Raw genomic sequence first — 136,236 nt, forward strand, 5'->3', positions numbered from 1 at the left:
CTTGGGTTTGGTCAGAAACCCTCATTGATCATTACAGTACGCTGTCGAGCTGCACTTTCCCTGCTGTGGAAACAGTGAGGGAGTTTGTTTATTTGAATGCATCACCGGCCAAAAACTCATAAATATCCTTGGCAACGGTGCAGATTAACAAATCAGTCCGCAGAACAAGAACAGCAGAGACAGAGAGAAGGACGATCCGTGTTGTGTAATGGAAACGCAAGATCTAAACACCCGCACGAAGGGGTCCACGAACACAATTTGTCATTCTCTCATATTCCTTATGCAGGTTATTACTGTCATCTTCCCTAAAGTCACGATATTAGCTGAAGGATACTATAATTATAGGTCTTGCATTTCAGTTCCTTGTGAAATAATAACTGTATCCAGGAAACTTTATTTAGGACTGCGCTTTAGCATCCTTAATGACCGAAAGTTCAAAGTCAGTTTCACCTTTCTTCTTCAGAGCCTATTCAAACTGTTGTTTGAGATAACACGTTCTCAGAAACCATGAAGAAATGCTCCTACAACTTAAACATTCTCAAACAGGATTCTCCATGAGGTGAAAGATGTAGAGGGCGGCATATTCAGGTAATAAAAGGGTGTAAATCTGTCAGATTAGTGACAAAATGAGAGTGTGTGGGATTAAGGTAAAGCACGGATGCGGCTTCTTTTTGCTTTATTACTCATCTCACATTCAAGGCATCTTTTTTGGAGGAGGTACGCACCTAAATGGATTAAAGTCACAATTCAGTCCTTGTATAAACAGACATTTAGGCATATATCCTCTTCACTGTATCTTTGTGACTGGATGCTTTGATGTTCAACCAGCCGCCCACTGTGACTTTCTTCCAGCTGCTGAATTGTCTGTTCAGCATAGCTTAGGCTCAGACGTTTGGAGGTGCCTAAGACTGCCACCTATTGTTCTTCCTCTAAAGGCTCTGTGCTTCTGCTGAACTGTTGGTAGTGCATTGTTTTTACAGATTAAAAGAGGCTGTCCACGAGGCCTCACAGCTCAGGGTATATGTTTTGTAAAAGTGCTTTTGTTTGACACGACACCTCGTATGTGTCTTAAAGTTTTTCTTTTCTTTCATTTTCCTGGGAGTTTTGGGATTTTATGAGTTTCTTATTATATATTTATATATTTTATTGTGCATACATTACAGGCTCCTGTAAATGTCAAGTTATCTCCAAAATGCAACGTTTGAAAGAAACATTTTTATAAAGATGTAGTTTTCATTTCCAGTAGATCGTTAAAGTGATTTCCGTTCTCTTTTCCAGTGGCACCTACTCAGCTCAATTCAACTCTACTCAATTTCAGTCATTTTCCAAAAAAAACAAACCCTATTGTTTATATTCACATTCACATTAATGTATGACTGCTGTATAACTTTAAACTCCCACAGTTTAAAGTCATACAGTTATTAGGGTTAGGTTAACTGGTGTTTCTAAATTACCCGTGAGTGCTAATGGTTGTCTGTCTCTCTGTTAGTCCTGCGATAGACTGGCAAACTGTTCAGGGTCCATCGTGTCTGGGATAGGCCCCAGCCTCCCTGCAACCATGGTAAGGGTATTTTTTACCAGACTCTACACTTTGTTGAACACTCCAAAAAATAACTCTTTAAATAAACGCAATGGAAAGGATTTCCACATTAATAAATGGTTTTCTATTAGCATTAAGTGTTTTTTTAAGGACTAACGTAATTTGCATGGGTTGGATCAACTCAATTAAATTAAGTTCGACTCAACTGGAGATGAATAAGTTGAGTCATCATTAATTAATTAGGTCGGTCTAACTAAAGTACATTAAGTTGGAATAACAGAAGCAATATAATCACTTGGAAATTCCTTCCATGATTTTTTTAAATGTTCATTCAAAGAGTTATTTTTTGAGTGCAAGGCTGAGTAGGTATAAAAAAGTACCTGGTACCAGGTACTACCACCAAATGGAAATGACTAAAAACCACATTGAGTTAAGTCGAGTCAAGCCATAGGTGCTAGTGGAAAAGGGGCATAATAGTAAACAAAAAAGCTACTACTTATTTATTTCTTTTAATGTAGGCGCATTTTATTAAGAGATAAGTAATCATTAAATACATTTAGAAAGGTCAAAGACAAAATTTGTGTTCTTTTAGCTTCATAGCATTCTGAGCGCTCTGAATTTGTTTCACCGCATCTTTTTCAGTCCAGCGACAACCTAACTTAGCTTCCTTTTTAGCTAGCAGTCCATCAGAATGAATACTCAAATGGCTCCTTTAGCCACTTAGTTGTGGGAAAAGAACAGGTAGTAAAGATTCTGGACCACATTTAAGACTATAAACTTGACAGAAAGGTCTTTTAAAGTATTTACTTACATGTAGACTATATCAATGACAGCATCAACTGTCTGCTAACCTTTTCATGTATGTTAAAGATTATTTACTGTAACCTGCAATAAGGGGAAACAAGTGAACAGTTACAAACTGAACAGATAAAAAAAGTATGAAGTTGTTATTACACTTGACTGGTTTAATCTTTTTTGCTTAGCAGGTAATGGCAACATTAAGCTAATGAGATACGTTAGCTTACTTAGCTTTTCTAGTATCTAGCATTTGAAAAGAAGAAAAAATTCAGGGTGTCATTTGTTTAAATTCATAAAATTGTATTATTTAAACATATTATGGATTCAATTTTTATTCATTGTGTTGCCTGACTTCACTTATAATAGTGCTTTTGACTTTAAAACGCTTCCACACATTAGGTCTGTATTCTTTCCTTGTCTGATGTTGTGATTTTCTTTTCAGCAAGTAACTTTCAGGTTATGATATAGTTCAATGTGCATATTTAAATACAAAAGAGGTATTTCACAAATCAGCATTTGGGGTGAAATAAAAATTCAGTTCAGGGTCACATGTTCTGCACGACATTATAAACAGTAACGAACAAGTTACTGTTCTTGTTTGTTAAAATATACAGAATCTCATCGTTTCCTAACATTAACGCAGCGTTTACACCCTCTCACTCCTTGGAAGGCATACAGTTACTCCTACAAGAATGAATGTAAAAAGGGCCCCAAGTCTGCACAGTGGAGCGAGTGAAAGCAGAAACAGGCCTATAAAATGGTAAGCAGGCATAAACAACAAAGCTGTGCCTGTCGCTGAGCCTCTCTCAGCCTCACACTGTTAACTCGACTATAATTACTGCACCGTGCAGCAGGCTATCTGAGATTACAGAAGTGAGTTACACCTGATGCCAATGGAAAGTACTCCATACTTTAAATATTTAATCAGCCCCTTCACCGTGAAGCAAATGAGGCGAGGTAAAAGTTGCCGAGTGGTTGGAGGAGAAGAGGGACGGAGGGGGGCTGCCCCGGCTGCATTTTGTGCACATGTGAAATATGAGTGAGTTCACACGAGAATGTGCCAGCACACACACTCACACAGACACACACATAGCTGCACACAGGGGAGTTAAGTATGTCATTACCTTGTGATTTTTCTGTTGATAGATCTTTTGCAGTCTCTTATTTCAGGGCAACTTGAGCACCTCTAAAGTGAATATGTACAGCATGTGTGCGTATGTAGTAGGTGTGTGAATAAGTGTGTGACTGTGGAGGGTTGGGTTGGGCAGCCTACACACCTGTCCAGGGTCAGAGTTGAGCCTCAGTAGGTCTCAGCTACATCCAGACACCAGGCGTGAGGAGACAAAGGAGAAATTCTCCTCCATGTTAAGCCGGTTAGAGCTCAACCTGCTTCAGTTGAGCAACACGGGAAGTGACACAATCGGGCGCTAAACCCTGCATGCCTTGTATGTTCAAGTGACCATGAAATGAACCATCCGCAGAGGTATATTTAAAGCGACACCTGATATGCTCAAAGAGAGAGCCCATCCACGAGGTGCAGCCTGATATTAGCAGTAACTACAAACCGAAGGTATCTGCTCTGTTTATTGGCACAAAAGCCATATTTAATTTATTTTACAGATTTTGAAACGTGCTGGTTTATGTAGTTGGTACTGGGATAGCCTTCCAAAAGAGCTACTGTCATGTTAAATGTGTGATTTGGATAAATGTGTGCAAATTAATTAAACAGTATATTTTTTGGTCTAATTTAGAAGGAGACTGGTTACTGAGACTGTCCATCGCCAGAAAATGAACAGACAGGTTGTATGTGCAAGCAGCTGTTACAACAAACTATAGTTTCATTCTAAAGTTAAGGGATCTCCAACACTCGCATGTAATGTGTCCTTTGCTGTCATCACCTGTAGGTGGGGTGGAACCCAGGAAAGCTGGAGGGTGGTGCTTTTTAACCATGTCAACATTGTAAAAGAATGTACTTTAACCCAAAACATAATCTTTTCTTAACCTTGTCCAAATCGTCTTTGTGCCTAAAGCACAAATAAACAGTGATTGAAAGTGAAAGTTAAAGTGAAACCACATGTGACTCAGACTGCAGTTTCCCACCCAAAAAGAGGGTGTTTTGTCTTCATAATCTCTCTGCTGCATAGTATCGATCCAATTATGGCCTGGATGACATAAAGGAGGTCTGATTTAAGTTTAGAATGAAAATTGGCATTGTGTATGACAGCTGATTGTTTTATCTCCCATAGTTTATCCTAATGGACATCTGGAACACCTAATGTTTGATGGGTGTGTCTTCAACAATATGAGCACTGGACCAGCTGTTGAAAGACTGGTGAAGGGCCATATATTGGATCACTGACTCACCCCATCCAGAGCCTCATTCTGGTGGAGGTTTCTTCCTGTTAAAGGGGAGTTTTTCCTTCCCGCTGTTGCCAAGTGCTTGCTCATAAGAGATTTTTGGAGTCTTCTCTCGTTATTGTAGAATATTGTACAATATAAAGCGCCTTGAGGATTGTTGTTGTTGAGAGTAGAGCTGTTTCTCCTCCACATTGAAAGGAGCCACTTGAGGTGGTTCGGGTATCTAATAAGGATGCCCCCTGGGCACCTCCTGGGTGAGGTGTTCCGGGCCTGTCCCACTGGGAGGAGGCCCCAGGGCAGACCCAGGACACGCTGGAGAGATTATGTCTCTCGGGTGGCCTGGGAACACCTTGGACAAGCTGGTGGAGGTAGCTGGGGAGATTCAGGTCTGGGCTTCTCTGCTTAGGCTGCTGCCCCCGCGACCCGGCCCCGGATAAGCGGAAGATAGATGGATGGATGGAAATATTAATAACAACCTTTGCACTGTGTTCCAGTGCAAACGTTAGTGATCAAACACGTTGCATTGGAATCAAGTTAAATAGAAGTTCAGCCTCACTGCAGTCATTTATCTAGTTATTTCTTGGTACAATTTGGGTGTGTATGTCGAGGTGAAGGTGGAGGTCTTTTTACAACTCCACAACCACTTAAACAGGTGGGTGTGAAGATATTTACATCATGTGTTTCCAAGGTTTACTCCATTTTTCTGTGACGTTCCACAGCGCTCAGTCACGCCAGGGCCGTGCCCACATCATGATTTCATCACACGCTGACATCAACCTTGCACCTCTGTCATCCGAGAGTGATGCGTCCGAGGTCTGACGCCATCTCTGCCGTGTTTACTGGACTGCTCTGTCTGTCAGGATGACATCAGCACAGCTTTGCCTCCCTGAAAATGGTGAGTCAGCCGCTCCTGTCCGCTTGACAGAGAGGAGGGAGAGGAAAAGCAGAAGATGAAGAAGAGGAGGAACAACTAAGATGCAAATATGTGTGCCCTTTAGAAATGCTTTCAAGCTCGGTGAGATTGAACACTGGATGTTTTTCGCTGCACCCTCACTTTGAATTCAGGAGTATTTTAATAATTTAAATAAAGTTGATCAGAATTGAAAATGTGTACAATTAGTCCTTTCCCTCATTCTCTTTCCTGCAAGATAAAGATTACTGTGGCTGATCAAACTAAAGGTAGAAGATCAAAGAGACTGAGCCTAGAAAAAGGAGCTTGGCAGGGGACAAAAAGGTGATTCCACTCGTTTTTTTTTATGTTAATCAAAGCCCTTTAAGGGAAAGACAGCATTTAGGTAGTTTGTCAGACTGTGTGGTCACATAGAATCGTCTACGAAGGGCTTGTCATTTGGTGGTTTGTAATCCTTGCTGGGCTTTACTTCTCCTGGCCCTTCCCCAGAGAGAGTAAGTAGAGATGGCTGGAGGAGAGTGATGCTCTTTAGACGATGGATCTTTTAGAAAGCTGAGCAGGCAGAGCCTGTGATAGATGCTGCTCCCTGGAATAGCAGTGGAACTGATCTTTAGGGAGAGGAGGGAAAGAAAGAATAGGAGGTGAAGAAAAAGAAAAAACAGGCATCTGAAGAGTTTCCTCTCCTGAGATTTTCCTCCGCTGCTTTCAGAAGTGGCTCTGGGTGACGTTGCACTCTTTATTAATGCGTGGCAATTTACTGGGGGGGAGTGAAGTTGCAGGCAACATGATGTCAGGTACAGTATGATCAAAGAAAAAGTCAGTGAGTGTGAACTCGGAAAGGCAGGCTTTTTCTCTCATGCCTTTGCCTCTTTTTCCTTTGTTTTCCTTAACGTTCTTATTTGTGCCAGTGTGTGTGTGTCAGGAGGAAGAAAGGGTTTGTTTCCGTACAGAAACTCTGTATGATTCATGTTTCCTCTGCTTTGATCTGTGAGCTGTGCACAGCCCCAAGATAAACCATTTCAGGTTGTCTAAACAATTTCCAATCACTGTTTCCATATTTAGGTTCTTATAAGGAGGAGAGAAGAGAGGGTCTTGCATGCTAACACACTCCTCTCTGAGCAGCGGAGAGGAGAACCTTGTTCTAGCCATTTAGAATGAGGCCAGATGGAACAAACATACATATGGACACACACACACACACACACACACACACACACACACACACACACACACACACACACACACACACACACACACACACACACACACACACATCTGTAGAGCCATATGCCCTGTGAGGTCAGCTTACTGGTACCCACCTCAATAGCTCATCTCTTTTTCCAAACACACATCTGCCCCCCATCTCTGTGAAATCAACCCAGGCCCACCCTCGCTTACTCTGCTCACCTTTCCAATTGCCCAACATCCCACTCTGCAAACCAGAACCCTTCAAATCCGAATCCAGCGCTTGATTTAACAAGAAAAAAAATACTTGTGCATGACATCATTCAGCTGTTCCTCTGGGCAGGACTTCATCCAACTAAATAATCCAGGCCAGCTCCATAAAGCAGGGAGTGCCGCCACATTACCCCAGCCATGAAATATCATGTGGTATTAAGTCACCGTAACTGTCAGCCTTCTTCCTTCCTTTCCCCTGCACTCACACATTAGCGTGCACACTTCATTTACTTCAATTCAACTGCCATTTGCTGCATGCAAACTGTAAAGAAATCCAGCAGCACACGCAATTTTTTTCCCTCGTCTGTCTCCGTTTGCAGGACAGTATCAGATGTGCAGTACTTGCAGCAGGTGGCTCCACATTAACCCTCGCCCCGTAGTCTGAGGAGCGCAGCAAAAGCGCAGTGCAAGGATCTGGTTTCATCCCCCCCTCACCTCACCTCACCTCACTCTTCCCTCCATCCCTCTATTCCTGCATCCCTGTGGACTCCCATTATACATGACATCAGAGCCTCTTGACAGCCGTGCACAGCTGTGGCCAGAGTGGAGCTGAGCAACACCCAGGCTCCACCCCATCCATGCTGTCCCTAAACATCGGTGGAGCTGATTTAAACCCTTGTTTTCTGACTTTTTGTGTAATCAAAGCAGTTCTTTAACATGTTTTGAAAAACAAAAATGCAGTTCAGGTAAATGCTGGCTTTTAAAAGAGTAAGTAAATGGTTGCATTCTGCTTGGCTGAAAACTGCCGATTAGCTAATCCTGCTGTTTTTGGCTGAAGGAGACTGTCCAGTCTCGAAAGATCAAATTTAACAGTGTAAGCCAATCAGGAACCTTTTTTAGTGACCAAAGTAAACTCAGTTGTAACAGGTTTCAAGAGGTTTTAAAAAAATTCTCATAACAACTTTTCTTTAATTGGATTTGTGGAATGTCACTTCCTGTGTGAAACATTTGTATTTCATCGCAGTGTCTTTTTTCACAACTGCTGAGGAATGCTAACAGGTGCTAGCTCTGCTTTCAATCTGCGTAATGGGACAAAAGAACAACTGGCGTGAGCACCTGTTTTCTACCAGGCTGGGAAACTGGATCTCATTCCCAAATCACACTTGAGAATCAAAAACAAAGCACCTCTATCCCCGGCCTTTTTTTCTTTTGTCGCAGCCCCAAGATAAGTACATACAGTTTTCATCCAGTTAACCCTTTGTGTTCTGTTTGATGGACAGCCTGTGAGCTGTGATGACGAAGATTACAGTTGGCCTCTTCAGGCTGCACCACAGAGACACCCTGTGGAGGCGATGCACAAGTATGTTTAGTAAAATATATTTACAAAGCATATCCAGTTCTCTCTAATTAAGCCACAGCCCCATGTTATAAATTATCTTTGATTTTTTTCGTATTGAATTAGAAGAAAGCATCTGTGCTTTGGAAACTGGAATGTTTTGAGTGAATCTTACTTTTTGTTAAATCATGCTGGTCTGCCAGCACCTGAAAAAGATGAAAGATGGTGGTTATAATGCATGAAGTGATGGAAAGATCTCAACATTGACCTCGTTAGGTGTCAACTTGTGTTATGTAGATATTAGCACCAATACACATCAAAAGTCAGTGAACAAGCACTTGGCGACAGTGGCAAGGAAAAACTCCCTCTTAATAGGAAAAGAGCTCCGGCAGAATGATGCTCAGGGAGGGGTAGTGACTGATCTACAGACTATCTAACTTTTATTTCTCAAACCAGCTAGAAAGGTGGACTAGTTCTGCAAAAAGGTCCATTACAGAACTGGTTATGCACTCACTCAGACCAGTACAAAAAATGTTAACACACTGGTGAACCCTTTGTTTCCAGGCCCTGGCTTTCCTCCTTCTTTCTCTGTGTCTTATAGGAATCACCTGATCCAGCTGTCCTGAGAGGTGCTGCTGATCCACAGTGAAGTCTTCCCCAGGGCTATTCATTTATTTGTCTGCCACCATTTCCATCTTAAAAAACATTGCTTAAACATGGCTGGGGGTTGTGACCCTTGCTCGTGAATGTATACACACAGTGCACATTTATGTATTAGTACACTGTATACTGTGGGCAGCAGACTGCTGCTTTTACTGTGCGACCTGTGTTTTATGCTCAACTTAAAAAAAGAAAAGAAAAAGGGGTAACAGCTTCAATCACCCTGCAGAGGGGAGTGATGAGAAAATTGAGCTGAAGCCACCTGAAAGGCATAAGGTCAGCCATTACCCAGAGCACTCTGCAGAAGACAGCTGTTACAGTCTGTTTGCACACACACACAGACTCAGGAAGTCATGATGGCTGGCTGTGTCTTCTACGGGGTCATAGGTGTTTTGTGGAGCCATATGGTCGTCGTGGATCACCACCTCCACTCAGGGTTCAGAGGGGCCTCATTTCTCATTGACATTAGATTAGACACATTTAGCAAGCTTTAACCAGACACACCCTACCCTGCTCCCATCCCACTGTCAGTATACAGCGCGCTTTGATTTGACTGCACTATTTATTGTAACGTTCAGAGACTACAGCCAAAAGAAGTGCGTGTCAAACGAGCTTTCAAAAGGCTCGGAGAAAAGCCTTCTTTGCCACCATCCAGGAAATTTGACTTGCTGCAAAGAGAAAGGTAAAGTCTTCCAGAAGATTGATGCAAATGAGACTTAGAAGCTAAAGCTCTTTTGTGTGTGTGTTACTGCCTCTGTGTGATGCGGTGAGAGCTGGCAGAACATGCCCCTCTGAGGTTAGACACGCTACATGGAAAATACCCCTCAAACACCTCCAAAATAATTCAACAGCCTCTCCTTCGTCTCCTTTTCTGCACTATCTTTGATCTCTCCGACCCAAGGCTTCTCCTCTTCCTGATTAATCTGTCTGTACCTGCCTCTTCACGGCACCACCCTCGTGCTGACTCCGTCTCTTTTCACTGAAATTGGATTCAGAGGCTGCTTTATTCAGAGGGATCTACTTCAGCATGTGTCATGCCCCCTTCGTCTTCTTCTCCTTTCCTCTACAGGCAATAGCACAGTGAGAGGAGGACAGCAAAGAGAGAGAGTTAGAGAAACAGAGGCCTCTCCAGGATTGTATCTTCATCAGCATGGTCTGGTGCTGTTGCTGCGGTGCTGTTGCTGCAGCTCTGTTGGCAATACTGAAAACAAGCTTTGTGAATAAAAATGCACCCTCGGTGCGTTCTTCCATGTCTCCTTACCTTAGGGAAAAAAAGACACATTGGACAAAAGCATGGGCGCTGCATGTTTCTCTGAGACCTCTTGGGTGGGGTGGGGGGTGTTCCTGATTGGAGATGATTGAGTGGCACCCTTGGGCAAGGCTTTGCATCTCCTGAAGTGGGCCCCATCTCGCCACTTCTCACCTGAGTAAATGGCCTCTTGTCTGCAGCAGCTCGTGATTACCACCCTTCATCCGAGATGGCGAGGAGAATGGATCGAGCGCAAAGAAGAGGGAGCTGCATGAGAGTGCCTGGAATAATTAAAACCAGAAGGTGCAAAGAGGCATCTGCAGCAGACGTTCCCTCCTTATGACTGGCCTGCAAGAGCCAGACAAGTTTGTTAGCGGTTTTTTTTTTCTTTTCGCAAAAATATAGTTATAATGAATGATTCATTTCAATTAAATTTTATTTGTGTAGCGCCAAATCACAACAGCCGCCTTGAGGTTCTTTATATTGTAAAGCAAACACCCTACAACAATAGAGAGAAAAACCCAACAATCATAGCGCTTTGGCAACAGTGGGAAGGACAAACTCCCTTTTAACAGGAAAAACCTTCAACAGAACCTGGATCAGGGTAAGAGGAGGGAAACAGGATAAAAGACACACTGTGGAAGAGAACCTGAGATTAATAATAACTAATAATTAAATGCATATTTTTGTATAAACACTTAGTGAAAAGAGACAAATGAAGAAGAAACACTCAATGCATTACAGGAAGCCTAGGCCTATTGCAGCATCGCTAAAGGAGAGTTCAGGGTCACCTGATTCAGTCCGAACTATAAGCTTGATCAAGTAAGCCTGCAGTCTGAAAGCGAAGGGCTCCATTGGGGTGATACAGTATTATGAGGGCTTTACCATTATATATACATAATTATATACATACATACATACATATATACATACATAAAAAAATACATATATATACATACATACATACATATATATATATATATATATATATATATATATATATATACACACATTATATATATATATATATATATATATAATGTGTGTGTATATATATAATATATATATATATATATATATATATATATATATATATATATATATATATATATATATATATATATATATATATATATATATATATATATAATGTGTGTGTATATATATATATATATACACATATATAATGTGTATATATATGTGTGTATATATATATATATATATATATATATATATATATATATATATATATATATATATATATACACATTATATATATATACACATTATATATATATACACATTATATATATATATATATATGTATAAAATGTTTTCCCTAAAGTCATTTTATTTCTCATTACTTATAGGTCTCATGTTAGTATCCATTTGTGTAGGTGTGTGTTCTGCAGAGAGAGCAGAACTGTGGGGAATCAACCCACACAAAGGCTACAGAGTTACAATTGCAGTCTTCCAACAAGCCAGCAGTGTGTAGACTATGATGATACCATGCAAAGGTAGAATACTTAGTGGTGGAAAAGTTGGCTTGAACAATGATGGGAAGCAGAGTTCATCACAAAGAGGAAGTCACATGCCCAAAGATCAAATAAGCACAGATGTGAAGCACAGATGAGGTCTTCATTGAAGTGAAGAATACTTCTGTCTGTAATCTTTACAATAGAAAAAGCCCTGAACGTGTCTGGTTGTTGGTGGGAACCCCTGCTAAGTCTAATTTAAATGGTAAATGGTACTTTTCTACACACTTTTTACTACAAGTTCATATTCATACAAGCACTTTTTTCTATACCCAAGTGCTTTTACAAACACACACACTTCGATGGATGCATAGTGGGCAATTGAGGTTTCAGCATCTTGTCCTGACTGGTGAACCACCAGTTCGTCTTAGTTTTTGATGGATCATTTTTCAGCTTCAACTTATTTTAGGTAGACTCACAAATACATTATGGTTAAGATCTTTAGCTATTTGTTTTTCTTTTCGTGATATTCAAGTCAGAGGACTGTGGAGGTCATTCCAGATACTTCAGCTTGTGTTGTTGTGGGAGTAGTTGATGGTGCATTTCAAAGCCTGCTTTGGATCATTTTCGTGTTGCAGAAGCCAACCCTTCTTTTCAATTGCACTTTCTTGGCTGACTACGTGATGTTCACAGACATTTCCAGATTTTTTGATATGTAGTGCAAGTAGTGAAGGGAAATGTAGGAGTGAAGATATAATCTTTGGAACAGCAAGAAAGTTTGTATCTGCTTGGCAGAAAGGTGGAAAACCCTGAATATGACTGCAGAGGAGCTGCAGGAAGGTTCAGCTGACACAGGAGTAGAGGTTCCACTGCACAGCACTGATGGACCAAGAGGGTCTACATGGAAAAGTTATTACATTGAGATTTGCCCTTAGATCACTATTTGGCGCTAGAAGCCAAGAAACCAGGTAAAATTTCTAAGTCCACCTTCTGCTATTTCCAGAAACAAATGCCACTGAAGCTTTTGCCGTGTCCCTCACTGTCCCCTGAGTGTCCATGGGTATTAGCAAGTTCAAGTTCAGATTTTTACAAGGTCTTAAGGCTAAACTTGTTATAGAAATAGACATCAAAACTGCAGCAGGCAGACTCTGAACTTCAGCAGGTAACAGTTTGTTACCTGCTGAAGGAGTCAGACTGCAGCTTCTGTTTCTACTTGTTCATACCTCTAAAGTAGAATTGCCGTGGCGACCACTTTAAAGTCTCTTTGTGCTGGTTTTCCTGTTTCCTTTGTCCCGCCAGCTTTGTATTGATATATATATAAATACTAACATAGCATGCACATCTTCATGCCATGCAGGCACAGGGAGAACATGCAAAACCCACACAGAGCGCCGCATCAAAACAGTCCAAGTAGGATTAAAACCCAGGACTGTCTTGCTGTGAGGAAGAGTGTATAAAGATGTAGATATGTAGTTGAAGTAACACGAGTAAGAACATTTAGGACCTGTCTAAAATTAATTTAAAGGAGCTCTGCCTAACCTCAAACGACCACTGCTGTTAATGATTTCAGCTGCTTTGTTGCTAACGTTTGGAACAAACTTATTTATGCTAACTGTTGTCACTGGAAGTGGAGGACAGATGTCGAGGGAATGCAACGGGGAACAAGCTCAGTCGTCACATCCTGTGGATTTTGGCAGACAAAGTATTTCCATGGGGTTTTAGAGCCCAAGCAAACATTTCAGTGTTTGTGTCCTCCCCTGGTGGTCTTTTTCTCTACATTTTCAGTCATAGTTGAGCTAATTAGCTTCATGTTTGGCTAGTGCCATCACTGGGTTTATGATGCTGACATCAGGAACAGAGAAGCAATATTTATAACAGTCTGACAATGAAGTTCACCATATAAACAAACGAGAATTCTAGATATACATGAATGTAAATGGCTTAAAAGTGCTGGTTACTGTTTTACAAACAGGTCTGGGTATGTGGAGAAGCCTCAGTGAGGCTGCCTGTTCATGCCTGTTGGGCTTGGGAGGTACAGAGTATCTGCTATTTACGAATAGTTGCGTCAGTCTGCGTGTGCGAGTTTCTTTGGGCAAGACACTGAACTCTAGGTTGCTTTCTAATGTGGAGTGTGAATGTTAAACATTAACATGTACTGATTAAAAGACAGATGAATTGAGTTTCTTCAGTGTAATAATCTGATCTGTGTCTCTCACTTTGTAAGAGACACTCTAGCCTATGTATAGACGATGTCAACATCATAATGCTTTCATTGGTAAATATGTATTATAACAATTTCAGTACAGTGCTGTGTTGTTCTTTTTCTATGGCTGGATTTTGTCTGATAAACACTTCACAGAAAACCCAACATCACAGTACCCTTGGTGTGTGTTTGCTGCAGACCTTGTATTTATTCCTTTTTGCTTTAAAAATCTACACCTAGGGGTGTCCAAGCATTTGGAGGATTTGTCAGTTTAAAAAAAGAAGAGAAAAAGGAAACAGCACTGTTCTCAGTCAGTATTGCACCCGAGCTCTCAGATTCCCATGTTTTGGCCATCTGACAACAGCTAAAATAAACCTCCAGCTTCCATTTATCTCCTGCAGCACTCACCTAGCTCCCAACTTCCTTCCTCAGTCGTCTAATCACTCGGTGCACTTTGTTCCAAACTCCTGTAGAGATAAGTTATGCAGCAGCTGCTACATTTTAACTTGATAGTCTGCATTCAAAACAGGAAGAAAACAATCTGAAAGACAGCACACACCTGGGCAGGCGTTTCTTTTTAGAGTGCGTCTGAATAAGATCTGTGCTCTGTATAATGGATTCATGGGCTACCTGTGTGTGCTGATAAACTCCAGAACACACAGGAAACGCAGCGGCGGCAGACCGTCAACTCCAACCCGCTCGCAACGCCGACCGGCCTCCATCTGTTGCCACTTTTGAAAAGAGCGGCTGAAAACACGTTTGTGTAATTTGGCATGTTCTTTCAAATGGAAATAATCCGCCTGTTTTTCCTTCCGAGGGGAGGCTCCCCTCTGTCGTGGCTTTCAAGGTAAGATTAAGAGGACGTTTTTATCGTGCAGGATTTAGCTCTCTCTTCCTCTGGTGATTTCACTGCCTTCAGTCTGGCTGTTTGAAACGCACAGGAGGCTGTGAGCGGCACTCCAAGCCCACTATCAACCGGCGAGAAGGGAAGTGCGAATGTAAAAACTGTTTTATCTTAAAAAAGGAGAAATGAATAAAATTAAATTGTAAGATTTAATATGAGAATCAGAAGAAAATATAAAGCAGCTCTTGGTAACTATTTGTATGTTGTGAAAAGCAGTTGCTGCTAAGAGTGACATAGTACACAAAACTGAATGGAAACACTACATCTATAGCATGGAGACAAATAAAAATGACACAAATACATCCTTCCAGTGTGTATTTGTGTCATTTCAGATACATTCCATCACACAGTTTACCCAGTATTTACACTCAGTTTTGAGGATGCTCTTTATTAAATTCATATACAGTAGATGCACCATTATTATTATTTGGTGTCTTCTAAAGTCTGAAATCATAGTTGTTAAATAATATCTGCCACAGCCTCTCATGCACATGAAATTAATTCTGAGAAACATGTAGTGTTGATCCGCAAGCATTAGTTTCACCTTCTGGCCTGAGAATGGGTCGAACAGATTGGAGATCTGTGACTCTGTCCAAATGACCAGCAGTGCAAACAAGCATGACTCAGGTGGAAGCATATGATAAGCGGTCTGATCCTGCTGATGAGGAGACTGGAGGTCAACGTCTGTGTTTTCTATGCATGAAAACCCAGGCAAGGAAACTGCTTTCAACAGTAAGTGAATGTGGCCCTTTTGTTTCCCATTAGAGGCTCACAGTGCTGAGGGCTCATGGGCATTTTTACTGCTTAACCCTGTTTGAGACGTCTACATGATTAGTGTGATTTTTTTTTTTTATAACCCCCTTTTAATTAATTGGCCCAAAATGTCAGATGTAGCAAAAATTAAAACTCATATGTGCAAACTGATGTTTAATTTATTGCTTTTAAAACAATTCTCAGATTATTTCACCTTTTAGGCTTTATGGCATATTAGCCTGCATATAGCACAGTAGGACAAACAAGGATTCACCATAGCCCCACGATGCTGTTTAAGAGTCTGCAACAAGCTGTAGTTGAGTCTCGCTATATTATTACCTCTGCAGACTGTTTAATTGTTCAGTTCAGTGAATCTGAGCCCTGTTTATGTAGACTCAGATCCAGCCCCCTGTTCTCCAAGAGATCTGTATCTGGATATGGATAAGGTAAAACACATGGGATAGTGTGGGATGGTAGCCAGTGTAAACGCAATGTGTGTGTGTGGCATTTAAAAAAAATTAAAAATCTACCCAGCGGGTTCATAAATACAAGCTCACCTCCAGGAAGACTTTGCAGCACTTTTGGCCCAGCATTAAATCATGATGCGACGTTTCCCCCGACAAAGATTCACCTTTCAGTTTAAAAAAATCAAAAAGAGGGACTGTTTTTTCTTTTTGTACTTTTGTTGTTTGGCCTTGGGACAGAGCTTAACGTTTTGGCCCCTCCGAGTGCATCCAGCTGATGTAGGAGAGGTCAAATAAACTGCAACTTTATAAAAACAAGTGCTGCAAAAGCACAAAAAACAAAACAGAAGTAGGAAAAAACTCACAAAACACAGGGGATGCGTGTTTTTGACAGAACAGCTGCGTGAGTGACAAAAACCAGAACATGCAGAGTATTGCACTGAGTCATCTGTGTTGTGTAAAATACTGAAGATACGTGTTTGCAGTCAGCTGTTTACTATTAGCTTGTCACTTTCTCAGCTGGTCAATCACTTTACAGTCTTTGTGAGCTTTTGTGGCATTTTGTTTTTAATTTCTATTGTGTTTTATTCAACTTCCACTCTATTTTGTGTGAAGCATTTTTCTATTTGCTGCTGTTTTCTTAAGTTGCAGTGCATTTGACCTTTCAGGGCCACCGTACCTACTTGGAAAAAAGAGGGAGAGCATCAAACACTAAACATCAAAGTTCTAATGCAGGCTACAAACTGGGGCGTCAGCTCCCCGTTAGAGTAAACTGACTTTAACTTGTTGTATTTTTTTTCATTTATTTATTCAGAAGTAACCTGTAACTAGTCCTTGTCACATTTGTGCTACAACAATGTAATTTTCGTCAGTCAGTTGGCCAACTGTATCCCTGCCAGTCAGATGGTTTGGAGTGCAGGTGGTGTTCGCTGCTGTCTGCAATCCGCCAGCTGCTGACATTTAGCAGCAAACATCACATGTTAGAATGTTCACACAAATGTAAACACGCACAAGAAAGCATTCAAGCATAGACAAACACGGGCTCTCTGTGTTCCACCTCCGCATCGCAACCACATCACACACTAAAGCCAAGATAAAACTACCGCAAGGATTGTAGTGGAACGGCGCACACTCACGCTATGCTTTTCAGGCTCTTGGAAGAGAACCTGGGCTCCAGCCTAACCCGGTCCGCCGGTTCTGAACATGCTGCTGGAGGAAGACGGGGAAACGGCAACACAACTGGCTGTCATGGCTCCTAGACTGGATGCCCGAGAAAGGGTGATGAAAGGTATCCAGCGTGCAGCTACACACCAGTGGAAGGATGCAAAGTTTTTAGTCAGCCAGTCATGCCTCAGGCGTATTGTTCTGTTTTAGTTCTGTTTTGTGATACACCCAGAGAAAACATAACGTTACTCTGAGTGTAACTCGTTCACCTCTGTGAGTCAGTTCAATCCCGCTGACCGACGGTGACTAAGGCGCAGTAGAATTTATTTATTTACGTTCACGTGTGTTACAAAGAGCTCCGAAAGGTGAAGATGATTGAGAGAATTAGTGGTTGAGACTGTAGCTGGACCTCAAATGATAAATATATTTCAGGGGAACGTTTTGTTTGGTTCAGATGTCTAGGTGTTTTTCTTTTTTTTCTTCTCATTTCTATACCAATACAAAATACTGTTAGGCTTACTACTTTCTTATTTCTGAGAAAAGCTGATAGTGAAACTGTGCTGGCCTCAACCTGAAACTGCAGATTGGATGAAAATGTATTTCTATCCACTTTGTGTTTTATCTGACACCAGGACATGATAACCATTCAGGTTTCTGTGTGCACTAAGACAACCAGTTCTCCAATGTGCTGCATTGGAGAACTGGTTGTCCAAATTGCAAAACAACATGTTTTCTATCTAAAGCCATCCAGGTTTAGTTCTCCTGTTTCTGCTGTCATTGTTAATGACAGCCTCAAATTTCAGCCTCAACTCTCGCGGTACCGGTCCATGGCCCGGAGTTGGGGTCCGCTGGGTTAGTACATAAGACTGTGCTGCTGGCTCTAAAATGGGTGTTAGCAGAGGTAAATATAAGTACATAGAGTGGTTTCAAAGTGCCATTTAAATACTGGGCAGGATGTTTAGCACTGGAATGAGTAGACTTCTTAACTATGAACAAACTTTCACTGGATTGGATTATTAAGGCTTTTATTTATTTCCTGGTTAATTATTCGGCAGGAGATACATTAGCAAGGCCTCGGTACAAAAGTAGCAGTAATTCATTAAGGTTTAAACCCTGGTGGACTCTTACGTTTCCCTTCTTTTCCCCTTTATAATTAATGTTTAAATGCGTTTAACAGGATGCAACTTTAGCTCACTGGTTGAGTAGGTGTCCATGTGCCACATGGCTGAAGTACAGCAGCCAAGCTTTGAGTCTAAAGTGTGGTGCTGGACTCTGTGTCTTCTACTGCTCTCTCCCTCTCATTCCTGTCTGCTCTTCATTACCAAACAGTTGAATAAAGGGAAATTGCCCCCAAAATAAACTTAACACCAAAGAAACAATACATCACTATTTGGCACAGCACGGTGGTGCGATTATGACCACTGTTGCCTCACAGCAAGAAGTTCCTGAGTTTGATTCCACCACCTGGTGGGGCCTTTCTGTGTGGAGGTTGCATGTTCTCCCCATGTTTGTGTGGGTTCTCTCCGGGTACTCTGGCTTCCTCCCACAGTCCAAATACATGCAGTTAGTGGGGATAGTTGGTAATAGGTGCGACTGGTTGTCTGTCTCTATGTGTTAGCCCCGTGACAGACTGGCGACCTGTCCAGAATGTATCCTGCCTCTCGCTCTATGGTAGCTGGGCTAGGATCCAGTCCCCCTGCGACCCTGACGAGGATAAGTGGAAGAGACGGATGGACACCATTATCTGTTTCTCCATTCAAAACGGCTCCATGCTGTTGCTAAATCACACAGGTGTGGGATGTGTTATGCACAAATTTTTGTAATTTTTAAAACTTCAGCTCCATACCCATTAACCATGAGACTATGCAAGAGGGAGTTGTAGTTCTTTGAGAATGAGTCCTACTGATTTTGAAGGCTTTTAAAAAAAATAAATGTCCATGAGGCTAACAAAGGTTACTTTGGTGCTTGATTAGCTAAATTAACGCCATTCATCAGGTTGGGAAGATTGTAACTTCTGCCTGTGCTTGTATGAGTTTCCACCCACAGTACAAAAGCATACATCTTAGGTAAACTGGTGAGTCTACATTGAGTGTAGCTAAGGATGTGAGAGTGTGGGGCCATGTGTCTTGATTTCTTAGATCCGTGACGGGCTGGTGACTTGTCGCAGGTGTACTCTGCCTCTCGCTCTGTGACAACAGGGACAGACTCCAGCCACCCACACTCTAAGCTGGATAAGCTTTTAAGAAAATTGATTCTTATTAACATTCTGTTCTCATCAACCTCTGCTGTACTTTGTTTTCAGCGCTCGCTATAACAAAATAACTCATTAAACAGGTGCTTCATGTTGGTGTTATCAGCTGTGTCAGCTGGTGTAACTGTACACTCTATCATTGCTTTTTGCTCCTGCCTGCCAAAAAACATTTAACTTGTGAACTTAACAGCCAACAACAAGAGTATGTTAGTCGGCTCAAAGCAAACGGAGCCTGCTCGAAATCACTATTTTAATCCGTTTTTCAGGTTTTCCATCTGTTTCCTGGGAGTCTGCGGAGGCTTTGCAAATACTGGTTGTATCTGCCTGATGTTAGACGATAGCTTCTCAAGTTGAGTGTTGGGGACGGGGTACGGGTGTCTTTAACAAGTGGACACATGCTCAGACGATGTAAACAAGCTTCATGCATACTCGAGTTGTCACACACATATAAGCATGCTCGCACGCTCCTCACCTCTGTTACGGCTCACCTTCTGGTGCCTGCAGGACAGTTGGATGTGGGCCTTCATCTTCATCTAGTAAACATACACTCTCACTGTCGGGATGACACGCTTTCCAAAGTGCATGCTGAGTCTGAACGAATACGCGTGGACCCACAAATGAACGCTCGCGACACCCCACTGACAGGCGTACAAGTGCACACGCGCGCGACCCCCACAGAGGAAGTGAGATTAGCTTTTTTGCTGCTGCTGTAATTCAGTTACCCCTCACTGCCGGAGGCCAAATGGCGAGCAGGGAGTAGGATTCTGCTGTGTCTGTGCTTTGTGTGGCTGTCGGCTTGCTTATCCCTGCCGTACACAGGTGAGTGTCTTTTTGCATGCCTGTCTACTCAACCCCTCCACATCCCCCCTCCCTGTCTCCACACAGCCTCGACACAACCTGGGTGCCCCCTCGCTGCTAAGCTGCCGCCTTAAATCCACTATTGTGATGGGTAATGTGTGACACGCTTCCCCTTAGGAATATTACCATTGGCATCAGGGTGAAATCTCAAACTCTACAAAAGTGTTTGTATTCATAAAAAGGCCCTATTAGTACCTAAATTATCCAATCCAACTTTATTTAAAAATTACGACAGAGTCGAGCAAACTGCTTTCCAGTTAACAGACAGCAGTAAAATACACAAACACATTAATACTATGGAAGCAGTACTGAACAAATTGGGGAAAACATTTTCCTTCTCTGTTAGCTCCTTTGTTCTTCAGCTCACTAATGGTTTCTTTTTTTTAAAGCTTTTTTTCCCCTGTGTGGCTTTCAATTGTATATTAATTCCTTACATGACAACCTCCCGTCAAAGGGTTTATTTTGCATGTCAAACAGAGCCTGATTTTAGAACAGCTAGAGTAGCTTTGCATGATTCCCAGTTCAGAATAATCCTGCCTTATACTGTTCTTTGGTCTAGGCCTTTCCATTTAAATTTAAAACATGCCATTTTAGCTTCTCTCCCTCTAGGTCGCTCTCTAGTTACGCCAGCTTTAATCTTTATTCTGATTGGTCGGGGTTCTGTACTCCCAGTTCTGAACTATTGGTTTGTTCCAGTTCCTGGTCGGAATTTTCAAGCCCCTTCAACTAGGAATTTGTACTCGGAAAGCCAAAAGAAAACCCACCAATCCCGAGTTAAGAATTCAATCCAAGATGGGGGCAGCGAATGTAAACGGTAGTAAAATTGTAAAACTCGTAATCTATTTGTGACTCACTATAAATAAGCCATAAACAAAGCACTGATCAGGCTCTGTCCATGGATGTGCTACACTGACTTGTTCCTAATATTATAATATGTCCCTGATTCGACCATATTGGGAATATCTCCTGTCTATAACATCACAAAGATGTATAAGTGACACCAGTGAGGAAGTGCAGTATCCTGGATTCTTTCTAATTACGAGTACTGTGAAAGATGTCTGGATGTTTAGAAGTCTGTGGGAAAAGCTCGTGTCTCTTTTGATTCATGATCTCAGTAAACACTTTCCTGATGAGTTTATGGTCTCAATCACTAGTTTCAGTTCCTATTAAACACGATGTTCTTTTGGGAACGATTGTATTCCTGAGCGCTTCGGTGACTTATTTTGGCACATCATTATTTTATCCATTCGGTTGATTAGACCTGTTATTGCTGCTGACCTGTTTCAAATTAACTTTAAAGCATATTAACTTTTTGGCTCCTAATCACACTATACCGGGACTTCTCGATGCCGTGTGAGACTTAAAAAGAAAAAAAGATTAGCTTCATGATCTCAGACAGTGAAAGAAGGGCTGAGAGGGAGAAACTCGGGATGCAACAGTGGAGACAGAATCAAAGAGTAAGTTAATAAGGTGCAAATGAGTGAAGGTTTAAAGAAGAAGATGAAGGCGAAAAAGAGACAGAAACTGATTAGGAGTGGGTCGGAATTCAGCTTGAGAGAGTCTGCGAAAAAAGAAACTGCTCAGGTCTGACTTATCCATTTTTTAAGACGTAGAGTAAATGAGGCCCAGTTCAGAACAGGGTCTTTTCATATAAGGATTTACATTGTGTAACAGCAATATTAATGTATTGTCATTTTACTATTTAAGTAAGCTTTGTAGACACAGCAATAAAATGTTGATTTTTTTTTTTCATCAGCAAGTCAAACTGATCAGATTTCTATGAAGTCATGATAAATAAATTACCCATCAACTTTGAGGTCGGCTGGTCCTTGTGTCCACCTTGATACACCGTAGTAGCCGATGCAAGGGAGGGTTCGGCTACCTGTTATTGTACCCCTACAGCCGTGATCTATGTGGTGTGTTCGCTCTCGCCAACTCTGCCCCCAACAAGCTCAGTAAAAGCTGAAACCTAGGGTACGTTGGCACGGAGGAGGGATTTTTGGGCTGAGATTGTGGTGGCGACACCAACGGGGCCAACCAACAGATCACAGACGAGCGGTGGAGCCAGTGAGCGGCTGGCGTGCCAGAACCAACATCACTGAGCTGCAAAGTTGCAGTGCACACATACCTTGCATGTAGTGAGTCATGAGTGCGCACACGCATGTATTCACATGGTGGGAGGCAGCTGTCTGGCACAGGTTCACCACAATCCGGGGCTCTGCCTTCCCATCACCACGGACCCCTTGCCAGGCCAGGCTTGGAAAGAGGTCACATTCTCCAAGGTGTGTCTAAACAGAAATGACATGTGGATGTGCTGGCACGAGATGCCGCTCTCGGCTCTCTACCACCGCATCTCATGCTCCTGCCAGAAAAGCAGCCGTGGTTGTTTTCTTTCCCCCTCTTTTCTCTTCTCTTTTTCTTCTCCCTCCCTGTGAAATGCAGCCCGGTGCCAGAGAAAACAGAATCAGTGTTTGTTTTAATGGTTGTTCCATTCCTCAGGTTTATCCTGACTTAAAAATACCAGTAAAGTGGGGAGCGAGCTTGACAACTGGAATGATGCTTATGTTAATTTGGGTATGCTATTGCTTCTTTTGCCTGAGGAGTTCTCTCTGTCATCTTTCATTAAACAGCTTTTCTACTGACTGACATGTTTGTGGAAATGTATCCCCGTGACTTATTCCCTTCATAACATGACAGCATAGTATTTATGGTATACGATGTATCATCAGATCTTTCTCAGGGCAAACGTCTAATTACACACTGATGGACAGCTCTAATAACAAATGCATGAATTAGTAGAAGGTGTCAAAACACACGTATACACACTGTTTTACAGAAAGAGTAAGATTCAAAAAAAAAAAAAAACGGGAAAAAAAAGAAGATCTGTTCTGGAGGATGCTGGTGCTGGCCCGATTCCTGATTACTGCGAGCTGTATAATTTGTGAGTGACACCTTCCTGTGAAACAGGATGTCTCCATTTAGACTGAGGTGAGCGGCGCGCATTAAAGATCCCCTCCAGACATCTTTTAAAACATTTAAAAATACTTTGCTTTGAACAATAATCTGTCCGATATGGTATCAGTAGGTGGATGTGTTGCTGGGAGTTTATTTAAGTTGCTTTCTGGATTACGACTGGCTTCCAAGCTAGCTGTGATGTTATAAAATTGGACTTGTACATGCATGTGTTCAGCTCAGACTTGAAGTAAAGTTTTACAGATGCAAATGGAAAAAAAAAAGTAAAGCTTAGATTTTAAAAACTGTCTTTATAGTAAGTGCTGGATGTGATCATCACGTGTTGTGCTCTTGTCTGTTTGTCTTTGAAACAGCACAAGTGAGCACTCACATCGACGGAGCATGTGCTCTCTGGCCAGTCTTCTAGTTAGACACAACATGATGCCCTATGCCTAATATTTTGTTGGTTCCCCTTTTGTTGCCAAAGCAGCCCTGACCCATCGAGGCATGGACTCCACTAGACCCCGAAGGTGTGCTGTGGTATCTGCACCAAGATGTTTGCGACAGATCCTTTAAGTCCTGTAAGTTGTGAGGTGGGGTCTCCATGTTTGTCCAGCACAGTCCCACAGTTACTCGATTGGGTTGAGATCTGGGGAATTTGGAGCCAAGTCCACACTTCAAACTCATTGTTGTGCTTCTCAAACCAATTCTGAACCCTTTTTGTTTTGCGACAGGCTGCATTATCCTGCTGGAAGATGCCACAGCCATCAGTGAGTACTGTTTCCATGAAAGGGTATACATGATTTGCAACAATGCTTCGGCAAGTGGTATGTGTCAAAGTAACATAGATGGCAGGACCCAAGGTTTCCCAAAATCGCCCAAAGCATCACGCTGCCTCTGCCAACTACCTTCTTCCTGCAGTGCAAATATATGAAATATTTAAAAATAAGCTCTGGTATAGTTTCTTAAAATTCCTGAAAAGAATCCAAAAACAGCTGCCATTTGATTTCAGGGGCTTGATGTTCTTCAATTTCAATTTCAATTTGATTCAATTTTATTTTAAAAACACCAAATATAACCATAGAGTGACAACCCCAACAATCAGATTACCCTCTATGTCCAACTCCAGGCCTCGAGGGCCGATGTCCTGCAGGTTTTAGATCTCACCCTGGGCCTCAATCAAATGATTAGTTCATTACCAGGTCTCTGGAGAACTTCAAGACACATTGATGAGGTAATTTAACCATTTAAATCAGATGTGTTGGATCAAGGACATATCTGAAACCTGCAGGACACTGGCCCTCGGGGCCTGGAGTTGGACACCCCTGCTCTATATGCAACCACTTGGCAACAGTGGGAAGGAAAAACTCCCTTTAACAGGAAGAAACCTCTGAGAGGACTAGGCTCAGAGAGGGGCAGCTATCTGCCATGAGCAGTTGGGAGTGATAGGCTGTGGAAGCTGGAAAAGAGCCAGAGAAAAAGAATAACCAATGATTAAATGCAGAGTGGTGGAGTCCCGGCATAAGGGAGGAGTCAGGGTCACCTGATCCACCTCTAATAATAGGAATGTTTAAAGCCTAATCTTAAAAGCAGGATGTTGGATATTATCAATATTAATATTGTGATATTCATATAAATCATTAAATGTGGGATATTTATGGAAATTAGAAGAGACATGAACCAAAACAGTAAAGCTGTAATCCTGACAATCAAAATAATGAGCTGAAAAAATGTATCCATCGTTAACAGACTTTTTGAAAACGAGACATAAAAAAACTCTTGCAGGTTTAAAAGTCTAACACCAGCAGAGTTTAATGTGTTTCTGGATAAAATATTCCTGCTTTGAGATTTTAAAATGGTAAAAAATGTCAGGGATATCAAGTCAACCTAAAATTTGGAAGCCTAAGAGAAGCAATCCTGCTTTTCAGGGAACAAATTAACTGCTTCGAGAAAAAACATTCAGTACAATTAAAATAAGTAACATCTTAATTCGAAGTCGCTCAAGTCCAACGCTGCTGCTGTGCTTTCCCTGCTGATAAGCTTTTTAAAGCTGACAGCGCAGGATCACAGCTATCTGGTGAATGGAAATGCGATGAAAGCTACCCACACTCAGCGGATTGCTTTGGCTTGCATCATTCTGCATCCCTGGCTGAATTAGTGCTTACTAGGTGGTAATAAAACAACTCTAAGCTGCAACATTGAGTTCAGGTCGAAAATGGCTCAGTACAGTGCGCTGGGAAACTACACTTCTAAGTCTAAGGCGTGTCCAGGTTTGTCGCAGAGCTGATTAAACTCAAACATGTCCTGTTTTTGATCGACTGCCGCCCTGGAAGAGAGCGTGGAACATCACCTGGATCTAGTTTGCACTGACAAATCAAACCCATTTGTGGTGGGTGGGCAGGGAGTTAACCAAAACAGGGACTTTAATCATTTTATGTATGGTAGGAGTTTATAAGTTTTAAATATACATTTATGTGTTCTGGCCCTTATAACTGAGGATAAATCACAGCAGTGATCAGGCTGTGGAAAGGACACAGACACACACTGAACACAGCAGGCCAGGTAGCACGCTGAGCTCAACACAAAGAACAGGGATGAGGTCCCTGGGGACAACATGGAAGTGGACAGGATCAGGTTTGCAGTGGACTTACAGTATGTGTTTCAGAGGATTGCAATGCACGCACAAACTGAAAGGTGAGATGTCATTTGATGCCAGACTATAAATATGATTGTTTTTATTGGCAGTATGGTAGCATTAAATAGCGTGTGATTGCTAGTTTAATCAGAACATGATGGAATAAACTCTGTAGAGCAGTTATGGATTTAAAGATTTCATTTGGCAGCTGCACAGTCGCTGAATTCGTTTTTAAATACACAGTCATATTGTTTATCTGTTTGTGACAGCTGCACTGTCCACCTGCAGATTATCCCCTGAGTCCATTAGCTGTATGTATGGACCCGAGACAGAGAAGCTGCACATTTGTGAGGTTGTGTCAGTATGTCATAATAACCGCACCATTAAAGGTGCACCCTGATGAGACCCAAAAACCAAACATTCAAGCATCACCAGCCCCATCAAGATCACCCGAGTCACTGGAACACAAACATTATAACAAAGAGCGTTGATGATGAGAACTCGCGAGCCCAGAATCCCTAGTCTGGAAAACAATAGTAAAGACCAATAAGCCGAGAACATCAGTGTGCTGTGTGAGAAACATGTATGAAAGTCTGCACGGAGAGCTAGTGTCCACCAGCACAGCATCACAGATGTAGTAAGGACCCAGAACACTGCAGAAGCTGAGGGACACCGAACAGACCCGAAGCCCAAGCGGGGCACCGGCCAGCACGACCCAGGCGCCACAGCCCACCCCCAAAGGCCTCAGACCCCGACCAATCGTGGAAGCGAGAGGCACTCACCCCAACCCAGTGAGCTGGGTGAAGGGACGGGACAGTGGGCACGGAGGGAATGCATCACACAGGCCAACACAATACATGTGTCACGGTCTGCGGAGACAGGCTGTGTGGTGCTGTGTGTGATGGACCCAGGTGCGTACACAAGTGAGTAGACGGGAGTGAACTTAACAGAAAGCGAGCCTTTATTATGGCTGAAGACAAAGTGTACAAACAAAGCAGGGATAGCGTGACTAAACTAGACTATAACTAAACTGGGAAAACTAGTACTGTGACAAACTAAGAAGACTCAGAGACTATGGTGATAACTGCAAAGACTGACCGTGAAAACATGGAGGTGGGAACACAGACGACGCGACACAGACTGAATGAATGAAACACGGAGACTAAATACACATAAGGGATGATCAAGGGAAGTGGAAACACATGAGGGGAACAGATGATACACATGAACCTAATGACAGGACTGGGAAAGTGAAACTACATACACTGACATTAGACACAGACTTTCAAAGTAAAACAGGAAACATGGGGATTAGACGTGACCTGAACTGAACATAACCACACAGACATGACGCATGACAGGTAGACGCACGGACCAGGGAGCCTGAATACAGGAGGAGATGACACAAACAACTAAGAAACAAAGGACTAAACAGCAACCTCGAAATTAACTAGATGAACTAAACTAGGGCACAAATGAATACCAAAATATATAAGAACTCAAACACTGGGTCACAGACCCAGCCCATGACAACATGGGAGGCAGATCAAGGAAAAGGGAAGGGTGGGGAGCCAGAGTGCCAAGTCAGACAGAACTGGCAGGATCTGGCAGTCTCCCCTGACATATCCTGCATTAATCCAGCCCCGCCCGGGCGGTCGACGCAGCCCCCACCCCCAGGACTCACACCAAGCTGGACCAACCCAAAAGCAGTTTTTTAGTTTTTTAAAAAATTGGATAAATATATATTTAAATCATGTATGTTATCCAGCTTCCTGATTGGGGACATCTATAAATTCTTAAAGTTAATTAAGCACATTTTCCTCATGCCTGATTGGTGTGAGCCCCACCTATAAGTGGTTTAGTGAGTTGCATTAAAATTGATGGAAGGTGGAACAGGAGAAAACGAGGCAGTCGCAGATAGTCCGACCACCATCCCAGACCACCCTCACCACTTACAGTGAGTCGTATTCTGCTCTGCATCAGTATAGTTATGACTCGTATGTGTCAGTGTCAGTGCACTAGTGCTGTGGATTAAAAGAAGCGAGACAGGTGCGGTCATACCAACCCGTTGAGAGATAGTAAAGAAGAGGCAGAGTCATTGACCCCCCATCCTCCCGCAGACCCACAGATCCGGCACCCAGAGGAGTCTCTAGCCCGCCCCCACCAGCGGAAGAAAGAGGGCAGCCCAGAGCATCCACCCGGGAATCTCCAGAGAGACAGAAAGTAACCGATGAATTATGACCGGCGGTTACATCTCCTGCAGTAGTTGCGGTCACAGAGGCGAGGCAGAGGAAAGCAACCAGAAAGGGGTGGAGCTACAGAGAAATCAGGGAGGGGGTGAAAACAAGCCCACCAGACCCACGGCTGGGCCCGTACGTGCAAACTAAGCACAGTCGGCCAAATCAAACTTAATAAATTTTTTAAGGAGGCAGATACTCTTTTCACTAATATTTCTTCAATTGGTATTATTCAACCAGTGATTAATGCTAAGTGATTGCTTGATTTTCTAATAATAAGTATTATTTTCTTGGCAATGGCTGAAGCAGTGAGTGTGGGTTTAGCTCTTTTGGTTGGAAGACTAATTGCAGTTGTCTCACTGAGGAAGCACAAATGAGGAGATAGAGGAAAGCTTTTGAGTTGTTTCAAGCCACGGGTGAACACACTCATAGCTCACTGTAAGGTGGTAGAGAATATTTTGGCTGTCTAATCCAAATCTTTGGAACAGATTAGAGGCTGACATGAACTTTTACCATGAAAGATGTGATGAAGACGTGAGATTCCTTTCTGCTCCCATGTTGTAAAGTGAAGTGTTGCTGTTAAACTGAAAATCTGGATTGTCCCAAATGAGTGAGAAAGCACAGGGTTCAATTAAGGAACTGTATCCACACAATGGCTGAAAAAGGAATTAGGTTACTACGTTTGTCCTGGAATACTAACTCTAAATAGTTCACCAAGTCAGTCACTTTGTTTTTTCTGTAGTCATATCACCAAAAAGTTCACATAAAGCTCTCTGGTACAGGAAAAAGTCTGTCTAAAACTCACATTCACCCACTAACTCAACAGTTATGTCATTAACCTGTCTTTTCAGGAAAATTTTGGCCTTTTAAATTTCAATTTTATTTAAATTGAAACGATGCACCTTCTGTTTTCTTCACCACTTACGGTCATCACAGTGGAGCTTCTTAGCCACGATCTTCAACTAGGCCATCAGAGATAAATGGTTTAACTGTTCTGACTGTGAGGCTATAACAGAAACAACAGTAACACCTAAATTTCATAAATGGTACTAAAGTACAGTTTACATTTACAGTAATAGGGTGACCGTGTAGTGTCCACTCCATGGACAAAGACTTAACACTTTTTTAACATTTAGAAAAACATGTTAATTATCTTCTGGTTTCATTGTGTGATTTATGATTTGAAGTTATTTTCAAAGGCCTTTATTTTTGGGGTAAATAAAGGCCTGCTGAGCAAGTGCTTAAAAGAAGTGTACAGACTTCATAAGACACAAGGTTTAACACAACATTACCACAAACGCCAACCTGTTGGTGGCAAAGCTGAGGGACGACATATCCTTGGAGTAGAAGTGGCTGACCAATCAACTGCCAGCAGCATGGCTAAAGTCATCCAGAGAATGATATGAACCCTGCATTGCGGACTGCATTCTTTCTGCCAACACATAACATTTTATTTTGAGTCCCTTGACAGAGAAAGTTTGGAGCAGCTTGTAGGTCAAACATTTTATCAGTCAGATCAGACCGCCAGCCTGTCCATGTCCTCCTCTGACTGATTTTGTTCAGCTGTTCACTACTCAAAGTAAGTCCTTATTAGCCTCTTTTATTAAATGCTAATTACGCTTCAGACATCAGCCAGATGTTTGCACACTGCAGCTCTCGTGCTCTCCAGATAGCAGCTGTATGTGTGTGTTTGCGTGTGTGTGTGTGAGAGAGAGAGGAGGTGGGATATTAAATGAGTCTCTTAGTCACCTGAGATTGAACTGTGCCATAACAGTGATGGAAATGTGCTGTTAGGGGGCTCAGAGCGTTCAGCTTGTCTCCTCATCACTCTGCAGCGTGGCTGAGGACTTGGACAGGGATTACACACTTCAACATTTGGAGATGAACTAAAGAGAAAAGTGAGGTGTTTTTGTTTCCCCAGCTTTGGGGTTTGGAGAGCCCAACACTGAGGCAGCGAGTCCTAAGGCTGAGTCACTCGCTCCTCTTGGTTACACTTTGTGTTTGTGTTTGGGTCCCTGTTTGTCTCAAATTACACACCTGACACCCCCCCCCCCTTCCCTTCAAAAAAGAAAGAAATTCTGACCAGTACGTGTTTTCTTTATGACACAAGCAACCTCTTCCTGCTCCGTAAATCCAAAAATCCACCTCTGGCTTACAAGTGTAGCAGAAAATAACTTGTGCAGCGAGCTGCTGAACAGAAAGCAGGCACAGCCATTGTGTATGTCAGTGGAACTGAGCTGGAATTTTAGCGAACTCCCCTTCACTAAACTACCACCACCCAGCATGCAGCCAGCTCTGCCTTCATCATCACCCACCTGGTTAGCAGCACCCACCCCCGCCCCCTCAAACATCAACTCGTCTGCTCTCCACAGCAGGCTGCCAGGCTGGGCCACAGGATGGAGGAGCAGGAGGAGGATGGGAGTGTGTTTGTTGGTGTTGATTAGAGGATCAGATCTCTAATGATGCCAAGTGGTGGTGGTGGTGGGAGGGCAGTCTCTTGACTCCGGTCCAAAGGCTTTCGATTTGAAGGTGTGCTGAACACTTGGAAAAGCGCACACACGAATACACGTAATGATGAAGAGCGTGGTAGGGGAGCAGCTTTAAAAAGATACTTTTGATTGATTGGCAGATTCTTCACGCAGCAGCTACACTTCTTTACCCTGGTGAAGGGAATAAGTTGACCTAGACCTGTGCTTTGAGCCATCAATTGCAGAGGGAAAAGAAATTATACACAGGATGTAGCATACACAAGCTGGAGCCTCATAAGAGGGAAATGAATGCCAACATCTCACCAAGCACCACGTAAGTTGTTTTTTTGGGTTAAATCTGGAGTCAGCCAGTCATCAACCTTTATTCTATCCAAAAACTGATTTTTGAATTTTGATATATAACGTAGAGCACAAGGAGTGCAAATGAGTCATCCATGACTTGTTATAACAGCAGTAGAGCAGCTAAATCTATATACCACACAATGTGACGCGAACAAATCACCTAGGTACTGTTATACATGTGCTGGTGGTCAGAAAGTAGAGGTTTTTATGTAGAAGTTGGTTGGCAGTAGTGGAGATACAGGTTGGTAGAGGTCAATCCCTGGCCAGGGATTGACCTCTACCAACCTGTATCTCTTTGGCATGCACTGCCAAAGTATCCTTGGGCAGGAAACTGAGCCCCAAGTTGCATCCATCGATGTGTGAGTGTAAGCTAAAGCTCTGAGGTGTAGAGTTAAAAAGGACCTAAGTGAATGAGGCGTATTGTAGAGCAGAAAAGTGCGATATAGTGGTACAAACCAGCCAAGTGTCCCAGTAGCTACCAATGAATATGGGCTCTGACGGTGTCCCACTCTGACCACTGAGCCACCAAATGTGGAAGAAAGTGGCAATCTTGCCCCCTGCCTGGCCTCAGTCAACTGGTGCACAAGTGTCAACTTCAACAGGGACTTCATTACACTGTTACTGTTTGTGGCAACAGATGGGAAATGCTGAAATAAAGAAAGAAGGATGTGGTTCTTCAGAGCAAAAGATTGCTGATTGGAGAAACCAATCTGCACATTGTGAAATGGTATCATAACCACTCAGTGACTCCTCTAAGGAACTACTTTGGAGTACCGAGTTGGTGACGCTGAGAGGTGGGACAGCAAGCAAAGGCAAGGCAAGTTTATTTGTATAGCACAATTCAACAACAAGGTGATTCAAAGTGCTTTACAGAGACATTAGAAACAAAAACAAATAAAAAGCATGATTTAAAATTGATTAAAACAAACAAGCAAACAAACTAACTAATTAACAAACAAACAAAACAAACAAACAACAGTATATAAAATCAAAACAGATAAAATCAGAACAGTAGATAAAATCTGTAGTTAAATGTAAGTTTTGAAATTTAAGCTTAAAGTGTGGATTTGGTGCTTTATTCAAATGCAGCTGAGAACAGGTGAGTCTTCAACCTGGATTTAAATAAACTGAGTGTTTCAGCTGATCTGAGGCTTTCTGGGAGTTTGTTCCAGATATAAGGAGCATAAAAGCTGAATGCAGCTTCTCCGTGTCTGGTTCTGACTCTGGGAACTGATAAAAGACCGGATCCAGATGACCTGAGGGATCTGGAAGGTTCATACTGGGTCAGGAGGTCACTGATGTATTGTTGCCCTAAACCATTCAGAGCTTTATAGACCAGCATCAGGACTTTAAAGTCTATACTCTGACAGAGAGGGTAATCACCTGGTTTCCCTGCCCTGCTGTGATTAGGTGGTGGGGATCTGCTTGATTCCTTGATTGCACTGTGGCTGATATTCCACTTGCTGGATATGACCGTTGTGATAGAGGGGCTGATAATATGCTACCGCCTTGGTAATTTCTCACACTTGAATGTTTCAGATCATCAAAATAATTGTAATATTAGACAAAAATAACCCAAGAAATACAAATTTCAGTTTTTAAATCATGATTTCATTTGTTAAGGGGAAAAAATAAATTTAATAACTTTTTGTGCAACCCTGTTAATCACAGTTAATTCATAACTTAATATATCAACATGGCTCCCAAAAAGTACCCCTCACCCCCAGACGGTTGTGCCAGATGGCTACCCCTGAGCCTGGTTCTGCTGGAGGCTTCTTCCTGTTAAAAGGGAGTTTTTCCTTCCCACTGTCACCAAAGTGCTTGCTATTAGGAGGGTCATCTGACCATTTAAGTTTTGTCTGTATTATTCTAAGGTCTTTACATTACAATATAAAGCGCCTTGAGGCAACTGCTGTTGAGATTTGGCACTATATAGAGAAAACTGAATTGAAAAAATGTAACCAAATAGAGCATAATGTATCGCAGAATATATGGTCACATCCTACCTAGCATAAACTCACTAAAAAACACTTATAATGTTGATGTGGGCATTTACACCCAGATGTTCTTGAAAACTTTGTGAACTCCTGATGTAAATAATGACTTATGGTGACAGTAAATGCAAACAGTAATTTTGTAAACAAGAAAACCAAATGGGGGAATCTTCAAATGAAGGACTTGAGTTATGTAAAGTCCTTGTTCACACACTTCCTCCAGGAAATTATGACGTTTATTTAGGCCCGATTCTGTTTTGTCAGTCTCTTCAATTCATCTTCCAAGTAGCTGATATTGTTCCATTATACTCTTTCATAAATACTATAAAGTGTGCAGTGGGGGAGCGGTGAGTATTTCAGAATAAAACTTGTCAAGTCTCTTCTTTTTTAGAAAGATTTTCACCATCAAACTGAAAAAAAAAAGCTTATAATTACCCACATATGTCTGTCTGATGTCCCATCTATTACTCGGAACGTGTGCAGAGGAAGTCCAAACCTGTGGAATGAAGTCTAAACTCCTGTAGATCTCATAATGTGGTGTGCAGTCCCCTTCTTTCTTCTCCTCCAGCTGTGGAGCTTCAGGTAGTACAGAGCCTCCATCCAAGCCTTTAAAAGAGATTGTCCAGGTCTGGTCAGGAGACAGGGAAGAGATGCAGTGAGTGAGGGCGACCTGAGGCACGTGGCTACGCTCCACATTATATAAATCCACAGCACTTTTATGGGCTCCATCAGGGTAGAGATCTAAATCTGGGTTAACAAGCAGAGCTTACCGCTAAGAGTCCAGGGCACGAGAAAAGAGAGAAAAAGTCTCCTGTCTGAAACTCATTTCCCATAAATCATCTCGGTTCACACTCTTTGAAGTGGCTTTCTTAGAGTTTGGACAGGAAGTGTCGGGCTTAGGGGTTTTTTTCCAACCCAAAGACAGAGAGGGGAGGAATGAGGAAAGGAAAGGCAAGGAAAGGAAAAACAAGAGAGGAGGAACACATATGTGCTGTGATGCTCAGAGCAAGTAGTAATCCACACATAAATAGAAACGCTGCGCAGCATGCAGAAGAATATGTGCTAAGCCCGGTTTGGACTCTCATTGTTTGCTGCTTGTCATCTTCTGCGGATGCAGGAGAGGAGGAGGAGAGGGGAGGAGTGGCGCGGTGTAGGCTCCCTGCCAAATGCAAATATTGTGGAATAAATGGCGGTAAAGCTCAACCGTTGCCACTTTGCACCTAAGCCTGTGTTGAATTAACACTGTTATCATAAACAAAACATTATGTTAACGCGGCAGCGGGCTGAGCATCGACAGATGGGTAAGAGCATTAGGGAGATACCCGCCAAAGGGTGCTTTTCACCTCCTGTTTGGGCTATTACAATTCACAGGCGAGTCATGGCTGCAAAAGCGCCCATGGCATATGGCCCAGTAAATATTGACTGATATTTTAATTACCCTCTGCATAATCTAATAATTAATCACAAACATTACAGTTTCACCTTTACCCGGTGCCGCTTTTAAACAGGCACAGTCACTTTCTGTGGATTAAGAGTTTTTCATATTTTTAATGTGGCGGCATGGAGCAACACTCTCCTAATGAAATGCCTTCCGGTGCTTTCATTGAATATGTTTTTCTCAGCAAATGTTTCTCTCATCATCTAATCAAATGTTTTCTTTTCTATCACAGTCTACATCTGAACACATATTTGTGGATTTTAGGGCACATTTTACAAATCCGACTGGCTTTCACATGCTTGAAAATAATATTCCCCTGAATTCTATATCCAGGCTGGAGAGACTGGAATTGGACCCAGGACCCTGTGGACCTTCTTCAAAGCGGCCTAAAAGGGAAGCAAACCAGCTCCTAATGACAGACTACATTATGTTGATGAACCCCAAACAGAGGCCTCCATTGCTTTGCAAGTCTATTAGAGAGAGCTCTAGATTTCTGCCTTTTCTGTGCTTGAACCGCAACAGGTTTCAGGTCATGACTGCAGACTGTATATAAAAAATGGAAGTAGCACCCATTGATTTTGCAATTCCACATTTAAAAAAGTCAACACTACCACCATGGTGGGTTTATGGCTTCCACCATGGTTTTATTATTACTGTCTTTTCAACGTTGGAGTTTATTTAAATAAATCCTGCATGTGTATCCTGCAGTCTGGAGACTGACTTGCGTTTAGAGCCAGGGCCAAGTGGCCACCTGAGGAACTGCACGGATGTAGCTGCAGATCTGCATCTCGGACAATTAGCAAAATGTAGGCTCATTTAAAAGCTGGCACAACATTTGAGCGCATTATTTTATGAAAGCAATATTTTCTTTGTAACTGCAGAGATGCATAAAGTTGAAAACAACAGTTTTTTTAACAGATATTTCTTGTTGTCTGAAACAAGCACACAAGCTTACTGTCACGGCTCAACGGCACGAGGGAACAGGGATGGACACAGGCGCAGAAACCAACCCGGAAGCGAGGTGACAGAAAACAAATGATTTATTTCCGCCCACAGGTAAACAAAGGTGAAACACAAAGCGACGCCACCACACTAGTGGCGCGTAGGATTCGTCGGTGATAATGAGGGCGACCTAGACACCTCTAGGAGACGGCTGGACAGCGGGGACAGCGGGGAGGTAGAAACAGGACTAGGTAGGGGCCGGGGGCACTGGAACAAGAGGAGATCTGGAACAAGAGGAGATCACGATCAGAGGGATCCAGCAGACAACCAATAATCCTCCGCAGTTGAATTGAATTGCCTTACTTGGTTTCAGATGGAGGGGACAGGTGGAGCGGAAAACCCGGAAGCGGTCGAGGCGTGGGGAGGCAGGCAGGTGAGCGGTGGGCCGGCAGGCCACGTTGTGTAAGCAGCTGGCGGCCCAGGTCCAGGAGGACGGGAGCGAGGGGAACAAGATCTCCACTCCGGGTGCTATCGCTGAGGACAAGAAAAGACAGGTCAGTCATCACACGGCGTTAAGACAAGGTTTAGGATGCTCCACTGAACTAACATGGGAATAGCAGATACTCAGGCGATGAGTGGTTGAGAGCGCAGGTCTGATATACCGCTGGCACGATTGCTCACAGGTGGTCAGCCAGGGAGGGGCAACCGGACTCCGCCTAAAGGAGGAGGAGCCGCTGTCTGAGACCTGCAGGTGCCCCACCAGACCATGACACTTACTCTATCTACACTGCTGCGAAACAGTCATTGGCCCACCTTAAAACATAAATTAATTGTCATTAATCACTTCTTTTCTGTTGACTCAATAAATGTAACTTTTTGTGATAGCTTAAATCATCATTTAGAAAATACATTTTCTATTTACTCAGGCTATTTTGGATTAATATTAAAATTTGAAGGAATGCTTTTTCCCAGCACTGTAAGACAGCATTGTCCTCTGGGTAAAACGCTGCCTATGAAATGTGCTCAAAATCCCCAGACTTAGCAGCAGGGTTTTTTTTTATTGAGTTTACTGTGACACATAAATGTTTAACGGGGCTTTTGGAACATTTCAGTCCAAATAAAAACATTTAACACACGTCACAGGAAGCTGATGAATGATGATGTAAGTTGGGAAAATGTTCTAGTGCATAAAATCATCAGGAGGCAAGAAAAGTCTAAATATTTGGCCAATCAGAAAAGAGAAAATACAGGAGGAGTTTCAAACACTGACACTGCACTCATTTTTCCACAGTACAACAGGAGCATCTGAGTGTGCTGCATTCATGTCTTGCATTCTGTAAAGGGGTCGTATGCAAAGAAAAGCTGGTGGAGCTAAGCTCAGAAACTGGGCTTGGAGTCAAAAAACGAGATACAACACCCTCGTGCACACACACACACCTGCAGGGTGCACAGCAGCATCCCACTGTCTTCCAGGAGACACAGAGGGGAGGGATGTGGAGGAGCGGGTGGGTGGATATGCACCGGGTCGCCACATCAAACTCCTCGCAGGCCAGAGGAGTTCAGAGCAGGCATGTGTAACACAGCGATTCAGCATCCAGCAACTTAGCATGCAAGAGAGGGCGAGCAGATGAAAACCAGCGAGAAGCACGCAGAGCCTTGCCAATCTTTTCGGAGAAGGCGGCAGCTTCTTCTTCTTCTCCTCGCTCTTGTTGCTGTTTCTAGGCAGGCTGTTAAAACATTGAGTAACACATTTGAGCAACAGTTGGATGGGTGGAAACCTGCTGTGTATATTGTTCTACTGTGATTGCATGAAATTCCCCTCTAATTGCTCTTGTTCCTCCACACAGGCCAACAGCTGATATTGAGAACATCTGAGAGCTCTTAGTGTGTGTGTGTGTGTGTGTGTGTGTGTTTATGTGTAGAGTTGGAGGACAGCCTGGAAAATTAGGCAGCAATGTTTGACAGGTTGGACAGCTGATTGTAGCTTTCACCTGCGACTCGGTGTAGGTGGGCATAGAGGGGTCCATAAAGGTGCCATATGGAGACCATACAGACCAAAAGTGACAGGAGACTCTGACAGACGTGCCCCTGACTTCATTTAAAGACATACATCTGATCTTTTTCTTCTGAACAATGCTGTGCTGAGGATTATCATCTTCGTAGTTTTGGAACGTTTCCTCTTAATTTGTCTTTGGAAGATGAAAAAAGTAAAAGCCTGAAAAGAAACGCAAAGACTTAGTTTGGCATGAGAGTGCTGCACCACCCACAGAAAGCAGGTCCTGGGTTTGAGTCCCCCATCTGGTCCCTGTGTAGAACGACATAGCGTTTGACAACTCTAAATCATCTCTCTCTGTGACAGGCTGCCAGGTCGCCCTCTGTGGCAGGATAACCCCCCCCCAAAAAAGAAATCTGAAAAAAAAGAATCTGAACTGGATAAGAGTTACAAAAAATATAATGCATAATTTTTTCCCTCCTGTTTCTAATAAACTTCCATTGTGCGCATGACATAATCTATGCTTACACAATGACAACCTCTGTGTCGAGTTGTCATTGTGTAAGCAGCTCTATTTAGGTGAAAGTAGCATCACCAGACTGCAAACAAAGTATTGCCTCAGAATCCTAAACCTTCAGAATCTTTAGCATCAGCGTCCTCGGTCAGTCTCAGCCCTCTTTAATAATATTAACAGAAACTAAGGTGACAACACTAATTTAGGGCTGGCTGTGGCTCGGGAGGTAGAGCAGGTCACTTGCTAAACTGAAGGTTGGTGATTTGATCCTTGGCTGCTCTCTGATGTGTTCATCGGAGCAGGAAAGTTAGATAGAAAGCACTCAGGTGTAGGAAAAAACTGCTCAGTAAGACTAGAGCTATATGCAAGCACATTACATGATGTAGTACAAGACCACTTTGCTTCCATTTAAACTCAAACTGTGACTGAACCTTCAGCTACAGCTGAGGCCAAAGAGCGTCAGGAACGCCTCACTCTGTTGTTAGAAAAATATAAAATGGCAGAAAAACTGTCTGAAAGGAAGAAATAATAACTTCAATTGCCGTCCTCTGATCAGACAAATGACTGGACGAGTCACATGCTGGCTTTAAAACTTTGGGAACCTCTTCTTTAACTCCTTTCTATAATATTTGAGCACATCCAAGTCTGCAGACCCAAGAGTTTCTGTACTCATAGAAACTTGTATTTCACTGCCCTCTGCTGGTTGATTAAGAACGGTTGACACTCTGGTCTCACACAGTCCAACACCACTCTGAGTTCTGATTTAAGAGTCTTAGCTTGGTATGCATAACAATTTTGAGACCTCTTCTGAAAGAAGACATGACACCAGAGGTCAGTTAATAAACAACAATATTTAACAGAAACAATTCATTTTTCTTTGAAAATATTCCTTTTGAAACGTCTTGATGTATTCTCAATCATCCAGGTAAGTAAATCTCCAAAAGTTGATTCTGTTCATCTGGACGTAGCGTTTTGTGGGAGAAACGTTTCGTCACTCATCCAAGTGACTTCTTCAGTCTCAGCTGACTGCAGGTTTCCCCAAATCTTATAAACAGTACATTTGCATAATGACTGAAACCAGCCCACTGAAGGAACAATGGGCTGGGAGGTCAATAATGGAGGACATCTAAAAGCTGACGTGTACCGTAAATCTACACATACGGATCAGCATTTAAGGTTTGACTCTCATCATCCACTGGAGCACAAACTGGGTGTCATCAGGACGCTACAACACAGAGCGAACACCAAAACGTTTCTCCCACAAAATGCTACGTCCAGATGAACAGAATCAACTTTTGGAGGTTCCTTTTGAAATTTACTATTTAATGATGGCGGAAGTGGGTCCTTGGTTCAAATCCACCTACTGGCTGGGTTTTGTCTGTGTTCTCTCTGGCTTCCTCCCATAGATGTGTATTTAGTGAACTTGGAGCTTTTACATTGCAGATAGGTGTAAATGGTAAATGGACTGATTCTTATATAGCACTTTTCTACTCTCCCGGAGTACTCAAAGCGCTCTATACAACATGCCACAATCACACCCATTCTCACAAGCATTTTCTCTGTACTTAGCGCTTTCTGACTACATTCACACACACATTCATACTTCGATGGAAGCATCGGAGAGCAACTTGGGGTTAGTATCTTGCCCAAGGATACTTGACATGCAGACTGGAGGAGCCAAGGATCGAACCACCATCCTTCCCATCAGTAGGTGACCTGTGAATGGTTGTCTCTGTGTTAGCCCTGTGTCACATTGGAAACCTGTCCAGTGTGTTCCCCACCGTTCATCCTATGGCAGCTGGATCAGGCTTCACCCGACACAGACTATACGCAGTCCTGTGAAAAAGTAATTTCCAAAGATCATAGTAATTTGATCTTTTAAAAAAAAAAAATTTTTTTATTCTTTTTTAACAAGCAATAAGTGGTAATCACTGTAATGAAATCAGTTCACTATAACAATCAAACGATGGAAACTAGTTGGAACTAAACTGACTTCTCAGCTAAAAGGCTTTTATTTATTTATTTTTTTAAAATCACAGTTTACTCATTTATGCATGAAGGTAGGTCCTCTTTGTTCAAACAGAGAGGCTGTGAGCTTCAGAGTAAGCATGGAGCCAAGCTGCACCCAGCAGGTGAGAAGCTCCATAGAGCAGATACTCCTCACATGACCGCTGGTCAGTGCTGGGCCCAGATACAGGCATGAATCGATGCCCGGCTTTAAATCCAAAAACCACCGTCACCACACAAAAGTGAACGAGCTCTCCCTGTGATGTCAATGAACCTCATGGGAGTAGGTCAGATCTTACACAGACAAATGGATAAATCAGAACTTTAATGTTTACGCGAGACAAATCATTTTCACTATCAAAGAAGGACATGGCCACTGCGACATCAGCCGCGTGAGTTGAGGATCACTCCAAAAACACAAGGGTTTGACAGGAAACTGGAGTGCATGTAGTGTCTGTTTGGTCAGCTGAAAAAGATGAAAGAAAAATGAAAAAACCCAGAATGTTCAGATATCAAACTTTCCAGGTTTATTTCTAGAATACATCTTTATATCACAAAACAGTCTCCAAAATGCAGACTAGGATCTGTATATAAACTGTACAAAGCAAGGCACTATACACTGAAAGAATTAAAAATCAAACATTTCATCATCATCCTTTGTTTGCCTTTAATCAGGTCTGTATCTGTCCCACAGTAATGACACCGTCATTCATATCAAGAGCTTCATTTGATCAGTAAACAGCAAATGGTGATCTGTACAGCTGGAACATGAGACACAAACCTCTGCAACATTTATTATACACTTTATTTTGTTAGGTTTTCAATATCTGTTGAGATTTTTCTTTTTTTTTTTTAAAAACATTCTACATGGATGTAATATAAATATAATTTATTTTTAATGCACAGACATACATAGCAGAGAGTATCATGTGGAGGGAGTTCAGCAGGCTGACAGACCTGCCGACACCAACATGGCTGCAAGGCTGACAGTGTAAGGTGCTCCTGCTCAAAGTACACAAGTACATACATTAACAGAGTGGGAATTTACATGACTACCATTAAAACATGCATCCACTCACAATCCTCTCCTACAACCAAAACACTGGAGTATCTTTTCCCCACACATCCAGGCAGCCCCACCCTTGGAGTCTGAGTTTTCTGATGACATCAGCAGCGCCCAGTTTTTCATCATTCAGAAAAGTCCTTTGGCTTTCTTCAAGTTCATCTGCTTCCAGCCGGGCAGAGCGCCGAACTCCTCTTTGCTCATCTCCAGGGCTCTCTGTGGGATCAGTCACACTCAGAATCAAACAGACACGACGCTCTGCTGCACACACTGATCGCAAACTCAAAGTACTCAGTCCTGTAGCCTGCACTGTGAGTGACAAACATCTGAACACATTCATGCATCAGTGAAGTTAAAGACGCATTCGATTTTCCAAAGTGCTCACAACTCCAGGATTCAGTTCACACGCGTGTGAGTTGTGAGTGAACAGCCTGTAACCAAACATGCTATAGTAGAAACACGGTGTTAGAAAGGAGAGAAAATGGGTGACAATGCTGAACAAGGAGTGAACATCCCAAATCAGACAACTCACCTTCCCATAAGCCCCCACACCCTGGAGGGTGGAATCAGTGAAACAGGTAAGTTCATGAAGGGACAAAAGGAGCGAAACATGACACCATTAAAAACAAATGGAAGAAGTTGGAGAGTCAGAAGGAATGAAAGGAGGAATAAACAAGAGAAAAATCGTTAAAAAACAAACAGAAGTGAGAAGTAACGTTTGACTCATCCAGCTGTTTGAAAAAAGTCAAACTACACGCTGGCTGCAAAGATGCATGACCTCAGCTGAGAGTCACAGATAAGGAAAAGACAAACAGAGAGGATAAGATGGAGAATCAAAAGGTGCAACAGCAGTACTCATGCTCTGGGGAAGGTTGCTAACATTCTGGGTCATTAAACCAAACCAATGACTTGAAAGACAATTTCCCTGAAGTGCTGACTGAGCTGCAAAATTAGGAGGCGATCCTGTCTTGGTTCACCACAACAAGCAACTACTTAATGTACTGTATGCAGCACTTCAGTAGAGGTTGTACTACCTGTTGTTGCCTATGTATGAATGAACTTAAAACAACTTAAAAACAAAAAAACTGAGGTTCCTTCCTGGTGCTTCCTCACCTCCTATGACAGATTTTCTGGAAAATTAAAAGGCCGCTCCTTCCCTAAGTGCCTGTCTTGTGCTCTCTTACAGTGTTTTACAGTAGTGAATACTAACATTTAGTATTCTAAAACTAGACTACAGTCGATGTAGTCAATCTATGTTGTGACCGGCACAACAGAGTCCAGAGAAACTCTATGAGGACACAAACTTATGTGGCTTCAGAGCGGTTAGCTCGTAATGCCCAAGTTACCAGGTAAATTAATGCTGACCATCATTAGCTGGAGGGAAGCTAGAGCTAATAAAGCCCTTCTGGCCAAATTTAAAAGTGGAGGGCTGACATCAGCAAGTAATTTGATTCATGGTGGTGACCTAAATCGACCCAAGGCTGTTGTTCTTCTGACTGAAATAAGCCAACTAACTCACAAGCCAACACAGACCAACTTTACAAAAAAAGATTGTTGTCAGCTTAGTTGGAAAATGTTTTCTTAGAGACTTTTTGACAAGTCATTTATCAGTTCTAAAACGAAGCAACCTTTAAATAAATCACGGGCTCTTCACACTGGACATTTTTACCTGGAAGTCCTCATCAGACAAGTAGACCTCCAGGCGGAGGGGATCCACTCCCTCAGGCAGCGGCCGAGCTAGGAGATCGGCCAGCGGATATGTGGTCTTACAGAGCCGGGCCAACACATCCTCCACCAGAATAATCTGATGATAAATTTCTGCCTCCTAGAAACCAAAACAATACAACATAATTTTTTTGAGCTGATATCCAGACGGACCTGTATGCGAGTCTTTGACTTGTGCACTATTTGCTTCATATGTTGATATTAGTACGCACCCTCTCAGTGATCTCAGCGATGTCCTCTCTGTGCTCCCAGCTGGGGAACATGTTTGTGAAGGTGAGTGGCTCCAGACCAGCGTGGATCAAATATGCTTTGGGAGGCTTCTTCTCATTCTTTTCTGAGGAGAAAACGCAAGAAATGCATTTTAAAACAAGCAAACATCCTTCATTAACAACCAAGATTTCATTTATTTATCTGGGTTCCAAGATCCTGGGGTTGGTTTAGCAAAAGTGTCCACAACTACTGGATGGGTTGTATATTTATTAGGAAGAAAGTGGAATACCTCTGCAGTACTGCAGAACCGTCTCCATGGCACACTTCCTGTCCGAGTCCCAGCGGATTCGGGCCGAGCCAGTGCTTTCACTGTCCTGAGGCCACCAGCCCTGCCACAGGTACACCTCATGGTGGTTGTCCACCAGGAACAGGGCTGATAAATAGGTGGAAAAAAAAAGAAAAAAAAAGACGATCACATCTGGTATGCTTCGTTGTCAGATTTTCAAGTGTTCAGTTAAGTGGTCATTTTTGTTCAGTGCAGCGCTGGACATGACTGATGGATTTGTCCTAACAGTTGAAAACCTAGACCTGCTGGTTCTGGTGAAAACTCTCAGCACACACTAAAGTTGTCATTCCTAGCATTCATTTCAATGTCTCATTATGGGATGTGCCTCAATCTGTATCCCTTCACGAGCATTTATGTCCTCATGCAACTCTTGATTGGCTGGTGATTGCAATGACCATGTTGGACAGAACCATCCACCAACTAGCGTGCACCACTACGCTGTTATTATTCAAACAACTCTTCTTGTTTTGGATCATCTCCCAACCGAGGGCTAAACAGGCTAGTTAGCTTAACTCTCTACAGACAGCTGCATGGTAAGGTAGTTTAAAATGCCAGGCATCACATACAGTCCTCCTTGTTATCACTCCAGCTAGCAGTGACTGAACCCTCTTTCCTCTGGGCTCAACTGTGCGTTGGAACAAAGTATCGAGTAAAGACACCAGGGCTGCTTGTTTTGCTTGAAAAGTCTCCAGCGATGGTACGCTTCTGCTCCAAGTGTAGCCTCAAGCAATGCTCAGGTCTGTGCCCTTACTGCTACTACTGAGATAAGCTTTTCTGGCAAAAACAAACAGCAATAATACAGAGAGAACCCCAACAAGAAGACAACCTCCTTTGAGCAAGCACTTCGCAACAGTAGGAAGGAAAAACTCCCTTTTAACAGGAAGAAACATCTGTCAGAATCAGGCTCACAGGGGAACAGCCATCTGCTGTAACCAACTGGGGGTGAGGGGAGGACGACAGGAAAAAAGATACAAAAAAGACAAAAGAAGTGCTTACCCTGAATAATGACTGCATAGTAGTGCAAGCTACTTAATGGTAGTTGGTTATTGTGGTCACCAACCAATCAGCAGCCAATTAAAGGAGATAAATGGTTTATTTGAACCATGCAAGGAGTCACACCCCATAGTGAGGGGTCTCATGCATCTCATTCTGAGAACTGGAGTTATGGAAGTAACTTTAAGTTATAGGGAAGTGATTCTGGCAGACATTACAAACATTTAATCCTTAATCACACCGCCCTTTGAGATTCTACTTCTTTTTCAATTATTAAAAATATCTGGTCTTCTCTGCTGAGTTTAGCTGAATTTCTAAAGCTGTTTTCATATTAAAAATACTTTATCAACCATGTCCAAAGTGCGACCCTTACTTGTAGCACTCTGGATGCAGCTGATGACATCAGCAAACTTAAAATCTCGAGCACAAGTTAATTGTCACATCCCTCAATAGACAACTACATTTAGAAAGTTGTTGTTCAGCCTGAAAACCTGTTTCAAGAAAACTCTGGACTTGTGTTAAGAGATTAAAGCTGCTTCAAAATGAGTGCAGACACCGTGTGTGTCTACTGTACCTGGTTGGGAAGCTGCATACAGGTCCTCCTGTAGGAAGGGCATGGAGTTGACCTGCTTGGGATCTCTGGCGGGATAGAGAAATTCCACAGCTGCAAACTCTCCTGAACTGCTGCTCAGCTGGTACAGATGAGGTGTGAAATTAAATCTGCCTGGATCTGAGGGTCAGAGGGAGAAACAGACAACGAAATGACAAATTTACAGCTGAAAAAAGTTAAAAGAATTAATACGTACAGTTACTGAAGTGCTGTGTTTTTGTTGTATACTGTACTAATACACAGAGCTTAAATATGTTTTTTCTACCACAATCTAAAATCTGAATTATATGAACAGCTGTGAAATCACAGTAATTCGTGTGGTTTTTTGTTTTTTTTAAATAGCTGGATACATTCAATGGTTTTTGCTTTTGAAAATTTTTTAAACAAATATATTAGTCAAAAAATAAATGGATAAAAGGAATACTTTGAAATCACATCAGATTTGATCATATCCCGATATAACCTAGGTTACGTATTAGGAACAAAAGGATGCCACATCCTTTGATGGAAACGAAAATTACAACATCAAACTACATACAGCTGAAATCAAAGACAGCCTGAAAACAACTCAAAAATGGCACTCAGTAGTTTGTATGACTCCTACATGCTAGTATGCATGCCTGACAACGTTGGAGCATGTGGCTAATAAGACAATGGATGGTGTCCTGGGGGATCTCCTCCCAGATCTGGCCCAGCCTCTCACTGAGCTCCTGGACAGCCCGAGTTCAATCTGGTGGCGTTAGATAGACCACAACATAACGTCCCACAGATGTTCTATTGGATTTAGGTCAGGCGAGCGTGGGGGCCAGTCAATGGTGTCAATTCCTTTATCCTCCAGGAACTGCCTGCTTACTCTCACCACATGATGCCCAGGACTACCTGCACCAACGCAAGAATCTAATCCTGATACTTAATAGCAGCCAGAGTGCCGTTGCCATTTTGTTACCGTTTTATGGTATCATGTGACAAGAAGATGATTTCATGGCCACAATAAATGTCATATTTAACAATATTATCCGTAGCCTCCATCAGAACAGGACAATAAAGAAACAATATTATGTGAGGCTGCAGTGTTTGGACTTGCAGGCACAGATGAAAAAAATAAGTCCATGGATCTGCATTAAGTGTTTAGCTTGTGATATTTTCTTAACATCAAAAAAAGATGACTTCCAGTTTTTATTATTACAGAATGACATGCATTTTTGGAGGTTTGATGTAAAATAATTCTGCTCTCTTACACAAATTAAATTCTTCCCAAAGCTTCCCAGATCTGGATCCGTATCATCTGTGCACATTATTATGTCGTTTATACTTTTCTAAGTATTAAAACTGCTATAGATCAAGATTTGCACTTGACTGCTGAAATTACTCTTTTTTTTTTTTTTGGTCGTACTAAGTAATAAAAGCCATCGGTTAATTAAAAACACTAAAAATATCTTTCAGGGGAATAACCTCTGAACAGATATGATATTTACTAGTTCAGTGAAGATGAATATTGAGTTCATGTGCTCAGTAATTCCAGGAGCAAATCAGCATTTTTGCCTTTAATAATTTATTTACTGATGTTTTAGAGGTCCCTTAGAGGTAATCAGGAACAAATTTTGGGCTTAAAAGACTGAAAATCTAATCTCTGTCGTCATGAGTTGAAAAAGCATTATATATTATAATGCTATTCTGCATTATTTTATGCTAAAGTGTGATTTAAAATCCTGCTTTGAACACTGACCACCACAGCTTAAGCTTAGAATATCATATTTACTAGTGATACTATTCAGAAATGCCTGAAATGAGTGAAGTACTTTCTCTACAATTGTGAATGCAGGACTTTTACTTGGAAAGGAGAATTTTGACAAGTGTTCCCACCTTGCAGCATGCAGTCGTAGGCTTTCCTGTCCCGCCTCCCGAGGGCTTCCCAGAAGCCCGTGGGCTCTGCTCCCTCATCACATTCCTGGATGGTGACCTTGCTGCTGCTGTGAAGGCCGGCTTCCAAAGGACAACTGCAAAAAAACAGAGTGTGTCAGACTACGTGGTCACAACTGAACTCCTGACAAGTGGAAAACAGAGGTTTGCACTCACTGTTCTTTGATCTTATTGGCAGCAGTGCGCGCCACCTCCCGCGTGTGCACCTGAGACTTGCAGCCATGCCACAGGTAGATGAGGGCCTGGCTGATGCTCAGCAGCACCATGGAGACTCTTGAGCGCAGGCTGCTGCAGTGACAGGCGACCTCCAGCAGATGGCCCTCTACCTCCACCTCCCCACGCACACAGTACAGACGCCAATCATCTGAGACAAAGAGGGCAGATGAACGGAAGTGAACGAGATGGCCAAGTTATTTGGAGGTGTTTAAAACAAAGAAGTTAAAAGCTGTCCACTGTAGTAGGCTTACTCTGCGAATTTTCCTCCTCCTCTTCCCTCTTTCCTGAGTGGATGACCATCCCTCCCTTGAAGCACTGCAGGAAACATGGAGGCTCCTTTCCCTGCTGGACTTGAACCTAAAAAAACCCCAAAAAAAACAAAAGATGTCAAAGCAATCATACTCCCATAAAATGAAAGTGTAGACTAAGAAAGGCAGGAAACAAATTTCTATTCCATGCAAACTTGGTCTTTCAGACGCTCTTGTTGTACCTGTGCTCCACGCTCTTCATCCAGCTCCACCGTCATGAGTGCTGATGTTCCTTTCTCGCTGACGGTGGAGTTGCGGCCCTGCCAGAAGAAGTAGCAGCACTTTTCCTTCCCCGCTCCTGTCGTCTTCAGCTGCTCCGGGTTCTGTCTCTTCCCAACTGTAAGGGAGACATTCATCTGAGGTCTGTGTCTGCACACGGCCACAAAACCATGATTCATGAACATACATGCTGCTCCTCAGTGTCCTAGTAGATGCACCTGTGATATAAATGTGGATATCCTAGGTCCTCTGACCTTGAGGTTAAAGTCATCAGGATTCAAACTCGCCTGAGAATTTTAGTAGATCCATCTACGGTATGAATTAAAAAAAAAATCCTGTTCAAGTTATGAAGATCCGAAATGATTGTCATCTCTGAGCTGATGAGAGGTTTTTGTATCTGCAGGCATGAAGCTGGTGTGTGACTCAATGAACAAACGAGCTCTCTAATAAATCAATAAATGTCTGATCTGCTTCGAACTTGGCAAGCTTTCTGCAGAGTCCAATTTTAGGTCATTTGGGTAATGTGTGGTCTCAATCTTTTCAATGTTGCTAGGCAATAACCACAAAGAATATAGCAGATTATGTAACAGAATAACAAGTCAAATTTAAATGTCTGTTTCTGTATCGATTTTTTAGTCGGTGCCCTTTTCCAAAACTCTTTGACAGAGACCTGGTGCTCATGAATCGACATCTGGGGGGAATTCCACAACAGCAATGATACCGCTGGAAGTACAACTTCCAGGAGAACAAAGCTTCTTAAAACCCTGTTCTGAGGCAAAGGCTGCCAAGCAGCCTTTAATCAGATGTGGCTGGTGATTTTATACATCTGGTTTTTATGTCTTGGTGGACGTTTAAATTAGAGTTCATTTAGATGCTGCTTCAACATAACCGCTCAAATATGCTTCTGAGGTATTTCAAGAAGGCTGCGCAGCAGTGAGACTGATTTATAGACATTTGATCAAAGCCGAAGATATCACAGACTGACTGTCACATAATTCTTCTGATCTTGGAATAGAGTATAGACCATAGTTAGACCCACCTACAAAGCACAGACTGATTGTATGAGAGATTAAGACCATCACCTTTGCTACTGCTTATATTCTGAAAAAGGTCCCTATAAACAAACTAAATCTCATACCATTCTCACATGCTAACGGCACGTTAGTGTGGAATTTTGGATGTAGCTTACACGATAATATTAGTAATAATATACAAGTAGTATTACAGAATTGACAGAACAGAATTTGAGTATTGGGAAAAAACAGTAGTGTACCACACCATGGCACCAGACACAGCACTACTCAATTAAAACACAGCAGACAGGTCCAGCATAACCACTGATTTTCTGTGGCTGTCTAAAACTGATCACAGCAGTGGTGAAACCAACTCTTTCTTTCCTCCTTGTACTCTCCCCCTCTTGTATTCTAACAAGCATTTAGTTTGTCTAATCTGTAACATAAAACTGGAGTTTGTGGTATTCTGCTTCACAAGTCAAGAGCAGCGGCAGGAGCTGAGCCAGCTTCACTGAATCTGCAGACATTTGGCTGCGTGGTACATAACTGATTTCACCAACAGTCCTCCCCAAAGGTGTACTTTGGTGTTCTTGGAAGTACTCTGAGTCAGAGAGGATGTGCTATGTGGTTAAATTGGCCTAGATCTGCAGTAACAGACATAAAATCAAGGATCCTGTGGTTCTGTGGTTTAGGTAAACTGGAAATAAATGTATCAGTATTGTAGTCAATACTACAACTCACTCAATAAGACAACTTTTAGCAGTGGAAAAAGCAAAACATTATGTGCAAACTCTGCATACAAATGAAGAAATTATAACAAACATGACTGATATACTGTCTCCACAACTCCATCTGCTGGCCGGTTTGAATGATTGACTCTTCTAAACACATCCCTGCACAAGTGGTAGATTGGACACAATCTACACAAACAAGTCTGTTTTGACTAAAGTGGTCCTTTAGGAATGCAGTTCATCAACTACTGCAAAATTACAAGGTTTACATGAATATATGTGCTCAGTACGCACCAGCAGTGCTGACCATGTATTTCCACTTCACTACATAGGTGTCACCCTCGTGGAACTGGCCAATGCTCTGGCGCGGCAGGCGGCTGTAGTCGAACTCCAGGATGTGCCAGACCTCCACTGCCAGAGTGCTGATCTCGTAGCTGCGCCACTCCTCTGCCTCCACCAGGCCGTAGCCCCGGCCCACATTGAAGCCATCCAGAATGGTGCAGACGGGTGTCTGATGGAGGGTCAGCATCAGTGAGGTATTGCACGCACTGGGCTGATCACGGGTGGGCTGCTCCTGGTGGGGATTGAAGTAGAAGAAAGAAATAAGTGTGCTGAATCTGCTGAAGCATGTTACTCCCACAAAAACAAAAAATGAGGATGTAGGTAGAATAAAGTGTTTGCTGATACCTTTTGATCAGTACTGTGATCGCTGCTGTTTTTTGTAGGACTGGGAGTTTTCCTGGAGTCGCTCCAGTCCAGGAACTTTTCTTTGAACAGGGTGGTCTCATTGTGTTGAGTCAGTCTGCCAAACACTGCCCAGTCAGGGCGACCCTGGCCTTTTCTACATGCGAAGCGGACACAGTGTATAGTGCATTATTATTAAAACCAATGAAGATGCCTGAAACACACTCCTGCAATGTCAGTTAATTTCTGAGGCCTTACTTAGACCAGAAAGTAAAAGAGAAAACATGACCATCTCTTCAAAGCTCTCTGCACAAAGGGCAAAAACACCATGTGTATGCAGACTTCCTGTGATTGACATTCTCAATATCTGTACATAACCATGCATCTAAGCTGTAGTATGGTGTTTCCATACTTGGGTATGAGTGGGTTACACTCTCCTGGGTCCAGTGGGTTGATGTCACAGTTTGTATAATCAAAGGTGCCATTCCACAAGTGCTTCGCCAGCTGGAAAGCCACCTTCCTCTGCGCCAAAGTCACTTCCTTCCCGTGCCAAATGTACATCTCACTGCCAAAGTCAAAAACCAGAACCTGCAGAAAACAGAACGTGGTGTTTTCTCCAGAGCATTTATATCACCACTAGAGGGAGCCAAAAGTCATTTTAAATCTTACATGCTTGCACATGATTTTAAAACTTTATTTTAGATTTGAGATGGATTTACAGTTTGCAACAGTTTTAACTTAATTTGTCTCACCTCCTTAGGATTGAGCAGACAACAGCGAGGCATCTTGGCCCAAAAATCATCATCTGGGACCAGTTTGTCATCCATCAGGCGATAAATGCAGTTGGTCTCCACAATGGCGCCCTCGTACAGCTCATCTTCATCTGGCGTTCCTGCAGCTGCAAGAGCAAACATGGAGGCATTGGATTTCATCTTATTGAAACAGTTTCTTGGAGTTTTTCACATTTGAATCCTTACACTGATAACTCGACTGCCCCCCCAGGATCTTCCAGAACTCCTTGACAGCATGGTTTGTGTTAATGCCCTCTTCAATGACTTGGACATAGTTGGCTCGACAACCCAAATCTCTTTTGCTCTGGATGAAATTGGCCAACTCTGAAGCCTGAAAGAGAGACACACACACACACACACACACACACACACACACACACACACACACACACACACACACACACACACACACACACACAAAATAAAAAAAGTAGACACTTCCATCTTAACAAGTATATTTATCTCATTTCTAGTCAAAATTTATCTCATTACACTTAAAATAAGACAAAATCAGCTACAAAGCAACATTCCAGTAAGATATAGAAACTTCTTCACTCGGTGAATCTTGAAACGAGAGAAAAACTAGAGGATTTTCACTTGTTCCATTGGCAGATTTTTTCCGCTTATTTCAATGTAAAATATCTTGTATTAACACACGAAATAACTGTTAGAATATAAAGTACCAAAGTTTATGAAGTGAACTAGAACAACCCCATGAAAGCTGTGGACACCGGCTCACAACAGTCCTTTGTGTCAGATTTAGGTCACTAGTTTATTCAGCTAAAAGGTCATCAGAACACACACACACACACACCTTCCTGAGCTATGCCACTGTAGCTTCCTCCTAACACTGTTTACATCCTGCACTTGAAGCCCGTCCCACATGCAGCAGTGAGACCCTTATACCACATGATTTCAGTTCTTAGAGGGCTGTAAATTCCCAAACAGTAAGTATACTGTACTCAAATCTAAGCATACCAACAATAAGCCGTTTTGTAATCACTGCTTTGCAGCGCTCTGAGTCGTAACCCACCTTGCTCTTCTCAATAACATTGGCAAACTCTCCGATCCAGATGAAGCAGTGTTGTGGCGTGATGAGCAGGAAACAGTCGCCGCTATTCAGGGAGGATGCTCGCGGCTCCACCAGTCGGGTCTGGATGTGCCGGCGGCCTGGTTTCACACAGACAGGTAGTCAGATCGTCACATTGTTGTACTTGCAGTAACAGGGCAAGCATCTGCGAGTCTCACCACTTCATCAAGTATGTTATCTACATTAACTTCTAATTTTCCTGCAAATAAATAAGGGCAGCAAAACAAATATTTGTTAGAGTTTTGTGATTTTAGGACACTTTTGGCTTCTACCATCTACCAACCATCAGGTTGGGACAGCTAACCTCCAAACAAAACAGTAACCCCAGTGTTGAGGATTTACTCTGCATTACAGACAGCAGGCTTTAGAGGAGTGGATCAGCCTGGGGCAGTGTGAGGCACCCTGGTGAGAATGATTTGGAACCACAGCTGTCACCAACAGACATAAGGAGGAGATGCACAGACATGCTCTCATCTCCAGTTTTAGATATCCTCCGGTCCTCTGGAAAGGACACTCTTGAAGAAGCATCCTCCAGAGCTTTGTGTGAACTGGTTTTTGTTTTTCCGTTCCTTAAACGATTAATTGTAGCAGCTGCTACAGACTCACTGACTGCAATTTAAAAATACTGAGCACACACAGTTTATTAACTTGTTATTCGGTACTACAAATTATTGCCTGGAATTTTTTTTCCACTTTACACTAGCTGCACTGTTTTTATTGTATTTTATTATTTTTCTTTGGCAAAATAACATTCAGCAGGCAGCACAGAGTTTAGCATCTTAGCAAGATGCTGCTAGATTTAAATGTGGGATTAATGGAAATAAACCTGCATGAGTGCTAAGCCTAAAATGTGAACCTGAATTAAAACATTGCAGAATCACAGCACATTAATCAAAGAATTTCTGAAAAACTGCAAAAACCAAAGAGCTATTGTCCTCGCTTTTAACAAAAGTATTCAAATATGGTGCAGTGGACTGAATAAAAAGAAAAGTAGAATTATTCCTGTTGTGAGGGTAGGTGTTTCTTTACATTTAGTGCAGTGTTTCCAGTATCTTTAACTGACCTTTGACCTGCAACAGCATTAGTTTCTTGTAAGGCACAGCGCTGTTGTTGGACATCTGCTCTGAGATGTTGACGCTGCGCAGGTTGACACTGCTGAAGTTCTCCTTGCTGGCCAGACCGGCGAGAGCCACTTCAGAGAAACCAGAGTTCTTATTCACTGCAGGAAAAAGAGCAGAGCACAGAGAACTGACATTAGACTGCAAGAAATACACACAACAATTTTAATTTATTACTCTTCATTCTTATACAGCAAAGACACATCCACCCAGTACACACAGCCATGACCACAAAGCTCTACTGTGTCTCACTACAGCAGGTACTAAAGGTTTAATGCTATGAGAGGAGGTGAAGGAGGATGTTACACATCAAAGAGTGTGGGTTCTTGTCTTCACAGTCAAAACAAGCTGCTGTGCACGTGTAGCTCGTAAACAAAGCTGACTTTTCCGAGGACTGCTCAGCACAATAACAGGAAAGGGACACGCATGCAGGTCTGCTCACATCCCAAAGCGGTGTGCGTGGGTTCATTCAAAGCAAGTGGAGAAGCTTTTAGAGTGCATGATACAAGTGAGCCTTTCTATATGAGAGTGATGCTATATTGCCCTCTTTTTCCATAGAAACACTGACTCAATTGGTCAATACATCTCTCTGTCAATATAAGGGGCAAGATATTTGCATTTGCTGATAACATGAATGCACACATCACAGGGAAGAAGAGAGAAGAGATTTTTGGCCTCTTTGTGCATCTGTCAATTTCACCAGCCTCCCACAACACGGCACAGTTTGACATGCAGGGTAAAGTAGGAATGGCAGTGTCCAATGCGCCTGGCAACAACCGCAGGAATGATAAATTACAACAACCTGTTGGTGCTTGGACAAATAGAGCATCGTCAAGGAGACTGTATATTATTTTAAACAGCTGCTCCTCATCCATCCTCACTCACTCTTCTCAGCCTTCATCCTTTTGCTCTCCAGCAGGCCGATGTTGAGCCTCTGCTCCGTGTACTCGTGTCTGATGTCCTCCCTGGCAGCCAGCATCTTTAGAGGGTTCCTGGATGACTGGACGTTACGTGCTGGGCGCACCGCCCGCTTGTGCTGTACCATCTCTGAGGTCAGCCTGCAGAGAGGTCAGCGGTAAAGGGTCACAGTTAACAGGAACAAGTCTCACCCTCAGTGATGAGTCAAAACCACATCAGGCATCGAGAGCTTACTTTGGCACCTGGGGACCGAAGATGGCATCAAAGTCGTCATCTATCTCCAGCTTGTTGGTGACGGAAGGAAGTTCCTCCACTTGGCGGTAGAACTTGGAAAAAGTTTCGTCTTCGAGGGTCATCACTTCCTTTACCTTCTTTTCCGTCACTGTGATGGTTGCTTCTGGCAGTCCAGACACTGAGGACAGACAGAAAGAAGCGACTCTTTAAAAACCACAAAAATACAGAAAATGGAAATTATTCACTTTCTTTGTGACTTTTAACTGGTGTTTTAACAAGCCCCACTAATAACAACCAACCATTCTGTGTGAGGGCTTTATCTAACACATAATTACACAAATTGACTTTCATTTATCTTAGGTGTCTAACATGATGCTATAGACACAGTCCGCAGTACATGGTTTAGCTGTGGCCTACTGTCTTCTATTACAGGTTGCATGCTGACCTGCACGGGATGAATATGGATCAGATTGTCACACAAGCCCACTCAGAAACGTCCGAGTGAAAAGATCAAAGTTTACCTGGTTCTTCAATATTTAAAAAGAACAGTTTTGCAGCAGCTCCATGTCAAATGTTGCTTTTGTAGAAAATAGTTTGATATCACTTGTATCGTCTAATGATATCAAGAAAAGATAGTTTCTGCAGCTATCAGCTTCCATACCTACATGTAAGCAGGCACCATTAATACTCGTGTCTGTGAAGGACTCACTTTTATTGTTGAGCTTGCCCAGGAATGACTCCAATTTATCCAGCTTCATGTCTGACTCCAGGTTCAGATCTGGCATGGCCTTGATTTCTGCACACGCACACACACACGCGCACGCACACACACGCGCACACACACACACACACACACGCGCACGCACACACACGCGCACACACACACACACGCGCACGCACACACACGCGCACACACACACACACGCGCACGCACACACACGCGCACACACACACACACACACACACACACACACACACGCACGACAGAGCCAACAAAGTGTTTGATTTTAGGTGAAAAGGAAAGCAACATGAGGTTCTGCTCATACATGTCACGACTAATGTTGCTTCTGTTGACTGAATAATGAGTATAATGGAAAGTTACAGTCACAATGCCGTAAATCTAAACATGGTCACAAGCACTTCCAAGGCCTCCAAATGTGAACTCTTCAGCACTTCAGACTCATGCACATTAGTCCAGGTGATTGCCTTCCCCTGGGCTACGTTCTATTAGGCTTTACAAGCCAATAGAAGTCTCACAGCAACACGAGTCACATTAGTGTTGGTGATATTGGTGGTTTGGATGAGCGGCGTGATAAATGGCAAAAAAGACAAAAAGAGTAAACCTTCAGTATCAGACATCTGTTCCATGTCTTTGGAAAGAAAAGCAAAAACAGAATAACACAAAAGTATACATTTAGCACCTACGCAACATGAGCTCAGAGGCTAACGAGGTAACAAAGTCGCGTCATTAATTTAAATCGGATTTAAGCAATGGCTGAACTCTTAAAGTCCTGAAAAACCCTCCTGAAACCATCTGTTAACATGAAAGCAGGGTGACATGCTCTAACAGGGAAACACAGAAATGAAGTGCAACTGACCATCCTGTGGTTTAGAGATGGCAATGCTGCCATTCTTGGGTTTGGACGGCACAGGATTCTGAAGAGCAGCAGGGGAGGCCAGACCTGCAGCAACAGAGACGTACATATACATGTGATGACTCAGGTACAATCTGAAGGGGAAGGGCTGTTTGTGATTTTAGTAAAAACACAAATTCATTTGTTTTCATAGTTTCACAGGCAGATGCAGTACTATCAGTTTGTAGGTTCACACAGAAAGCAACAGGTGTGGGTGTCTTTGCATGTGTTGTATGTTACAGAGCTCTGGAATAATAAGCAGGAATAGTTAATGAAACTGTCCATTGTTTGCCACGTCAGGGTAAGTGCACAGCTAATGCGGAAAGCTCCAACCATTAAATCATTTCTGCTTCAGCGAAGGCCTTGGAGCAGCTCCTCTGGCCTGATGGAGGGAAAACGAGAGTCATTCTCCCCAAGCTGCTAGCTGTGGAGCAAGCTTTTTTTAAGCATTCAGGACACAGAGCTGAGGCTGACGTTAACTCTTTATTGCTCTGCAGCAGTGCATAACAAGCACAGGTATGCCAGTGGAAAGTGAGCGTTTTTGCCCTCTGACCTTTCTTCACCATGCGTGCAGCCACAGTGAACTGGGTCGAGTCATTGGCAGCTCCGTGGCCTTTAGACTTCCAGGATTCCTCTCGGGCCACGATCAGCTGCTTCCTCTCCTCAATGGACATGTGAGCCTCGATGCTCTCAGACTCCATCTCTGCCTCTGCTAACCTCTGAGAAAAGAGGGAGGACAAGTCAGTGTCAAGTGTAAGAGAACACTTCTCAGGTGCCTTACTGCATCATTTGTAATGTGCGATGCATTCCAGGGAGCATTTTGTGAATGGGTAACCCATCACATCCCTGCATTTATTTAAATGTCCTTCATAAAAGTGCTTGCTATACAAACTCAAAGCCCACAGGACAAATATGGCCCTTTACAAATTGTCATGTGGCCACAAAATCTTTTAAGACTATTTATAAATTTTACCCTGCTTAGCTGAAGCTGCACAACGATCATTAAGCACCACATTTGGAGTCACACGCCAAATTAAACAGCGTTTCCTGTACTTTCATGGAAGTAAACAGACTGTTGATAACAAGGTCAGAAAGTCTCCAGAGACGTGGGAGACCGAATGCTTCTCGGCATCGACCCACGGATCCATTTGCTGAGATATAAACTCAGTTTTCTATTCTGCACGCCAGCAGAGGTTTGGAGTTGTAGAGGCGCTGCAGAAAGCTGCTGAACTGTAACGCAAAATATGTGTTGGATCCAAATGGCAATGAAGAAGGACGAAAACTGCAGAGAAGCTGCAGTTTATTCACAGCTTTCAGGCGTTTATGCACAGAAACTTGATGCCAGAAGATTCGACTGTACAGTGCAGCTAACTTGCTCTGTTAAAGCTGTAATGTAAAGACAATGATTTTATAAACACCTCCAGTCTCCTAGTAGCTGTAATATTCAGGCTTTTGATTAACGCTGTGGTCAGCAGGGCTGTGAGGTGAGGAAGCGAGGTTGTTGGGCTAAATGGCACGTCCATTAAGTTAACTTTGTATGGACTTCTTAATGCCTGGATGTGGGTTTTATCTGGACAAAAATCAACAACATTTTGGGGAAATGCCAGATGTGATTCTCATTTTTGAGTGTGGCCTTTGAGTTTGACACTGTTCAAACTGCACTCATCACTAAAATCTACCCATCAAAATGGACACAGTACTGTATCTTTTGCAGTCTGTGTGTTTAAATGTTTCCCACATTCATAAACAACAAAGTGCCCAAATACACAAAGAGTACACACAGAGAAAATGAGAAAATCTTTGCCTCACACAGCGCTAAAGTCATTCACCTCTATTTGAACAATATTAAGAAATGACACATGACTGTGTGGGTGTTTAAAGTAACTCGTGACAGTAAAATGGAAGAAGTCTATTGAATATAGCAGACTGCAACTCATGGTGCTGGAGCTTTGATTGCTGTGTTTGTGTGGAGGCTGCCAGCGGTGAGTGGGAGGGGGAGGAATTGCCCAGAAAGCTGTGTATAGCTTCGAAAGGGTCACCTTTCGTCTCCAGGGGTGTTTTTCATCCACCTGCACGGGTCTGCGAGATCTGATGGCCTTCACAACCAGAGGGATGGATGAGGAAGGTAAGAAAAGATGAGGATTATGGATGAAAAGACGGAAGAAAAGATCCAAGCTCTGCACAAGCACGAGAAGCTGCAGGGGCTGCCATGCTGGCCCTGTGCTGATAACGATGTGCGACTTATATCAATATCAGTGTGCTAGTGCCTGAATGGTTTTGCCTCCCATACACCGCAGTGGATTTTAAATCAAAAAGTGCAGACTTCAGCTCTAATTCACCAATTACCAGTTCATTAATTAACCATTAAGGACATTTTTATACAGTCTCAGTTTTTCAGAAACTCAAAAGTAAATGGTGGTGTACAGAGGCAAAAATTAAAGAAATTCCACCACTGTCCAAATATTTCTGAACCTCAGAATGAACACATTAATAATGCATATTAACCACAGTGATGTGGCTAAGGAGCAAAGTTGTAGAATAGGGTTTGTAATGTGTGAGTTTAGTGAAGCAGGTGTGTGAGCAAGTACAACAAGCAATGCAAGGCAGCAAGACCTGTTGACACGTCCTACCTGGCTGGCTGATTCGGTTGCATTGTAAGGAGGCTCAGGAGGAGTAGAGAAAGTAGCAGCAAACACTGGCTCCTATGGAAGCCACAGAAATAGGAAATGTACACATACACATGAAGGGGATGATCAGGAGTATAGCAGCTGCAGGAGTGTCGCTGGGATTTTAGAAACACTGGCATCATGCGAAACAAGGCTTTAATGTATCAGTTTTCTAGTTACATGTAGTGTGAGACTCTTTGCAAAAACAACTGTACAATGAACTCTGCAGCTCTGGAGATTTTTCAACGGGTTTCAGGAAATAACAAGTTGTGTCACAGACGAGGCATTGGGATGATCTCAGTTTGGGGTTAGAGGCTCCAAACTTACAACAGAAAGTCTTCATTCCAGATGACCAACAAGGGAGGGGCTGATGAGGAGCTTGACTTGCATTAGTAAGTAAAGGTCAGGGTATTCTAGCCTGTGTCATATTGAGGGGAGTGTAACAATAAAAGAAAGAGATGATCTAATTTAAAGTGCAGTTCAGTTACTTTGCAGAAACCTTGTTTTGCTGTAACATTACAACAAAATGCAACAGCAGTTATTTAGACTCAAACCTGTCGGGTATGTTATCCACCACTACCATTCATTCAGTCTGGTTCAAGTGTTGTGGGTGAGCATTGTGTATAAGACAATCTGATCTCATTTGGTTGAATGGTTCTCATTAATTACCAAAACGCTGTTGCCTCAGTAGTGTTTCCCCAAGATGTACAGCTGCCTGCTCTACTCTGTATGTGCACAATCATGCTCGCTTAGCTGGTTAACTTCACAGTGAGGGTTTAAAAAAAGATTCACAATATGGTTCTCATGGACATCTTGTTTACTTTTTCCACTGATGTACCATAAGCTGAATTTAAAGAATTATGTCATGTTTGTGTTTTTACCATTTAAAAATTTTCCCGTTAGTGGTTATTGATGGTTTTCCTCACTTTTAATCATTTATATTCTTTCTTGTTACTTGTATCCACCAATGAAACAAACACATTGTGCAAACAATACACATTAATAATAAATTAATAAAAAAAATCCCTGCAGCCACATTAATATGCAAAGCCACAGCCCTGAACCACTGGAACAGAGATGAAACTGGAAGCAGATTGAAGCACGCCAAACTGACTCTTGAGATTTTAGACCAACTTTCAGACAAATCTTACGCCACAAGAAACATTTGTCATAAATGTGAGTCGATTAGAGAAGCAGAGGTTGCGTGCCAAAGTCAATATGATAAATGGGAAATTTTTAACTCAATTAAATTAGATTCATAGTGTAACAGGAAATTCTAACACAATTATAAATCTGAAACCTGATGAGCAGTGGTGGGATGAGGAACACAGCATAATTACAACAATCAGAATGATTATTAATACAATTTGTCTTTAAGACACACCCACACGCAGTTCCACCACCAGTACCACCACAAACAGACACACAAACGTAGCTCTGTGTGTTCCACCAAGGCTAAGAGTTTTCAACAGGAAACAAAGTTAAAGATGGAAAAATGAAAACTAAATGCATTTGACACATACGTGCACACACGTTTGGTTTCTGCACGGGCCTTACCCAAAGCTGGTCGGACACAGCAAACTCGTCAATCATCATCATCGCTTCATCATCCTACAGACGAGCAGCCAAAGAAAAAGGTACAGTTCCCAGCATTCATTTCACACACAGGCCAAAGCACATTACTCCCGCTCCCTGTGAGTCTTTACAGATTCTATACTCCAGGTATGACATTTATCACGCGGGCGAATGGTTAATTTCTAGGTAAATATCAAGTTTGTAGTATGTGTAAAGTAAAAAGAAACAAAGTCCATCAAAAAGCAAAGTTGTCCAAACAGCCTTTATTCTGCTCTACTTGCCGTTTTTCTCTGACTCGGTTCTGTATCTGCATTATCTGTAGTTTTGCACTTCTTCGATTCAAAACAGGAAACCTGATGAATCATGTCTACTCGCTCGGATGAATTGGAGGATGGAAACAAGATGAAAAACATCAACTGCCCTTCCCCTTGACCTGGACCCAGCCATCACTTCAAATTGATTAGGTCTTGAAAGATTTCCCTGATTTGATTAAGACATATCTTTAAAAAAAAAACCAAAACAAAAAACCCCCCAGAAAAAGCTCCTCAATCAGTGTGTCTGATTGCACACGATGAATCAAAGCTACGTAGGTAAAGTACTTCCTGACCTTAAACAAACTACTAACCCAAAATGAAAATATGTATGTGTAAAGCTGTCGAGCTGAGCAAACCTTGATAAGCTGCTGGAAACAAAAACAGCTGTGCCACGGCAGCTGAATATGTCTAAACAGAGAGGTGCGTGTCCTGTGCCTGACCTAACCCTTCCTTCAAAAACAGAAACGCAGTCAACATGCAGAGGAAAGAAATCAGGTTTATTTTTTTATTTTAAAAAAGAAAAAGTAAAGGACATGCAAACAGAGACAAACAGAAGAGTGAAAGTTTACATGTAACATGCAGTTAACTAGAAACAAAGGCCTAGCATGACTAAACACAGAGGCTACATTTTACAGTTCAGTTAGTACAACACTCACATGTAGCTGACAGTTTGAATACTTTTCAACTCTCAGAGAAAAGTTAAACTCTACAAAGTGCTCTCAGCTTTTCTCTGGAGGGGAAAGCCATCTCAGTATGTGAGTCATTCAGGCAACAAATAGGATTAAAATCCAACTTAATTAAGCTTCTTTAATATTCATAACAAGTATAAAACATACATGAGGCAAAACTTCAAAATTTGGAAGTCAAAGGCTGCAAATACTCATGTTCAATCATGTGTTCCAAGTTTTTATGAGTGACTGGCTACTGTTTCCAAGATGCTCAAGTTTTTTACATTCTACATTTATATACACACACCCTTCAAATGAGATTAAATCCTGACTGATTAATTTTCACGTTTGTTCTATTAATATTTTATCGTCATAATGCAAAATAAAACTCTTAAACAGCAGGATTATTCTATGTCAACTCCCCCCAAAACTTATTTAGAGACTTGAGATATCCATTTCAAGTACCAGGTATACTATCACAAGTACAGTTATGTATAGTTTATTACATGGCTACATGTAGTAATACATTCATTCGAGCGGGGCTAAATGAATCAGAATTAAGTGAACAGCTTAGGAAGAGTGGCCCTATGAATATTATAGCCTGCGTGCTTTCACTTTTGCTACTCCAGAAATGATTCATCACAACGCAAAACTGCATTTGTGATTGTCAGCCTTGGGATTATATTACTATTATATAAATAGGGTTTCACTATTTATTAGAAATCTGATAAGCTAAAATGTTGGGATAACGTAAAAGTTACCCAAGTATTTGAACTGCGTGCGTTTAATTTCACTGCATTTATGCATTTTCGGCCTAAAATCAAATTGGATTTTAAAGGTTTGACGTATGAAAAAATTAGTATACTAAAAAGAAAGGAAAGGAAAGAAAAAAATGTTCATGATTGAATAGTGGCAGCCGCAGGCTTCCATATTTAGGAAATAAAAACAGCATGCCCCATGAAGTATTGTGTGACTGATCCAGACACCACAGTATGTATTCTACTGCCAGGATGGAAGACATGCAGATTATCTCTTGATACAGTCCAAGAACAAAAACATGCAACAGCTGCTTGAGACAGAACAGAGAAAAGAGAAAAAGATCAAAAGACGCAGACAAAAACACGACCTCTCTGTTTAGAGATATTGAAAATTGTTACCATGTTCCTTGTAGCTCTGTTCTACAGAAGTGATTGTTTAAAGGGTATCAGTCTTTGATCAGATTTTTCTTTCTGTACACGTCAGCAATAGAAGATCGAGAACACCTACTGAGCGGCATGATCTCAGAGGCTGACACATTAAATACTTGCTTTCATAATGCTACACAGTCGATCAAATCAAATTAACCAACTCACTGCATCACTTCTGCATTCAGGTCTTGTGGACACAAAGTAGCAGAGTCAGTCATGAATGCATGCTGCTATGACTACGTGCAAAAACATGAGCGATACAAGGGACAACCTCAGGCTTCTCTGTTGACGTGCTAATTCAGCAGTGGGTGCTCACGTCAGGTGGTTACCTTCTTCTTGAAGCTCTGCTCCACCTCCCAGAGTTGAGCATTCTGCTCTGCTGCAGCAATCTTCACCACATCCTGCTTCTTATTGATCCTGTTCCTCCAGTCCTCCTCGCCACTCTTCTTTAACAAGGCGACTCTGAGTGGGGAAAGGGAGAGGATCATGAGCTGTAGCATACAAATAAATGGTATATGGACTAATTCTTATATAGCGCTTTTCTACTCTCCCGGAGTACTCAAAGCGCTCATAATAATAAATAATGTTTTTCAGTTGAGTTTTTTGTAGTTAGAGGACACTTTTCAAAACAAAAAAAACCCGCAACAAATCCTTATTTTGGCTAGGCTTTCAAATTTAATCCAGAGCATTTATGGAAAACTTGAGCAATTTGTTTAAGAGGTGAGTTTTATGAAGATGATTTTGAGACACTTTGTCAAACGTGACATGACAAACTGTATGTTAAGGATGGCACAAAAGCAACTACACGCTGTGGTTTTAATGAAGAGCCATTGAGTTTGCAGCTGCAGGCAGACTCTTTATTTCCACATGTGCTGAAGAAACACAAAACCTTACTTCCCCAGAGCTTTTAGCCCAACCTGTCACAATAGTAAAGCCAACAAAAAGCAGCCATGCTCCTCTACATTTATGAATGAGAAGACAGCAGACATTAAACAGAGGCAGCGAGCATGTCGTTTAGGAGCTGCAGAAGTAAACAGTGTACAGACAGAGCAATGACAGCTCTGATCCAATTACACATAAACATTGATTAGAGAAGCCAGTCAGTGTAACAGGAGCTGGGAAAGCAACTCAAACCTCAACCCTGAATTTTTCCATCTTTTTAATAAGGAAAACTGGGATTAGGTTTAAAGTACTCGACAAGTCTAAAAACCTAAACGTGAGCAAGAACAGAGCTTCAATTATTGAGCTCTCATCTGTGAGCTGGGGCAGACAGGACCAATATATGCAAGAGGTCAGGGTCCTGGCTGTGCCCCACTTGCCCCCCCATCACAAGCACCCCTCTGTGACCCAGCGAGGAAATGTCCTGTTCTGCCCCCAGGGCTACACAGCAAATGCAAAAACAGGATGAAAGCAGCACTCAGTCCAACTTGCAAGCTGTATCTGGGATACAGACCCTTGCTCCAGAGAAATGCTTTGAACGTGGGAACGACACAAATTAGTCAAAACATGGTCAAAGAGTCAGATTTACGAGAAGCACAATAACTAGTACAAACTCCACAGGCTTTAACACCAGTTTACATGCAACTTTATTATATCATCAGTCAGTTTAGAGCATGATTAGTGTCCTATGTCTGCCAGTCAACTAGCACGAACAGCTCAATTATCCCAGTATGACATAACAGGACTTATGTAAGGATTTGCTCAGGAATCCAATACTCAGCTTTAGTTTTGTTATATAACAACAATGAAATGTAATGAAAAAAAATCTATAATTTCTTTTCTTTATCATTTTGCTTCTGTTAATACTCCAGACTTCATCCCAGGAAGCTCAACAGTAAAGAAAAAAACCCTCTAATACCCTAAAAACTCCTCCCTCTTTGCCCTCATGATGTAATTTTGAGTCATCACATTTTATCCATTCTTAATTTAAAAGTAAAAGAGCTGATCACAAATGTGCTATGACTGATGACCATTCATGAATAATGAAACCATTGGTCCTAATCATTTAGCATTTTTATGCACCGACACCTGTTTTCAGTGACCATGGCATTTTGTCTTGAAATACATGTATTTTCTTTAAAAAACAAAGACATTTAAACTTATTTTTATTGTTAATGAATTAAAAAAACAAACATGTAGCTAGCAGAGCAAACCGTGATTTCTTTTGCGTTGCTCTTGTAGGATTAATTTACCGAGAAACAGGTAAATGGTATTCTGCAATACGTGAATATGGTCAGACATGCAGTAAATATATATTAAATCCTATCTTAGCACACTTCCATGCTCACCTCTCTCTGATGGACATGTGTCGGGCCATCATCCTGTCGCTCAGTTCGTCTCCCTGCTCAGGTTGAACCGGGTCAGCTGGGTGTGTGTTGCTGTCTGTGTCTGCTGCTTCGGGGAAGCCAGATGTTGCTCTGGATGTTACCACAGTTGATTCCAGCAGGTCTGTGAGTGTGAGCACACAGAAATAGTGAGAGGAGAGGGGGAGAGAAAATAAATAAAAATCAGTAACTCAGCAGCAACTCCATAAACATTAACTGTGACCGCTTGTATGATCTTTTGAGGAAAATACATTAACTAAGAATCGCTGTGTAGGGTGTAAACCCTTTAACATAACAGTCAGAGGTGTCACAGTGCAGACTCAGCATCTCAAAGCAGCATCGCAGCAATCATCTTTCATGCTCACCGAAATAATCCCGTCCACCTCGTGAGAAGCAGCAAAGACACTTTGAACAGCTTTAAACATCTCTGCCACAGCTGTAATCAAACAACCCACACTGGAGACTCAGGTCAACGCACTATTCCTTCCCCCTGCCCCGAAACAAGTTCCACAGTTCCAGTTTGACTGATTTCTATTTTCTGACAAGCCACATGCTGACACAGAGACAGTGAACGGCCCGGTGTTACTGCAGTGCTCAGATACAAAGGAAGCCTGAAAACCACAGTCTGAACTCAACATTTTCACTCAGACACACAGGAAGTGGGTTGGATTAGAACTTGTTGACGGAAACCAACTGTTAGCATAGTTTGCTCTTTAAATTTTTAAAACCTATTTTAGTCTTCTGATTAGCTTCACTTTTTTCATTTATTTCTGTTAAACTCCAGTGTTCTACCCAGAAACACTAACTCTGCATGCTAACCAAAATAAGCTTCCCATTTAACACCAAATTAAGTTGCAGGTGCACCTTACTAACCAAGATAACAACCTACTGCTAGCTTTAACCTACAAGTCCACAGCACTACCCTCTGATCCAAATATTTCCAGTTACTAAAAAAAGGAAATATGCATCTAGCCATTCATCCATCCTCTTCTCCTCTTCAGGGTCTATAACACATATCGCTGTTGAATGTTAATATAGACAAGTTACAGTTATCATTCTCCCCAAATCTTAATGTAAACTTGGCAAGTTTATAAACTTCAGTAAAGACAGAACAAACAGCAGAGTAGTTCAGGCAATAAAAAGCAGACTGATGCTTTTGAGCTCCTCCTCCTGCTGTTTTCTTACCTCCGCTGGTGGCCCTGCTCCTCTGGCTTTGCTCCTGGCTGTCCTGGAGCCTGTGGCTCTCTGAGCTCCACAGCACTTCCTCTTCTATCGCACTGTCCGGCCACTGCTGCAGCTGCTCCTCCTCTGCTTCTTCCTCCTCTTCTCTCCTTTCTCTCCCACTCTGGGGCTGGGGCAGTGCTGTCTGCCTGACTGCTCTCTCAGGAGACGGCAACTTCCTCTTCCCCCCTCCCAGATCAATCTGGTCTTCCCCTTGGGGCAAAATGTGATGCCTATGGTGATCTGAGGATCCCTGGGACCCCCCGACTGGGCCGTCTGGTTGGCGAGGGGGTAGAGACCTGTCAGAGCTGGGATAGGTGGGCTCCACGCAGGCTGCAGTGGATATGTGGATGTCTCCGGCGTGGTCACTGGACACCGTCCCGCCTGCTCTGAGTGCAGAGGAAGACGAGGAAGATAGGTGGTGTCCAAACCGAGAGCCTGTGCCGTTTTGAAGCTGTGTAATGCAGACAGACAAAGAAGTGGGTCAGTTTGCTACAGAGGCTGAGAAACGGCTCGGGCAAAGTGCACACACAAACAATCGAGAGAATAACGCTGACTAATCACAGCCTGCCTGACTCAGTGCACTTCCTGGGCATCACACAGCAGCCTCTCTTAATGGTCAGCCCACATCACAAAGCCATGCCAGCAGCCGCCGACGCACAACGCATGACAAACACTTTCAGTTTATAACAACTGGGTTCATAATCCATAGAGGAGAACTAACCTGGCACTTCTGCTGAGGAACAAATGACAAGCAACAGAAAGCAGCCATGTCAAGGAAACTTGCAACATGTATCCATCCATTAACTCGCTTTTGCTTCAAATTTCTCTCTCATACTTCCCCCACAATCAAACTTTCAACCCCTGTGGCTGTAGATGGGAGTTGAACTGCTTTTGGTTTCCCTCTTCTTTGTCACAGAGACATCTTTTAAAGCCCACAGACTCGCTGATATGTGTGCTTCATCCATCCACACCTCTTTATTGAACTGGGGTTGATGACTCAGAGCTTTATCACAAGCTGGGCCATGCAACGTACATTCAGAATGAAATCACACCAATGTGGAGACGAGCCAAAAAAGAAAACACAGAGCGTGTTGTTCACAGAAATGGACGGTCATTTCTGAGAAGAGTGCTCCCGCTGTGTCAGCCTCCACTGATGCAGGCAAGTGGTGGTCGGTGACTGTTCAGAGGAAGCTTACTTGTAGGTCTTCTACCAGACTGTCACACAGCTCCTGCTCATCACTGAGGTCTACGTCTGAGAGCTCCTGGAGCAGAAACACCAGCATGCTGCAGTTCTTGTTTCATGGATTTTCTACTTTAGTAGCAGGAGTTTAATTATAACCCCTGCAAACCCACTGACTAACAGATAACATGTCATCATTGCAACTTCTCAATTTTTCCACCTTTAAATGTTTTTTCCCTTTTCCATATATCATCACTTCGGTGCTCTCACATTTCTTCATTTTTCAGTGAACACTAGAATAATTCTGTCATATGATTCCATCCATGCCCAGTTGAAACTCTGTTAACATTCATTACCCTTAAACAGCAATCTGCTCCCAGAGCTGGACAGCAGCTGTTTGGTTACATCATCATTTATATTCATTAACAGAATTTTCACTTTTCCTCTTGTGTTCTCTAAAAATATTAATTCATGTACTCTGTGCATAAGACACTGGATTGACCGAGTAAGTCATGACACATTATTACTACATTTATACTCCACCTTTGTATTGTGTGGCACTAACAGAGTGAATGTGTACAGTAAGAAAGCAAAGTTAAGAGGTCTTCTCCCAGTGAACCGAAGCACTGGAGAAACAAAGTGACCTTGCAGCTTCCCCACCTGTTCCATATCTCCCAGTGTGATGGGCTGTGTCTGGTAGCGAGCGTTGGCCCTCCGCTGCCGCGTGTCCCCTCTTGTGTGGGTGACCCTGGTTGGGGGCTGAGCCAGCCGGTTGAACAGCGCCATCTTTTCAGCCAGGCTGAGGGTGCAGAGGTCAGGCTCCTCCTGAGTCTCGCTCTGCTTTGTATCTTTTTCTTTTAGTGAAGACGTCTGCGTCGGGCCCCGGATCTCCTTGGTATCCTGCACCCGCCGGGCCTCCCTCACTTGCTCATGGGCAACAGCACTTTGCTGTGAGGATGCCTGCAGGCTAAGGAGGGGAGAAGACATCCAAGAGACAAAGAGGGAGAAGAAAACGGAGACTTCTGTAAGCTTGTGGGGAGCTCATGCAAGCCAGCGAGTGGCATGTCAGAGAGAGTGCATTTTCTGACAGCCAATAAAAGTCGCCAACACAGAGCCAAAAAGGTTTGCTACACATGCAGGGTGAGTCATGCTCACCAAGCAGTGAGTTAAAAACCCAGACGTCCTATCTTAGCAATTAATTCATGTAGTTTCCTCCGATCACACATGAGGGCACCAAACCTTAAAACTGTGCATTAGAACTTTACCAGCAACTCAATCCTATAGTTTAAAACACAGTGAACGAAGAAAAACTGCATAGCAGCCAAGACTCAAACGTGTTAGTCAAACACCGCACTTCGATGTGAGCATACATATCCGTGCACACACGTCTGCTGTGTACCTGTATGGTGGGACAGTGCTGTAAACTAGGGTGGGGCTAGGGACGCGTGCTACGGCAGCGTGAGCGGACACCATTTGTGGCACGTGAGATGGGGCGCTACAGTGGTCAAGGACAGGGACACAGTCATACACACACAGAGGACAGAGAAGACAGGAAGGTGCAAACATGAAGACTAGGATGGTGGTTAAAGTTTCATGTAGATGTGAGGACAGTGAAAAAGTCAGAGGCACAGCTTTCTTTAAGAAACAATTTCACGCAGAAAGAAAGGTTTAAATCTACAAAAACTGGTAACACCCTAGAACTTCATCTTCACAGCAAGGTCTCTCCACAGATGGATGCCTACACACAAGTGCACAGTTGAGTTTGTTCCGCTTTGATAATCTAGGAGAACTTCCCTTTAGAGCACTTTTCAAATAGAACAGATGTGCATGTATTTGCTTTAATGCACTTAAAGATTTTACACCTCTGATTTATTGACCTGATATGTGCTGTCAGGAACACACAGATCTGTAGATGGAGTCTTAGTGGTCATTCCCCGGCCACAGCTTGTGACAAAAAGGGGAGGAGGGTTGAGGTTTTGCTATTATAGCCCCGGAACTATGCAATTCTCATCATACTGAGCGATTAACATTTTTGCTCCTTTTAGATAGTCTCCAGAAACATTTCTTTGTGAAAGGTTTTAAAATGAGTACTATTATAGTAATAAAAATTAAAGTAATGAGAATAAAAACCCACATGTGAAACATTTTCAGAGTAAAAAAAAATCAGAAGGTTCTTAGTAAAAGGACCAGACGTACTTTTTTCTTGTGTCACATTTGTACTCACCATGGGCTCATTTTCAAGCTTACATTTATTTAGTCATTCTTCCTGATAGAACTATATAATTATACACTTTTTCTTTGCCTATCAAGAAAGTAAGTTACCCTATTATTGTTAGAGGTGTCTTTCACATTACATAGCATCAAACAAGGTGACAGAGCCTTACGTGGCTGCGATGACTACTTCCTCAGTTGTGACCGGCTGAGTTCTGGATCGATCTTGTGTCCGTCTTAGTCTCCTGTCCACAGCAGCATTCCTGGACCGCAGTTTAGGAGCTCCGCCATCGACGCTCTTCTCCAGTTCCTGGATGGAGATAATTAGGGTAAACATTGGTCATCTTTAGAAATGAACACAGCTGATTACACAAACTGTATAGACCTTCTCTGGTCCTTAGCAGATCTTGCAACTAAATAAATAAATAAAAAATTGCTTCTTTTTTTTTAAAGCAAAATGAACAAGCAAAACTTCCTGCACCTTACTGCTTCCATATGAAATAAGAGCAACATCTGAGACTCTACAGGCTGAGAAATGAACAGGCTTTGGATTGAAGCAACACTGAAGAGGACAGAGACACAATTCTTCCACAAAAACGTGAGAGCCTGACACAATCATACAGAAAAGGTTTCCTTCAACTCCTTCCTGCTAAAAGTGATTCTAGAAGCCGCTGAATTATGGCACAAATCATTTCAGGAATAAGGCTGGCTCAGTTGTGACTCACATCTGCAATCAAAATTTCTAAATCCTCAAAGTAAGAGAAGGACAGGAAATTGAAATCAGAATACTTTATTAATCCCAGAGTCTGAAATCGTACCCATAACTGGAATGAAGTTTTTCCTCAGCTTGGAAGCTCGTACTCAGACAATATAAGATGCCCAACAGGCTGAAGTCAAAACTCACCCTGAAGAGAGAGCGCTTAGCTGCGACGCTCAGCTTGGCCCGTTCATCTAGCTTCTCTTCATCAGCTGCAACAAAGGAAAAAAAAGTTAGAGTTAGAAACCAGCTCTAACTACATAAATTCTGCTTCACAGTTCTCTGTATCATCTATACTTTGTTTTACGTTTTGGTTTTTTTATCTTAATATTTTATTGTTTTATGCTACCATAGACACTCTGTAAAACACTACTTAAATTTTCTGCCAAAGACACTAAAACACCAAATTATATTGCCAGAAAGAGCAAATAAGTTTTGTAATGTGATTATTTACATATATTTCTATTCATACACTAATGATTCTATTAAGTGTACACTTTGAGTACACAAAATAAAAACAAGGGTTTCAACAAATGTCCTTGAAACCACGGGGTACGACTTTACAGAAACAACAGAGACTCTTTATTTCTCCATGAACACCAACACATTCCAGGCTTCTTGCATAAGTAACCCTCATTTTCTCCTCAGTCAACAATATCCTCCTCTTCCATAGCTGTCACTTCAGTCCTTTGCCCACCACTTCACCCCAATAACAGCTCTGCATGGCTACGAATCTGTGAGTTTTATTGACCGTACACAGTCTCTTGTTGCGAACTCAGTGCTAGTTCAATCCTGTACAGTATGTACAACGCATTATACTTATAATATCGCATTAAACTGCCATCATGTAAGGACATTTCAAAGGCAGACAATTTGAACAAACTCGTTAAGCTAGTATTAGCTTAATTAGCTAGCTTGCTCTAGTTTAAAATGTACTAACAGTGGTTATTTCAAATGACTGTAGTCACTAGTCGCTGATTAAAGATCCTGCTTTAGTCTACATATTTACTAAATTATAGGTCAATAAAAAAAGAATGTTATGCAGTAACACTGACATTATTATAATATGCAAAAAACTGAAGTCACTTTAAAAGAAACTGAACACTTTAGCACTAGCTAGCTTTGGATAAAAATGGTAACAGAAGAGCATCTTAAGATGATAGGTACATTTATGCTCGATAAACCTTTCCCAATAATCTAATTATTTAACACACAGAAGTATGACAACTATTGTGTGATACCTATCAATCGTTATTAACACCATCTGGCTTAATGGCAGGGAAAAAACAAACAAACCACTAAACCCGTCACTGGAGTCACTCAGGAGACTATAAAAAGATGGACAGGTGTGAGGAATATACACGCTTTATTCTCTGCAAGACACATGCCATGACATCATCAAACAGCTATCCCTTTGACACTGCAGTGCTGAGCTCTGGCCTACATAATACTCGCCAAAGCATCCCGACCAAGTCATGTTTATAAGAAGCAGATGAGCTGGCTCTGCCCTAAGCGGGGCCACAGTGATGTTATGCTACTGTGAGCACCATTAATGACTCTGTAAACTCCACTTCAAAATATCACGCTTTCATATAAAATAAAGACGACCTAAAAAAAACAGATTTAAGTCACCAGGCCTCCATCCATGTGTTTATTACTGAAGCCACTGAAAACTCATTCTGTTCACTTATAGATGAGTGCAGCTGTAAATTATCAGTAATGCTGTTTTCATAGTTAGTCACTGACCACTGAACTGCAGATACTACTACATGAACCTATGCAGTTATGATACAGAGCAGATATAAATGGAAAGACAGTTGAACTAAAGCATGAATGTAACTGCATTCTTTTTCCATCCTCGTGATCTCAGCAGCCATCCAAAGAATTATAAAAGAAACTGTGCTGTATCAGTCTGTGGCATGACAATGTGTAGCGTTTAAGTTGGCTCTCATGTAAAATTAACCAAGAAAACCCTGAAACTGAAACAATGTCCATGTGATTCAGCATTTCCACATGGATGTCTACAGAAATATTAGATGTGGTTACTTTAATTCATGAGCTTTACTTTTGTTGTATGATATCTATACCGGAGTAGAAAATAAGATGCAATGAGCCTAGCATTATATCTACTTATTATTATACCTACTTACTGTTACTGTATTCTGAAAATCTAAATCTGAGGTTAGTGAGAAAAACTACTTACCTTCAGTAGAAGCAAAGTCTGAACTCACACAAGACCTTCAAAAGCACAAAAAGAAAAAGGTGATCAGTTCGAAGCTTATGTATAACAATAAAAAAGGTGAGTAAATCAGTGGCGAGTGGTTAGAAGGCTAGCGGCGTGCTGAGAAAAGCAGTAGTTTGTGGTATGCTGGAAATGTGACAGCTCGCGTTAGAATTGAAAAATGGAGAGAAAGCAGACCAAGCTAGAGAATTAGACAGCATTACATTAGTCTGCTCTGATCCATGGTCTCGGGACTTGATTACTGACAAAGGCCAATTCATGCGTCCTCACTGTGGTCACGTGTGATGACCACTGCCAAGGCCCAATCAGAGGGACCTTTGGCCTTTAAGCTTCCTTGTTTGCTAATGTCGTTAGAATGAAAATCAAGGAGAGGGAGGGTGTTTAGGTCTGTATATGTGAGCATTATTCTCACTGGCCTGTTTCACTGTGATGATATTGATAAGACTATGGTACCTTGGTAGAGACTAATATATATATTTGATTACAGGTCACCCGAACATGACTAAAATCAACATTTCGTTGCATTCCAAATTAAACAAAGTTGTGATTTCTTTTAACATGCATGCGTTTCACACTCAGCTGTGCATTCTTGAATCCAGAGCAGTACCTATCAGTTTCATGGCGCTCAGCAGAAGTGATGGGCTGTGTCCTAAACCTCTCAGAGGTCTTTCTACTCTCCCCAGGATAGATATACTGCCGGGGCCTGCGCCCCCTGTCCCTTTCCCCTCTCCATGGGGCCTCGTAGCCCGTCAGTGCCCTGCACTCCTCCATTTCACTGGAGGGGCCATTCAGGGAGAGGGATCAACAGACAGAAAACCCAAAGGAAAGAGAGAATACAGAGTTGTCAGGGAGAAATAGAGAGGGACATGGTGCAAAATAAAACTGTTTAAAAGCAGAGGTGTTGAACATTCAACCACACCTCTGGTTTTTAAAATCGAGCCTATGAGCAAGCCCATGCAGATTTTTTAACAGTTTAAACACACACACACACGAGCTCCAGGCAGTATCCAAACAACTCACAGTGCCATTAAAGCAGAGACAAACACCGTACTGCAGGACGATTAGTGTTAGCAAATTAATGAATGTATGCCATGTCTACAGATTAAATGAACCACTGTGCTTGGGATGTTAGCATCACACCAGACGTAGCTGCTTGTTAGTCGTTGAGTAGCCAGATGATGTTAGGTAATAAGCGTCAGCGAGTACAGGCCATGCAGCATTTTACCACCTACAGTTCATTCCTGCGGCTGGTTGGAGGAGTGGTGGTGCTCTCCATGTAGGAATGTCTGAGCTGTGCAACAGACACCCTGGTGTCCTGGTGACTCTCTCCATTACTCAAACTTTCTCCTTCTCTGACCTCCTGGGGTTCCTTGGTTTGGTGTTGCAAGGTCCTCTGATTGGGTCCTTGTTGATTTCCAGCATCAGACACGGATCGGCTCAGAGCTGTGGTGGAGCTGGAACTTCCTGGCCCTGTGTGAGATGTTCTGGGCTCAATGTGGGTCGCAGCCGGTCTTTTGTGGGCACGATCAGCGTTTTCCCGCTCTCTGGGTCGGCGCTCCGCCGCCTGCAGACAGGAGGTATACTCTGCTTCCTCCCGTCTTGGTCTGCCTCCAAGTCCCCCTCTAACAGGTTCCTCTGCTTCAGCCTCTCTTTGCATCCTGTACACGACCAGCTCCTCCTCACCTCGCCCTCTCCATGGGTCTTCAGTGCTCCTCTCTCTGCGCCGGATCTGTGAAGGCAAGACTGCTTTTCTGCTCCTCAGAAGGCCCTCTGTCTTGACCGCCTCAGCCTCACCAGCTTGTTCCTCTTCCACCTGCTGTTGCTGCTGCCCAGTTCTGGATGTAGAACCAGAGGTCATGGACAAATAACTGGGGTAATTGCCAACTTCTTGCCCTCCCTGTGGACCAGACTGGCTGTGCTGAACTTGTGGATGATGGTGGGAGTAGGCCTGCTGTGGGCCTAGTGGGTCTGCGTGGTAGCGTGTAGAAGCCTGGAGCTGGTGCTGAAATTGTCTGCGGTACACTAGGCCTTCTGTAACATTTCCGAACTCTGGGCTCTTCTGGCGGCCCTCCTCCCTGACAAGCCTCTCCCTAACTCTGATTCTTCAGGGAGACAAAGGACTGGTTAACATTTGGAAAACATCAATAGGCAAAGCATAGCTCTCATAGAAGCTCAGAAAGATGACTTTGATTGTGATCCTTTGTGTGTCAGCCTTTGAGCACTAAAGGAGGAGCTCAGCCTCTTGTTTGACATTAGGGCTGGACACTGACAAAGCATGCAGATTTTATATTTGGATGTAAGACCAGTATAAATACTGGCTCAGATGTTTAGTCTTCCTGACTCAAATATTTCATAAAACCATAAACATACCATACAAGCCAGATTAAAACCAACATACATCTTTGCCTGATATGAACTGGTTTAGAATTATTTCCAGGCTCTCTCTCACACTGGCAATAATGGTTAAATTCTTACTAAGATCTGATTCTTGAAGAAAGTATTCAAAAACAAAACAAAACACCCACAACTCACAAATCCAGTCACCGACAGCATAATTGTTAAAAAGGCAATACTGTACGAGCATTTGTCATTGTTGATATAATATGATCCATCACACAGCTGTTACCAAATGGGGTTTAAGCTAAACACAGCAAAAGGTGAGTGAGAAATGAAGTTATGGTTGGAAGCCAAGGGGACTGGAGCTGGTGACAATGAGGATGAGGATGACTGTTCAGCAGACGTCCAGAGCTCAAAAGCAGAGATTATTAAACAGTCGCCTGCCGGTCAACTCAGGACCCTAAGTGAGTAAATGCAGCATCATCACAGAAATTTATAATAATAATAATATTTAAAAAACTGGAGCCCTGTAATGAGCTGCTGTTTAAAAAGCACAGCTCACAAGGGTTGGTCCAGATGAATGGGAACATGGTAGATGATAACTGGGGGTGAGAAACAACCAGCCTTTGTCTACCTTGAAGGCCAGTTGATGAGGGAGTGGGTGTCGCCTTCAGCATCAGTCTGGAGGAACCAATCAGTACTAAGTTTCGTCTTTGCACTGCACCAAGAGAAACCCAATGGGAAACGTGATTGACTGGGCAGTTGGGTCTGAATTCAGTGTTGAGGTCTTTTTCTTGAAGCATATAAGCCGAGACAAAACTATATTACACACTCCACTGACTTCACATTAAGACTGACTGAAGAGACACTGAGTTTAGCAATCAGCACAATCCCAAGAACACAAGTTTAACTCCCACACGATACATTTAATTGCCACAGTAAAAATATGAATAATAAGTCTCATATTTAAGGCTTGTTGAATTATGACCAATGGTCAGATAGTGCAGTTATATTACATCAGATCTTATTACATAGATGCTATCTATAGATACACTCATTTGTTGATAACACTGATGCTATCTGGAGAGAGGGCTCTTTAAATGTACGCCTCTGTAGCTGAGGTTTTATCTGCAGAAGCAGATATTCAAGGGAAATGCCATCTCACTCCACCAGAGCCAGATGAGTCATGCTGGCCCTCTGATGCTGAGTAAAGGCAAACAGTGTGAATTTTTCACTAAGCACAGATCAGAGTTCAGCAGAACTGGAAAAAATGTTGATCAGTTATAAATACATTAAGAGATCAACTGAAGAATGAAGGGAGGAAACAAAAATCAGTTTGTGAAGCAAATCTCTTTTTTAGGGATACAAGAACCTGAATTTAACAGCTCACTACACAACACAAAGTCATATCTGTTAGCCTTGGATTCAAGTGGGGAAACAGACCTGACGCAGGTCATGAGGTAGAAATGTTTTACTTGAGTAACTGGAGATTACAAATTACAGATAGTCTTCTGACTGGACCAATCAGTTTGGCTCTTCCTCAACTATAGCAAGCCTCATGTCTCTGTGTGGAAACATTTCAACTCCTAAGCAAATCGATAGTTGCAACAGAATTAATTTTGACCAGCTGACTGAATATTTAGAAACCTTAGACAGTCTACTGAATAAACTGCTAGCTTCCAGTACTGACACTTGTGGTTCTGTAAGAATAATAAGTTATCATCTGCGTATAAACGTATTGTGATTTATTGTAGATTATACACCTTTGATGAGGCTATTGTGTTGGACTGCTGCAGCGAGCGCCATTTGTGAAGCAAAGATGTTAAAATCCTTAAGATATCCACTTTATTGTACAGCACTTAGGAAAACACTACAACTTGATACTACTACAAAAATAACAAACTAAACTAAACTGTTAGTGGATAATCAGTGCAGCTCTGCACTTAGTTTGCAGAGCTGTGGCTTGGGTGGTAGAGTGGGTCTACAAACTGAAGGGTCACTTGATCCCACGCTCTTCCAAGTCCAGAATGCATGAGACTTGCAGTAGAAACTCATTTGTTGAGCTTGAGTGCTCAACTTTGTGGAAAGGCACTATATAAGTACCATTACAGTTAATTGTTGTTTTGATTATTTTCTGTCACCAGTTCCAGAAAGTTTCAATGCTGATAAAGGAGATGAAAATGATCGTGCTGGAATAAAAGTGCATCAAGCTTTTGCTAATGATGACATTTGGGTTGCTCTGAACATTTCACTACAAGAGCTAAAATGTAGCATTTCATGTTAGTCTCCCACACATCCAATGAAAAAGGAGAGCGGAGACACTCCTATTTGCTTGTTTCTCCTCAGGGTTCACTGGTCTTGATCAGACCCAGCTGTGGGTCAGAGATGTAGCTGTGGAGTCACACTGAGCTGCCCAGTAACACAACACCCTCCCTGCACCATGGACACACATACAACCTGGCCAAGTTTTGAAACCTGAGAGGGAAACTGAGGAAAAGAAAGAGGGGGCGATGCAGAGGGGAACACAGATGGATTGGGAATAATGTCCCGGACGGATGTAGAAGCAAGGAATGCACCTTCATATGTTTGTTTGCAGTGGAACAGTGCAGGGCTGGAGCCTGGTCATGATCTGGGTTGGGCAAGAAACAGGGGTGCATACACTGATTCTCTCTTTTCCAACAGTTGTGGAGCTGAAACAACTCTTAGCACGTCCCCTCTAAAGAGCTGCTAGCTCAGGTGTTTTAATATTCAGGTGTCATTTTTGTCCTTTTAGCCACCATTTAAACATACAATTAAAGGATGGACTCACAACGACAGTGTTATCCATTCCTCCCCTTAGGCAAATGCAGTGTATCATTTTGGTGCACATGCTAAAGTACTATCTACAACTTAGTATGAGATCCTCTGTGAATCTGAAAAACACCCCAATTTGTTCTTCAAGACATCCACCTGAAATCTCTAGAATAAACATACAGCACAGAACAGCACAGGCAGACTAATCTGCCCAGTTGTAGGTGACTATGGGAGCTGGTCTGTTCCAGAATGAGCTCGGATTGCATGACCTTGTATCAAACAAGAGTCCTGCTAAGAGAACGACCTTGGACATGTGGAACGAACAGAGCAACAGTGACAGAAATAGATGGAGAGATGGATCCATCCTTTAAACACAATGCAGTGTGAACAGCTGTTAAAGTTCTGGTTCTGGTTCAAACCCCATGTTTGTATGTGAAGGGGATCTTGGGAGCTTAATGCAGAAAAAGCCTCCCGAAACAAGGGACAATTTATGTATAAAGTAAAATATGAAACCCCTCAAAAATCTGGAGTCACGTAGAAAACTCAGGGTTGTCCATTTTCAACCAAATCAAACTTAAAAAAAAGAAAAAACGGTTTGCTACAACAATGTGTCTTCCTCCCTCCACAAGTCACAACAAGCTAATCTTGTTGTGACACCATTGTTACAATTTAACAATGGTGTCTCAGTTACCAGCAGAAAAACATGGATACATCTATGTTTCTGCAAATGCAGTGACGTCTGACCTTTTTTATTCCATGTTGTGTTGAGAGTGTTGCTGTGTTAGAGGGAGTACTGCACACTTTGGTATAAAATTTGATCTTTGCTTTTTTCAAAAACAAAAACAGTTAAAGTACCCCAAAAACTTTAGCAAAAGTGTATTTTACCATTGTTATGTATAAATGGATTTATTAAAATAAAAAAAAGATCTACCCCCAACAAAAACAAAGATGAGATCAAAACACTCACCCCTGTCTGCTGAGGACGTTCTGGGCCTGCTGCTCAATGAATAGGTCACCAGGAGACGCACCATGTTTAGGCGAGGAGAGGGAGGGGTGTCTGCCTTGCTTGGGTGAACTGGGTGGTATGCCAGTCACTGTGTAGTCTTTTGCAGGCACCTTAGCAGAGGAGGACGATGATGTCACATCCATGTATGAAGAGGAGGATGGAGGCTCAGGCGGAGCGGCCCTGCGCTGATTCTCCAGGTTCATCAGCCTCTCCCTCTCTGAGAACAACTCCACCCTGGTGTGACCAATATCACAGCCTGGGTCCGGGTAGCCGTGTGGCGGAGCTGAACGGCCTGCCCTTGGGCTAGTAGCTAAGGTACTGGTGTAAGCACTTAGGGTGATATCTCTGCCTTCCTCTCCCACCAGCTCCCCTCTATTACGTCTCTCTGAGCAGTCCGACTCTTTGTGAGAGCGGGGGTAGCGGGAGTGATGGTCCAAGTCGGGTTCCTGATCCAAAGAGATGCCGTAGCGTTCGGCCAGCTGCCGGCGCCGCTCTGCCTTGTAGCGGGCGATGCGTTCAGCCTTGGACTCCAACTCAGGAACACCTTTGGTCGGACCCGAAATGTGAACTGGCTCAGTGTGGATGAAGGACTGAGGCTCAGGCCTGCATCGAGCTCTGGACTGGCGCTCTGGAGCCATCAACTGCATTTCTGGGCTTTCAAATCCCTCCATGCCATAACGCTGAACGGTAACTGGTGCAAGAATAAACAAGTCATGTCTTTGTTGTGTAGAAAGAGACACGATAGTCTGTAGTACTGTTCTTGTCTCACCAGCACAGGGGTCAGAGGCCCTAGTGTATCGTGGAGTGTCCTCCTCCAGAAGCCGGTTGGCCACCAAGGTAGGCAGCAGAGACGGATGTACTTCACCCTCTATACCCTCCAAGCGCCGAGCAATGCGCTCCTTTCTAAGCACAGAAAGAAAGGGAAGAGTCATCTTTACACATTATTATCCTATGTAGTATTATCTTTATTACTGTAGCATATTTATAGATGCATCATTATCTCACCTGTTCATTTCCAAGTCACTTGTGCTTGTGGTAATGCCCTCAAATAGTTTCCTCAATTCAGAGACTTAACAAAAATAAATAAATAAGCAATAAAATCAGTACAGAATAAGCAGATCTAATTAAATGTTTAATTGGTCTAAGATGACAAATTTTGGATAGATTTTGGCTCACAGGAAATATTTGTAGACATGCTTTGGTAATCTGTAATATGAACACATACCACTGAGCTCACATATACATATTATCATAAAATGTTGGTTTGATTAAATCATTGATGTTATATGTTTAATGTTTCTGAATCATTTCCAAAATACTATTTTCCACTAATCGACACAAAATCTCACAAAACCAACTTACAATTTATGTTATTTAAAAAACAAAACAAAACAAAAAAACCCAGAAAAAAACCCCATGAATAAACCCTCCTGAGACCACTGGTTTAAGAGCCCTTATGAACTCGGATGCGTCTTACTTCTATCAGTGGTCCAAGCTGGTTTGAGTCCACCCATGAATCAATGAAATTACAAAAGCACACCCACCCGTCTATATATAGACTACACAAGTCAATGTCAGCATAAAAACCAACAGGATCGTCTGCATCTCATAAGACAGGATTGCAACAAGGCACAAAAACAGGAAAATTTCTAAAGGGGGGAAAAAATTCTCAACCCATCAACGATAAAAGCTGTGAAGCACCTAAATCTGGCTGCCCAGACTTTGGTTATTTAAAATCTTACCAGAATCTATAGCAACAACAATTACCAAACACCAATGATCCCCATCTAATGGAGCAGAATGGCAGAAACCTCCAAAACAAAGGTTTGCCAAGTTTCAAGGATTGTTCTCAGGAAAGCTTCTGACATTTCACCATTTCACTTCAGAGATACTTCAGCCAAGGCAAAAACGTCTGCCTTTCATTTATTTACATAAAAAAAAGAAAAAACATAGTTTTGACTTTGTCAATGCAGAGCATTGTATTGTAAGAACTGCAGAGTAGGATGAAGCTGATCTGTGGAGTGATGGGTTCACCAAAGAAACAGCTGATTGTAATTATTGTAATTATTTGTCACAACATAAAAAGATGGATCCATCCACCCACTTCTGCTCCTCTAATCCAGGATCACTGCCGTTTCTCTGTACTTTATTTTTAAGAAAAGGTATATTTCAAATATTCAACACGTATTCTCTAGTGAATGAAGAAAAATCTAAAATCATATTCAAAATGTTTACTTTTGATTTGATTACTTACTATGTTACAAAAGTCCAGAGTTTATACATGAGTCAGTTTATAAACAGCTAATCAAAAGCGTCTTCAAACTTATGTGTACATTCCAGTGTGAACCACTACAGGATCTTTATTGGAACTTACATTAAATAAACCCTGTCAAGAAAACAAGTGCAGCATAATAACAGCAGTTCATACATAACATTTTGCAAAGCTGGGCCTTGTAGAAAAACTGGTTTTACACAAATGTTGACTTAATTCCAACCTGGCAAACAAGCTGCTGTTACACAACAGCAACTCTGACGTTGTCAACGTTCCCACAGTTTTTCAGAGTCATTTTCAGCAAGAAATAATAAAAAAAAAGTAAAAAATACATAAATAAATAAATAAATAAAAATCACTTCACTCACCTTTGGGGAGATTGGCCAAGAGACTAACATCTATATCCTTGGCGCTTTTGGCTGGGTCGTCCTTTTCGTCACAGGAGAATTCTTTCTGGAAGCTGAGGGGTGCAGAAAAAATACCAACTCTTATTGAAACAGGGCTGAGCTGTGGGAAACTGGATTTGTTTACATTGTAAGCAGTTGTGAGGGGTTCACTGAATCAATCTGAATTTGATCAAACACAAATCACTGAACTATTTGCTAGAAGCGTGGTTGGTTTGAGAGGTGGTCAAGAATCTAATCAGTCAGTGGATTGCGGATGAAGCTACAAAAGTATGCAATTAATCATCCGAACTGTGCATTTGGAAGTGAGACTGTAAATTTCATCAACTTCTCCATCTCCAAATATTCATCTAGATATTAGACATTTCTGACCCGTTAACACCCCGAGCCTCGCAGATATGCAGCAAATTTCTCTGTCTCTCAAAAAAAACAAACCCCCCCCCCCCCCAAAACAACATATTGAAGTCATTTATGGATTTGATTCAAAACCACAAATTTGCAATATAGCTATAAAAGAGCTGGCAGCAGATTACTGCTGTGAGGAAACAGTCAAGAACTGGGAAAACCCAACTCGCTTGAACTCTGTGGCTGCTGTAAGGGACAGAAACCACGGAGTTGTGAACACCCTGATACACGCATGCATGGTGGATCCTTTCTCATCACAACACAGGAACATCTCTTTTCATCACTACTTCTTCATCTTTAGATATGTTCACCATGCATGCAAAGTGCTTTCAAAACAAAACAACACCCAGATTTTGGGCATCGATGTGCCCAACAGTCTTATAAGTGTAGTGAAGGAAACTTCACAGATTAGAGTGTTAATAAGGAGGCCTGATGGTGTATTTGACAAACAGCCAACAACATTATTGAGCACAAGTTAGTTCCTCACCCATCTGAAGTACTGTCTTAATAAAGAAATTTACATTAAAGAGAATATTTTTTAATGTGATTCATGTATGAGGAAGAGAACACAGGTGTTTATATGTGGAGCTCTGATCATAGAAAGAGAGAGAAAAGAGAGGAGAGGGACACGGGAGAGACCACTGCGAAGGTTGCTTCTTAGTTCTAGAATGAAAAGAAAATAACGTCTCCAAGAGAGCCAGAGCCACTTTGTTTATGTGCAGCAGTCTGTATCAGCAAGTGCGTGTATTGATGAACAAGTAAAGCAGTGTTGTGCAATGTCATTGTTCCTATTCTTTATTGTATAGCATGGGAAGAGTAAGCAAACAAAACATGGAAAAAGGAAAAAGATTATCCCGGTTGTGAGGTTGACTTACGGTGCTGGATTTGTAATGAGAGGAACCCCTGATAACGGACAAGGTGCAACTCTTACAGTTCACTGTGCATTACCATCAGCAATTCTGCAGTATTCAAAGTAACTACTCTGCATACAGCACTGTGCCTTCAGCTAAATTCTTCACTCTTTCTCGAGGCTTTTAAAGTGTTTCTTTGCACTTTGGTTTGCTTTTTCACTCATTTTCAGCCCAGTCCTTCTACACGACCATCGCAAAGGAACGCTTGTTTGAGCCATTTAACACTGACCTAAGAATCATTAGAGCATAAAATGGGACCCAACTTAAGGGATAACCAGTGTTGGGTCTAGATAACAGACAACTTAAAGAACGAGCTTTAATTATTTATTTAGACAATTTGTTACCATTAGCCTGTGGCAAAAACACATCATTCTTTTTAATTTCGTGACCTGAATCTATGAAAATGTTCAAGATAGCACAAGCATAAAATAGCATTTTTGCAGGAACAAGGTGAGAGCTATTAGCTGAACACGTGACATATCCTAGCATGGCGTTGGTATGCCCTTTAAAAACAAGAAAAAAGAAAATAAATTCAGCAAAGACCTAAAACAGGACCTGAGCGATGCATCTGGCCCTTTGGTTGATCCACTTCACTGTTCAGTGAAACCTCAGGCATGGCTGTCAAAAAAACGCTCTTAAGGAAGGGAAACAGGAAGGAAAGGCTGAGGTATGCCAAACTATACAAGGACTGGATTGAAAACCTGCGCCAACTGATGAATACAAATTTGAAATTTTAGGTCAAAATCTTTGTCAGTATGGAAGAAGTACAACAGTATCGATACAGCTACCTATAAAACTCAGAGTCTGTCATGGTTTGCGGCTGGATTTCAACCAGTGCTTGTTGGACAAAGGAATTTCATCCACCATGAAGTACTAGGTGTTTGATTAGAAATGGCTTCAGTGTTCAGCATTACAATGATCCGAAACACATGACATACCTGACACAAACACAAGGAAACACTATCAGTCATGGATTTGAGCTCCCCTGCAGGAGCATGATGCCTGTTTGCTACATTTCTAAGTAGCACCTTTACTTTTTAAAGGTCTTTTTGCACATCTTACCTCAATGCTCTCTTCTGTAGCAATCTGGGATTGCTTAGTTTAATGGGGTTCTCACTCCCAATTCCTGTGGACAGAAGAAAAGAGTAACATTTATTCATGTTCCACGGTCCATTAATTTCACTTTGAACCCGGGGTTGTGTATTCAGATGAACAGATGATCAGAGCAGCGTAGGCATGTTAACGTGAAGCAGCTCTCTCTGCAGCTCCTTGGCACAGGACCACATTAATTAAGAGGCCTTCCACAGAGAAAACGAACAATGTGGAAAACAATCTACCTGTCCCACTGAATCATATCGCACAATAAGTAGTCTATGTTAGTTCTCACACACACACACACACACACACCATTGTTGCATTTATATTCAGACACACCGTCTCCTTCTTAAGCATCAGTCTATGTGTTGTGCATGAGATCATACATCAGAGCGTTTGACGGCCTGTGTACAGTGCAGTTTCACCACACATCAAAGTTGCAGTGCAGATGGGATCATTGTCACTGGGTAGCATTTCTACACTGCACCCTCCAGGAATACAGAGAGCACAGATAGTTTCCTCAGCCATCAGAAGCATAATGTATGATAAAACCTAATTACATACACAATCCAACTTTCTACAGTCTGGTGTGTATTAGGAAGAAAAATCAAGTCGGTAAACACGGGAACAATGTGGTATAAACACCTGCCTACAGAGACATACAGCCTCAGTACCCCCCCATCCCACCAAAATGGGGCATTAGTGGGTATTAAACATCACAACAGTCTCATGAGAAACCCAAGTTGTGCAACACATCCCTGTAGGGAACATCTATGCTTGCTATTTGCTCTAAACCTCAAACGTGCGGTTCTGGCTGCACTTGGACCTCTGAGTAGCCAGAGCTGTGCAATTTTGGGAGAAACATGTGGTCCTACTTCCATCCCCTCCGAGATCACCTCAAGGTCAAATCCCCCCACCCCATTAAACTTGCCCACTGCTCCACCCAAACCCCTAACATCTCCCCAGTGGCTACCCACCCCAAACTAACCCCCGCCCCTCCCTTCCCCATTCCAGATCTGTTAGTCCCTGTTAAAGATGTTTGGGTTGATGCTTTCAATCCCTCCTACTTAAGCAAAACATCATCTGAGACATTTGAGAAGAAAGGAGGCCTATTTGGAGAAGGTGGTGTGCGGGTATGGGTTTAGGGGTAGTTGAGTATTGTTTCAGCTGGATGGAATAGGGCTGCTGAAACACAGTGAGCCTTGAATGATAATCTTATTCAGAGTTGACTGCGTTTTCTTTTGACCAGAGTCAAAAAGATTAAGTCAATATCATTCAAGCAGGTATAAAGTCTCTTTACTGATCACACATAGATGAAGTTTAGATTTTATACAAGCTTAATTGCAACTTAATCTTTGGCAGTAACAGACTTTTGAACATCTAATTTTTGAGACCAGCAAAAGGTTGAGGAAGCTATTATTTCTTGATATTTCTGTGATATCATCTCAGACAGATTAAGGTCAGGACTAGGCCATTTTTTTTCTTAATTTAGTTGTGCTCTTTGGGTCAAAGTGTTTTCATCATTCCATTTTTTCCCCGAGATTCAGATCTAGAACTGATATCCTGGTTTTCTCCTATAAAAAGCTGAATCCATTGCTCCCTCGTGACTACGATGCTCCCTCCACCGTGCTTCACACTTGAAACGGTAAGGCATTCGTGTTCGGTGGTTTTCTCCTTTCAAACAGTATTTTTTTTTTTTTTAAAGCTTAGCTATATGTCTAATTCATCTTGTATATGTTTATTTGGTTTGCACCTAGTATTTTTTAAATTACAGTTGTTGAGATTTCCATTAGCAATAGAAAATGAGACAGTCCTGAATTAAGCTTCTCACAACTTTGAGTTAAAGCTATAAATAAATGCAATAGAGAGTTTTCTACACAATGGAATGACCACTATTGACCAAACGTCAGCTACAAAGCAATACGCGATATTGATGATACACGAAGCAGTATCACTTAACATGTGGATGACTTTACAAATGTAGCCTTCTTTAAACAAGTAGTGTTGAATATTAGACTGCTGTACTGGAGGGCAGCCTTCCAGCTCTGGTCCAGATGCCAAACTAAACATGTGACTGTGTTGGGCTCAACTGTCACAGTTAGGTTCCAAAACTCTTCAATAAGTGAAGGCTTTGTTGAGCTCCACAGACCACAGCTAATAGCTATGTTGGAGACAATTGAGGTGAAGTGAAAGACAACATTTATCCAGAGCTAACAATTACAACTCCTCGTAATTTAAGTGAAATCGAAACCTTTGTTACTGGTAAAAAGCCAACGTGTGTCTTATATCCCACTGCTTGTTCAAGAAGCATAAAGAAAGAAAGAGATCATTTACCCTTTCTCCACAACTAATGCTATCTTTTACATAACCATACTAAATTGATACAAATTGTTGGGTGTTTTAATACAGACTACCACGGCCACAGCAACCACAAGATTACTTTAAAAACATCCACAATATTGCATCGCCATTTCATCTTTCTGTACTGTGATACCCACATGGAGCCATGAATGCCAGGTTAAAGGAGGTGAAGTCTGATGAAATCTAAAGATGTCTAATGCTGTTAATTTAATGAGTAAACTGGAAATACATGAGAATAAAGGAGTTAATTTACTAACATTTGGATAAGAAATAATAATAAAAAAATAATAATAATCAGGCTTGTTCGAAGGCATTTTTGAGGCTCAAAATGTGGTTTTAGTGCCAGGGCTACAGTTGGGTTATGGTTAGGTATAAGGTAAGGGTTAGACATTAATTTTTCATGGCTAGAGTAAGCATTGCCAATTAGATGTCCTCACTAAGATATGAAAGTGTGTGCGTGCGCGTGTTATGAAGCACACCGGTTTCAGTACTCGTCCACCTTACCCCAATTGTTCTTGGCATCATTCATGCTTTTCAGATGTCTATAATGTAAGTGGTCAGTGGATTTAAATGTTTAGGAATAACAAAACTGAAAAATATCTTAATTTCCATTTAAATTATAGTGTGAAACAAAACCAGATGTAAAGTTTAACTAGCTGCTTTTGCAAAAAATAACCCACGCCTTCTTACCCTTGGGGGCAGCCGTCTTATGCTATTGTGAAGTCTCAGACTTAATTCTTCACAAACCAGACCTGTACTCCTTTTACACCTCATATACTCTATATGCTGTGGCATGTGGTCCATCAGGAGTGACACCACCCTCCACCACCATCCCCACGGTTCCCAGAAAGGGCCTCAATTCATTCGTCATTCCAGACACAGGCATAAAAACCTCCACAAAGATCACAGATGTCCCACAGCCTTTGATGCTGGCTGTAATCTACAGAAACACTATGGCTGCTATAGCCGCAAGGGAATACGCCAGGAATTCCTCAGCACTGTGCCCCGTGTGTGTCGACGACGCTGTAAAGGCAGCTTGATGCAGATAAAACATGAGGATAAAATCATTTCACGATTCAGTGGAGTGTCATTGAGGTTCTGAAGTGTACAAGCCTTTTATGTGATGGTATCAAAGGTTGTTGTATAACACTGTCTGTTAACAAAGAAGCTAAGTTAACTTTGGAAAGGCTCTGATAAACTTGACAGTAACATGAGGCTAAAGCTCCATGTCTTAACCCACAATACACCCAGTGTGGCAGCCAAAGAGGCATCAGTGGCTGACCATATGTCTAATTTACGATCCAGGATTAACTTTGATTCCTGGGATTACAGCAGGCCCAAAAGTAACCACCCTTTATCTGTATGAATTACATCACACCTGAAGTGCCTGACATTTAAGTCTCAGCACCCCCCACCAATTTTCCAGTTGCCCACCGATTCTGTGTGCTGGGAGGCTCAAGCTGCAACTAAAGCCTCCACACTAACAGGAGCTTAAGAATTAAGGCATTGAGGGGGGGGAAAAAAAAAAAAAAAAAAAAAAAAAACAGATGGAGAGACAGAAATTAGGTGAGGCCACTGCTACCAAACAGTGTTCTAAGCACAGGGATGCCACAATAAGCCAATTAGGTCTTAAACACTAGTATTAATGGTTATAAAAGCAGTTCAGCTGCAAAGTCTGAATGAAAGCGTACTTCTACAACCTAAACTCCTCAAACAAGCTTCAAAGCACATCCTCCTCCGAACAACACAAGACTATTCTGTATGCTCACATAAAAGCCTGACACTGAGGGCCACCTGCTGCAGATTCACATCCATCTTAACACAGACAAGCAGATCTAAACACTCAGGTGTCAGTTAGAAAATATAATGAGATGCATTCAGACAAACACAGGTATCAACTAGTGGGTGTATAAACAGGGGTGAAGGAAATAATGCAAAAACTGTAACGTAGACCTCAACACTGATAATATTAATCTGTGATGCCACATTGTCTCTAATGCTGAGTACTGACAGGTACAAACATGTCAGTACTTCTCACATGTTTGTACCTGTCAGGACGTCAGCCAGTGCTTCTGATATACACAATATGACATTTATATATTACAAAGCCATGAATAATTGGGTCATTTAGAGCACTAGACCAAGCTTTGCGTTCTAGTCAAACCTTTCGAATTCAAAATTGTTGATTAAGGATTGACAGCACGGTGGTTAGCACTGTTGCCGCACAGCAAGAAGGTCCTGTTTTAAGGAGGTTGTCGTTTTGAAATGGCGTTTTGCGATGTATTTGCTGGCTTTTCACTGAATGCTGTTCTTGTCCAGTTCACAAATTTCGTCTGAAAGAGCTGACCTTAAACAAGAAACTCAAGTTCTGAAGCAAAAATTTTAACAAAGTTTTTGCCAGCAGTGAAGTTGCAGTGTGCCCTCTGTTGGTCAACCTATGCAATGACCCTTTCATTTTTCAACTTTTATAAATGACAATACTGACAGATCAGACACTACTAGCTTCTCTGACAATTCGCTGTTATAAATGAAGGACATGTGTAGTGAAAACATTTAGTCAAATAAATTGTGTCAAGTACAAAAATATGTTGAAAGTAGATGTTTCTGCAACACCCCATGTCTTGCTTAAAAATAGTTACTTTGTCCTGATTACCAGGTTCTCCTTTTCCCTGCACATGGAGACCGTCTTTAACAGCTTACTGAGCTCAGCTATTCACTGCTCTCTTATGACACAGTGCTTAAGTGCTATGCAACAGATCATATCCATACAGCATCTCTGTGTCCATCTCTCTATATCCATCTCTATCTCTCCATATCTATCTCTGTATCTAGACTGAAAAAAAAGAAAAAAAAAACCTACTGAATACTCCTAATGACCCAAATCCAAAGTCAGTAAATTTTGTTTAATTCAGTGCAAAACCATATACGCCTTCACAACACATCCATAAAACTACTTTTTCAAACGTCCAAGTAGGTATGGAGCCTTGAAATAGCTTCCTACATAAAACAGCCCCCTGCAGTATTAAGAATCCCTCATCTTTACATAGTGTCCTTGGAGGCTACAGCTGCAGTGCAAGGACAGCTGGCTGGAAAGCAGGACAGTGAGCAGAGAGGAAGGGAGTCTGCGGTTTGTTGCCTGCCAACTTCTACGAGCTTAGAGTCCCAACAGCCCAAACCAGAGTAACCTGTCCCCAAGCTCACTGCCTGAGCTACAAAATCTGAGCTGCAGAGCCCTAAGTCACTGCACTTACCTTGGCTGCAGAACTTGACGTGACTCAGGTAATTCGAGATCCATGGATTCCGGTACATTTTGGCAACAGAGTCAGGTGAGAGTTTAAGACAGAAAAGAAGTGAAAGACACGGGAAGACAGAACAGCTGACCGAGAAGTGATGCAACTACAAAAGTACTCCGTCAGTGCTCCGGGACAGGCAGAGAGGGAGGGAGAGGCGAGTCAGGTAGTATTAGAGAGAAGCAGGATAGAGGGAGGGAGGGGGAGAGAGAAAGATGTCCCAGCCGCAGTACCAGCATAAGCAGTGGTGGTCCTGACAGGCAAACAGAGGAGTGCTCAAGCTTTTGCTGCACTACACCTCTTCTCAGATTCACTCCTCTGCTCTGGCTCCTCTCACCAACCAATGTGGACTAACCGGTGCCCGCAATAACAACAACCTGCAGGTCTAAAAGCTGCTCAGCATGGGCTAAGCTCATTAGCCAAGGGAGCAAAATTAGGCCCCTTCTCTACTGCAGACTGGAGCAAAGTGTCCTGCATGCTTCAGAGTGAGCCTCAGAGAAGAGAAAGAGAGAGAGAGAGAGAAAAAAACAAAACAAAACTGTGCATGCACGAGAGAGAGAGATAGTTATGCGAGTCCCACGAGAGCACTGCCTTCCCTTGGCTCACACACTCGAGTGGGATGCCAAAGAAACCGGTGCAGAGCGTCAGAAAAGGGAGGGAAGAGAAATAGTGCGGAGTCTGGAGAACGAGAGTGGAAATAATGAGGGCAGGAAGAGAAGACGAGAAAGTTCAAATGACCCTCTCAGTCTGATGAGAAATTCCAGTCATCTCTCAGCAGGGACAAAATAAAAGGAACAGCATGGAGCTAGGCAGAAAAAAAAAAAGCTGGGAAGGGCAAAGAGAAGGTACGAAAGAAAGAGCGAAACAAAGTCAGGAAAAGAACGAAGGAGCGTGCGAGCTGTAATGGGGGAAACAGAAATGTGTCTGCTCGTGACTAATGTTACCATTACACCAACAGTTTGCTTCTTCCTAGAACAACTAATAAGAGGTGCAAAGGGAAGAGAACTAGGTTGATTTATTGATATCCCCACAATTCTCCTTTTAACACACTAATCAAACGTGTTTGTGTGATTCAAGCCCACATACACCAATGTTACACAGTGAGTCATGGCATGTAGAAACCCATTCTATTCTATTGTATGAATATGCTTTACGTGATTGCCAAGAACAAGACAAATGTGCTTGCACTCACACACCTCACCTATACGTCAATGTGACAACGACATGCTTATCACTGTAGTGAGAGGGCACTACAGGGAGGCTGGCACAGTGCCTGATGGTGCCTTTAACAAGATACTGTGGGGGGGGGGGGGGGGGAGTGATGCATCTTATCTTTCTGCAGCACACAGAGAGAAAGCTGTCAGCGCCAAACACACAGCAGTCAACATAAAGCAGATCTTTTGGATGGAACCAGCCACAAATGTCAGTTTCTCAATTCAGTGGCTGAAAGGTGTCAAGGGGGGGGGGGGGGGGGGAATAAAAACCACCTTCTTTAAAATATATTCATCTCAATGGAGCTCTTTTAAAACTTCCTGCAAATCTAAACTAGGTTATTGGACTGTACCGAAAGCACAAACATGCATCCATCATAACATTTGACGAAGAACATAAATCAGCCTTTTCCCACCACCTTGGACTATAAAGGTGTGCTAAGATGTAACAGGACTGTCTGACGATGGTGTGTAAACTGTAGAGGTGGCATGTCTGGATCCCTCTCCAGGATGAGCTCATCTGGCTCAGCGTGTGAGTGGCGCACATGCACACATCCATCACAGAGCTGCCAGTTCACACCGTGGCTGAGTGGGTGGAGAAAGCGCTACCTGCACGCAACGCTCAAAGTGTTACTTTCAATGTCAGTAGTTTCGCAGACTGACAGACACCTGACAACTGATGCAGTGTATTCATAAAATGAATGAGTTTGCATACAAGTGAATTTTACCTAAGGAGATAAAGGAGCTAGAGGACACCGATACTATCAGCCAAAGCTGGCCGTTAGCCGACCTTTAGCTACTGATAATCACAACTGCTGATAAATGGGGATTTCAAAATGCAAGAAACACCCATTGACAATATTATGAGTGTTGCTGTTTAACTAGAGGCCACTCTGCAACTTCCCTGTTCAAGTGAGATTTCAGGTCCTAAGTTTTAATTAACCCTCAGCTTTCTGCCTTTTACATATCAGTGGGCCTTTCATGCACTCTCAAAGCTTCGACATGGCATGACCAAAAATACCTACAGTACTTTCAGTAACAGGGTATGAAGGCTGGAGATATACTTTAGATAAACTATGCAATGATTCGTGCTGAAAAACAAATTATTTAACCATCAATGGTCTGAGGATGTTTTTTTTCCCCTTTTGAAAAGGTTATCAGAAGAATATGTTAACAGAAGCATCGTCTTTTAGTCTCATCCACTCACCGTGGGTCCGCTTACAGCATCAGGCAGTTATCCGTTTCCATCCACCATTCAGCGTTTACAAATGCGTGCAACCAAAGCCTGCTTAAATCTGAATAATCACCAATATCACTCAATATTGTCCTTGCCTACAGTCTCTGTATGTTCATACCTGTTTACAGAAGTTAAGGTCAGAGGGTTTGAATAATTAACCAAAATCCTCTTTAAGCAACTTCTCAATAAATTGTTGAAAACATGCAGAAATTTATTTAATTTGCACTTTTAATTTAAGTCAACCAGCCACTTTAATTATGTGCATTTAGCCATTTGTCTTGCCGTTAATGCCAACATATTAACCCCCCCCCACCCCACCCCCCAAAAAAGAAAAAAAGAAAAAAAAAACAAAACCACATACACACCACCCACACATATTTCTAAATGTGTGTGGCAACTGTACTAATGACGAAGAAAAACTTTTACCTCCCATCTGGATGTCTGCCTTGTATGTAATGTTTGATTTTGACTCATCGGCTTTAGGGATGACATCAGTTCAACAAAACCACTAGACTGCTTCTGCCCTGTTATTATCAATCATGAGTCTTCAGTGCCAAGGGTGGGCAAGACTTTACAGGTTGCTGCAATGATGCACTGTTCTTGTTTTCTTCGTCTTTGTGGTGGATAATCAGATTTTACTTGGCAGGATTACAGGATGGCGCAGTACTGTATAAACAAGCGCACACAAAATAATTTTAAAAGAAAAAGATTTTTAAAAGCTGTTTCATCAAATATGGGGAATGTGAACAGAGTATTGTTTAATACTTCAAACAAATCAGATGACCTAAGCCTGCTACTGATTACCTAATTTAAAAATCAGTGTTTAAGCTTAATTTCACTGTGTTTACTTCTTTTAAACTCTTTTTAAATCCATGTTATAATGAAACACAGAAAACAATTCCCATTTACTCTCCTTAGAAACTCTGTGGGAGCTTGCGTTTGCTCCTGTAAATGCTCACATGCAGACTATAAACCAGCCTACAACACGTAAACGAATGGTTGAATGGAGACCATAAACTGGAACAAATGGCAGCGAACATAGAAATTTAAGACATCTTTGCTGTCACACAGAAAAACACTGACGCCCATGATGAGGGTATGTAAATGTCTGACTACAACTGTGTTTCTATTGAACGAGAGCTTTTTGAGGAAACCACTAAAGTATCAAAACTCATCTATTATATGAGAGAAGTGAGAATTTGTTCTGATGGTCAAAGCTTAGGGATGATGGGTTTATGCCAAAATAAGCATGCATTCAGTGTGAGTGCAAAGCTTTTGGTATGGTCAGAGATTGTGACAGCTCAATACTGACGCTTGGAATGATAGTAAATAATTCACAGTATTTTTTTCTTTAAGGGCAAGTATTAAAATAAGTTGAATTGTCACATGCAGTCATTCTGCTAGTTTGCCTAAGCAAAGCCTAAGCAATAAAAACTGAAAACAACTAAATTGTCAGCTAATCAATTCATAGCTTAAGCCATGAAAACAAATGAAATGTAACTAGCATGAAAAGAAAAGTAGCTTAACTGTTAAAGTTATGAAAGTAATATTTCAGATGAAGCTGCGTTACCCAAGATACTTTAAATATGTACTACAAACAGTGTCATTTGGTACGTAAGCAGTCGGTTGTTAAAATGCGAGGATGTATGGGTAGGTTAAGGCGTTAAACACTGTGAGAAAGACACTTTACGTTTTTGAAGTTTAGCATGACTGAGAGTGAAGAAGTTTGTGCTTAATATCATAATAGCAGAGACACACCTCACCACTCATCATTCCCCAGATGTTCACATTCAAGGTGGACGTTGTTTCAGTCTGGACAAGCTCACATGTGCAGCCAGTCATGGGGTCATTATTAGATAAACACTTCCAGATAGGACATGTTTGCACTTAGAATGACCCCCTGTGTGGAGAGGCATCACAACGTGTCTGCGAGGAGAGAAGTGCCTAATGGCTGCATCACATTCCCGGTTGGAAAACCTCTCTAAAGACAGAGAATGTGGAGAAAGAGGGAAAAGAGCGAGCTTTTCCAAGGTACTCTCTTTCTCTGGGCTCTTTTGCAGTGCTCCTAGAAATAAAGTCCAGATTTATAGCATCCCCGAGGAAAGATATCCGTTTTGTCTGGCCAGAGAGCAGTGCACGGTTCCAGTGCATGTGGCCATGCTGTCTCTGCAGATACATAACAGAGCTCAAACCCCGGCATCACAGTCATAAATTCCATATAGGGGGGCTGCCGAATGAAAGGTAAAGATATTCATATGCACACGTGAAGGGAGTTAGAGGAGGGGAGGCTGAGGATAAAACTCCATTTGCCATGTTGTTAAATGTCTTTTACTGGGCATGATGGGTTTTCAGTATGATGCAAACAGATTCTTCTAGGTGCCCTTTGACCTTCAAATAGTGTGTTAAGACAGAAGGTTTTTGCAACATGTCACTGACAACTTGATCTCAATATAGAGCGATTACTTTAAAAGAAGTTTGGTTCCTCTCCCAGTCTGGATGCTGAATTTATTGGAGGTTTTTGAACTTATGACTACTTTAATTTGGACCATTTTAAATCATCAGACGAACTTCACACTCATGAACTGATGCCAATATCCCCATCTCCATGATCACTAATTTTTTGTTCTTATAAATGTAACCCCACAGTGATTCTGGGTCTGCTGACCCTTCTTAGAACAGCTCTGTATCTAAAATAAAATGCCAAAACCACCCAAATATGATAAAACAAGGTTTAAAGTCTTCTCTTCAACTAAAACACAGGAGTGCCTAGAAATGTTATATTTTATAATATATATGAAAGACACAGCTGCTGTCCCATCATGGTTTCTGGACTCATTTTGCATCATTAACATTAGCCTCACGTCAGTTTTATGGAGAAGTAGGGCTGTGCCATTTCATAGCATCTGCACACATTTCTATGCAATATGAAAATGTCACATTGTTAGGTCATTGCAATGTCTTGCATCCAAGTTCCATAGTATGAGCAATGAGTGTGAGAGCTCCATGCCCCCTCCGTTTATGATTTACTTCCTAAAAAGGGAGGTACTTGAACAACCTTCAACAAGGTATAGTATTTTCAACATATGCAGATATTTAAAAAAAATAATAATTGTGATGCAACTTTGAAGCTAGGCTGTCTACCCCATCCAGAAGTGAAAATAGTTAGACCAGATGGTGGTGTACCAATTTATCATCCAATGCTAGCACGCTTAGCAAGTTACATTCATAAATTGTATAGAAGTGACAACTGCTCCCTAAAGGTGGGTGGGTTGTGTGAAATAAAAGGACTGAACTGAAGAACCGTTTCTAAACATTTTTCACCCAATAAAAAAGCCCAACATATGTATTCCTATTAAAAGGGCTAGTGTTAACATAAGTTGGCTAGCTGACTCAAATATGAAACTTTATGGGATACCTGAGCTCTGAAAAGCCGTTCAGGTCAGATATATCAGACCTCAAACTTCAAAAGACGTTCCTGGACAAGATCTTAAAACTTCGTTATCAACTTGCTTTCTGAACGGACTTTGAAACTTTACAGTTATACTGAAAATAGATCCTGCAACGCTGACCTTCTCTGGCAATAGTGCTCTATTAACCCCCAGAAAACCCCCCACAAACACCTCAGCATAGCTTTCCCAGAATAACACAGATAAGAGGTCTTAAGCAGACTTCATTGTCTCTGAAGTGCTCCAGCAACTCAACTCTAGGCCCAACACAGAGTTAAAACATGAGCTAACTAATGTTCTAATATTGTATTACTTTTTAAGAGGGACGGAGGTGGAAAATAATTTAATTACCTTAATTTCCCATAAAGCCATTAGAAAAATGTCATCCCTTATTTTTGTTAATCTTGTTTGTTTTTTCCTCTGCATTTTGGTTTTTAATTATCTTTGTTTAAACAAACAAACAAATTAATAAATAAAAAGGTGAGTGAAAAAGAAATACTCAGTGCATCATGGGTAGCCCCCAGGAGCCTTGATCCATTGCAGTGTAACTCAGGGAGGTTTTGGGGTCACCTGAACCAGCCCTAACTATAAGCTTTATCAAAGGGGGCCTGAAAGCTGAAGGCTCTGCCTCCCATTGTACTTTTCCATGCCATAGGAATTACATGTACGGCAGCAGTCTGAGAGCAAAGTGCTCTACTGGGGTGATACAGTAAGATAAGATAACGCCTGATTATTTAAGACCTTATATGCGAGGGGAAGGATTTTAGATTTAATTCTGATTTTTAACAAGGAGCCACTGTAGTATAGAAATATGAAAATATGCTCTCTCTTTCTGCCGATACCAAACGCAGATCCAATACCTGCAAATAAATGTGAGCTTATCTGAAGTCTACTTTGAATAAATTATCCAGAAAATAACATAACTCAAAAAAAGAACCTCAACAAATTTTGATGAATTATTTCCTCCCGTGATTAAGTACCTAAAATATTAACAGTCAGTGGACAACACGCTTTCCATACCTGTAACTGCAATTAGGATTAATATGTAATTATATAAGCCATCTGCTCCTCAATGATTATGTGACCCACGAGGCATGTGATGCACCTGCAAAGCTGAAACAAGTCTAAACTACCCGATTCCAACTGAGCCCTGGGGAAACATCTATACCCAAGTCAGCGTGCGTACACACATACACGCGTCCGCACACACAGCTTTGAGCGCTTAAATAAACACGTGTGTGCTTTAGAGTGATAAACACTGCACATCTGGTGAGAGGAGAGAGCGCTACAGAACCAAGATTCTTTATCAACTCTGCTTGCCAGAGAATTTGTTTCCACCCTCAAGCGCCACGGACACCTTCCCAGGAACTGTCATCCTGGAGGATGGGAACGCTTAAGGGTATGGATAGAGATACTGGAGGAAAGCTCATGTCTCGACCCAGAGTGAGGCGAGCCAGCAGAGTGGAGGCTGCCACTGGTAAAGGGAACCAAATGTAGCTACAATGATCAGTGCCTGGCAAGATGTAATTATTTCCAGAGTTAAGAGCTGGGAACTCAGTGAACTATGGGCTTGGTAGTCCAGCTCTGCTATGTCCGAATAAACATTATCAATGGCACAGGTACTCAGCTAAGAGCAATGAAATACCTAAATAAACTCAACTATTTTGCTAAATAGTCTCTCCTAGCAGTGATCGTCATGTCTTGGCCAGCAAAAGCAGACGTGGCAAGTCAGCCCCCGTGTTTGACTTCTACATGGTGATTAAAAAAAAAGAACAACGCTTTACCTTGAAAGCATTTCAAGCACGGATGCAAAGTCCCAACTTTTTCCAGATTCATTAAGATTGGCAGATACATGAAGCATAAAGGTATCTGCCAATACCAAGTGCAGATCCATTAGTAGGGTTACATTCATTTTTATATCTCTGAGGAAGAGAATTGATCTAACTTTTTATAACAGAATGTAAAAAATAAATACATCGAAAAAATATATACCATTACTGGAATTTATTAGAAAATGTTGGGGAGTAACAGGGTTAAGTTAAAGTTAAATGAAGACGTTTAAAAAAAAACAAAAAAAAAACAAAAAAACAACAACAACACGTGTCCAAGGTTTTCATCAACTTGCTTGACAACAGTTTGCAGTCCAGTTAAAAACGATTGCAAACATTCAAAGAAAAGTTATTGCACATGTCAAATATTTCCGCTGGCCCTTTGCTACAAACTTCCTGCATTCCTCCATTATGTGTTAGCTTCCCTGCTAGCAACCTGCACACTTTTGGAGTAAACAGAAAATATAATTAACAGAGTCCAAGCCCCACTGACTGGCTCAATCAGTGGGCTCACTGATCCAATCCAGGATCGCAAAGATATCGGATCAATCCGTCCCTAGTTTACAGAACATAGGGAATTATGTCTTCTCTTAGTGTCAAACCTGATGATTCCAGTTTTTCAACATTCACATCAGTTTAAGAGGAGTTCTTGAGCTTCATTAACATATAGACTTGTGGATAGACTGTCAATACAGTGCTGGCAGTACATTCTCATAGAGTTAGTTCACCCTCACTTTACATCAGCTATATCTCATCTACTAAATCCAACACCACAGCTCAATGCTGCAGCTAACACTTAATGTTTCAAGATAATCCAGGCAGACTTCATGCCAAAATGGGACATGGATTCAATGACACAATCTGATTTGAACATTTGAACCACACACGACTGTAACAAAAATCACAAATGACTATGCTTTCAGCTGGAGAACAAATCCAAAACCAAAATTTGAGGTCAGTGCCAAGGACAAATACTTTACCTCCTACATGCTATTACTTGCGCTCCATAAATCACCATTCATAAGATATCAGACCCAGAGCTTGTGATTTTAAAATAAAAGAAAAGCTGTCATGTAGGAGTAAAAATGAACAAGAGTCACCACAAGGGATCACAAAGACTAATAAGCGTCCTGCAAGACTCTGGCTGCTACGTAAAGAATGGTGTATATGCATCTAAGTGGCTTCACGGCAAAAAAAAACAACAAGCTTTCAGCACCACAAAACTTTCTAATCTCTCCAAATTATGCATATTGTCCTTAGTATATATTTTTTTAAGTTTTCTCTTTCTGAAGTATCTGTGGCTCGTTGAATTTTCTATGTACTTCCTTACAAAAAGTCCAGGATTCCAGAACCTTGTGAGGTGTTAATGAGATGGTTAAAAAAATGCAAGCATAAACACAAATCCAGAGGACTTTCTCCAAATGACTGTACCAAATTTCAATCCTTTGTACCATAGACAATATACAAACATGGACTAAGCTCGTGGTTCCATAAAGTGAAGCCAGTGCCGAAGTGCCTTCAATAAGCATTCTTATAAAGACCAGTAGGGGGCGACTGCTTTGGTTACAAAAAGAATTGTACAGTCTGTGGATCCCTCACTCTGTGAGCCCAGCAAACACTTCCCTGATGATTTTATGGGCTCAATCATACTGAAGGAAGGTCAGTTAGTAAATTTTGGTCAGGAGGATTAACGCCTGGTAAGTCTTCACTAACCAACTGGTGCTAAGCCCATCCTTTAGATGCAATCTATGCATTTTGATGATCCAGTGTTTGACTAAAACATTAAAAAGGTAGAGATACTTTCCGTGCTTTGCCAACACAGCTTTGCTACATGGACACATTAGCACAGTGCTAATTCAGTGTTTAAAAAGTTTTTAAAGTCACAGAAAGATCAGAAGGAGCTATAAACAAACCACAGGAAGCCAGTGTACTCCTAGTGGCATTTTACACAATTTTATCATCACTTTCCTTAAAAATATTCAATGGCTAACCAGACAATGGAAAGGTAAAGCTATGACCTGTGAAGCCAAGTGTCATGCTGATCCAGTGATTTGACAAAGGCAAAGTATGTCAAACGAAGGAACCTTACAAGGTTAAAGGCTGATCTGTAATGACAGAACAGTAAACAAAACAAAGCTTAAGCTATTCTAAGTACTATTTAATACATCAGTCCTGTGGTTTAGTGAACCCCGGCTAATGACAAGAGGATGTCCAGGCTAAAATAAAGCTGTGGACAACACTAACCCTTCATAAAGGCTCGTTCTGTTCCTTAAATAAAGGTCCAAGTCAAATTTATTATGTCCTCTGATAGAACAGCACAGGACCACACTATCCATCCTGACAGATAAACCAGCCATCAGATCCTGAACTCAAGTCGCTGGAAGGAAATGATAGACAATCACACTGCCTCAAGTTCTCCAGATGAGAGAACACATACATTAATACTCTCACACACATACGCGCGCGCACGCACACACACACACACACACACACACACGCGCGCTTCCTGGATTAGGTGCTTTGGATCTCAGCCAGTGAAATCATAGAAAGTCTGACATCACGACAAACAGCTGAGAAAAGTAAATGACAGTCAACCACTGACAATGTGTAACCAAAGACGGTCACAACGTCACCGCTCTGCTTTCCCTTCTTCCTCAAAGTCGGAAACCAGATCAGACCTCAGCCAATTAAGTGACTGTGAACCAGGGCTCGTGTATTTTTGGAGCAGAGGTAAAAATAACTCCCTTTGCTCTGGGTTTTCTGACTAAATGATGTATACAGGAGTGTTTGTATATGAAGCCTGAATATTTCATTCCAAATAGTTTGGGTGTTTTCTTTATTTTGTTTTTTTTCCTCCATGAAAATTATTTTTAAGAAAGACTTCCTCACACACCACCTGCAGGCAGTTTGACTGTAGCTGGCTCAAGAACACTGCTAAAGCTCGTCATGAGTAATAATTAAAGATGGGGTTTGTATAAACGGAAAAGCTTGTGTAAAATGTTTTGTGTGTGTTGCCCTGTTAGGCAGGGCTCTATTTCTGTCTGTGTGTCCTGACGGAGCGAGAGCAGGTGCAGCACAATGAGCAACTGTAGTCTCCCCAACCAGTCACTCACCACTGAATGAATCACACATGGAGGAGCTCACCAGCCCCCCAGATTCAAAATCTCACTCAGGCCATTAGTTTGCTTGAAACGTACACAGATAAAACAAATCACTGAATAACTCCCACCCGACATATTTTCTACAAAAATCATAGATAAGATATGCAACAAGTCGCTGTTAAAAGAAGGCATGTATAGACTGGTGCAATTTAAAGCTGTTAAAGTTCAAATACACATAAAAACTCAAATACACCGGCTTATTATTAAAGCCTCTGTATTATAATCTAAACTGTATTTCAACGACACCACTTAAAAACGACATTTTAGAACAGCAAGTCTGAAAAAATATGGTGTTGATAGGAAACAATCTCAAAATCATCTAATATTTGGCTGCATTATTAAAATCTTTTTAAAAAAAAAAAGTAACTTAAGCACATTATTTCACTAGCCGTAGAGAACATACCTTGATAATGTAGGTAATCAAAGAGCCAATGATCCTTAGTAAGTGTTTCTGGTGGATACAGAAGTCTTTCCAGGATATTGGGGTCTAACAGTTCTAAGCCTTGTGGAAGGTCAGCGCTCTGGAGGCTTGTGGGATAGGACTACTGGGGCATAAAGATAGACTGACAGGCCCAGATACCCCCCACCCACCTTCTATCTACAAGCCTCCTTTAGGGACGCATGTGCGGTGGCCAGATCTACAGCAGGCGTGAACTCGAGAGGTGGGTAGGTGGGTGACAAATTTAGAACGGTGCTTTCCCAGTCCAACAGCGGCAGGCCAGATCAATCAAATGATGAAAATCACAAGTACTAGTCATGAGGCCAATTAAACCGAGGACAGTGAGAAGTCAAATCAAAGGAAAACGCTGCACTCAAAAACTGTAATCGAAATTTGCATTTATAAACTTGGGATGAATTTAGGAACTTAAAAAAGCTCATAGTTGTAGTAAGGCCTGATTTGACCATCCCAAACCTGAATTCCCTTCTTTTTAAGCAAAAAGGTTATGGACTGCTGTCATGACACTCCTCTAAAATGTATTGATAAAATTTTGAATTCATTGCTCACTGTGAAAACAAAGCAGCTGCTTTATAAACTTTATAAATAAAAAACCATTTACCATTTTAGAGTTACTGAGTGTGCTTTGCAGTTTCTTTGCTTCTATTAAACTTCTTTAAGGTCAGATGCAATCTTTGCAGGAACTGAATTCAATCTGTTCCCTTTGAATAATGTGGTTCATGCATGGTTCACAACAACCAGTCTGTCTTCAGAAGAACAGATTTAGTCTTTATGAGAAAGGGCATCTTTACAACCCTCATCACTTTAACTGGAACATCAAAATCCAAGTAGTTCTTGGAGAAATTGCAAGCGCGTATTCTTTTGAGCGTAAAGAAAAAAGAAAAAAAAGATTAATGCAGTAAGTGCTCACACACACACTATATTTTGTTATGGTAACTAAGATAAGACCTGTTTTAAAAAATAAATAAAAACCTGACAGAAAATCTGGAGTTATTAGCCAAATTAGTTTGTGACTTTGATAAACATCAGTTATCTATGCAGGAATTTGCTGATTCCAAAACATTCCCACTTAATAGTACTATTAATAATAGTTAATAGTACCACTCCTCTTACAGACAGTATAGTGCTGCAGAGGTCAAGAAAACTGTATGGAATAGTTGTGAGTTCTTCCTTGCTTGCGCCTTGGACATAAAATTAACTTGCTTTTAATGGAAAGTGTCTAAAAATAAACTCATTGGCAAAACTGGTTTAAGAACTTTGACATTGAGGTTCTGACAGCACTCAATCTCCCTAAAATAGACCTCTGCTGGTCTCTTGGATCAATTTCAGCTGTCAGGCCAGTAATCCTTCCAGTGTACACAAACTAAACAGACAAATGCATTTGCATTTTGTCTGTCTCGCACAAAAAGCTCAGGTCATCTTACTGGTCTCCAAACACATAAACTATGGACTTAGTAATGAGCTTAGGTCTGTAAACAGTCTGTTCAAGAAGCAGAGAAAGCTTCATCTTTCTATTACACCTTCCTTTCAGTCTGTCCACTCTTTGGACAGACTTAGAGGAAGGAAGGAACTCAAAGACTCAAAGATAAGGGTGGGGGCTCTGCAACGCACAACGTGACAGGCAGCCTCATGTAGTAGGTAGGCAGAGAAAACGTTACATGTCTTTTGGGGTTTTTTTAAATAATAACAACAACAACAACTATTATTATACATATTTTGGAGTACAGAATCAGAGACAAATACTTCCACTGTGGCTTGAAGCTTTACAGCAAACAGCACCATCTAGTGCTGGTCATGCAGCATAACCACAGTATAAATACAGGCCTCAGTAGCTTTCTAATTCCTGACATCACCTCATTCTCCAGAATTTCTGGCTTGTTTATGGCTGTGTGAAAAGGTAAACCGTAAAAGTAATTCAAAGTTTTTTCAGCTGGTATAAAAAGCAGCTGCAGGCACAGGGCCAAGCTTTGAGCTTCTGTAGTATTGTGCTCTGAGCTTTGAGAGCGATGGGGTTCAGCTGCTCCAGAGCTAATTAGCAGAGCAAAGCAGTTGGAGAAACATTAGCTCTTCCAAAGCCAGCAGAGAACTGTGGGAGCAAATGTGATTTCAATTTAGCCCCTTGTTAAGTCAGAACTGAATGCTGATTGCAAACATGCCCCGACCACACTGAACTGTCAGCAAAACAGAAAAATCAGGGCAAAAAGCACTCCACTCCTGTTTTTCCATAAACAGTTGCAAACAGACCACAACAATGCCCCAGGATGCAGAAAAACTGGAACTATGAGTACTATTAAACCTGCTCCCTTCATTGGCTGATGTCCTTTGATGGGGATCAGCCATGCAGGCAGTCTGAGCATACTCAGCAGCTCCTGTTTTAAAGGAAGATTCTGGAATCAGCACAATCAAATCCAAGACCATGATTCTCAGCTGGAAGAGGGTAGAGTGTCTACTCTGGGTCAAAGACAAGTTACTGTCCTACATGAGGGACTTTAGGTGTCTTGGGGTCTTGTCCACAAGACTGACAGATGGGGGCAGCAGAACAGATCTGTTGTGGTGAAAAGAGCTGAGTATAAAAGAAATTAACATTCCTACTCTCACCTATGGTCCCGAGCTATGGATAGTGACCAAAAGAATGAGGTTGCGGACACAAGCAGCGGAAAGGAGTCTCCTTCCAAGAGTGGCTGGGCTCTGCCTTACAGATAGAAGCTCAGTCATTCAAGGGGGACTTTAAGCACAGTAGCTCCTCCACATCGAAAGGAGCCAGTTGAAGTGGTTTGGGCATCAAGCCTTCTGGACGCCTTTTAGGTGAGGTATTGTGGGCATGTCCTACCATGTTACAACTGTAGAAATAAGATGTTTCGTGTTGTTGCCAGTTGAATTTCTCAGTTGCTCCTGTTACCTTTGTTGTTAAGAGCAAAGCTCTGACCCATGCCAAGCTCAAGAAATATCCTGTCTCAATGTGATGCTGAAAAACAAATTCTCTAATGCATTCATTACTTCTATATAACATTGATGAAGGGCATTTCTTCTTGTCATAGATCATTTTGCAGAATCCCTGTACCAGGTTTTATGCACAAAACCAAAGCATTATGCAAAAATATGTGTTTAAATAAACGTGGATGATCGTTTAAATCTTTAGGAGAAGAGTTGCATGGAGATAACATGTAAACAGTCACAAGAAATAAACTGCAAATAAATAAATTAACTAAAGAATCAACTGTTTTCCATGACTGAATATCATTCAGACTTTAAGGAAAGAAAAGTCACTGTCTCACTTTTGTAATGAGCAAATATAACAAGTCAATAAAATGAGAACAACCAGCAAAAGCTGGATCTCCCAAATGTTTGCTAATTTTCCAGAAAAGTGACAAGTTTCAAAATCTATTTTAACCTAGACGTCTAGCTTTTAAATACATAATATCCAGTGAATTCATCTAAAACATTAACTGAATAAAAAGTACACCAAATATTTTGCAACCAAATGCTCCGTCTACAAAAATTAAGTGGGTGGACATGTACTATTCACATGTTCAGTAACACGGCAAAACTTCAAACCTCACCTCGATTTTGCTGCTTGTTTATGCCCATCAGAGCCCAGCTTGAACCTTCATTCAACACAGCTCTGTTCTCTCAAACTACACAGTAAGCATCCAGATGAGTCGGCACACTCAAAGTTTCTTTCTCTTGTTAAACAGTTCACAGTCTCTACTTTCAGCTTCTAGTGCAATGTGCATTAGGTCCAGACCTTCCATGAGCACCTTATACTGCAGCACAAGATTTCAAGGTGTCACTAAGTGGCCATAAATAGACAGTCAAAGAGCTGATAAGAGCTTCAAAGAGGGCAGATAAAGGAGTTAGAGGGTCAAACAAAAAGGAAAAAATTGGGGGTAAAAAAAGATGTGTCTGATTAAAAGTTAAAATTGCAAAGAAAAGCAAAGAGATGACCATAAAAAGATGCATTTTTCCCCCGAAGCTGTATTTACACAGCAGACATCTTATCTTGACAGCACCGTCGATGACAGTTCCAGGCCCTCTGCTCCCTCTGTGTCTATCAGCTGTACTCCAGTCTTCTCTCTCGCCTTCATCATCCTACACTGCCACTGACCTACATGTCTACTTGGCAGCAGCAGAAATGACATTACACTAACCAGACCCCTCTTTCACCAAAGCCTGCCGCTTGGGCCCCCAGTTAGACTAACGGGCTTTCAAAGGACATTAATGGGCGGATATGTCCAACACAAGAGCAATCATACAGCTCAAATGGGACAAAAATGGAAAAAAGAAAAAAAAAAAAAAAAAAGAGAGAGCAGCTATAACAAGTAAATGATTGGCCAGAGCATGATGAGTGGGCTGTACCTTTCATAGCTCCCCTGCTTCCAGTTTTTCTTTATGAACAGATTGTCTCCAGGAAAAATATCCAGTCAGAAGAAAACAAAAGAAGCAGGACAGTGTCAGACTGTCAGAAGGTTAGGACTGGACAGACTAGTGTGGAATCAAATGGTGGCTCACCAGTAACCACAGCTTACAAATCAAAACAGGGTGGGTTTTTGGCGGTGACGAGTGCTGACCTGCTTAGGCAGCAACAGTTAGCAAATAAGTGAGACTTCTGGGAAGGGATCACTATGAAACCAGTCAGGGGAAGTACAACCAGGAGTGTGTGCCTGACATCATGCTGGTGATAAACAGAAATGGGAATCTGTCCTAATCAGCTCCAACAAAGAACGAGAATTAAAAGGGGGGGGGGGAGACCAAGTCACCCGGCAAAGATAGGAAGGGGAGGAATCCCTTTCCATTCCTTCCAGCGGCCCTGATGACTCAAACAGGGGAACAATAAACCAGAAAAAGCAACAGCTCAGAGGCCGCTACTTTCCCATATGGCCGCAGCCCAACAGCCATAAGCAACAAACGCAGGCACAAGCAGGATTCAGGTTCTACGTTACATGTTGTGGCAGTGTTTAGCAGGTCTAAAAATATGAAAAATATGAATCTTAATAATCTTCAGTTACTAACTAAGCTAACCACATAAAGCCAATAAGTGAGACCTGCTTTCAAAGAAGTTTCTGAAGTTTTGAGATTTTCTACCATTTTACAGATTATGAAAAGCAATTATGGAAGCAAAGGTTATGGAAGCTTCAGCTTTTCCTTAGATTCCCAAATACTTTTTATGAAGACTTTTATAAGCTGTTGCCTACTTGGAAAATCAGCAGAATAACCTAAACCCACGTCATCTTAGGATGAGTGAAAACCCTGTGTTGTTGGTCCTCTGGATGCCACCAAACCACCTTATGACGCAAGGACTCAAAAGATCTGCTGTGAAAAAAGTAATAACCAGAGAGCCTCAGAGTACTGAATTTTAAATATGATTACAAGCATCTTTTACATTATCCTGAACTTTAAAAAATAAAATAAAATCTGTAGAAGTGAAAAATAAAAACAAAATATCGCTTCTTCTATAAGTGTAGCTGTCAGTTTAAAGAGCATGGTGTTAGTAATCATCAAAGTCTTAAAAAGTTAGCAATCAGCAGGCATAAACGAACATTTTTTATTTGGACCTTCGGTTTGGTCTTCAATGCAGTGTCATCTGTCTATGTTAAGGTTGAATGCTCCACTTTCGCTGGGCGGAGAACAGAGGGTTTAGCAGCTGCCTGCTGCTTGGAACAGAAAGTGAGCCAAACAGCGAGCAACAAGAGCAGCAAACCCAAATAAATCTGACTTAAGAGCATTAAGGGAGAATGAATATTGTGAAAAAGTGCTGTAACCATCTCAGACTAAGCTGACAAACAGCCCAAGTAAAGACTGGTTTAGGGCAATCAAACAACAAGAGAGTGTGTAGATGTGGAAAGGAAAACAAATAAAACTGTAATTTTTAAAATCTACTACAGCTGCTGATTCTTATAGCGCTTGGTAACCTAACTGGTTTTCAACATAACCAGCAGGAAATGCATCATCAGATTAATATGGATAAACAAGTATCACTGGTATGTTCAGAAGTCTTCAGCAGCTCTGCAATTGTGCATCAAGGTTACACATACAGCCACGTGGCCGTGCCATCTCAGGCATTCTGCACAAATGCTTTCCTATAAAACAGGGGTAGGCAACCTTTCTGATGACGAGTGCCATCTAAAATTTCCCCAGACGTCAATGTGCCATATGATTATATTGTCTGTCAGCCTGTGGCACTTAGTGATGACTCCGTCTTTAAGTCATCACCTACTTCTGATCAGCCCTAACTGCCTAGACGTGACAGGAGGAGGGGTGATGATGGGAGCACCTGGAAGCACCTGGTAACATCACACATCATGACCTCACTCAGCTGCGTCTGGTCTCTCGTTTCTGACTAAGTATAACTAATTTCAAATATTTGAACTGACACAACTGACATGACCTAACTGCAACCTCTTTCTTGTTTCAGGCCTGCTGTCATAGAGAGTGTCCTGTTTCAGCATGAGTCATATTTATCTCACACAGCACTGCGAGCTACAAGTTTCACACACACATACACACAGATTTTATATAAGTGAGAAAGAGAGAAGTTAAATTGATGGGTGAATGTCAAAAAAAAGGTTTCGTAATAAGAATGTACAGTAGACACATAACATACACATACTCCTAATTTATGGAGAGAACCGTGTGGGTGGATTTGGAGAGAGTGTTTATTTGTACTGGAGGTGGGTCCGTGTAAGTATGGACACTGAAGGAACTCAGGAAAATGAGGACTAAATTATGGTTTAAGCAAACAGCAGGAAGCTGTAACAAACCTGTCAGCAAAGACTCCTCTGCTACTCAAATATGCACAGATTCAGGTTCACAAGGCCAACTCCACAATGTTTCTTCCAGTTCAAAGAACAACTTCATCCAAAGGCTTAAACCGAAAGGTTTTGTTTCAGAAAGAGAGGGGAAAAATAATGTATACCTCCACCAAACCAGGCAAGCTGCAAAACACAGTGAATGTCAAGACCAGTGGACAACCTCCAGAGCTGAAACATGAAGTGAATCCAGTAGGTACTCAAAATCTGAGTCATTACCCATGAGCTTCCAAACGTCCAGCTGTAAGGCATCATCATAGCCACAGGTGTACTGGAGCCAGACACCCAGTCTCTGAAAAGGCCACATCCACGATTAAACTGTATGGGCACAAACACTGTTAAAGCCTTTTCTCAGTTGATTATTCTGACTGTGTCGTATGGAAAGCTCCAGAAACTTCAGTTCTGTTGACTGAAGTCCAGTGTTTTATTAATGTGTTAGTTAGCACTAAGAATTCCACGTGTCTCTGTGTATTCTTCCTTTACACTTTATGAATAAGACTTACTAACCAAGCTAGCTATTGTTAGCTGATACGTTAGCACTTTACCTTATATGGATGAGAATGTAATATCAACAACATGCCAGCAGGCAATATAAAAAGATAGGAAGGAAGGAATCCATCCACCCTCTTCCACTTATCCAGGGCCAGGTCACGGGGGCAGCAGTCTAATCAAAGAAGCCCAGACCCTCTCCCTCAGGCCACCTCCTTCAGCTCATCAGGTAAATCGAGAGCTTCACTTATTCACTCAGCTTTCTCTTCACCACAACAGACTGGTAAAATGTTCACATCACTGCAGCTGCAGCACCAATCCATCTGTCGATCTCCCGCTCCCTTTTCACCTCACTCGTGAACAAGAGTTATGCCACTTGACTATGCCAGGAAATTCTGTCCATAAAAATTATGGGTGACAAAGGGCAGCCTGGGAGTTGCTCCCCAGGAACAAGTATGACTTACTAGATAGGACCCATATTTTATACTGTATATAGTCAAGATTGATAATAAAAATGACACCCTTCATTAGACGTGTGGGAAAATTCACCACAATTAGCCTCCAAGTGGTACAAAAGATTGCAACAAGAAGGTTCTGGATTCAAACCCACTGGTCGACTAGAGACTGTGTGAAGTCTGCAAGTCCTCCCTGCTTGTATCCATGTACTCCGACTTCCTCCCACAGACTAAAGGCATGCACACGTTAAGTTAATTGTTAATTCTAAATTGGCCGTAGGAGTGAATAGAAGCGCGCGTGGTTTATCTGTTTTAGCTGTGCAATAGTCTGGCCCATCTCTTGGCCTACAATAAAGGAGGTAGGCTCTAATCCCTCCACAACCTTGAACTGGATGAGTGGGAGAAAATGAATGAGTGACTGGTTGGATAATAAACACAGGGTTTTAAAGGGTTACACGTGTTTTCTTAGCCTCTGAAAAACTCTGGATTGTTACTGCAGATCTCAGGTTAAAGCCAGGTTCACTTTCTGTGGGAAGGAAGGTTGTAATCTGAAGATTCCCACCTTTAAAACTTGCCAGCATTCAAATTCCAGCTGTCTGAATATATAAACATTAACCAAATAAAACTACACAAGTGATCAAAATGGAACACTAACCTTTAGTGCCGCTTTACTGCCGTGTGTGATTTAAAAATTACCCATTTACTCTGACGCAATTTATTTTCTAAGACCTCTGGCAGCATACACTGTAAACTTTTTAAAAGTTCTCTTTAAATGATTTTCAAATTGATATTCATAATAAAATATTGTACAATTAATAACTTTGACCTTTTCTCCAACTACACTAGATTACAGGACCACTGATCACGCTTAAGAAAAAAAAGAACTGTAATATATTTGATTATTTGTAACAACAAAAATAAAAATAAAACATTGGTGTGACTCAATGAGGGTCTCTATATAAGCACTCAGTGTCACATTTAGGCCACTTAAGCCCGTGTGTGTGTATTTGGCAACATACTACCCTATTATGGCAACACAACAGCTACTGAGGTTCAATCTTTGTAACATCTACAAAGACGCACAACATAAACAGCAGAAAGTTTGGCCATCAATGGCAGAGACGATGCTAGCTAATTAATAATAAAATATTGAATTATCAACATAAACTACCTAGATAACTGCTTTGGAAGAACCAATAAGAAACTATAAGCTCTGCCTACCCTCACAACCATGATTGCTACAACAGCAGGATGAGACACTATAAATCTGAACTGGTTGATGCGATTTAAATCCTACAGGTATCCATGTGGACAGGAGAGAACGCCAGCTGCCCAGAGGAGGAACTGTTTGTATGTGCCAGGCTCCCCTCAGAGGTACAAAGCAATGGGGAGAAACAGACACGAGGCCAGCCGGAAGCCAACAATAAAAACCGAACAGGTTGCCAGGGCCAGTTCCTCCAGGTTGTTAAAGACTAGCAGAGAAATATGAAGCTTTTCAGTAACCCATTCGTCTTCTTCACCTTTAACTCAGCTTCAGTAAAATGAGCAATGAGAAAACAGGCAACAATGAGAAAAGAGCCTCAGTGCTACAAGTCTTTGAGTAGGTTGTGCCATTGGGGCCATTAAATGAGCTTGCTTCATTTCTTCATTGCTATGCTGATGATATACAGATTTATTTAAACATTACTGACGATCTTGCTATGTCTTTTCACTATTTTTGTGAATGCATGCGAGGTTAAAGATTGGTTCAAGAGTAATACTCTTGTCCTGAACGAAAAGAAAACTGAGATCGTGGTGTTCGATAGTAAAATCCCCCGCGACCAATTGTGTGCTGCTCTGATGCCTTTTGCTAGCTCCCCTTCTGATTATGGAAGTAATTTGGGCATATTACTGGATAGCTCGTTTAAATTTGGCAAGCGTCTGCCGTAGTGAGGTCTAGTTTTAATCAGCTGCGCCTCATTTCTAAGGCTAAGCGCTATATTCCGCATAATGACCTGGAAAACTTATTCACGCATTCGTGACTTCCAGGTTGGACTATTGCAACTCTCTTTACATTGGCCTGTCCTCCTCGTAGGTTACACACTCCTGTCAGAGCACTTAGATCTGCTAACCAACTTCTTCTGGAGCAACCTCGTTCTCGGCTGAAGTCTCGGGGCGACCGTGCATTTGCTGTAGCTGCCCCAGTCTTATGGAACAATCTTCCTGTTGCTATCCGGGCGTCTGACTCTATGCCACTGCTTAAATCACGGCTGAAGACTTATTAATTTAATCTTGCTTTTCCACCTAGTTAATATTTGGTGTGCGTTGATACATTTTTATCCGTTATGCTTTGTTAACTACTTTTATGTATTATAATTGTCATGGTTTTATAATTGATACGTGCCAGGTCCTTTCTCTTTTCCCTCCCATCTCCTTTTTCCTATTTTATTTTATTTTTTTGTCAAGCACCTTGGTTTTTTTTTTAATGTGCTCTATAAATAAAGTTTATTATTATTATTATTATTATTCATTTCAGAGAAATCTGAAGTAGTCCAAGGTGTAAATAAATCTGGTCAGTTTCTAGAAACTTCTATAAACAAAAGGGCCGACCCAAATACCATTCTCGGAGCTTTAGAGCTTAAGTGGTAATCAATGGCAAATAAAGCCGGCAAGTGCCAGCAAGAGAACAAATCAGGTCAGATTTTCTAAATGCAGCAAATATGAACAAAACCATGAAGAAAGGCTATGGTGGGATTTCAGCTGTTTTTACATGCAAAATGATGGCTGAGAGAAAAAGTTAGACGCAGCACAAGGGTTCTCATCCTCCCCACACCACCACAATGTGCACTGATCACATGCTGCTCTGCCTCACTGCTCATTCATCCAATTAAAACAGCAGAGAAACAGCAGAGAGAGGCAAAGACGGCTCCTGTGCAAGAAGAGCAAGATGTCATTGTAAAGCAACATTGGAAAACCCTTCTTTATGGGTATAAAGAGGATCTATCCAGTGACAAAAGCATCAAGGTGGCAACAGTAAACTAAAGCAGCGAGGAAGAGGGATGTTAGGGAAACAAACTGAGCTGGTTTTTATTTTGATATTTAAAAAACATAAAATATTTTGTCTTTTACAATAAATTAGAGCCAGGAATACGACACAGTATTATAACAATACTTCACTGACGATACATTATTGTGACTTTTAACATGTTGCGGTACTGTGGTTGAGTATTTTAATAATATATACTGCAATTTTTCACCTTTTGCATCTACAAATATCAATTTTATCCAGTGAGATCACTTTTTTAATTTTCTAGCTGCAAAGGAGGCTGTCAAACACACCAATACTGCCACTAAAACCTGCAGTAAGACAGACTGCCAGCTATTAAATGGCGTCAGGCTGGCAATTACATGCAATCCGTTTGTAACAGGACAGCAATTACTTATGAAAAACAATAAAAATAAAAAATAAAATCAAACATCTGCAGTTGTCTACATAGACAGAAATTCATATTTAACCATTACATTTGGTCTTAGTCTCTGCACTATAGGAATATAACCAGAATATAATGAGCTGGCAGCCAGTTGAGCTGTGCTCGTTAACAAAGACACATTCAGACTGACGGCAAACTGTCTGCATTTATAAATTAAACAGCAATTATTTGCATTTCCAGGGCATTTTAATTTGTTTTTGTTTTTTAAATCTGAATACACAATATAATATTGCCACAAAATAACCCTTAATGAATTATTTTTGCATAGATAAATTATGTAAAAACAAAAGTTCTGGCAACTTTAAAAACACAGCATAATTAATGTGAATACAAATATTTCAAAGGACTTTATCAATCTCAGCTTTTTTTCCCCATTATATCACAAACATTGTGCTGATTAAACATTACTTAATATAAAGTACATGGTTGCAGGCTACATCAAAAACTGGAAGCTCATTAAAAGGAAGAGAGTTTGAGAGGAAAATATCAACTGATGGAAAATTGGAAACATAACATAACAGCAGCCACCAGTGAGAAGTTGTCTATTGTATGCACAGCCAGGGCCCAACGTTCATTCGCCTCATTATCGCTGCACATTATTATGTCCCTGACAAATGGTTACCAATAACTGGTCAGCCAAACACACAGAGGTTCATGCATGGGTGATCGCAGGAAATATAGGACATGATTGTCCTCTTATTTCTTTCTATCGTACAAAACATTCAAAGTTTCAGAGAGGAGTCGCTTTTTACAAGAAGTGCAAATGGACCCAACTTAAATACTTACAGGATGAATACTTAAGAGTTCAATTTCCTTCCTCTATCGTCCACACCTCTCAATGCCACTTGATCCTGAAACAACAAATCATTAACTCGGTCACTAGGCATGCTGGAAATTTCAACTTTATATCAGAGCAAGTACAGAGAACAAATACAAATTAACATTGTGTTCTGTTCTTGTGACTGCACGGACATAAATGAAAACAAGTAGTATAGCTTCATATTTATAACAAAGTGTGAAAATATCTGGTTATTCTCCACAACATAACAGGTCATAATGCTGTGGACAAAAGAAAAAGTATGAATTTGAAGAGATGAACTGATGAACTATTACAAAAGCTACTGACATGCCTGTGCAACACTGTCTCCATGACCTACATCAGCCAATATGGAGGAACAGGCTTCGGTGCCTGACAGCACTTAATGACAGCATCTCAGCAGTTTCCAGTACACAATGGGTAATGCCATGAAATTTATGTTGTTTCAAGATTTGTCAGGATCAAAGCAGACACCGTCCAGCCTGAACAGCCCAATACATTCTTCCTTTTAATGGTCTTGAGAAGGCCATTTATGCTTTCATCGTATCAAGACAAGATTCCTGCAGTTTTGTTGTTGTTGTTTTTTATTTTAAATGCTTGATTCAATGAAGCACCTTTCAGCATTGCATTCAGATCAAACTGCCACAGCTGGACTTCTGATTAGTAGACATGAACGCAGGTTGCAGTCAGTTTTACTTTAGAAAGTTCCTAATTGAGTGATGCGGCACGGTTGAGTGGCAGCAAAAATGAAAGCTAAATATTAAGGAAAGGTGCTTCAGTAGTTCCTTTATTATTACCCCCCTTAAGTAAACAGTCAACAGAAGTGAGGAGGGACACAGATCACCAGGTTATTTTCTGCTGCACTTCCCATCTTATCTGATAAAATATATCTGCATATTATCAAGTTAACAACGTTTTATTCCCACAAACAAACGATAAGTGTCTAAGAGGCACTTTTTGTAGTTGATCTTTAGGACGCTGTAGTTTCAACAGGGCAGATATACAACATCACTATCTGCCATTACACTGTAAAGCAGTCTAATGTGAGTGCACGCTGCATCATTTTTGGACTATTAAACTGCAAACACTGACACATTTTATCTCTCTCTGCATTGTTCCTTACCTTCCTGGGAAGTGTATGATTATGTTTAAAATAAAAATGCTCACTTGCAGGAGCTTTCCTCAGGTTATCCATCCATTTTTAAATCAGCCACACTTTCGGCTTAGCTTTGCTGTCCAGCAGTTTTTAATAGTTGCGAGCTTTCAGACTGGCTCTTACAGCCTGCTGGGATTCTCAGTTCTGGAACTCTGGACCATCCTCGCCCTCCAGATCAGGTCATCCACCCATCTCCGTTATTCAATGTAACTTCTTAGAATGGTTTAAATGATGCCTTTAATCAAACATTTGCAGCACTTTGGTTAATTTGTGTTTTGCATGAATTTGCTAAAAACTGACTCAACTAACACGTTATCCTCCCAAACCATTTACATTTCCACCCAATAAAGGCGGCCATGCTCATTTTTTCTTGCTCAACGCTCTACATTTGTTACTTGGCGGCAGACAGGGTGTGGGTACTGTAATGAGAGCCAGCTTTTAGAACTGATTTTTATGACGAGAGAAATTAACCAGACTACAAGATAAAGCAGGAGAGGGACACCAAAGACTCTGCAGTACAGTTCACTTACTTGGGACACACCTGAGGCTCTTACATTTGCAGGTCTGGGGAATTTCTAGCACGCAGAGGGAAACTCTGGGTTACTTACAAGCTTGTTTTCAAAGAGCACTGATGTGGAACATAATATGCGTGCAGACCCAAAAGGTCACTCAGCCACTTAAAAACACACAATTCCAGACTTTTTCTTTTTGGGTTTTCTGTGCAGTTTGTTCCCAAGATCCAGTTCACAGAAACACTAAAAAGGCAAAAACGTCCACTCCCGATCGTTTGATGAGGGCAATCAGAGGGTATTGCTTTTGGTTTTGTTTTTCAAACACCACTGTATTTAACTAGAAACTAACTCAGACCCACAACGTTTTTATGAATAATTATGAGAGTTTGGGAGGTTGATTTATTTGTACCGAGGCTAAAGAGGTGGGAATGTTTTGAGGATTGTAGATCTATAAATCATTGCTGTTTTGCATGTTTTCCTCTTTGATGTCATGGCAACCGAGCCCACCCGAAACAGATTTCCACATCAGCTAATCAACAGACACTGATAGACAAATGCATAAGGTCCATCCATGCTACAGGTGGAGCCTCATTTCATTGCCAATACTGAGCCATGTCTCCCAGCAGGAGAGTCATTGAGCATCTGCTTTCAATGGAGGGGGGTGGTTGGATTTGTGGGAGGCAGTGGTCCATCAGACCCAACTGAAGTCTCAGCCCCAGCTCTCTGAACTGGGGCCCCCAAAACAATGACGCAACACCCAACAGGCTTATGTAACTAACCTCCTCTAGCAGCTTCTCACTCTGAAACACAGAAGGTGGAGACCCTGGGAACACTACACTGTAATTGAGAGCACACATGCGCTTGTGCTTGCATACAATGACCCAGAGGAGCGTTCTTCTCAACCACATCTCCTTTGGAGCCCAGTCATACCAGCTATTTGGAAATTAAAACTTAGCCTAAAAGCAAGTTCACATAGGTCATCATTTGCACTTAACTGTGTAAATAAATAAAGCTGCACTTCAAAAACTAGTTCTCATGCTAGAGCTCAGTTATTATGAGAAGGAAAAATTAGCAAAGCAAGGTACACTGCCCTTCCAAAATGCCTACATGACCCAACTGAGCTGTGAGGAGAAAAACCACACCATCCTCCTGATCAGCATCAAGAGTCAAACATAGCTGTTCCACAAGTAAACCACATTGGAGAAGAGAAGATGGCGTAACTTGAGCTGATAACTCGCTAGGCTGCAATAACCACTCCCAAACATCTGCAAGTCTGATGGGAGGGGAATGGGTTTGGGATTTAAAAAAAAAAAAAAAAAAAAAAAGGAGAAAAAGAAGGAATTTCACGATCAAGATAACAATAACAGAAACGTAGTCAAGGCTGCAATTAGCACAAACTTGGAAAGTCAGTAGGAAAGGCATGGTTGTGAACATAAAAACACTGTTTATGCCAGAGACTGACCACAAGTCACGAGTCAAAGCTTGAAAGGACCATCATCATCAGTCCATCCAACCCAAACTCTTCCCCACACATATACTCAATTCCACGGCTTTTACTTCCTCCTTCGTTTCCGACATAACTAAGGCCACTAGAGGGTGAAGTGACAACCAAACATAATTATAGGTCATCATAAAGCTGTTCAAACATGCATTCTGTTTCTCTCTTTTTTAATATTAGTCATAAATATCACACAAACTTTTTTTTTAAGAAATTAGGATTACCAATAAAAAAGTTAAAACATTGTGACCTTTCCAACAGATGATGTTTACATTGTTTAAGGTTTTCAGACTATCCCATACACACAACACCACAGACTTCACTAGCTAAAACAAATGGATCATGGATTTAGAACAACTGGTGTAATACAGTTGCGTGAAATCTTAGAGGATGGGTAAAAAAAAAAAAAAACAAACATTAGATCAGGCTTGTGAAACTCACAGTCCACACATCCAGGTAAGATCTAGGCCAAACTGGGTTGTACACTCACTCAGATCTAACCTAGATGTAATGTTTAACACCACTGGCCTACATCATGGGCCAGCAGCGGCACCAAAGGGTGCATTTTATTCCCCTGGATGGATTTGCAAAGTGTTACCACTGCAGTAAAGTTATTACTATTTCCAATTTTTCAAAAGAAATAAAAACAAACACTTTTATAGCTGGTGTAGTGATGTCAGCCCCATTAACATGGAATAGAAAAGACCACAAAAATAAAAAGATTTCTAAATCTTTAAAATTTGTTTGACTAATAAAAAAAAGACTAGTTTAGATCCAGGATAGACTCCATGCAGAGGATTTATGCCTTTGCAGATCCACTCCAATATCTAAATTGGAAATATATTGTGCATTAATTGTACAATGACTTCTTCAAATAATTGAACAAATAGTTCAACACATACAATATTACCCAACAACAATAATAAAAGTTAAACTCTAACGTCTTATGGTGACAAGAGTCACCTGAATAGCAGTCTGAGGTGGAGACAGGACCCATGCATTAACACCTTGGTTACACAGCTAATCACCACAGATTATTATTAAGTCCTCCAACAGGTCGGAGGCTTAATCATCACCACTGTGATCACTCATTGATATGAGTCTCTCTAAAAGTCTCTGGATAATAATCACTAGCTACACATGCCCAGGTATCGTCACCAGTGATCAAGAGTTCTTTCTCCTTATACTTTTAGGACATTGTTTCTTTTGCAGGCTAAAGGCAAGGGGCCCTGAAGGCCGAGCTTTTAAGTGGACTTAGAGCCAGTTTAACAGAAGCATGTACAAAAGCTATGAGCCACCACTTATACGTAAGATTATGAAGCCAGTGTCCCAAAAAACAGCAACAAAACTGAGATGGATCTTACCTTCTTCAAGCTACACATCAATTTGTAGACAGGGCAACATGAACAAAGGGAAAAGCTTCCTGTTCAGGGCCATGACAAACTCTTTTGTTGTTTAAAAGGATCAACAAAAGGTCACGTTAAATGTGATCCACAGAGGGAGGGAAGCACCAAAATTTGGCACAGGGAAAGCTCAAAATTCACACCTCAGTCTACAGTCAGTCCACTCTGTGGCTATTAGAGTAAGCACAGGGTTGTCACGATCCCTCTGCGTTTGCTGATCTCACATCAGTTTGGTGAAGTGGAATTGCTGCTGATTAACTTCCATTTCCAACAGTGAAAACAGAACACAGAAGTAGCCTTCCTAATTACCTGCAGGTTATCTATTTTGGCAGACTCCTAGCAGCAGACTATGGGCCAAAGAAGGAGGAAAGGATAAAATACACTTGGACGCTACTCTGTGTATGCATGTGGGTGTGGGTTTGTCTAAAGTGTGTAATATAATTTGACTAAATGTGCATTTATCCAAGTGTGTAAGCACATTTGTTACTACCCTGCAGTCCAATGATGGATGACACTGTTTAGAAGAGAAAATGTTTCTTTTTCCATTTCTCTAAATGTAAGCACATACATGCTGCATGAAAGTCAGGGGTGTACTGGTTGGTGCAAAACCTAAAGGTCCATCCAAGTTACCAACACAGAAATATACGAGTTTTCAGCGCAGCTTGGCTTTGCTGTCCTTCCATACAGAAGTGTCGGCCTCCCTGCAGCGATCTTAGGTGTCATAGTACATGGCAACATAAAAGAAAAATGTCTACCGTGACATAAGCTTCGGGTCTTTAGTTTCACTAGCTGTCTAAACCAAGCCTCATTGCCGTCCTGTAATGATGTGTGGATGGTGACGCCTAATGTAAGCAGCCTCCTCCACCTGTAGAGAGGATGGGCTCACCTGGATGTACGTACCGCGCGCGACCCAGTGTTTCAAGGCTCACGTGATAAATGCCACACCGCTTTATGTTTAAAATACACCCACATTTAAATACATTATATAAAGAGCCACAATAATAACTAAAGCACCGACGCTCAAGAACTGATATCAAACGTTAGCTCCAATCGCGTCTTGATACAAGTTATCGCGCTGACAGCCTTCAAACTTCTTAAACTCCACTTATTCTGCAGCTCTGAGAAAAAACGGCCAAGTTCAAACGATGTTTTAAGTTCTTTGTCGAGCTAGAAAGCCGCACGAGCTCAGTTTACACGCACAAACACTCAGTCGCATTCACTTACCGACGCTGTCCCGGGTGAAAGAGCTTGTTTCTAAAGGGCTGTGAGAGCACCACCAAACGCAAACTCTGTTAATATCCCGGAGACACGCACGCGCACAGACTGTCACTCACACGCATAAATCCGCCGCCCTCTGTAAACGCCTTCACTTCAAGCCCACTGCAAGGAGAGCTGCCGGCAGGAGATTTTCAAAATAAAAGCTTAATTGAAATAGTTGGAACTAGGAAAAGCCAACACTGGCCAACCAAACATACACTTATAACAAAGCGTCTGTTTGCTTTCATATTTCAGTTCTTCTAAAACAGTTCTTCTTCTGAACATTATCGCGATTTGATGAGCGTTTGGGTATTGTACTCAAATATTTTGTTGATAGGAACCATAAAAGGCAGACTGTAGCACCGCTTTTACGCAGCAATTAAAGCAATTATTGCCTGAAATATGTTTTCAAGTAATTTGAAAACGCCTCGGAATGTGAAAAAAAAGGGGTTTTAGTGGTTTAGTAGTTTTGTTGGCATTCATTTAATTCTGATAAGTGCTTTCTGCTATGCAATAAGATGAATTTGAATATAATTTTCTATATATAAGATACAAATTTTCATATTTGTATTTTTTCAATTAGTTGTGTCTGTGTACTTGTGTGCACGTGTGTCTCTGTTAATAGATTTAAACCGTATCTCACAGGGGGGTCATATCCAGAGACTACAGGTGGAATTTAGCTTCTAGCTAAATCTGGTACAAAGCATATTTTCCCTTGTGTAGTAAATGTATTTTGTACATGAAATAAATAAGCAACAAACAAAATATATTTATTTCTTGACTTCTATTTTCTTTTGTTATTTGTTTTCACTGTTATACTGTCCCTTATTGTCACTCTTAGCACAACAGTATAAACAATGCATTTTGGACTTTATTCTGAAGGCAACATCCCATTAGCGCTGAACTCAGTATCTTGGTTAAGCTCTACAGTATGACTTGACTCTGAATGTTCTTTTTCAAACAGCACATTTACTTTTCTCTTCAGAATCAATGTGAAAGTGCATGCCATCTGTCGCTGGTGCGCCTGTGTTTAAAAGTGAAGCCGCTACTTCCTCCTCATTCTCCATGAAGCATTGCTTGGCCTGTATGCCAGCAATCTCTCTAATACACACACATGCACGAAACATAAAGCAAAGCACTTAAGAGATCAAAGGACAATCAATTACCATTCTGCTCTAATGGCAGAGTTAACTGTCCACATGTCCCCTCCATTAAAAACAAGGCCAGATCAACATTCAGCGTGACCACAGTTTGAGCCGCTGCTATCTCTGTGACTCCATCCTTTAACAGCCTTGTAAAATGCAAAGTGCTGAAGGTGAATAGGTCTGTGTGGGTTTTTTTTACTTGCTGTCACTGAAAGAGAGGATACATTATTTGGAGGTTTAAAGTGTTCCATCAGATGTGAGTTGCTGAGGTGGAAAGATAACCATGTGACTTTGTTTGACTGACTTGTCACCTCTGCTCTTTGTTCGTGTTGCCTCCTTTGAATGGTCTGCGCAGCAGCAGGTTTTGAGGCACGTTGCTACGGGAAACAGGCCAATGGCAAACAAATGATCCCCAACCGCAGTCAGAATTGCTGATGAGCCTGTAGTAAACATGAAACTCTCCAGCAGCCATATGGAAAACACTGAGCTGCTGGTTGCAGTGTAGGATAATATTCCCAGTTATGCAGAATTGTGGTTGCAGTTCTCTGTCTTATTGTTGCAGTTATGTGCTAACCATGAAAGAGAAAAGATTCTTTGTTTACAAAGGAGGACTCATACATAAAGCTTCTGTTGATGCTGAAACGCTACCAAAGATGTTTCACGCTGCTGAAAAGGACTACAGTTATGATGTTCAATGGAGCATTCCATAAATGCCACCAGCTATATAAAAGCTGTAAATCAGACACACAGAAGACAGACAGAGCAAAGGCTGCCAAGTGACCTTCTGCTGTCACTGCTGATATCAGATGATTTCTTAGTTCTCTCTGATTAGAAACAGGTTGCTTTCAGTAAACACTGGATGGATCTGAACGCAAGGCATCTGATATAGCCTTTTTGTGTTTTGGTTTTTTCAAAAGGCTTCTTATGTTGAAATCTGTTCCAGTGGGTCCCAGCAGGTGGTGAATCAAGATGAATGCCATGATGTGCTCCCATGGCACGTTGCTCAAAGTGCCAGGACCTGCAGCTCTTAAAGCATCCAGTGTGAGGGCAAACGTGGACATTTTTAAAACCGTTTTGGTCTCTGGCTCATTCTTCAGTTCACGAAAGACATCAGCTTGTGTGAATTTTTACATTAACGGCTTTCATGTATGAGGAGAAATGTCATTCTTAGTGAGAGTCCAAGTGGATCCAGTTTTGTCTTCCCTGGAGTTCAGTTGTACTAAAAGACAGTTAAAGAGTTTACTGTTCAGTTTGAAGGGTGACTTTCTGCATTGGCCAGATTATGTAATGGACATTCAAGAAACATGCTCAGGGGCTCACGCATAGTCTGGGACTCATCCAAGAGGCAAAAGGGGAAAAGAAGCAAAGAAAATCTTGGGTATGTTTGTTATTTCACATATTTCACCTGCCCCTTCCTGCCCTGCAATGCTGAGGTTAGTAGTTTTTCCCAATCTCATCTAGCTATCGCTGATTGACTACTTCCAAAAAGAATGAACCAGGTAGAAATGAGGTTAGCCAAGGACGAATGCGAAACCTTTTTGAAAATTGACTTTTTAAAATCCATTCAATTCAGATAGACATGAAGCAGTTAACGTTAAACTTGCTGAGACAAGACAACATGTGAGCTAATCCAGAGGTCAGCTGTAACAACAGCTCACAATCAGCCCAAACTCTGGCCGGACCGAAATGAAGACAGTCATCAGTGCTGCCCCTCGCAAAAAAAAAGAAAAACAAGTGTAGAGGAAGTTTATTTGCCTTTATTATTATTATTATTATTAATTTTTTCATTTTCCTGACAAAAATACAAACATAAAAGTGTTCATTCCTTTTTGAAGTGGACAGATAACAAAAGAGTCATTTTTATCATGAGCGTGAGTTACATATGAGTAACAGACAGCGAGAGAGAAACGGTACAAGAGGTGCTTAAAAAAGGAAAAAAGGAAAGGAGGACAACAACAACTGTGTGTGTGTGTGAGAGAGAAAGAAAGAGCGAAAGGACACATTAAACATATTAATATTACAGTATCATCCATATAAAAACTATTAGGAAACAGTTTATTAATATTATATAATTTTAAGCTTTTAGTGAAGCTGTGATATTTATTTATTCAGTAAGGCAAGTCTGTGTACATGCACCTGTTCCTATATGATTTCTCTAATTATTGATGAAAGAATGAGTGGCTCAAGAGTTGGGAATTCGCCTTGTAATCGGAAGGTTGCCGGTTCGAGCCCCGGCTTGGTCTGTCTCGGTCGCTGTGTCCTTGGGCAAGACACTTCACCTACCGCTTACTGGTGTTGGCCAGAAGGGCCGATGGTGCGATATGGCAGCCTCGCTTCTGTCAGTCTGCCCCAGGGCAGCTGTGGCTACAACTGTAGCTGCCTCCACCAGTGTGTGAATGGGTGGATGACTGGGTGTGTAAAGCGCTTTGGGGTCCCTAGGGGGGGACTAGTAAAAGCGCTATACAAATACAGGCCATTTACCATTTACCTGATAATCAAAACAGGTTGACTAGGGTCCATCAAGCAGTTGTGCAAATGGTTACTTAATAAGCTGGACATGCTTCATGCTGACTATGCCTTATTTCTAATATATTGTTCAGAAGATATAATATATTTTGTCTGGTTAGATGGCTCCTGTGTCAGATTAGGTTAGTAATAAATTTAAATTCTTTGCAAGACTCGGCAAAGACCGAGTATTTATACCCAGTACCTTACCATCTTTCATAAACAGTGTGATATTATCCTGAAGGGGGTGCCAGGGACCCAACACTGTAGAAGAACTACTGTCTTGTATTCAAAATGGCCTAAAAAGGTACAGAAGACACAAGACTTTAGACCAGCAAACAGCTTTCACTCGTACGCACAGCTATTAGCTAAATGCTAACAAGCTTAGAACAATGATAACATGTAAATATCATGTTATGTGCGCTATACTAACATGCTAATTAGCAATAACTTAATGGAAAACAGGTATTTGGATGGCAAAAGGGTTAAAATTTAGACCAAACAATGCTGCTAAATGAAGGGCCTGGGATTTTATTCTCTGAGGTCTCTAAAAAAACATTAGTTCAAACATTTTAAAAGCAGCAAAGCATTTATTGGTGGATATTTTATGTCAGTCCAGCTGGTAGTTATAGCAATACTTAAGCCTGATCTCAGACTAGATGGGACTTTAGAAACATACCAAATTGGTATAAATGGTGCAGCAATCAAAATTCTAAACTAACATTAATTATAAACTTGGATTAAAATCAAATCAAACAATCTGAAGATGATTTATGTACTTTATCGGTTCCACTTGTTGAAAAAATCCTTAAAAAATGTAAGAAAGTAAGAAAGTTTAAGTTAGAAGCTTGTGTTACTACTTCTGAGGGTGGGGAAATAATTAGCCACAGCAAATTAAGTGAAATATTCTCAGTGAAATATTCAGTGTAAACTTCTGCTTTTTAAAATAATGTATTTACTTTTAATTTTAACAAACCAAAGTCGTTCAAATATGAGAATCCTACCTTCTGTCAGTAGAGCTTCAGGGGAAAAACAACCCACCGGGTCCATTTTTGTCTGTAAGAGGACCACCAACCATCACGGGAATTCTTTCTCCCCCTTCCCCAGCTCCCCAGGTTTACACCAGGGTTGAAGCTGTTTTCACAAAACATTATCACAGTACATCTAGGTTACAGTAATGCTTCCCCCCTTTTTCCCTTTTGCCATATTGCATTTCAAGCGAGCACCTTTGTGTGCATGTGTGTGCACTCTACCAGCACTGTTTCTTGGAAAAAGATGAAGGCCAGTAATACTAATTTTACCTTTTTTAATGGTGGGAAAGCATATCACGAGATCCATATTGTTGTTCTAACTGTAACCCTTTAGTCTGACAGAAATACAGAGTGTTATGGTCTATAAGCAAAACCAGGTTCTCCAGCACTTCAGGACTGGTTTGATGGCAATTCCATTTGGCACTCACTCCACAAGATCCACATGTGGCTCCAGCTGACCTTTGAGGCTGTCATGTTGCACACATGATTCTGACATCTGTTGAACAGCCTGAGTAACCTCGATGTTCTCAGCCTTTACATAAAACAGAGACATGCTGAGTAGAAGCCATCTGAAAAACATCATCATCTTGTACATCTTGTCAAAATCTTGTCAAAGCAAAAGAATTAAGAAACAATTTATGATTTAAAAAAAATTACCTCCAAAGAAGTTTTCTATGATTTTATAAAGATCAGACAAACCAAACGGACATGATGTTAGTTAAGTAAACTTAAGTAAAATTAAAAGTCAAAAGCACCTCTAGTGGTCCCTGCAGGCTGTCATTTCTTTACATCCTGAAATTTGTCATGCGTTGGATGAACGGATGCAGAGAACAATGATCTTTTTCTGTCCATTCTTAGAGTGTTACAAGCAACGGAGTTAAAAATACGTCTTTCCTGAGAGTGTCACTGAAGGAAATACCTTCAGTCGAAAAGATTGATATGCTTAAGAAGTTCACAAATTCACAGGAAACTTTCAGAGCTTTTCAAGTTGGACACAATATGGATTAATCCTGGAAAATGTAATCCTCTGAAAATACAACTGTGACCATTTCCCGGGAAATGCAATGTCAGGAAATGGTACAAAAATTTGCTTAGATGCAATATCTTAAAAAAACGCTGTATAACTGCACTTGTACAGAAACATCTGATCTGTTGCAGGTGGCTTACACTGTCTCAGATGCTGCAGGTACCTCAAGGCTATTCTCGCTAACTCCAAGTTGCTAATGGAGGCTATAACCTATTTCTGTGTTATTACAGTAGGCAAGGCAGGGCCATAATGCTTTTATGGCATATACACTTTGTGCAAAATTATTAAGTGAGTATTTTGACCTCGTCTTTATTTCTATGCATATTTTTTCACTCCAAGCTACATAAACCGCAATACTTGTTGGATTTAAACATTCTCCGGTGATATTTATTTGTGTAATGTGGCCCAGAATGCTGAACATCTTATATCAAAGTGTGCACTGTTATTAGGCAGCTTCTTTACTTCAGGCAAAATGGGTCAAAAAGGGGACATAATGGACACAGATAGCTCAAAAATTGTAACAGTCTTTTGAAGTAGCTAATAGCTTCCAGAAGCAAAGATGCTCAGTACCCAGGGACATGGCCGAAGTAAGGAAGGCTGAAACACAAGCACCACTGAACAAGATGCAACACTTTTATTTTTGGATTTAAGGAAAAAATAGATTTTTTTAAACAACAGGGTATTTTCTTGCTTTTTGGGCAGAGGCAGGGTTCCACTAGCAGGCTTCTGCATCTTCATAGTTCAAAGCAGGCTTGGGTGCATGGTTGAAGCCCTCCAGACCATTGGTTCAAAGAAGTGAAAAAAGCAAAAACACAAAAACAGTTTTGCACCTAATGTAATACCAGAAAGGATAAGTCCAATTCAAAAAGGCCCACCATGGGCTACGATGGAAAAAATGATAAGCCTGGGCTCTTGGAATGTATGTCAGGACATCCAACCAAACTGGGAAGGCTTCAAAGAGTAGAGTAATGCGAGGTTTTCAAATGTGACTCCAGAGACACAGTTAGGAGATCTCTTTCCCATCATGTTGATGATAACATGTGGTTACAGACTTAATGCACCAACACTGTGCATTTTTCCACCAGTAAAAACTCTGTGATGAGTTAAACAGCCACTTTATAGTTTGAAAGTTTATCTGAACAAGTCACCTGAAATACAAAGACTGTATTTGCTCTTATGTTCATAGCCTTGCATGTTATTCAGTAATGTTTCAGGCCCTTGCTGTATATAGTCATGTTTGGGAGGTTTCAGAGCAATGGTCGAGCTGGGTTTGCGTGGGTCTGTCTCATTGCTGCATTGTAAATGAGTATGCATTCTTGGGCATTTAACTGTGCCGCTCTGCCCCTCATCAACCCCGTGACTAGTAAGCCCCCAGTAATGAGGTCAAAGTAGCAATGTACTCTGGCAGCTTCAGAAACACTAACAAGACCTCTTTTATTCCCTTTTGTTGTATCTTTGGATGGACTAGACTCAGTGTTGTTTACCTTATAGCCATGTTTTTTCAAAGGCCTTTACCCTTTATTGCTTTTAATTTCCACCGAAAATATCGATTGAGAGCAGAAGCTTTTGTGCCTATTGTGGAGAAAAATGCAGCATTTAGGACTCATAATGGTTATCACAGAGAAATTATATAAGGAATAGATTTCAAGAAAACTTTCTTCATCATCAGTATGCCTGATGATGGACCTCCATCGGCATGAGAGCAGGCAATGGCCTATCGAGAGAAAAAACCCCACCATTAGGTACAACATTTTGCCTTTTTCAAGCTAAACAAATTCACCCAGTGCAATCTATATTCTGCATTTAAATTATAGTGGATGCCTAAGTTGGCCTGAATGAGATGTTATTCAAGGCCGATGATGTACTCTAATGAGTGTCATCTTGGACTTTAGTGGAGCTTTGTTTGCACACCACATTGTGTAGCTCAGAACTTTGTCTTCCAGTTGACCTTCTTTATGTTTTAGAAGAAGAACAACACATTTTCACAGTTTAGTTTTGCGCAGCAATAATATATCAAGCTCTCAGCCACAGCCTGTATGCAGTATAGTGTAACTCTGAACAAACACACTGAGCAAGCTGAACTTAGCCTAACTTTGATACGTGCCTAAAAAATCATCAAAAGGTTTGAATCTTCCACAGTTAAGATGTTTATTGTGTTTTAAAACATAAAAATAAGCAAAAGGTTTTGTATGTAACTTGTTTGCCCTGAGCTTGCAAAAGGCACCACATTGCTTTGGAAGCTCTGCAAGTCACAAAATCAGTGGCAAAAGTTCTTATTGAGCTTATTTGGTTCATATACCAAAAAATCATTACATCTATGTGCCTTAAGACTTTAGCAGTACTATAAATCTTCCTATATATGAAATTCCTATGGTGAAAATGGAAGTCTTTTTTTTAATGGATGGACTTTTAGCTCCCAATGGCTAACCCACTAGCAAGTAACCTGGCTCTAACATTATAGCAAGTTTACATTCTAACTGGTTCACACAATTTATTCAAGTGATGTACTTATTTATATATTTATAACATACAGATAAGCTAACACACGGCCATCTAGGTTGCAGCTAGCTTGATAGCTTGGTTGCTAATATGACGATAAGTTCTCACATAAATGATGCGCTTGTTAAATGGACTCCAGCCAAAATGCTGTCAGCAAACCATTTCCATTTTTGGAGTTTAGACCTTCAAATGTACAACAGCAACAAAACTAACAATCTCTGGCCCTGTGATGAAGAGAGATTATTATTATTATTATTATTATTATTATTATTATTATTATTATTATTATTATTATTATTAATATTAATATTTTGGTCAGCAGTGTAAAGTTGTGTATGGCATAATGTTTAAATTTGTGTGAATTTATAATTTTTTCATAAAGATACTTTATGTGTTTAGCAATTCCATGAGAACTTGCTTTAAAACTATGACCTTACAATGTCATGACCCTATCATGATGTTGACCCAGATCTTGTAAACAGTGATTATAGTGATTAGAGAACTCACTATGTTCTCTGAACTATGCAGAATAATTGGGACAGAAAGAGAGTTTAACATAAAGCTCTAATCTAATCTCATTAATCAAATCAAAGCCAATAACCTGCATATCTGACATTATTTAAGCCTGAAAATACTTACAGTTTTGGAATACATGCGGATGTTGTTAGATTCCTTAACTGTTTCCATGAAGGTTCTGAATGTACCCACTTTATATCACTGACTGGAGGATAAAGGCAGGGGGTGGAAGTGACCTATTGTAAGTCACTGGCTGTTAGGATTTAATTCCAGACTGACCCCATAAATTTGTTCCACTTATTAAGCCCTACAAATTACATCTGCATGCTTTCAATGGCCTTTGGTAACAGTACTGGTTCGAGGTGATGGTGCAGGAAAAAAAATCCAATTCAACTTGTCACTTTCAGAATTGTTTTAATGGAAAATTAGGTAAATAATGTGGCACTGAAACATAAAAGTGCATCAAACTGACCCAATACTATAACATAAATGCTTTATTTCCCAACATGTTTTCATAACTGTTTAACATATATATTGAAAGAGATGGTTCAGTTGATCGGGTATTAATCTGACTGAGAGAGCATTCGTTACTTTGGTGTAAGCAGGAGGCCCTTACACCAAAGTAACTTTTACTAAATATTTTTAACATCTATCATTTTGATTTTCTGGGCCTTTAACTTTTAGTCTTTAAATGACTTTCCTGTAGAGAATTTTAATAGGAGCTCACAAACTTTCTTATATAGTATCTGTGCTTTTAATGTGAAGCTGGAGATATCACAGGGCTATATTAGCATAGCCTTGGGGAAAAAGGAGATAGCAACCAGCCGGCTGAAGAAAGAGTCATGCGTCTTTGACAGATTAAGGCAAAGTGTTTAACTTTGGGCAGCATGGCAGAGTGGTGGTTAGCACTAATGCCTCATATCAAGGTCTTGGGTTTGAATCCAGGTGGCTGTGGTGTTTCTGTGTGATGTTCTTCTTCCTGTGCCTGTGAAGGCTCTCTCAAGGCCTAAATCTGTCTAACTCTAAATCTATGCATGAAAACTTTTCTTTTTCTCAATTAGTCCTGTGATTGACTGGTAAAGATGCAGTGTCCAGGCTGTGCCCTTCATCTCAGCCTATGATATACTGGGTAGGCTCCAGACCATACATGACTCTGACTCGATATGCAGAAAAAGTTGTTGGATAGCTAAACCTGCTTGATCTTTAGGCTAGGTAGCCTAGTCTTTAATCAATCAGTTTGTCACTGTTACAGGCTGATGGTGAAAAAATAATGTATCAATCCTTGTTAGCTATTCCTGTAGCACATTTCTCCTTATTAAATTAGGCTCAGAAATTATGAAAGCATGTGACGCAATCAAGAGGCCAGTCAGCCAAGAGGATAAAGTACTATAGGCTAACTAGCTGCTAGCTGCATAAGTATGTGCAGTATCTGCTAAAAATGTTTTGTTTTCTCAGAAATACATGAAAAGACCACACTTCCATGCCTGCGCTGTGGAAATCAGTTCACTCACATGACCACACTTTAATGGTTCTGTTTCCCAAACCTCTACAAACCCAACAGTAAAAACTGCTTCCACCTAATTATTACGTCCCCAGAAGGGATTTTGACCCAGTTCTCCAAGGTGTGAGTCGTGCATTTGCATGCTGCACCTCTTACTGACAACTGTTTTTTATTATGTTGCATCACCACCAGGGAATTCATGCATCCACCACAACAATGCTGTGAACTGACTGCCTTTTATTCTGTGGTGTACCAACATAATTGTAAAACAATACATGCCACCAGCACATAACGCGTTTGAAAGAGGTTGCGGTCATTTCACGTTAATCTGTGAGATCAAAAGTTTGAGTGGCATTAAAATAGTCCTATTTGAACTAATTGTGTGTGGAATATTTGACTCAAACAGGAAAGAATTTGATACGATAGCATTTGTTGGATTACATTTTGTACGCATTACGTGAAGACCAAGACTTAAACAGAACGGATACATAACTGTGTTTTTTCATGTGTGCATTAATAATAAACTGATTCAGCTTTGAATGCTGCTCTAGTACTGTGATTTTCACAATTATTTAGTTGGCTAATAACAGACCCTGTACTATGTTAAACATGATTGTTAGCCCTTTGATGTATTGCGTCAGAGTTAGCATGACGAATCATAGTGCATATGTCATCCTTTAGTGTGGGTAGAAATGAAAAACAGGTGTAAAAACTGTGAGTCCTACGTGCTAGCGAATTAAGGAAACTGTATGTCATAGGGCTTTTCTTAAGGTTGTGTTTTTCTAAGATTACAACCCTGCGATGAGGCCAGGCCATGAGAATTTCACATCTGCAGCTGATTATTGTGAAGTAACAACAAACTATGTGAGATGGCTGGGATGTGGGCTGGAAGGAGCGGATGATATAATGTGCAGTCACTTTAAGTAAGGTCGTGGTTCACGGATAATCACAGACTTTTGAGAGGTGATTGCGGCAGAAGACCTTGTTTAACCAATACACGGTTAAAACTACTATATTAGGCCTATTCTCAAATAGAGCACAATCGATTTCATAAGCACAGAAGTTATGAGAAAGTGTGTTTGTTTTTACCTTTAAAGTAAATTTTTGGAGACTAACGAGTAGCAGCTGGATACACTCTCAGCCTGATCTATGCAAATGGGTGGATGGCATTAATTAGCTGTCCCGTTGCTACATTGTACACAACCTTTTCAGCCTTTGTAACTCTCCATGCCACAGTCAATCAGTATCTGTGTAACCACGCCTGGTATTCTTCTCTTGCCAGAGTCACATGGAAAAATGAACAATATTTGAGAAAAGCGTGTGCCTCTGGGGCTCAAAGGGAGAATAATGACAAACATATAAATAATGCAACAGCTCAGCGGGCTGTGCAGATTAAAGAGGGAACAGAAAACAATTTTCCTGTTGCTTACAAGTGAGACTTGTGTTGATGCAAATCTTTGCACGCAAGAGACAGAGGACAACAGAAAACATGACGGAATGGAGAGGATAACAAGATGAGAACAGGAAAACGGGGAGGAAACACAAGTGAAAGACAGCTGCATGAGCTGATTATCAAAACAACGTGTTTGCATGTGTGTAATCCAGTATTTCTATGGTTGTGAAGACCAAGCCTGTGAAATGAGAGGCTTTGTTTTCTCTTTTGCGGGCCTAAAGGTAAGGCAGGTGTTAAGTCAGAAAATGACCAGAAATTAAGAAGAAACATCAAATGTTCCTAGTAAATAAACTGTAACATCAGTCTTGCAGAATTCGCAGCAAACTCCAAGACAAGATAACATACAGTATCGCAACATGGAGCTAATAACATGAGTGCAGTTCCTCAAATGACCACTTGAGGCAAGCTTTTTTGTTTGCTTTGTTGAAACCCATTTTATTATACTTCATTTTTTCATTCATGTGGATACTGTACATGTTTAGCATTCATTTCATTGTTTAGCATAATTCATTTAAATGTTTAGTAATAAATAATAAATGAAAAAGGTTTTTGATCACAAGTTTGTTTTTTTTCATAAATAAATATTCAGAAACACATTTTACTGTATGGTTTTGAAGTATCACTGTAACGCACATAAACTCATACAAATGAGAAAAGTATCCAAGGCCAGCATGTTCTTGTCAGTGTGAAAACTTATTGTCATTTTATTATTGTCATAAAGCGCTTTGAGGCGACTGTTGTTGTGATTTGGCGCTATATAAATAAAATTGAATTGAAATAGATTTTTAAATAGCTCTTTCTAGCATTATTAGTACTTTGACCTCCAATCTAGACCCTGAAGGAAAGGTCAGAGGTCAAGTGTGACATGATATTTAAATACTTATAGTATTTTAAATATGTTGACAATACACACCAACACTTTTAGAGTTTCAGAGTTCCCAAGTTATCACGCTTTTCTTTTCAGTTTTTGAGGACCTTGGTGTATATAAGGCAAAATTGTTAATGTGACCCTGACTCTACACCCCCACAAAATTTTATCAGAATTTATTCATAACTTTATTGTGTTTACAGACAGAAAGAATAACACGCCTGCACACAAATGCTAGCAAAAACACAACCTCCTTGGCGGAGGTAATAGACATGTCAGCAGCCTGGCACAAAAATGCTTTTGGTTTCATGACTGATTTCCTTCTTCATGATTACTTCACTGAAAATTCCAAAATGCTTTAAATGTTTCTGTGTAATTTTAAACCCCAGGCAACATATCATCACTTCAATCTACACCTCTCCTCAAGTTAAAATAATTATGAAAAATCCTGAGTTCGTAATGTGTTTATAAAATACTTTTTAGAGCTTGTGATGTCTGAAATAGTCAAATATGGCACAAGTGTAAAGGATTGTACCCAAAATAAACAGTTACAAATCTGGCATAACTGATTAAACTGTACAAGTGCTGCATTATTCCTGAATGAGACAAACTAACAGACCAAATGTTTGGGAACATGCTACTAAAGGTGGAAGGTATGTAGACTGTTTAGCCTGTATCTAACTGAGAATTAAGAAGTACCATGTCTGTACTTGTGACACCTTGTGGAGAAACATAAATCTCAGTTACCTCCTTACAGTGAAATATCATCTGCTGCTTCCCAAGCCCCGATTGGCTCTTGTGTTTTTTCGTATAAATGAAAGAGTCATAGACATAGTGTATAGTTGCACTAATCTATTTGCCTGGAGCTATTTTGTGCCTTTGTTTGTGTCTTATTTTGCCTGTTTGTGTGACCTAGTTTATGTCTCCCCGGCTTCTATGCGCGTGAGTGTTTGTCTCAACAGAAACCCAACCTTTGTGGCACCACAGCTGCTCGGTCACTGTCAGATTCTGTCAGCGACACAGCAGTAGCCCGGCCTCTCGGTCACTGACTCTGTCTGTTGGGTTGCCAGATCCAGGGTGGTCTCTACAACCGCAGTCATCCAACTCATCCGCCCCTGTTGTCAGCGTGATTATGTTGATTTACTAGTACTACCTCACTCCTTCCCACCTCTCAGTACATCCATCCTCTCCTCTTCTCAACCCCACTGCTGCCATACATTTATAACAAAGCTTCTTTGGTCATGACACACAGCAGTGTCCACACTGTAAGAATAATAAGTCTTTAGAAACATTTTCATAGACTTGTAGTAGACTTTGAGTGGTGCAACTGATCACAACCTATTTATAGTCAATGTAAATATACCAGAGTACTTATTTTGCATGTGTATCACAGCTATCAGACAGCCAAGTGTTCTTTGGAAGTGTTTTTTTTTTCAAACCAAATGTGAATCATGAATTGATGCACACTGGGACATGTAAAAAGAGGCAAATAAACGTCTGCACAAGTGGAAAGGTTTTTAACTTAAGTGTAAAATCTGCCTGATGCTGGAAGCTGCTGAAGCCATAATTCATAGAGTTATTGTCTCCAATTTTTTTTGAAAGGAGACCAGATTGTTGAGTTGTTGGTAGCTTTATGTGTTCTTTTATAGTGCTTTTCTACTCTGAGTAGAAAAGCACTTTACTTAGCTTACCTCATTTTGCAATGCCTTAGTGGTTTCTATCTAACATTTACACACAGGTGGATGCATGCTTCTGATTAGCAGACAACATGCTCTACCTTCTGAGCTACAGCCACTCTCGAACTCTGAAAATCTTATTGTAACTTGATTCCAGGTATTGCTTTTACGCATTGTCCTAGTTCAGTGGTCAGCAACCTGCCATGGGTTAGAACTAGGGTAATACATACTATATGTCCCCTGTCACCTGCGTGTGCTGCTCTTTTTCTCCCGTTGTTTGGTAGGAGGAACTAAAGTGGCTCTTTTGATGTTGAAGGATGCAGACGCCTGTTGTTGCTGGACTGAATATTTATCTCCATCAACTGTAACACAAGGCAGGCTTTGCTTGGCATTTGGTTTTCAAGAAGTTTATCGTTTATCTTCTGTACAATTGGAATTTCTAATGCCGACGTGCTGTCGTGTGTCACAGTTGTCCTTGTTCAACAAATGGAAAAATTTTCCCTGATGTGAAAAAATGATGCGTAAAGCTACCCAGCGCGTTTACACGAGAAGCCAAGTCATTAGATTGGAGTGCGATAATCTGGTGAGTTATGGCACAGATGTCAAAACAGATACATGTAGATACAAATACATGCCTCAGAAACAGCAGAGATACAGCCAGAACAGCAGTATTTGACACCCTGGGAATGTGAGCTGGCTGGAATGGGAACACAAATTATTTTAAGTAAATGAAAGGTTTGGCTTTGGGGGAAAGATTACAAACTTGTGGTTTCTCTGTTCCCTGGGCAAAGAGGATACTGGGGGAGGTCGCAGTTGTCATGGCAACTTAATTAAACTAACTTTGTGGTCAGCACAGACAACATTTCAGTCCTCTGCAGGCCGGCTAGAAAGCTTTCAGATAAATTCTTTGCCTGCTCTGATCTTCATGTCCCCATAAAAGTTCTTTTCTAAAGTCAGCATTTTCAGTTTCATACGCACGACCCTCGTAGATTCAGAGGAACAGGACTTCTGGAGTGCAGCAGGCAGACTCAGGACATGCGATGAACCTGCTGATGACTGTAATCGGCCAGTTATGTGGAAAAGAAGACCAGGTTTAATCACCACATGGCAACAACTTGAAGGATTTGCTTGTGGTCAGTCGAGCTCAGTTTCCAGTGCGTTCAGCCCACACAAACACATGATACACATCAACAGTAGCTTACTGTGCACACTGGACATACTGTACGTGCAAAAATGTGGACACTGTCAAGATGAATTCATTTGAATGAATTCAGTAGCCGCGCAGCAGGCCTGGATGAATTCTTTAACCTTTTACCTCAAAGCTTATTCATTAACAATAACTGAGGAATTGTCATGGTCCTGTGTCTTGGACTCAGGGTTTTGAGTTTTGTATTCTCAGTTTAGTTGTTTGGATTTTTAGCCTTTAGCTTTGGATCCTTTTCTTCTCTTGGTTCTGTTCACATTTGGAGTACTGGTTTGTATTTATTTCTCTTCCCCAGTGGTCTCTAGTATTTGCATCCTGTTTGTTGCTTCCTATTTATTTTTATATTCTGGTAGCAACAAAAGGCCTGGAGCCATAATCAGCCCTGCAAAGACTCCAGTCCGGCCCACTGGATGGCTTTGGAAAATGTAAGGGAGACATAAATTGTGGACTTTTAGCTGTATTTTCACGTTTTCCAGCTTTTCCTATAGATACAGCGCTCCCCTGTGGTCATCCACAACAATCAAAAAGTAATCTAATGATAGATTTCTGTCATTTTGCACATTTACATACAAGTTAAGCCCAGTCAGCTGTGCTGACAGCTTTCTTTCATTTACTACACTACCATTTCTTTATCATGCAGAAAAACTGAGACATACTATTGATGTTGCAATTCTTTGTCTTATATTAAAATTTTGCAGAGATTAAATGTGTATTTAAACTTTACCCTGACAGAAATTGGAGTCTGCCCCACATGTGGCCCACGATGTAAAATTAGTTTTACATCCCTTCTCTATTATTTTTTGTGCAAATTCCACTTTCCTCTTTGTCGCTGTGGCAGTCCAGCACCGAAGCCTCGTCTGAGCAGCAGTAACTCAGTACCAAACCTTGCAGCTGCCTGGCCTGACAGAAATGATGCTGCCTGGAAACAGGGCCAGCCCCAGAGGTCTTTGCCCTCCAGAGAGGTCTGTTTGCTATGCTCAGCCTGTGGGTTGCTGCCTGAAGGGTTTTTCAACCTAGCTCATCCTCTGGGTCAAACTTCTGAACTGGTCTTCAGTGCTCCCTGGCTCAGGCTGACCCACAGAAATGCTCCTGTGCATTGCCCCATGACCAGATCGACTCACTGAACACTCATCAGCTTTGTCTGGACTTGTTTGCTTTATACACCTGTGGCCACAGAAGTGACTGGAACACCTGAATTCAAAGATTCGGATGGATGAGTCAATACTTTTGGCAATATATTGTATGTGCCACTGTGGATTTTGCAACTTTTATTCATTCATTTTCAACCCTAATTACATGTTAGTTTTCATTTACTTTGTTTTTGTCTGTGAGTCCTGTGTTTGGGTCCTTTTTGCCACCTCTGTCACAGGAATAGACAAATCTTCCTCACTTCAAAGGTTACACTGAGTCGCTGCACCATCATGGTATATATCTGTATAACGACAAAAGTAAAACTCAGCCCAGTTAAACTTAGGCTGATATCTTTTCAACATAATACATGGGCCTTTACATGTATATATATATAACAGGTTTATCTGTTGTTTTGACAGGATAAACCTTCAGCACTCCGTCTCCTCAAAGCAGCTCTGGTGCCACTCAGGTCTCTAACCTTCATCCATAATTGATGGTTAGGCCTTGTAATGTTTATGGCCAACTGTTATCCAGGCTGAATAATTAAAAGCAGTTTTCCTTTCCACTGCCATACAGTATATACTTTGGTAATTTACATAATTGGTCAGATGCAAAAGGAGGCTTCCTACTAAATAATGGCCTGTTATGCAGGACTTATGAATGCAGCAGCTGGTGATGGTACAAAGCACAAAGTCTCTCAGCTGGCCAAGCATTCATGATGCTCATCTGGGCGTACCTTCCCCAAAGTGAAGTCATGTTTTTCACTGTGTGCTCCCAAAACTCTCAAATAATTTTGCAATGTCATTTCAAGTGAGGCTGTTCTGGAAATTTTCATTCCAGAAAATCCACACAGAGCCTTTCTTCAGTTTCTTCGCTTGATCTGTGCCAGATGTTCCTCTCACTCTTGATTTTCTACTCTTTCAGTCCGGCAAATAAAAAAATACTGCTTGCCACAGCGACAGTCTTAGCGTTGCAATGCTTACTTTTTTTCTCTGATTTTTGGTCACAATGGAGAGACAGAGGGTGTAGAGGAGGAGGAGGATGTTAGTTAGAGCAGTGGATCTTTGAGCTTTCTTACTGAGACGCTGGAAACATTCAGTAAAATTCCTCTGTGGATAGACCGCAGCGGTTTAACAACAGCTGGATCTTTTTGGTCAAGTGACGCACACTGGAGCTGAAACGCTGTGCAGACAGACACATATTGTGTAAAAACCAAAGAGACACTTAGCTCATTAAAGCTGGATAAAAACTATCATCCTTTTGTCAACAGGAATACAGATTTCCTTTGGTAGCCTCCACATCACCGCTCCCCCCGGTAAAAACAGAGCTTGCAGCCAGCTGTTTGCTGTCCACGTGGTTTGGAGGAAAATGGTGTATCCTCACATCTCGCCATGGCTAATTTTCACAACCCTCCCAGGCGCTGTATTTACATCTGGAATAACATCCCCACAAATGTCAGTGTAGTTAGAAGGGTGGAGGCTATCATTCTACACCTATTGGAGACTGAATGAAGCTTGATTGCACTATTAGAGGGTAAGATCATTTCCACCTCAGTGTTTCGAGTTCT

General features: G+C 41.4%; 1 protein-coding gene and 1 long non-coding RNA gene across 15 annotated transcripts; both read right to left on the bottom strand.

The window, feature by feature from the left end:
• Nucleotides 1–35,430: 35,430 nt before the first annotated feature.
• LOC113029336 (uncharacterized) lies at nt 35,431–38,596 on the bottom strand. 2 transcript variants are annotated; one of them, XR_003273387.2, is made up of 4 exons: nt 36,788–38,589; nt 35,958–36,163; nt 35,714–35,884; nt 35,431–35,634 (listed from the first exon to the last, which is right to left on the bottom strand). It is a non-coding gene; the product is annotated as an uncharacterized LOC113029336 (long non-coding RNA). The 2 variants fall into 2 exon arrangements; XR_013911235.1 differs by having other exon boundaries at nt 35,714–36,163; nt 36,788–38,596.
• Nucleotides 38,597–40,368: 1,772 nt separating this feature from the next.
• Nucleotides 40,369–90,021, bottom strand: svila (supervillin a). Of its 13 annotated transcripts, XM_080305893.1 has the most exons (41): nt 88,871–90,021; nt 83,226–83,289; nt 80,812–80,903; nt 79,177–79,240; nt 78,941–79,074; nt 78,133–78,862; nt 73,268–74,137; nt 72,643–72,810; nt 71,997–72,031; nt 69,941–70,005; nt 69,210–69,346; nt 68,225–68,320; nt 67,486–67,792; nt 65,607–66,096; nt 64,386–64,545; nt 62,427–62,559; nt 59,911–59,964; nt 58,318–58,389; nt 57,727–57,783; nt 56,241–56,406; nt 55,652–55,735; nt 54,763–54,849; nt 54,054–54,231; nt 53,787–53,959; nt 52,847–53,002; nt 51,727–51,863; nt 50,880–51,024; nt 50,655–50,800; nt 50,315–50,490; nt 49,906–50,059; nt 49,513–49,792; nt 47,438–47,592; nt 47,199–47,304; nt 46,888–47,095; nt 46,675–46,808; nt 44,776–44,931; nt 43,152–43,295; nt 42,865–42,986; nt 42,597–42,752; nt 41,460–41,480; nt 40,369–41,143 (listed from the first exon to the last, which is right to left on the bottom strand). In XM_080305893.1, exons 1-41 carry the CDS (start codon nt 88,926–88,928, stop codon nt 41,057–41,059), a joined length of 6,957 nt encoding a protein of 2,318 aa, XP_080162019.1. In that variant the 5' UTR covers nt 88,929–90,021; the 3' UTR covers nt 40,369–41,056. The 13 variants fall into 13 exon arrangements, with proteins under 13 accessions (XP_080162019.1, XP_080162026.1, XP_080162023.1 ...); XM_080305900.1 differs by lacking the exon at nt 72,643–72,810; XM_080305897.1 differs by lacking the exon at nt 68,225–68,320.
• Between the last annotated feature and the right edge of the window lie 46,215 nt (nt 90,022–136,236).

The sequence above is a fragment of the Astatotilapia calliptera genome, chromosome 9 (assembly GCF_964374335.1).
Source record: "Astatotilapia calliptera chromosome 9, fAstCal68.1, whole genome shotgun sequence".
Taxonomy (NCBI): domain Eukaryota; kingdom Metazoa; phylum Chordata; class Actinopteri; order Cichliformes; family Cichlidae; genus Astatotilapia; species Astatotilapia calliptera.

Coding starts and splice junctions, on each gene's coding strand:
- svila (XM_080305893.1), bottom strand. CDS start 88,928: ATGTACCGGAATCCATGGATCTCGAATTACCTGAGTCACGTCAAGTTC. Junction 70,006..71,996: donor AGACTTTGCTTCTACTGAAG/GTAAGTAGTTTT, acceptor CCTTTGTTGCAG/CTGATGAAGAGAAGCTAGAT. Junction 49,793..49,905: donor ATCACAGTACTGATCAAAAG/GTATCAGCAAAC, acceptor AATCCCCACCAG/GAGCAGCCCACCCGTGATCA.